The sequence below is a fragment of the Triturus cristatus genome, chromosome 4_1, assembly GCF_964204655.1.
Source record: "Triturus cristatus chromosome 4_1, aTriCri1.1, whole genome shotgun sequence".
Classification (NCBI taxonomy): domain Eukaryota; kingdom Metazoa; phylum Chordata; class Amphibia; order Caudata; family Salamandridae; genus Triturus; species Triturus cristatus.
The window spans coordinates 951,612,397-951,756,575 of NC_140585.1; the positions used below are offsets into that span (position 1 = coordinate 951,612,397).

Sequence of the window (144,179 nt, forward strand, 5' to 3'; positions counted from 1 at the left end):
TGAGTCAAAAAGACAATTTTATTAGTTTTGCTAATTGGAGATATTAAAAGGGAAGAGTGAGGGTCAAAAAATAGAAGACCAGATTCACTCTGTGGCGGTCAACATGTTTCTGCCTTAATGTATGTTTAACAGGCTTTCGTCAGGACCAGAGTGGGAGTGCAGAGTCCTGGCGATGTGAGCGCGCTAAGGATCACCCTACCGTGGACTGACTGTGAGAAAAATATATATACAGTGAAAGGTCCGCCAAAAATAATAGTGGTGGAAAGGAACGAGTTTATTCTGGTTGTTAACAGACACACAAACAAGAGACAAAACATGAAAGAATTGTAAATGTTGATGGTCAAACTCGTGATCAGACGCTGTCGAATCAGCCAAGCAGCAGACAAAGTGCTCAATTCATGAAGTGCTTATAGCGTATACCTCAGGTGCAAAAAATTGTGAGATCGGTGAACCTACAAGTACCAGGGCACAGGTGTCAGGCAAGCGGGTTGAAGCTTGTCCTGAATAACGTGTCTAATAAGGTATATCGGGACACACGTGAATGTTGTACAATGTGTCGAAACCAATATATGGGCGAGGGGACGGAAAAGCGTACCCCTCTGTAAGTCATAGGAAATGACTTAAACTACAAGAAGAATGAAACACCCAATCTTACTCGGAGGCATATCCATATGAAGCCTCAGGGATCCCTGGAGGGGGGTGGGAGCAATATGGCACACCCTGAAATGGAGAGGAAAGGGAAGTAGAGATAAAAACCAAGAGCATGGTGTCTCTTAGAGCGCTTACCGTCAGTATGGAGGGAGAGGGAAGAAAGAGGGACAGAACGCTACTCACGCCCTCGCAGCTCCGCACCCGTTAGGAACCTGAAGAGCCTCTCGCACCCGGGTCCAGAATAACAGGGTCCGCGGTGAGGGGCTCGTATATGTGGAGGCGAGGATGCCTTGCGGCGCGAAAGGCGGAGGGACAAAGAGACAGCCACGGAGATTGGTCCTGCACAGCCCCCGCTGTTGCGTGATTGGATGTCCTGGTTGTTGGAGAGCCAATCATTTCTTAGTTATAAAATCGGCGGTGCCGTATCGTGTAGTGAAAGTGAGCACGGCACAAGCAGTTTTTTAATCAGGATAAAGCTTTATTGAGCGTGGGAAACTGCCCCTCGCTCTTCGTGAGTGATATGTATAGAATCAATCATATCGTGGTTAAGACATAGGCTAAACCGTATGGTGTAAGGAAACTTCTCACAGGCAAGTCAAGATAATTATGCACAGTATAATAGAGCGTGGAAATCATACCCTCGCCAATAGCGAGTGATGTGTCTGGCCGCTTATGTATACAGTGGGGACATCTACTAAAGTTGGAGGTCTCCAAGTCTAGCACTGCGGGCTAGAGCAGTTTATTAATTAGGATAAAGCTTTATTGAGAGTGGCAAAATGCCCCTCGCCCTTCGTGGGTGATATGTGTGAAGTCGATCATATCGTGGATAGGGCATAGGTTAAGCCGTTTTATGTAAGGAGAATTCTCACGGGCAAGTCAGGTTTATTTAGCACAGCTAAATAGAGTGTGGGGAGTCATAACCTCGCCAAATGCGAGTGATGTGTATGGCAGCTTATATATATAGAAAGGATATCTCCTGACGTTAGAGCTCACCAAGTCTCGCATTGTAGAATAGAGCAGTCGGGCAAGGCAAAAGTGCCGAGCCAACATAATATATATTGCCGCTTTGCTCATAAAGAGGATAAAATGGTTGGGCAACAGACATTAAAAGTCAACAGGAAAAGCTTATTTCAGAGTGAGTGGTGAACAACATCCACTCATACAAGGGATAGAAGGCCAAGGGTAGACAGATATACTAGTTACTGCACGTAACTGTCTTAGACAAGGAATAACGGAACAGTCAGGGTGGGAGGGGCTTATAATATGGTGGTCCAAGGTATGTTATCATTAAGGCCACAATGATTTGTCCCCAGACGGTGGACCCATCTCTGTTCCTTTTCAAAAAGGAGTTTCTGAATGTTTCGCCGTACAGTGATCTCCTCAATGACAGTCCATGTTAAGTCATTGGTAGTATGGTTAGCAGACAGGAAGTGTTCACTCAGTTTAGTAGTAATGCGCTTGCACCTGATGTTACTCCGGTGCTCGCATATTCGGAGTTTCACTTTTCTGGTGGTCATACCTACGTAGCGTAAACCACACGGGCATGTGATTAAGTAGATCACATTAGATGTGTTGCAATTGGTGTGTCCTCTTTGAGTCCAGGTCTTGCCTGGTTCCAGATTCAAAGTAGTTGTGTGCGAGGTCAGGTGGCATATGATACTTGTAGTCTTGGTTCACTACAATCCAAGCAAATGAACAGAGACACTTGATATTTACTTACCTAATTAACATCTTGGTGGTATGGTAATCCTAGGCTTGGGTGTGTTGCCGGTTACAGTAACAAAGGTTGCCAAATGCCTTATAAAATATCATTCTAATCTACAAATGTTATTTTATCCTTCAACTTGCTGCAGGACGTTTAAAGTTACATTTGAACTGAAATTCATACCTCTTGAATTTAGAACTATCTTGCTTTCCTATACAGAGATGCACCAAGACACAAATAATGTTTCGGTATAAATTACAATATTGTGAGATTTAATGGTAATTCTGCATTTAAATTGTGCTAGTTTTTAGTGGCTACATGAAATGATAAGTTTACATGTTATATGCCTTAGGAGAGGAGACCTGAAAGAAGAACAAAGCACTGACCATGCTATAGAAGAGCTTCCACCACACCCTACAACAGGTTTTCAAAGCTGCCCCTAGATCTCCTTTCAGTCGTTTTGGGAGGATGGTAAGGCATGGTACCATAAGAGATCCTGTGAGATGCAAGAATCACCAAGCAAATAACAGTATATCTATAGATAACAAGCTTAAATTACAATCAACATCTATGACTTAGTAAATGCAAAAATGTGTGGGTGAAAATGGTGAATATCAAAACAGGCTTGGATATTTGTTTTGGGGCATTATGGTATAGAACATTTTCATCATTTCTTTCAATTCTGGCATCAATTGCACTCCACAGTGACTATGTTTGAATATGTTACCTGTAGAACCTGAGGAATTCTTGGAGTAGCATCCCCACTAGTGGTGACTTTTCATTGACTCTGTCAAAGCCATATGAAAGGCTTCTGACTGGCTGATGAGAAGCATTCAGTGAAAATGTGTTGAAGTGATGTAACAATGAGAAGCCACCAAGGAGGCAGAAGCATGATACTCAACTAGTAGATACACAATGTATGTTTGCCTAATATTTTCTCTATGGACAGTACTACATAAAAAAATATCACTCAGACATAGTGTAAATGGTGTCAAGAAAAGGTCCCACAACATCCAACCAGCTCTTCTGGAGCTCATAGAGAAGGATCTCATAGTTGCAGAACGTTTTTAGAGTGTGACACCCACTGACAAGGCGGCTCCTGCATGCCACACCCTTTAATTGAAGCAGTTCTCCGTCACTTTATCTTAATGGTGTTTTTGAGTCAGTTATTTTTAAGTGGATGCTGGTTGACAATAGTTTAAAGCAATCTTAAAACTTTTAAATATTCTCTTTAATTGTCCTTTGCTGAAGAAAATGGAAAAAGATTAACACTCGTAAATAAAGTAGTTTTTTAAGCTCGACACCTCCAAGGACAGGATAAAGAACAATTGCAACTGATTGTGGTGCTAAATGACAATATTTGTCCTAACCTCAAACCACCTATTGACAGTTCCTAGCTAGGTATGTGTTCTGGGCATTGAGCCTACAGTCATCACCTCTGGACTTGGAGAAGCTCAACTGATGGTCTCTATAAAAGTTCCTTTTATCCTAAAGAGCCTGTCACTAATGTTATCAAACACTGCTCACTAAGCTCACATTAATCTGGGCGTAACAGTGAAGTAGGTCCACAACTCCAATGTAATGCTGAAGGACTCAACAGCCACAGAGACGGCTTCAGGGAATAGGCTAAATTGCCGTGGAAGCAATCAGTAGTCAAGTAGGCAAGCAAGATATCTCTTATGCTGGCAAGAATGTTTGGTACCTCTGTTTGACTGAAAGCTTTCCACCTTAGAGAGTCATTCTATACTTTGACATTGGGAAGTTCAAGTCCCAAAAGAAACGACAAATTACAGTTTCCAACCTGCAGAAACCATCAACCTTTTACAGAAAAACGAGTGTCAGGAAACTGGATGTGAGCTGAGTATGTGGATGGAGTTTAATGCAAATCCCAATCCTCCCCATCAACCATATGCAGGTACTGATCTCTGAAAACAGACTCCAGGAGAAAAGAGGGGAGGGGAAACAAACAGTCCAGACAGCTCTGGAGAGGGCTGGTCTTGACTCACTCCTAATGCGGCCTTCAGTCAGTAGCATTTGGAGGCAAAGCAAGAAGTGAATAGAGCAATCTCCAAGGCAAAATGCAACATAGTCATCCGGATCATGGATGTCAACTGATAACAGCCTGCATAGAAACAGAAAGAAGAAAACATAAGCAACAAGAAGGAACCTCTAGCTGTTAAGAACCATAGTTGTTGTATAACTTTATTTGATATAAAAATATCATAAAAGTAGGTACATTTACAGCATCCTAAAATCCATTTATACAACAATGATTTAAAAACGATAAAAAAGGTATTTTTTTTAAAAGTGATTGTAGGGAGATAGTAAAACATTAAACAGTTCAAGATAAAACAGGGACCAAAGCTCATATTTCTTCAATGACCTGGCTCTTATGGGATTTTAACAGTTTGCAGTGGATCAACCAGGCACATCCCAAAAATTTGGCTACCCCACATACCACCACCACGGACGAGGTATCAGTTGAGAGGAAGCGGAGTGCCACCTTGTAATTCTCAAACCCCAGATTCCTGCAAATGGGTTTGAGCCACTTCCTCCTGGCCGCCCTGTACAATGGGCATGTAAAGAGGAAATGGGGAATGGATTCACTTGGGGCAGGGCACCCCGGGCAGTCAGCAGTTGTCGGAGGCTGGCGATTCCACCCTGCAACCCGAGAATTCAGGGGGAGGGACCCAAACCTAAACTTCATATATAGCGTTCTATCGCGGGGGCATTGGATGAAGTCATGGTAGTGCTCAGATTTTGCCACCAGTTTGTGCTCAAGAAACAAGTTTGTGAGAGAACCTCTCTTGGGGTTTCTTGCTTCCTCTCCCTTTACCCAGTCCCAGTATGCTTTTTTGATAACTTGCTTTGGCGGTGGGGTCTGGTTAAGCCATGCCTCGCCATAGCCAATATCAGTCACCAAACTCATCCAAGGCGTCGGCATAACTAGCCAGTTCAGGGGTACGTCTTAGGCGGACCCAAAAAAGCAATGGCCGTAATCTTGCGATGTCCCTAATGGGATGTTTACCCAGATCCATATGGAGCGGCAGCAAGGGAGTAGAGAGGGGGAGAGAAACCAAGCCTCTCAAAAAGTGATTCTCTGATTTCTCCAGAACGGTTAAGTTCTCAAACCCCCATAGCTCTGCTCCGTAGAGGGCCGAAGGCAATGCTTTCCCATCTTAAATCTCAAGTGCCGGGACAATTGGTCTGCTGAAGGAGAGCCGCTGTTTTCTTAAAATAGCTCCCGCCACCCTCTTGTGATTGAGGAACATTTTTGCTACATGATCGTTCCATTTCATCGACTTATTAATCCTGATTCCCAAATAGTCGAAGGAGGCTACTATTTCCAGTGGAGTACCATTAAGGGAGATGTTGTTCTTAAAACGTTTGGATGGGGCAAGTGTCATTAGTTTAGTTTTGGAAGTGTTGATTACTAAACTTCGTGCATCACAGAACTGGCAGAACCTATCAAGCAGCTTTTGTAAGCCGCTTGGGCTTTTTGACATCAAGAGGGTATCGTCGGCAAAGAGGAGAGTGGGTGTTTTTTCCCCTGCTAAAGTTGGAGCGTCTGAAGGGATCTCTCTCAAATAGTCGACCACCCCATTTATAGAGAGAGAGAACAGGGTTGGGGCCAGCACGCAACCCTGACGAACTCTCCTGTCTACCGCCACCCTGTCAGTCAACTGACCCTGATTGCCCCACCTGATCTTTGCGTAATTCCCCTCATGGAGGCGCGTGATGAAATCCAGAATCGGGGGAGGAAAGCCCAGGTCAGACAACACTGACCAGAGTTTGGAACGAGGGACCAGGTCAAAAGCACTCTTTAGGTCAATGAAGGCCAGATATAAGCTGCCTTTCCCAATGACAACCGCTTTCCAGTAGATTGTAAAAAACCGGAAGACCTGGTCCATCGTGCCCACTCTTTGTCTAAAGCCCGCCTGGAGATGAGAGAGTACACTTGATTCGTCCAGCCAGGTCCTGGCCCTCATAAGGAGGACCCTGCCTACCACCTTCTGAATGACATCTATTAGGCTTATCGGCCTATAGTTGGCAGGGTCCTCCCTATTTCCCTTCTTAAATATCGCAACAACTTCGGCGCCCTTCCATGAGTCTGGGACAGGATGACCTCTAGCAATCAAATTCATTAGAACGAGAATGAAGTCTGCCCAGATTTTTGGGGCGTGGAGAAGGAGGTCACCCACAATGCCATCCGGGCCTGCCGCCTTCCCGGTGGCCAACCCTGAGATGGCGATAGAGACCTCATTAGGCTTGAAGAGATCCGAGTCCATAACGGACACAGAAAACACAGCTGGTGGAAGGACCTCAGGTGGTATAGGAGATGGAGTAGTTGTCAGATGTGGCTGGGGGTTAACTGCGCTATACAGGCTGGTAAAGTGTGTATGCCACTGATGCGATGAGAGGTGGTTGGGAATTGGAGCCTCACCCATACGACTGCCTTTATCAATGAGTTCCCAGAATAGCGTTGCGTCCCGCAAAAGGGCCGCGGATCGAAGATCCTGCCAGTGCGCTTCCTCCCATGTACGCTTGGCTTTCTCAATTGTCTTTGCGTACTCTTTCCTCGCTAGCCTAACCATAATGATGTTGTTGCTTTGAAGGGCAGCTGTTAACTTGCGTCTCATCTCCCTGCATTCCCTAGAATACCAAAGGTTGGTGGACCCGCTAATTGGTTTGTGGGTATGGGAATCAGGGATGGTGAGGAGAAGACCCATTTTATCGATGAAATGTTAAGAACCATAGAGAAAAGAAAGGATGCAATGCACAAGAGAAGGCAACAAACAGGTGTGAAATGATGTGGCACTAGAGCCCTACAAAAAATTATTGTTTCCAGACAAGGAGGGAACTGTAGAGACTGCCTGTTCTGCCCCAAAAGAACTAATGCACTTCCTTCTGATAGTGAACATGCCATGCAGTCCTACCACGATTGGTTAGCCATCTCTTCCAGTGTGTAGATCTGTGCCACCATCTTCCATGCCGAACTGTTCGCATGCTTCTGCTCCCCAAAAAATAATCTGGTCAGTCACCGTGGTCCTTGTGATCCCTGAGACTGTGCAGCAATTCATATGTCACACACTTTCCTTCTGAGAAGAATTCTGGTTTGGCTTGCTGCACTGGACGCTCAAAGCCAAATTCTTAATATATTGCACAAAAGCCAAACAAGCAAAAGAAAACAAGCGTAAAATCATTATTTGGGAAAAAATAAAAACATCCCTTGACCAACTAGCACAAGTATATCAGCATTGCATTGGATACTCTAGAGGTCCGAGAGATTTGATCTAGTGGCCTCCGGATGTATGACGTTACAACGCATACTTTTACAACGCATGCACTTACAACGCAATTTTTACAACGCAACATCCACTACAACGCATTCCATTACATCGCATGACACTACAACGCATTTTTTAAAACTACCTTTACAACGCATTCCATTACATCGCATACTACCTTTACAACGCATACCATTACAACGCATTATATTACATTGCATTTAAGGTAAGTGTTGGATAGTATAGGGGTAAAAATTACTATTCTCACTCCAGGGGGTGCAACAGTAGGGTAAGTGTTGGATAGTATAGGGGTAAAAATTACTATTCCAACTCCAGGGGGTGCAACAGTAGGGTAAGTGTTGGATAGTATAGGGGTAAAAAATACTATTCTAACTCCAGGGGGTGCAACAGTAGGGTAAGTGTTGGATAGTATAGGGGTACAAATTACTATTCTAACACCAGGGGGTGCAACAGTAGGGTAAGTGTTGGATAGTGTAGGGGTAAAAATTACTATTCTAACTCCAGGGGGTGCAACAGTAGGGTAAGTGTTGGATAGTATAGGGGTAAAAATTACTATTCTAACTCCAGGGGGTGCAACAGTAGGGTAAGTGTTGGATAGTATAGGGGTAAAAATTACTATTCTAACTCCAGGGGGTGCAACAGTAGGGTAAGTGTTGGATAGTGTAGGAGAAAAAAATACTATTCTAACTCCAGGGGGTGCAACAGTAGGGTAAGTGTTGGATAGTATAGGGGTAAAAATTACTATACTAACTCCAGGGGGTGCAACAGTAGGGTAAGTGTTGGATAGTGTAGGGGTAAAAATTACTATTCTAACTCCAGGGGGTGCAACAGTAGGGTAAGTGTTGGATAGTATAGGGGTAAAAATTACTATTCTAACTCCAGGGGGTGCAACAGTAGGGTAAGTGTTGGATAGTGTAGGGGTAAAATTTACTATTCTAACTCCAGGGGGTGCAACAGTAGGGTAAGTGTTGGATAGTGTAGGGGTAAAATTTACTATTCTAACTCCAGGGGGTGCATACTTACCTTAAATGCAATGTAATATTATGCGTTGTAGTGGTATGCGTTGTAAAGGTAGTATGCGATGTAATGGAATGCGTTGTAAAGGTAGTTTTTAAAAATGCGTTGTAGTGTCATGCGATGTAATGGAATGCGTTGTAGTGGATGTTGCGTTGTAAAAAATGCATTGTAAGTGTAGTGCGTTGTAAAAGTTGCGTTGTAAAGGTTGTTCCCCGTGGCCTCCCAGTGCCAATAGTCTCTAGATGATTAACCAAGCAACCAAAAGTAATCTCCAGGGAACAGGACATCCTGACCATTAAGAAATTGGTCCATGGCAGCTGGGCATCCAAACTGTACGAACCGATTTATCTTTCACTGCCTTTTAGTTTAGCCCTAACACAGAAGCTAATAAGTCTTAGATTTGGCTTAATTCCCCTAAATATTTACTGGTATGGCCCGAGAACCCTTGATGAGCATGACAGACATGCCAGTTCTGTGCAAAGCAGGAAGAATCATTAACCCATGTCCTTTGCGTTTGATAAAAGCTGCTCCATCTGAGGATATTTTGGCTGTGTCCAATATGGATTGCCCTAAGCTTTAGAACTTGTTGTGCAGCCATCGAAGCATGCCTGTAAAACGAGTACTCACAGTTGGCATCTCGATTCCTGAAGTTCCTGAGAGCAGTTTGGCATCACCAACATGTGTACCTGATACTACGCCCTAATAGACCGCTAAAGACATCAAATTCTTTCAATGTTTAACTTCTTTGGTGAACCCATTGCCCTTTCCCCTTCTTTATCTTCGCACCATTGAAAGACTACTCACTTGTAATAAAACGTTCCCCCTATGTTTCCGTGACGCTACCTAGCAGCTGCATTTTCATCTGGGCATAGCTAAGAGACACCGCTCATGGATAAAGCACCTTTGTGAGCTGTAGGCTCTTTCCCTCTCTATTTGTAGCTTCACAGGAAGACTATTTGGAATAACATTTGCACTTCTTGATTTTATGACATCATTTAGCAATTCTATTTCTACCAGGGCTCTGCTAAAAGGTACTGTGCATGGATAAGCTATCCTCTTGACTAGACCCCCGGCCAGGTTTTGACTTCGCAATTGCACTTTACTCTGGGCTGTCAAGCAGTACTGTGGATTGTTATGAGGCCAGTCCAATACCTCATCCAGGGGAAAAACTGCACATTAGACTTCTCAGTCACAGCAGGTTCTGCACCTTATACTCATGTATTTTAATAGTCAGTCAGTCAGTCAAATAGCTTTATTTCGATAACAAGTATCATAATACCAGCATCATGCTTACAATCCAACAATAAAAGATACAAGTTATCATAAAATCATTATTAATATCTAGGTATGTAAAATTCCATCTGGGAATAGTATATTAAAAAAAAAAATATTTAGTTGATGATTATAGGCAATAACGGGCTAGTCCCAAAATCAAGAGGGGAAATTAAGTCAATAAATAGTAAAATATCATTGATATATATAAAAAATCAATTAAATAAAGTGACAATACATTTCATCTTGTTTGGCTATTTGAAGACAATTATGAAATATAATAAGAAGACCACAGTGTAATATCAGACCTCCCTGCGTAATAATTTGGACCTGACAAGCCAAATGCAGCTAAGGTACTTTGCCACACCACAAGCAAAAAGGGTTCTTGGATCTAATTTCAGAATTCGCAGAGCAGCACAGTGATCAGAAGTGCCCAGCTGTCTACAGATGGGTTTTAAGCATCTGGATCTAGCTCGGGTATATGCTGGACATGCAAACATGAGGTGGGCCACACTCTCTTTCGGTGCCTCGCAACAGGGGCAACCCGCAATTGTCTGATAAGGGAGGCTCCACTTTGCAGTTAGTTCGCGAAACAAGAGGGAGCCAATCCTAAACTGTATATAGAGCGCCCTATCTCTTGGTCCCAGGATAAGATCTAAATATGGTTCCAGAAATATGTGCTGCTTGTGCTGATAAAATTCTTCTGTCAGCCTTCCTGCTTTGGGATTCTGAGTTCCTGTGTATCAACCCAGGCCCAATCTGTTCTTTTAAGGTCAGCCTTACTAGGTAGGTTCTGGCCTTCCCAAGATTCTTTAAGGCCTAGGGCGAATACTAATTTCTTAACATTATTTAGCCAGCTGACCCTCTGATTATCATCTAAGTTAATTACCTCTGTAAATGCAGCAGCATATTTAGTGAGTTCGACAGTCTGCAGTAGACGTCCCCATAAAAGCAAAGGTCGTAATCTGGCAATGTATCTAATAGAGCGTCTACCCATATCGCTCATCAGAGGTTTGAGTGGTGTGTTTCGAGGAAGGGTCACTAGTTCTCCTAGGAACTTATGTTCGGATCTACAGATCTCTTCTACGTTTTCGAAACCCCACAGTTCAGGGCCATAAGTGGGTGAACTAACTGCCTTTGCGGCATAAATCGTGAGCGCCGGGGCAACAGGTCTGCTCTGTGAAGAGCGATGTTCTCTACCTATTGCCCCAGCCACACGTTTATGGTTCAGGAGCATCTTGTTAATGTGGGATTTCCAATGCATTGTTTCAGAGAGTCGAATGCCTAGGTAATCAAACGTGTTAACTCTCTCCAGGCGTGTTCCACCCAGGGTAAAAATATGCCTAAGAGACTTGTAGGGGTTGAATGTCATCAGTTTGGTCTTAGTGGTGTTGATAATCAGCCCCCTGGAGTTGCAGAAGAGCTGAAACCTGTCCAGGAGTCTTTGTAACCCTCCCGGGGTCTTAGAAAACAACAGTGTATCGTCTGCAAACAGGAGGGTAGGTATCCTATCTCCTGCTAGGGCCAAGGCATCAGCTGGAATTTCCTGAAGAAACCTAACCACCCCATTCACATATAAAGAGAACAGGGTGGGTGCCATAACACAGCCCTGGCGTACTCCCCTATTCACAGGAATCCTGTCGGTTTTTTGCTCTTGTGACCCCCATCTCACTTGTGCATAATTACCCTCATGCAATTGTATCAGCAAGTTAAGTATTAACGGAGGGATGCCCATCTCACCCAGGACTTGCCACAACCGATACCGGGGGACCACGTCGAAAGCAGTCTTCAGGTCAATAAAAGCGAGATAAAGACTGCCTTTAGCTATCATGACTACCTTCCAATAGAGGAGAAGCAGCTTGAATGCCTGGTCAACCGTCCCGGTATTGGCCATGAATCCCGCCTGATAATGGGAGAGGACATTCTCGTCCTCGGCCCAAAGTTGGATTCTCTGCAGCAGCACCCTTCCAACGACTTTTTGGATAGCATTAATCAAGCTAATAGGTCGGTAGTTGGCAGGGTCCTCCCAGGCTCTCTTTTTGAAAATTGGCACCACCTCAGCACCCTTCCATGATTCAGGTACAGGGCATCCATTAGAGATGGAATTAATTAAGAGCGTGATATATCTTGCCCAGTTACGGGAATCTGCAAGAAATAGGTCCCCAGGGAGACCATCTGGGCCTGGAGCTTTTGCTGGTACTATTCTTTTAATAGCCACTTCTACTTCATTTAGCGTAAAGTGATCGCAAGTATTTGGGGTGAGGCGGGTGGTACGCTGATCATATGGACCTTCTTAGCAGATTGGGTCTGCCCCGTATAAAGTTTCTTAAAACGATCAAACCAATCCTGCCTCGAAATATGGTTAGAAATTGAGTCAGGGTCGTTTCTATTCACCCCCCTGAGAAGATTCCAAAATAAATTAGCATAATTTGCTAAGCTAGCGTCCTTCAGATCCTGCCAGTGGGATTCTTCCCACTTCAGTTTAGCACAGAGCAAAGCTGCTTTGTACTCCTTCCTGGCAAGTTGGACCCAAGGACAGTTTTTACTTTTAATAGCAAGGACTAGAGCTTTCCTTTTTTGTCTACAATCCTTGGAAAACCATCTCTGCCCGCTTCTTGGTCGCACATTAAGGGGGTTGCGACTGATTGCTATTTGGAAGAAAGACCCCATCTGCTCTACAGTTCTCATATAGATGCCTAAAACCTTCTCTGGAGCGTCAAGTTTGCAAGATGCCTCCTGTAAATCAACAATATTTTCTTCCAAAATTCGTTTGATACCAGTCATTTTTAATTCATTAGCTACAACTTTAGGCCATTTGACATATGTTCTACAGTTAGATGGGGCCACTTCCTTAGTCGACATAATAGTCCTTACACCAGAGATGGGGCGAGAGGGAGACCAGGGGACCTTCATGATCATGCAAAGTGGATTGTGGTCACTGTCGATAGTAGGGACTATTTCCATGTCAATCATGCTTCTCCAAAGTCTTACATCTATTATGATGTAGTCAATGCCAGAAGGGCAACTGACTCTATTATGTGTGCAGGCCCCTACAACATCTCACAGTGTTCTTCCATTGGCAGCACTTAACCCAGATTCCAAGGTAAGTGCGTTTAACTGAATTGCAGCCCGAGACCATCTTTTAATGGGGGGTGTACTTAAGGGTGGAATACCCTATCTTGCATCGTCTTCCTCTAGCCCCAGCATATCCTCCGGGCTAAGAGGCTCAAACGTGCAATTAAAGTCTGCCGCGATCACAAGATTTGAGTCATATGGGCAACGAGTTAGCTCCTGCTCCAAACATGAGACAGTAGATGAGGGCACTCCCCCTCTTGTCCCCCTTACATATACATTAAACAACTCTAGAATTACACCTCCTCTGTTTGCGTTAATTGTGAGCCTCATTATGACTGGTCTAGCACAGCAACGTTCAGTGATTCTGCAGCCTAGAGCAATACTAACCCAAATAATAAGGCCTCCCGAGGGGCGCCCTCTCCCCATGGTAACAGCTGGTGTAAAAAAAACAAATATAACCGGACTTATAGAGAGGAACTAAGCTCCAGGTTTCTTGGAAAAGGCAAATGTCTTCACCTTCTATTAGTTCGTTCCAGTCTGGCAATAACAGTTTACTATAAAGTCCGAATACATTCCAGGAAATGACCTTCAGCTGGGAGTAAGGGGCCAGCATGGGGGCTGGCTCACATAGGAGAGTTTCTTGGGTCTGGGACAATGAAACAGGGGGAGCACCAGGTATAACTGCCCTCTGATCCCTCAGCTTGTTGGCATGGTGGCTAGTATTGTCAGTGAGACTAACTGATAAAGAGCAGTTGGTCACTGTATACTCGGAAGGGCACTTAAATTGCTGTTGGAAAGAATAGGTTGCGATTCAAGGTGTAAAATAGGATCTGTTCTCAGTCAATCAATAGCTTCTTGTGAGGTCCCCCCTTCAGCAGGCAGCTCTAATGAGCTATCCTGTGCACTAACAGCAGCAGTTGTTGGGAAACGTCTAAACTGAATAACCGAAGAGCCCGGAGGGCAAGTCCGGTATTCTAATGCCAAAAGATTTTCAGCCAGATCGATGCAGTCCAAGGATTGGTTATAGGACATGCGTCTCCGTGCCCTGACTATGTTTTCCCGTATTAATGATCGGCAACCCCTGACATGGCGGATCAAATGTATGGACTTATTTTTTAATGAGTCTTCATTTTCGTAGCCACCATGCGAAGCAAGCTTGGGGACGTTGACCATGAAGACTATTCGTGTTTGTGCAAGGGGGAAAGTAGATTGTTTACCTGGTTGGCGAGAATCTTTAGGGCATGGGCGTGAGTTTCCTGATATGTTATTGGATCTAATGTGTTTAGTATTAGCTTGAAAAGGAGGTTGTTTTGACTGACTGTTAGGTGTGATGGCTTGGGAGGGACCCACCTGTCTATGAATAGGGGCCTTGTGGGCCTGGTTGGCGGGTGCTGTGGAAGGGAACGAGTTATATGTTGTAACTACTTCTTTATGTGTGTTTATAGGTGCCTGTTGGAATTGGGAATTAAGTGACAGACTAGCTGTTGATTTGTGCAAAATGTTTACCGGGGCTATTAGTTTAACTGTGGCCACTAACTCTTCAATCATCAGCCTCATTGCCCCTATTTCCATCCTAAGTAAGTTGACAATCTGCATAGGACCTTGGAGTGTCGAAGGACCAGTTTCAGCTATCTTGGTGGAACTCTCAGTAAGGCTTCGGATTAGACATTGAGCTACTGTCTCCCCAACACAATCAGGCGAATCAGCTAATGCTGCAAATCGATTAGAGTAGATGGTAACAGAAAGCTTTAAAAGACCTGCAGAATCGAGGGCTACTAGATTACTATGCTGGGGGAAATACCTTCCCGCTGCCCTGCCTTCGAAAGAGGAGCCTCACTACTATATGAAGCGTGTGTGCGGGGGGTTTCTGAAACACTGAAGATATTATAGCTGGGCGCAATTGGCTACTACCCTTCTCAAATGGGGGATTAATAACACTAGCAGACGCGGGCAACTCAGCTTCTAATATCCCTTCGCATTCTGTGATTAGAGACTCAATTCTATCAATCACACAATTGTTGGCAGCATTCTTAAGGGCTTTCCTTGCCTTTTTCCCCTTGCCCACCCCGCCAGGAGCTCCATTTGCCCCCCCAATCCTTCCATGGCTTTCCTTTTTCCCATTGTTACACCGTCAATGTTTGGTTAGACACAGTATTTCCGCTAAGTCGTCTTAAACAAAAGTCCAAGGCAGTAGTACAACATGAGCTTTCCCCAAAGTAACAAGTATTTGACGTCTTTAGACTGCATAGGTTTTCTCCAAGTAAAAAGAGGATTATCAGAAATCAACCCAGTACCTTGTTCAGCAATAAGTGGCTCCTCTTTTGGTCAAAAAACAAATGAAAGACGGGTAGCCCTGCCCTGCCTCTTCCTGGCAAGGACGGTCCCGCCCTTGGCCTGGGCTTTGCCTGGGCGTGGCACGTGCCGCGGGGAGAGAGGCGGCACTTCATGCGCAGAGATGGTGAAGTGCCTCCCCCTCGTTAGCACCTCCGGACTCATTCCCTAGGTTTCCACTGACGCGGTTGATTGACTCTCCCAACCCTGATTCACCCACGGTTTTCAAATTGGTCTATCTTGCCAGCTACCATCGATAATACTTCTGGCCCCGTGATTAATTCTGGTTGCCTTACACTGTGGCCTCTCTCTACCGGATTCTCCCGCCGACTGCGTCGGACCCATTACCATTCAATTGGTTTTTGGACCACCATGGTTAACCCTTAAGTGGTGTCCAAGTCGCTAGAACCCACTCCACATCTTGATGGTTCTACCACAGATTCTACCCGCTCACACTCTCGTCCTGATGATGATCTTGATTTAACTAGATCGAAACGCCGTCGACCTCACAACTAAAAACTCCTCCATTGCAATTAATTACATTGGAGCTTTTGTATAATGTTGTCAATGCGATGTTAATTTGAAATGTCACTTAAGCATCTTTTCACTTCACGCACCTTCACTTCTTCTGTGTGAGCTTTAGAACTATTTCCGTAAATAACTGAATGATACTCCATTTATGCTGTCAATAAATGTGATGTCATTCCAAAAAACCTTGTTCCCCAGCATACATTGCTTATCGAGTTCCGCTTGGACTCCCTGTGAAATTGTTCCTTCTGATTAAAACTACGCTCATTAACTAGTAGCTTTGGCTACCCGAGGACCTGATAGGCCTCCCTTTGACCACTGTTTCCTTCTACCGTATATACTACCCCTGGTCTTACTACTGGGGTCCCCTTGTTCTTCATACATATCACCCTCGTTAGCAGCACCTGGCTAAACCTGGCTGCTCTCGCGTTGCACCCTGAGACTTGATGTTCCCACCAGGGTGACGTTGACATTGAAGGGAAGATGTGGCATGGCCTGGGCAATGAAGATGAGCCCCCCAGCAGAGCCCAACACTCACCGACACAACACCAGGAGCAGAAGCGTCCCGCGCCGAGGGTCGAGAGGCGGCACTTTGTGCGCAGAGATGGTGAAGTGCCTCCCCCTCATTAGCGGCACCTGGCGAAACCTGGCTGCTCTCGCGTTGCACCCTGGGACTTGATGTTCCCACCAGGGTGATGTTGACGTTAACGGGAAGATGCACCGTGGCCTGGGCAATGAAGATGAGCCCCTCAGCAGAGCCCAACACTCACCGACACAACACCAGGAGCAGAAGCATCTTTAATAAGACATGGTGACCTTTTAAACCATATTCTCTAAATAGTAGTGATTTTTAATTTGCTCAAGTTTTATGCCCCCTCAGGCCTTTGCAAGCACTGTTATATTGTTCATAATGTAAAAAAAAAAAATGCACCTATGGCACTTATTTGTAATAATTTTAAATAATCGCACAAAATAATTTACTTTTTTCTTCACTTTTTGGACAGCCTTAGCAACATTGCCAGTTAGTAATGTTGCGCTTGGATAAGTTTCCTTTAAAAACACAAGCATATAAAAACTGTCTTGTATTAGGACATCAAAATATACACATTTAAGCATGTTCAGAAAATAAGAGCGAGAAATACATGTTTATTAAGAACTTTGATTTTAGCCAAGTGTGTATTGGCAGTCGATTTGGTTGACTCACATCTGCTGGTGGATTTAACCACTTAATGGCCCTACGCTAATTTACTGCAAAAGTCATGGCACGGCACTAGTTCACAGATACTTCCCACAAGTACAAGTAGGAAATGCAAAAAAGAGAAGACAGCAATTTGGTCATCGCATCATGGTAACTGTATAGCAGACAGATAATTCACATTGTAAGACAAAGGTTTGTCCAAATGATTCCCCTTTTTAGGTCACGCCTTGCGACGCAGCGCATGTGCTGCACGGTTGCGAGATCTATTGTCTATTGTCGTCAATTTAGCTTCGAAAGCGGGGTGGAAGCTCCACCCATGCTTCTAATTGGTGCTGGTCAAAAATGCGCGCTTTTCATTGGAAGGGAGGCATGTTTTGTTCCTTGCCTGTCTCCTGCTCACTGTGCCTGCTCGAACAGGTGATGTGCACGCGTACGGCTCGTGGTGTTTCAGCAAAACGGGCACATGGCACGCTTTCACATTTTTTGGCGTCAGGAGATGTGAACGCGTACGGCGTGTATTTTGCTCACGGTGTTTCAGCACAACGCGCGCGATTACTACTCTGCTCGTTTCCACCCCCCATTTCCTCCTTTTGAACTTCCTCTGCTGCGAGTGCGATTACAGACCACCAACCAACCACCATGATTGAAGCTTCCTGTTGCCAAGTATCGTGCTACTCGGCCTTCGACTTGCAGTTTGCCCTGCAGTCAGCTGTTCCTCCCGGTCCCAGCCCTTTTCCAGCCAGTTAAAAGGTGAGTGAAAGATACAGCGATTAATACGATGTTGACTGTCCCCCACTAAAACAACATGTTGTGCACTTTGTCACTCTGTTTTACCCAAGCTGAGGGAGGCGGGAAGCACTGATATTTACGCACCTCACGCGCCCCCCACCCACCCCTCCTTCCTAAATTTGAATAGCAACCCCTTTGCATCACTTTAGTTCCGGGCTTGAGTAACTAACTCCAGCATAGAAACAAAAAGTTTTAGACAGGCTCCAGTCAGCATCCTTCCAGAAGTATTTAAGTGATTGGCTCAAGTACCATCTGCGGATCACGGGGTTTGGTCCCAAAGAAGATTCTATGGGTGAATGCTGCATCTGCCGTGGGGATGTTTGTACAACCTGCCGGCCAAAATTTAAAATCCATTGAGATAACTCTGTGGGTTAATGCCGATCGCTGGTCTTCTGTGGGGGATGAATGTGTCCATGCTGTATTGCAGAATGCACTCTGCCTTCACAAAACACAATTACTGTTAAGCAGGTAGGGTTCACGCAGACACTCCCAATAAGTGTAGGGTCACACTTTCTTACCTCCTTCGCTTCCTTGAAGTTGGTGTATTAGGAGGGGTACACACGTACATTCCTTGCTCCTGGGAACATTCCAGGCTGATCCAACCCCTCTCGGGTTGTTGGTGACCTTTCATTCGCATAGGCATCAAACCCCCTGTACTGTTCGGCACAGACCGGATATATCAAGTAGTGACCAAGAAGTCAATGTTTTCCAAACTCCCAGAAGTCTCTCTGTCAGGTATATAGTTTGTTTAACTTAATCGTTTCTTCAACACTTTTCATTTGGTTCGCAGTTCTGGCTAAAAACAATGGAACCACACTTGAATCCCAACTACAATTAATGTAAATTATTTTGCGAAAGCGTTACTGAAGTTTAACAATTATATAAACAAATGTATGTTGCGCAAAGATAATCCCTATCCTTTATAACAATAGTAAGAGAAGCTGGTCTCCACACAGCAGCCTCTGACCGGAGCCTTTCCTGGATGATTGAGTGGAGCGGGAGCTTTGCCTTGGACGACTAAGTGGAGCGCACCTACCTGGGAGGCAGTACCGGGTTCTTGACGAGTGCAGCAGGCTCGCTGGTGTTGGCGTCTTCCCTGGTGCCGCCGTTGCCGTTGCTGTTGCTGGTGGTAGCGGCGCGCATCGTGTAGGAGCAGGACTACGCTTCCCAGAAGCCCCGCCACTGACACCGCCCCCACACAGCCCCACCTCCGCGCCTGGAGGCGATAAATTCAAGCTGCTTCCTCTGGGGAGTGGGAGCCTTTCCTGGATGATTGAGTGGAGCGGGAGCTTTGCCTTGGACGACTAAGTGGAGCGCACCTACCTGGGAGGCAGTACCGGGTTCTTGACGAGTGCCGCAGGATCGCTGGTGCTGGAGCAGGACTACGCTTCCCAGAAGCCCCACCACTGACACCGCCCCCACACAGCCCCACCTCCGCGCCTGGAGGCGATAAATTCAAACAGCTTCCTCTGCATCGCGGGCAGAGGGCGGGCCGTCTGTGGCCGTCCGAGGTCGGCAGAGGACGGGACGGGCCACCCCCCTTACATCACCTCCAAAGCAATGGTCCTGATAAGGTCTTGCATTTCAAGGTACTGTTGACTCTTAAGTTCTCTTGCATATGATGCAAAGCAGCACAACACTGCATTGTATAGCTAGCATCTTGTAATAGTACAATTATTACTTGCTATTCTCAATTTGGGCGACTTAATATAGAGCATAACGAGGTATTTGTATACTACTTCTGAGGTATGTCTAAACAAAAGGCTACTTCTGCAACTAATACTATGGACAATTACCTGGTGCAGATCGTAAGCAAAATCAACAATGACAGGAGGGCGTCATTAGGCTTGAACTCCTCTCCTACCTCCCTTATGTTGAGGACTTCCTCGGAACCTTCGGAACTTTCGTTGAATACTTCGTTACAGCCTAATATTAGTATTATTGCTGACGTAGAGGCTTTAGTCAGCGATACGTTGGATCAATGTATGTCCCCTGTTACTATTCAGCATTCTAATCATACCTCAGATGCAGTTCTAGACACTGAAGTAAATATAACTCCACCTCCAGTCCCCCCCCCCCCCTTTGACTAGAGCAGTTAGAGCATGTAGAAAAGCTCAGTCCAAAAGCAGTGGGCCTCGTCCAGGTAGAAAAAAGGTAATCTCTGCTCCTAAAAGCCTGAACAAGGATGAGGCAAATGGGTCATATGTTAACAAAGAGACTCAGAATGATCTATCTACAAAAATAGCTAGCATGATCGATGCAAAGATCAAATGTATTATTAACCCCCTGGTAGCTAAAATCGATCTGCTTATGACTGAGGTATTACGACTGAGTGCTCTTATTAACAAGCCTGCGGAGGAGGTGGGTAGTACTTCGTCCCCGGTGCTATGCAGATCTGATCCAAATGAGGTTCCCTTTAGTTGTGGAGCAGGGGTTGAAGCTAAAACAATAGTAAACTCTCACCCTCCCCAACCTATAGTTGATAAGAATTTTCAGACTGTAGTGAATGATGGCTCTCCATCCAGACCATCCAGATCCAGATCCACCACACTTTTTCAAGAGAGAGACCAATTTTAATGTATTATTGAGGCTTCTCCCCTCGTATTAGTTCTTGCCAAAGTACCCTCCTTGTCGTCTGATAAAGTGGAATCTACATCTTCCCTGATCAGTAAATCGTTGCATTGGTTGTCTAATAATATGAGGATGTCCCTTTGGGGCAAACAACAACTAGCTGGGGAAATCATTATGGCAAGACGAGTACCATGGTTAGGGAATCACCCGAAAAAATTTGGGGCAGATTGTATAGTGCTTAATTTTTCCAACGTAGGGGTTCTCCCCAATGTCCTGATCAATATATTTCCCCCACAACAAAGGCGTACTACTATTGTTCCACTAACGTTAAAATACTTCTACAGTAAGAGTGGCAGTAAAGTCAATTTGGAGAGACCAAGGATAAAGTGGACTCCTGTCCCTAAAAATAGGTGTAGGAGCAACCTAAACTGTAATTGGAATATTAGGTTGGAAAACAGGTTTGGGGTCTTGTCCGATTTAAATGAATGCGATTGACATGACCAGGTTGATAGATTAGGGAACATGAATATAGAGAAGTTTGGCTGTATGAGTGCCACAATGTCACAGTGCCCAATTGTATCAACTAGCAACCTAAATGCTGAATTTGATATGAGAGGACCTCCTAACCCCATAGTGAGTCAATCCGAGTCAATTGATCCAGTCAAATTAATATCCTCCAGCCCCTTAGAGTGTAATGGTTCAGGTCCTAATGTTTTACAAATAGAGCTACTGAGTAATATAAGCAACAACGGCGATCATGACATTGGGATGGAAGGTGAGACTCAAGACGTACCGCTAACAAACGCCCCTCCCTGCTTTTTGGCAGTTGAGGTAGGGTTGTCCCTTCTCTTTTGGAATCTTGCAGGAATTGGTAGCAAACTACATTCTCCCGACTGGTGTAGCTTTGTTGACCAGTTTGATATTATTTTATTTCAGGAATCCTGGTCCCTGGTTCCGGTCTATCGATTGGGGTTTCTAAACTTCCATATACCTGCTACCAAGAAAACCAAAGGCCGACCATCAGGGGGTCTTATAATTTGGATCCGCCAATCATTATGCTGTATAATTAACCAACAGAGCTCGCCTCTAGACGACATTTTGTCAGTAAATATTATATGGCCTTCTGGTCAGAAAATGGCAATTTTTAACATTTATGCTAGAGGGATGGTTGGGGATCCCCTATCCGACGTAGTCTCTGTGCTTGATCAACGGCTTGCAACACTGCCAACTCAGTTTTCCATAATTGTGGGTGGTGATGTTAATACGACATTTGAGCCACTTGGCCCGGAGGAACAATTTCTTGCATCGGAGGAAGACAGCAAGTGGGGTGTCCCTCCGTTGGATCTTCCCGGAGTCAAAAGATGGTCAGCAGTTGCCATCCAACTTAAAGCTCTATGTCTAGAAAGAGGGCTCAGAGCAGCTAATGGGCGCACTTTGTCAGATCATTTAGGGGCAAACACATTTGACAACGGTAGGTCCTCTAGTCGTATAGACTACTTTCTGGTAGATGTTAGAGATTGGCATAGACTGATCGACATGATTATAATACCAAGAGTGGAAAGTGACCACAACCCCCTTTGTATGACATTAAAAATCCCGAATGGGGCTAGAGAATCTGAAATGGGTGGGGAGAAAACTACTTTGGATATTGTAGTATTGAACAACATGCGCCATGTCAAATGTGGCCGATTTATTGAGAATCCAGAGAAATTGGAAACCCTTAAAAAAGTGGTGACCGATGAAGTGGCCCACTTAAAAACTCAATGTGAGAATCAAAATTTCCCCCAAGTTATGCTTAAGGCCCACACTCTCTTTTTCACTAAACTTCAAGGATTTTTTTCCAAGTCTATCAAGTCAGTAAAGGCACATAAGACAATAATAGCTGAGGCAGTATGGTATAACAAAGCTTGTAAATTAGCCCGCCAGAACCTCAGCGCCGAACTCAGAGCTAGAAATATCGAGGGTGTGAGAAACGCTAGAAATATATATAGGCATACACAGAAAGCGGCAAAGAAACAGTGGGACGAGGAACGGTGGCATGACTTGAGACTCGCCTGTGCAGCTAAAGACCAAAAGCAATTTTGGGCTATAGTCAAATGGGACAGAGGTGGGATTGCCCCTCCGCCTCAAAATAATGTTGCAAAAAACCAGTGGGTTGACTTCTTCAGTCCCCAATATGCTTCCAATTTATCTGAAGATGAGTGTCCACTCCCTCCTACCATTTACTATCAAAGGCAGTTATTTTCGCTTAAGGATGTCAATTTAGCACTTGATTGTGTGACAGGAGGTAGGATGGGATACCTGCCGACGTGTTTTTAAGTGATCGACCATCTTGGTGTCAGTATTTTCAATGGCTAGCCAATTCCGTGGCCATGGGTGCGCCTATTCCCACCTCATGGAAAGGCGCGGAAATTATTCCAGTTTTCAAGAAGGGAGACAAATCACTACCCAGTAACTACAGACCTATTAGTCTTATTGACTCTGCACAAAAACTCATAGGTCGATTAGTGCAAAATAAATTACAAACCTGGGTAGAAGAAAATGATATTTTAACCCCGTATCAAGCTGGTTTTCGACCCTGTACTAGTTCTGGTGATCAGGTCTTTTACTTTCTAGCACTTTATTGGAGGAACGTGAAATTGACCAATGGGACTCTGTATGCGGTCTTTATAGACCTGAAGTCAGCTTTTGATTTGGTGCCCCGCTCTAAATTATGGAGGGTTCTTGCTGATGCAGGGATGGCGCCGGAACTGTTAACGTTACTTGTCAGTGTGCATGAAAACAATCACGCAAGAATCAGATGGGGGGCTCAGGGTGAGGTGACTGATCAATTTCCTGTCGAGCGTGGTGTTCGTCAGGGGTGTGTTTTGGCACCCACACTGTTTTCCCTGTATATCAACGGCATTGTGGACCATCTTAGTCGCTCCCCTACGGATGCTCCAGTATTAGCAGGGGCTCGCGTGCCTGTTCTCATGTTCGCGGACGACACATTGTTAGTTTCGCGGACACCGAGCGGGCTTCAAAAGGCACTAAATATGTTTGGAGATTTTTGTAAATCACGTGGACTTGAAATAAATACCTCCAAAACCAAGTTTATGTCCCTAAACCAGCGGAAAAGATTTAGGGCCTCATGTAGGTAGCCTAACATTTACCACTTCATAAATACCGAATGTTACCGATTCGGTATTTATGAAGTGGTAAATGCTATGTAGGTAATCCGTCGGTAATAATTACCGAATCGGAATGGGTCGGTATTTTAGAATCGGTAATTACCGATTCGGTAATGGTAACTGGCTTCCCATTGATTCCTATGGGCCAGGAGGCCCATAGGAATCAATGGGGAGCCAGTTACCATTACCGAATCGGTAATTACCGATTCGGTAATGGGGGAGCACAATCAAGGGTGGCAGGGTGTCACATTGACACCCTGTTGCACCCCTGATTCCTGCATGTGTGCACATGTGGCACACATACATGCCCTAAGGGCATGTATGTCTGCCACATTGCACACTTCTAAGCGCTTTAAAATGCTTTTACACATCCATTCTTAATTTACCACCAACTATTAGTTGGTGGTAAATACCGACTCCAGACAACACCCACACACTCCCCCTACATCTCATTTCTGTATTCGGAATTTACCGAATCGGTAAAATTACCGAATCGGTAATTTTACCGATTCGGTAAATTACCGAATACCGAAATGATCCCCCTGCATAGCAAAAGCCTAAATACCGGTCGGTGACGGTATAATTACCGAAAATCGGCCGTTACCGACCGGTATTAGGCTACCTACATGAGGCCCTTAGAGGTGTAATTAACTTTAATAATACCCCGTTGGAACAGGTCGAGGCATTTACGTACTTAGGAATATCCCTCCAGAGTAACATGTGTTGGACAAACCACATTGATATGGTTGCCCTAAAATTCTCCCAGTTGGCGGGGGCAGTAGCCTCCAAGCACAAACTTTCCCTAACTAAGCCCATTACTCCTGCCCTAGAAATTTACAATATGAAAGTCATAAGTGCTTCTTTGTACGGTTCTGAACTGTGGGGCTTTGCTAACTTGAACCAATTAAGTTTGGCAGAAAATAAGTTCTTACGCTGCTTAGTTGGAGTTCCTCAAAGTACCCCAACAACACCGCTCATATATGACCTAGGCAGGAAAAAAATAGAGCATATAGCACGGCTACGTCCTCTCCTTTTTTGGCGACGGATTATGACTACTCCTGAACTTACCCATTACGCCATCGCCATGAAGGGTATTATTGCGGCTGATCGCTTTCACTCTATCCAGTGGCTTAAGGAAATCAGGGGCTTGCTAACTAAACTAGGATTAGGCCACCTATGGGACGAATCAAGTGGCTTAAGTTTCCCATCTAAACAAATCCTCAAAAAAATGTACTGGGATATGACCTGGACGTCTGTCCTCAGTTCTGGCCAAACGGCTAACTTAGCAGGTCGTTTTCTTGACATCAAATCTATACCCTTCTGTGAGGCCTATTGGGACATCATAGAAAGGGCCTTTGACAGGAAATTGTATTTTCAGTTTAGAATTGGGACCCTGCCTGTAAAAGCATTTACCCATAGATGGTCATCCAACCAGGATAACAAATGCCACCATTGTAAAGACCTGATCGAGGACATTGGCCACCTGTTGTTTGTATGTCCTTTGTACACCAAACCTCGTCACAAATGGCTAAAACCAGTGTGCCTAAATTTGGGGACACGCAGGTACAAAGTGGCTCTAAGAATATTAGAATCGGATTGTTCCCCTCCCATGGCTATTGCTGTGGCAAAATTCCTAGGGTGGGCTTGGATTATTCGTCTATGTACCTTAAAATCTTTATAAAGATGAACAAATATATGAATTCCTGACACCTAAGAACGTATGATCTATTTTTAAACCAAGTTTTCCTCTTTTAGAATTGTTTTTAACCATTGTTGCTGAAGCTTTTCTTTTACCTTTTGTAATTCGCCAGCATCATGATTTAATGAGTTTTTAAGGGAAAATATGCATATTGTATTTTATTGTAGTATTTATGGTATATGTTAGGATGTTACATGCTTTTATGACATGCCGTCGAATAAAGCTTTGAAACTTGAACTTGTATCGTTTTTATTAAGGTGAAAGCAGCTGATACTGACCCCATAGACCCTGTACCAAGGCAGTGGGGTCACAGCCTGTCTCTGGTTAGAAGCTAGCCACTGGGCCACAAACAGCAAGGCGAGACACGTGCACCACCCTGGTGGATGGATGTTTAAGGGGAGATACCATGTGTAAATACATGCTTTTACATAATCTTGAATTCAGCGCCATTTTGGGCCAGAGAAAGCGGTGTGGTCTGTCAAATGTATCAAGAGGTCTTCCGCAGCGAGGATGTGGAGTGTGGAAGGCACTTTCAGTCCCAGCCACGTTCCTCCTTACCCACAAGCATCTCTTTTCTATCTCCCCCTCTATCTCTTTCCACCCATCTCTCTCTCTTTCTTGCTCTTTCTTCCTTTCTGTCTGTCTCTCACGCTCTCTCTTTCAGCCTGCATCTCCATTTAGTTCTCTTGCTCTCTCTCTTCCTCTCTCTCTCGCTCTCTGTTCTCTCCTTTTCCCTCTCACTCTCTTCTTCTCTCCTTGCTTCTTTGTCTCGTTGTTCTCCCCAGACACATTGTCTGCCCCTTTCTCTCTCAATCTCTCACATCTGTCTCTTTTCTCGCTCTCTCCCCATCTCTGTCTCTCCCTCCGACTCTCTTTCTCGCCCTTTACCCCTCTGTCTCTCTCTACCACCTTCCTATCTCCGCCCATCTGGCACATACTCCAACTCACTTTCCCCCTCTGTGCCCCACCCCCCTCTCATTGCTGTGTTGTGTTGTTTCAGCTGTCACGTTGGTAAACACATACATTAGTAAACGCATACATTATGAAACAACATCTCTTTTCTTCAAAGGCTCCGTTTAAAGTGCAGACACCTTTCAAACTCGTCCTCCCGCCTTGCCAGGCGTGAGCTAGAACAAGTTATTAAACTCTTCAGAGCAGCAGCTGGTGGAGAGGCGAGGATCTCATCGGCTTCAGATTCCTTCATACGACGCAGGGGATAGAGTTTGCAAACTATGTCAGTGAATCAGTCCCTCCACCGCCTCACTTGCCCCTTCGCCCCCTCTCTGTGTTTTACAGACGTCAACAATGCAATCGGTCTCGCCTTTGGGACCTTATAAGTATTTAGAGAGAGGATAAACACCCTCATCTGGCAAACAGGCTCGCGCCCAAGAGCTGGCACGGCCTGCGGAAATAGGGAGCACGTTTCCTCCGCTGGCAGGAGTGAGTGCAGGAGAGGGACGGGAGCGGCAGTGTCGCTCAATCAGTGCGGATCGGAGGGGGCAGGTGGTTAAACAGGGTGAAGCAGGGAACCAAGACAATCACTACTACTGCCTAAACATTCTCTGTCCATTAAACCGTGCTGAGGACAAACTTCATCCGGACTGTTTTTGTACTAAATATCGCCCGCGCTATCTCACTCACCTCCTGTTCTCCATTTCTTTCTCGCTCGGGAAATGGGGTGAATCATAGTTTTGGACTGCCCATAGACTGACAGGTTTACGGGGCATTTGAGGCAGAGAATGAACTCCTGACAGACAAAAAAGGATTCATTTTCGGTCCGAAACGCACTTTTCTGGCCGAAAATGACATTGCGGATCAAGCCCTGCACCCCCAATGCTCGTGCAGGGCGCTGTCCATGGTTCTGAACTCTGTCCTTAAAGGACCACTGATCGTTTGAATAGTCCCATATGGTTATTAAACGAACATCAACAATTGTGTCTACAATGTCCTCAACCTCTGTGATTGTTACTGATCTTCACAAGCCCGTCTTTGCATCTTCCCTGTGTGGAGGGCCATCCCATAGTGTTCAAGAAAAGGAAGGTACCCACCAAACGGAGTCAATCAGTCGGGCCAAGTTAATCCATAAAGTTGTTTCTTTTATTAAGTAATACATCAAAACTGGCACACAGCCAACGCGTTTCGTTCCAGAGTGCCAGAGGGAACTTCGCCAGGGCTCTGCATGCTCCAACATCGGATTCAATATATAAGAAATATCGTAATAAATAAGTTTCCAGGTCACGATAGAAAATAATGCAGAAGTAGGCGCGTATCAAGTAATCTCTAGTTTAAGGAAGCACACAGTAAAGTGTGAACATCCACACAAATCCATGCGTTGCTCCTTATTCCAAAAAGCTTTATGATGACTGTTTCATGTAAAGTAGTCTACACGAAGTGAAGAATTCCGTCCTTGGCATAGTAACCGGCACATCTGCTTAACCTTGGTCAGCCGCTTGTTCTTTCGCTATTGGCCATCCCATAGTGGACTGCAACACGCCCATCCAGCTTCGCAAGAAACTCCACTTGAAGTCTCCAATCTGTTTCACTATTACCTTTTACTCAGAATACTATTCAGGAGTCTAAATCTCAATGTGTCACTCAATGCAGAATTGTTCCTCGACCACTGATTCTCAGATTACCCCTCATTACGCATAGTTTCAAATGCCTGCAGACCTCTTGCCACAAGTTCAACTCCACCTGGCAATGGTTGTAGAGAAAATATGATCATGTCTCGTCCCCAGCCCATGGAACACTGTTGACCCAAGGGGACTCCTGAGAAGCTTTTAGTAAAAGTAATCTCGATTCCCTGCGTGTCTGAAGCCCGGTTCTTCACACAAAGTAACAACTGAGTGACAGCATGGGAAGCGAACCCCCTTAATAATAATCAGTGACGAGTTGTCCGAGAGGTAATATGGTAATACTGGCTCCTACCCAGATGACGAGCACAAACGTTCCGGGTTCTGTACAGTTATGAGTTTCTACGGTAATATTACAGCTGTCTCTGAACAGACAGGTGTATTATTCGTGATAAAGTATGTCTTCAACAGAGGTTAGGCATTACATGTGCGTTCTCTGCTGCCCACGACAGAACCCCTTAGAGACCGGGTTTTCTTTAAAGAGCGGCGGATAAAGTATGCGCTGTCGTGCATGAAAGGAAGAAGGCTGTTCCCCTCAGTGGATGGACATTGATTCACAAAAATACAAAGGACAGTGGAAGTAATATCAAGCGCCCTTTGACCATTGATGACATCACAAGGCTGACCTCTAGTCCCATCCCTCAACAGCCTCTTGTTTGCTGCTAATGGGTTACAGAATAGGCAGGAAGTGAAATGTACAGAAAGTAAGCTTTGCTCCTGGCACCATTGAGGTTTCGGGTTCCTGCTATTGTCATAAACCATGAGTTCAAGAGTAGAAAAGGCTGTGCAAGAAGTAGCAGAGGACAATCCCGGGGTTGCAGCAGCTAACTCTTGCTGCCTCTAACTGATGTTCAGGCCTTTATACGTGGTGCACATGGAGATGCCCAACAAGAGAGAAGAGGCATAGTTTTGCAGCAAACGCTTTTCAGAAAATGATGGTTGATTGTTTATATAAAACTGAGCCTGCAACATATACCCAAGCAATGGAAACTCAATGCACAAGAATAAAGCAGAGACACTAATCAATAGCACATTTCCTGTCTACACTATAAACAAGGAAAATGGACTTAGTGTGTAGTGTTTTGGAATTTAGAATCAGCTTTCTGCTTAGCTGGACACTTGGGGGCTTATTTACAAACCCCTTGCGCCGCCAGTGCAAAAAGTGACGCACCGGTGGCGCATTTTGCTGCCCCTAATTTACAAGGACAGGAAAAGCCACCCTGCGTAGCTTTTCCTGTCCTTGTAAATATGGCCCCTTTACACGTAGCACTTTGCGTGAAAGAAGTGTTCCATGGGTGCTGCTGTGTTCCCACGCAACACCTATGAAAGTTGACACATTTCCAGCTTTACGAGAAATCATAAACCTGGAAATGGGTAGGAATGCTACACCTCCAAGGGGAGGCGCAGGGAGGCGCAGCGAGGAGAAATGTATTTTTTCTCGCCTTTTGTTTCTCTTTCTATGCGTGCTGCATTCTGCAGCAGACATAGAATGAGGAACTCACCTCTAGTGATTGTTTATATGCAGGAAGATGTTCCCTCCTGCACATTAACAATCATTAAAAATAAATTACGTTTTGCAAGTTCTATGTGTGCTAATGCAGCACACATAGAAGTTGAAAAACGCCATTTCAGATTGTTTATGTACATGAAGGGACACCTACCTGCACATAAACAATCTTCCACGTGACGCAAGCATATTTGCACTATGGTGCAAGGGTGCCTGCGTCGGCGTATGGCAGAAAAGTGTGCACCAGTGCAGGGGAGAGCAAAGGGATCGGTCATATCGTTATATAGATATGATGCAACACTTTGCTTCAGAATTAATGCTGTACGGCGCATCCAAATGGCTTTTGGCACTGCGCTGCGTTAATTCCTTATAAATGAGGCCCTTGCTGTCTGTGATTTGGTCATTGCTCCGGTCTGTGAGCTGCTTACTTTTCCTGTCAATGATTAAGGTAACTTTTTCTGTCTGTTGAGCTGGTCCCCTCTCCTGCAGAGGTCTGCTGTGTTTTGTTTTGTTGGAAATATCTTATTGAATGTCAAAAACAAATACCAACAAGCTATGCTGGGTTTTGCATCCCCCATTGCTTAGCAAAGATACATTTTAAGTCAGAGCTTATCAAATGGATCATTTTATCCAGGATTTCTAGGCTAATGGCAGCAGCCTATTGAGATACAGATACTAGCTTTTTGCTGGTCATAGTACATGAATCAGGTTATCATTTTGGTACAGACGACTGTGTTTGTGTGTATTTTGTTTCTTGCTTAAAATGCTCTAGAGGGAATGTTCTGCAAAAACAATAAGGTGATGTAAGGAATTCTTGAATTAATCTTAGCTACTGGTAATCACTCTGGGTGGGCATTCCAGACCATCATTTTTCACCCCATGTGCCATTTTAGACAGATACACAAATCAGTATTGGTCCTGCTCTAATAAGAGCAGTCCAGTCTTAATTGCCAGGCCAGGGCTCCTCCAAATGGCAACACAACCTACATAAGTCTCATCAGTGAGGTATAGCTTGAGACCTATGACACACATGTGAGTACAGGACCCATGTCTGAGCATACCCATCACAGTTAGGGCATCCACTGCAAAAACAACACGCATTGGCATAGACAATAGGTCTTGGCTTTGGGACTTATAAGTGTTTAGCCATGCAGCACATTATTCTGGGTGGCTCAATTTTAGCTTAGTTACTGAATATGTTTAAGGTTATATCAAGACTGAATTGAAATGTGTGAAGCTTGCGGCATTGGGGACAGTGTCTGGTAGCTTGCAGTGGTGTGGTGGCAGCCTAAGGAGTCTTGCAGAAGTGATGAACGCCTGGAAGCTTGTGGCATTAGAAGCAGTGTCAGGTAGCTTTTAGTTGTATGGGGGCAGCTGAGGGAAGCTTGCAGACACGGAAATGAACTCCTTTAACCAATCTTTAAATATTAATAAGAAGTACTATTCTATTCACTTATGTTTTGATGTGCAACAATATATTGTGTTCCCACATTTTTCTTAAGTAAAGCACTAACACTCCAGGGGTTAATGTCTGTGCTACAAAAGAAAAAAAAACAAACTGACATAGCATTTAAAAAATAGAGAAAATAAACCTTAATGCATAAAGTACGGCAAGAAAGAGGGCCTGCAGCATCAGGACACAAGATGTCTGCAATAGTCCAAAGTGGGAAGGCCTGGTTCAGGGCACTGCTGATATATAGAATAATAATAAAACACCACACACCTCTGTTGTCTGTACACCTCTTACACCTCTTTCCCGTTCTGTCTGAGCTATGCTGCCACTTCCCCAGCAGCCGGCAAGGGAAGTATAAAACTAGGGGAGACAGCCTTTACAACGAAACTGTTACAATGGCTGCCTTTACATCGCATGTCGTTGCAATGCAAAAGGTGTGCAGCAGGGGGTAGAAGGTGTTGGATTTAACTCCAACTCCTTCCCTACTGTTGCACACACTGGAGTCGGAATAGAAAATTAATCTATTCCAACTTCCAGCACCCCCCCACAGAAAGTCGGAGTAAAAGTTTGCGTTGCAACAGCATGCGATGTAATAGCATGCGTTGTAACGGTCACCTATTAAAAACAAGGAGCCCCATTTGGTAGACAATAAATAGTTAAAAACAGAGCTTAACTCTGAAATGTCTGAGGCCAGCAGTTAAAACTATCTTCCACCGGAATGACTAAAACCCAAGAGAAGCTGCCTGACGTAAATTGCTGTCACTTCCTCATACTCTAAAACGCTGCCTCGAAACAGTGCAGTCCGCAATTCTGAAGCTGGGCCTTCAGGAAAATAGATGCAGTAGCCTCAGCGAAATTGACAAACTGAGCAGAGGCCATATTTAAATGGTCGTCTCGAGTTCTGCTGGAAACCTCTTATTCTTTAAGGTGATTACTAAAATGAATGGTTTCATTCCTGACAGGATAGGGGGCCTTCATCTGCAATGAAAATCAACCATTGGCAAAGCCATAATGTCTGGCTTTAATGTGCTAACACAATGTAGCATTAGTTCATGTATGTATTTGCATGTCTAAGCTTTTTAAAGCCAGTCCTATTGGCTTTGCTGAAGCTTTTAATGAAAACATTGATGAGTAAGAAATATGGGTAATAGATGGAGAAACCAATTGGAAAAGTCAGAAAAGGGAAAACAACAAGATATAACCAGCCATGCACAGTCAGTAGGAACGGCACAGATGTTGAATAAATAAGGGATAAAACAGACTAGGGAAAACACGCACTGAATCCAGACTAAAACATGAAACAAAAATGCTGCGATGAAAAAAACAAAACAAAAATGGTCCACAGTGTACACTGCATATATGAGATAGCTTAATGTATGATGATCCATTGTAGGCGTGAGATGTAAAATGTTCCCCCACGCATTGTCCTGCAATCTCAGGAGACAGAAGGCTGGATCAAGCAACCAATAGCATGAGGTGAGAGAGTCCTGCTGTTCCAGGTAGAGCCAAAGCCATTTATATGCGTTTTTAAACAATAAATCTCCCAGACAAGTGCGCTGTCCAGCCAGCCTAATTAGAGTAAGCCGAATTTCAGTAGTTCCTGGTTCCAGAGCCCTAAAATCATTGAAAGTAAATTGACATTGCGGTTTGGTGTTTTCCATCAGTACATGATTGCCAATAACCTGGAATGAATAACACACAATGTCGATTAGTCTATGTAACCACTATGTTCATAAAATAGCCCAAGATTTTAAATATAGAAGTTCATCAAGGTTGAAAAGAGGCTACTAGGTGACGCTCAATGCATATAAATAAACACCGTTGTGACGCCTTGCATTTTTCTTTCCACAAAGACATTTGAATTTTGCACCAATATTTTTTAATTGATAAGCGAATCAGAAAGAAAGTTTTTCATGAGGATGTTTCCCGTACTCGTGAAGAAACTTCACAAACCAGGAGATTTTAGACAGCCGTATGCGGCGCATGGGAAAGTAGTTAGTGGCTTTCAGAACAAGCATCTATGTGCACATGTGGCTGAACAGTTAGGTACATTTGAAAATAACTACACAAAGTGATCATTTTCTTGGATGGAGCTAGCAGAAGAGTAGCCTCTTCCACTTCCGGGTGCAGCACTTTTTAGTGAATATATGCCACGCCCCCAACAAAGAAATGCGATCTCAGGGAATAGTTTAGAAAGACAAGATAAAGATGCACAAGCAGCGTGTGTGTGTCTGCTCGTTTCCATGGCAATACTCCATACTTGTAAGAAAAGGTGGGACATGCACCAACCATTAGCCATTTGCAGGCTATGATTTTTGAAGGACACAGACAAAAGGCAATGCAAAGCAGTTGGAGGAGTCAGACCCCACAAAGTACATCAATAGATCACCTGACAGCACAAGCGCTGTCAGGAAATGGAAGGAATGCTTGAATTAATCTCAGCCACTGCTGATCGCCCTGGGCCTCATTCCAAAACATCGTTTTGGGTCAGTTCCCTTTTCATGTGTCCTCCAGAGGCTGTCCGCTACACTCAGTCTTTGTCTTGAGTAATGCTCTAGGATGGACCATCCACAACAGAGGCACAAAGAGGTGTGAGCAGTCTGCACCTTGACTGGCCAGGCAGTTTGGTCTGGACTGTTCCTAGTAGAGCAAGGTTAAGACTGATTTGCATATGGCTGGGTCAAAACTGAGGTGGCATGGTGGGCAAAAGGGCAGTGGGTTGACATGCAACCCCGAGTGATTGCCAGTGGTTAAACATATTGCATGCGCTCCTCCCATCACCTTTTGTATGTTTGATGTTTCTCCTTTAGCAGCAAGGTTAACACCAGATGTGGGTTCCATGCTCAGTGTGACACTGGAACTGAGCTACACCAACAAAACCAGCACTGCGCTGTGTTCTGGTACAGGGAGGTCCTAGCCTGGCAGTTCAGGCTGGAGTTTTCCTATTAAAGCAGGGAAAGACTGATTTTTGCATATGGCTGGGTTTAAACTGAGATGGGATGTTGAGCAAAAGAAAAATGGGCTGGAATGCTGCACCAAGCGTGTGCCAATGTTCAAACCTATTACAAGCATTCCTCTGATCACCTTTCATGTGCTTGAGGGAATCTTTGCACTTGCCACGCATTTCATTATCTCTCAGCCAGAGCACCTCTCCAGAACAAGCCTCGCTTGCTTTCTCAGGCTTTGACAAGTGCTGGGTCTTTACTTATCTGCAGGACACAGAGGCAAACACAAAGTATTGTAGCCATCCTGCATGTACAAAGAATAATAACCTTCCTACTATGTTCAAGCACGTTCCTCATCAGGAAAACCTGAAACAGGCTAGCCTTGTAGCTACAGGATTTTTTTCTTGATATCTAAACAGCTTAACTTTAATGCTACCTTCTATTCTACACATTGGCTTGTACTTATATAGCGCTTTCTATCGCTCTTAGTAGGCGCTGTAAATGGGTTGCTGTTAATCCGTGGAATGGCACTCAAATAAAGGACATAGGCAGTATGGAAGCTTGAGCTGCCAGGGTGCACACATGAGTCAGCAGCGAGACACATTGACTGCGCATTTCAGGGCTGGAAAATGTAGACCGATATTAACTGCACCAAAAACGTGCTTTTGAGTTTCTTTGTTTTTTAAATCTCAATGTGAAATTCCGAACATTATAAATAGTTAAGAGTGTGCTTCACATTCGGCACAGAACGAAGCGTTCCACCTCTAGTAGCACGTTTAATATGCACCTTTTAAAATAAATTGGAGGCAATGTGTTAAAATTAATGCTCTTTTAACCTCAGGAATTTTATTACAAAAACGTTTCATAAGGACTTGTTGCAGCTTTTGTCCACATTATTAAAAGCTAGCTTTTTTGAATAATTTCCATTTTAACTTACAAAAACGTGGATTCGGCAACGCATGAAGCTCTCAGCAGAGGTTTTAAAGGTGGGGGTTACAAGAAAAATATCTTTGCATGCAGTTGAGGGCGGGCCTATTTCCCATAATGGCTTTTAGAAGTTTCTACCCAGCGGGCTACTCACAATGTAAGGTGATTAGATTTGCACTGAAAAATGCACCTGTTACCTTTCTGAGGTGGGACAGCAGGGTCTTGTCTAGGCAGAAAGGCTTCAATGCCACCTACCTGGATAACACTGCTGTCTACAGTTCCAGCAAATGTCCGCCTAGTCCACCTCAAGAAAGTGCCTTAGGCTCTGCAGCAGACAGGCCTGACTGTCAGGAGCAATAAGTGCCTAAAATGGCAGCGGTCTGTTATTTACCGTGGCCATAAGTGTTATGTACTGTGGCCACAAGTCTGGTTGGCGAGACATTCACCCTTGCTATCCTAAGGTCAATAGAATCATAACCTAGTAGCCTACCATGACCCAGACTCAGGTGAGAGCCTTATGTGGCTCACTGGGTATTAAAGGAGATCTGTTAAGGGATATGGCAGCATTATTGTAACTTTGACAGAGCAGACTTCTAAAGAAAACGTAGGCAAAAAGTGAACTGAACAGCAGAGTGTCAGAAGGCCTTTGACGCCCTTAATGAGGCAAAATACACTGCATTAGTGTTCATGGCACCTGACTTCACCAAGGAGTTCGAGGTGAAGACACATGCTTAAGAACATGGGCTAATAACACTACATTCTCAGCTTCACAATAAAAGACAGGACCAACCATTAGTGTTCATGAGCAGATAGCTCCTACCTGAGAAACAACTGGAGAAAACCACAGAAAGAGATTCCTTTTAGGTCATGTGGTCCCTCAGGAAACTGATGCTATACCTGTTTGAGCTTGTTTGTAAGTCAGACAAACCGCAAACTGCACAGATGTCAGATACAGATGCCAGGGAGAATTCAACACTGTTGAGGTGGTCCATCTCACTTCTGGGAATGGACTATGGTGGAACACTGACGTGAGGCTGATCCCCTCAGTGCTGATGATTTACACTTTATTCCATCTGGATGATGAGAACTCCAAGGGGGATGGCTAGATTCTCCCCAACTTCCGTTGCAGGTTGCTGGTATAAAGAAAGGCCATCATTTTCCAGAGGTCCCCAAATTTTGGGTCTTGCTACAGACACCATTAGCTGTCTGCCAAGACCTCATATTACCATACAACACAAATAGCATACATATAAGATGCACATAACCAATCACAGTAGCTTTGGGTCATCCCCTTGAGCCATTGACTTGTTTGGGTGAGGTTCCTTTAGGCTGTGGTATATGAGCTGTCTGTCAGGTTTTGGGTCAGCTCATGACATTTCCTGGATGTGTGCACTATTGATTCCATTTAGAGATGGGCCTAAAAAGGTGTCCCACTATCAATAATATCGGCAGGCATGTATTATCTTTGCCGAGTTGTTCCCACCCAGTGGCTTCTACTGTTCCTGCTGCGCACTCATTACATTCAGAATACCTGGCTCCCCTAATGCTCTGTGGAGAACATACCTATAGTAATGTTCCTTTCTGAGCATGTTTTAGCTTTTAGCCCCATTCATTGCTCCCACATAAACCCCAAATTAGAAGAGTCTCATCATTGTCTGCCTCTCATTAGTCACACACTGCATGGAAAAAACTGACCTGGGGTGATCATTATATCACTTGGAGTCCATAGTGCATCAAATCCAAGTTTGGAGATTTAACCTCTGGATTTGCAAGAGTATGAGACTAGCTCCTTAGTTTTGGGTGAATGGTGACTCCACCGTGGCCCTCTGGACCTTCTTCCTCACAGGGTGACATGTCCTATGATCAGAAAAATAAGCGAGAATATTAGAGCTACCAATCTTAGGGAGGTCTTCCCCAAACCTTTTGCCTTCACCCCTCCTATTTTTGATGATCTCATTGTTGTTGGTCTTAGGGCTTTGTGCACTTTACCACTGCTAATCAGTGCTTAAGTGCTTGTGCTCTCTCTTTAAACATGGTGGAATTGGCTTACACCCAATTGGCATATTTAAGTTACTTGTAAGTCTCTAGTAAAGTGGTACTACATGTACCCAGGGCCTGTAAATTAAATGCTACTAGTGGGCCTTTAGCACTTATTGTGCCACTGATTTAAGTAGCCCTTTAAATATTTCTAAGGCCTGACATTGCAGCCTTTGAGTGCAGTTTTAACTGCCATGTCAACCTGGTAAATATAACCTTTTACCAGGCTCAAACTTTCTTTTCAATACATACAGTGTATTTAAAATGTTGGACATGTACTTTCATGTTTTACATGTCCAGTTAGTGAAAAACTCCAACATTTGTTTTTCACTATGAGAAGGCCTTCCTTTCCCTTAGGATAACATTGGGTTATCTTATTACATTTAATAAGTGATAACTTTCATTTGGGAGCAGGCAGATAGTTGAGTTTGGTGTCTAAAGAATTGCAATTACCAGCCCTTTTTAATGGTACATTTAAAGTTTTAGTCCCAATTCTGGTGGTCAGAAATAGGGGAAGAAGTACTCCATATATAGCAAAATGGGCAGGATGGGCCACCCTGACTTAACGAGGGGGAGGAGCTGTCACATACCACACTTGCACATCACAAAAGCTCTGCATGAGCCACCTCATAAAGGGTTTGTCACTAGTATTTTGTGTCCCCAGAAAAGCTGGGGCCAGGGAAGGGAGGAAGAGAATGCCAAACATCTCAGGGGGCGTGGAAGCCTCTAGAACCCTCTCCTATTTCAAAGTAGACACCATGTAAAAATACTGGACCTCAGACCCCTAACTCTTCATTACACATCTTGAACTGTGGAAGACTCAGAAGAAGGACTGCTGTGCTGCTTTGCTGCAAGAAGGACAGCCGTGTTGCCACCCAGCTGTGCTGCATTGCTGCCCTCCTGTCTGAGTGAGAAGTTCTGGACTTGCATTGTGAACACAGGACCACCAAAGTGACTCCAAGAGTTGTTGGCTGGCACATGGACAGCCCCCACTTTTACTCCATACTTGGATGCAGGTGCGCCCCGTAGCGAGAAGTACAAAAGGACCAAGGGCAAAGAGTCACAAACAAATTTGGAGCTACACAGTCTTGTTACAATCACAGACAATCAAGATCAACAACACACCTGGTTTACGTAGCCTCAAAGGACCACTTTGATACGCAGGAAACAATAGATACACATGGGCAATAGACTACTATGTCCAGTCCACAATCAGAAAAAAGAACGACACAGTATTACATGACTGGCGCAAATTCATCAACATATGGATTCAAATATGCCACCCTCGAGAAACAAGATCTCAGAAACGCGCTAAAAGGCAAACCTTTCTTATGTTACCACAGACCAATATTCCCCCACTCAAAGTCATAAACATGACATTCTAAAAGCCCTGTGGCTGAGAAAGGATAGAAGATAAGATATGGACAACAAGGGGGGCAACGAGTCTCAAGCCACATGTTTCAAGTTCACCAAGTACCAGTTAGGTCTCTATGGTCTTCATCTGTTAAACTACTCACTATTCCCAGATTCAGATATGCCAGCTGGGGAGGTAGAGGTTTTGTTCTTGGAGTAACCAAGGCTTGGAATGATCTCCCTTTATATATCAAGTCCCTTCCCAATCTTTTGGCATTTAGAAAGGCTATAAAGACTTGGCTCTTCTCTACTGAATAACTGTCATCTTAATTGTGTTTTTTCACTGAACTAGCGCCATGACACCCTATGGGGCAAACAAGTGCTTTACAAAACTTTTTAACATAACACCATGGTGCAAGCAGTGAAGGGTGTTTCGAAAATAAGGCATTGCTTCAGTATCCACTCAATGCATGAGCCAGAACCTAAAGTCATCATCCAGTACCGTTTCATCAGGATAAGTGCAATGTCTCGATCCGCATCACCTCTACACTAGAACTTGAAGGAGGGACATGAACAGGGCCTTAAAAGTCCAATGAAGACAGATTCTGCCAATACCCATAAGTACTGGGAAACCATGTTGGATACATTACAACCCACGGTTGAAGCAATGCACTTTCACTCTTCAAAACTTGAAATACAGTTTGATCTGTTAAACACAATGGTTGTCTTTATCTCAGGCAAAGAGTCTGAATTTGATGCATTAAATAGCTCAATCTCCAAAGTCCTGAGAAACTCAGGGATCAGATTCATCATGTGTCACTGCACCCCAATTTTAGAAAAGTTGAGCACACACACAAAATTTCTTAACAGTCTGATTAATGAACTAAAGGCTGCCTTCAAAAATCCGTACCCCATGTGGGAAGCCACAAAAGTTGCAAACGACTGCCATCCTGCAGTACCTTTACAAAGTGTCCAAATATGCTACTCCACAGATTGCAATTCAACATGAAGAAAAACTGTCTTATGCGGATGTAGCTCAGGAAAGAGCACGCATATCCCCTCCCTCGAAACTAGACAGTGTGATGTAGAGGGAAGGTCATACATCAATAGGAAATATCCACTGTCTTCTTTCCAAAGGCGCCTCTTCCCCATACAAATGGAAAGCAGGACCAGCCCCTGAAGGTCCCTGTCATACATCGACAGTGTCAATGACAACTTCTCCAGTTGTGTACATACAACTCCTTAGAGCATCGCGTATCATCAAACAAACAGACCAACTAGGGGTCGTAATACAAAAATAAATCAACACACCTCCTACTGACAAAGCTCCAGTCAGGGCCTCACACATAAAGCCCAGACAGACAAATCCAAAACAACTGATGCACCAACAGGATCCACAGAACAGATGACAAAAAAACTACCAGGACTGATGACAAGGAGACAAGACAGCACAAGACAAGAAGTCACAATCTGAGTCCAACCACACAAAACCTTTTCTGATTTTCACCAAAGGCCACCAAACGGGAATCACGTTCCGTATGCCGGGACCAACTTCCATTGAACTCTCCGAGGAACAGGGCACGCAGGAAGGGGTGAATGAGGGCAAAAAAAGACCCCGGTGCCAAGCGGCAGCAAACCGTTGTCACATGAAAGCCAGATAATATCGCAGACTTTGCCCAAGGACGATAAGGCAGTTCTGCCTGCCGATCAAGACATAAAACCAGTTGAAGAGTACTCTAATTCATCTATTTCTGACTCACCCCATCTCACCACTTACAACAGTGGCAAGATTATCTCCACCTCAGCCCGAGAAGAAGCAAATACACGTCCAAACTTACATATCAATCAAGTTCTGAAACCTGACTTATCTAAAGCTGTTAAAGGACGCTCCAACATGGCCCTGGCAGAAAACGATAGCATGTCAGGCAACAAACTTCACCACACACCACAGGGCAATGGGAGGACAGTTCCAAGGTGCCCCCAATAGCTGCAGCACAAATGGTTAACTGATAATAAACTACTACTTGCTCTGCAATATGTCTCAAAAGGGAGACATGGCGTGCTGAATCGTAGCAATGTGCTAAGACTATTCAACTATAGTAAGACCCTGGAAAACGTCAAATCGCCAGATATTCTACCTGTTGCATTCCTCTAATCTGGGGGAATGCTAGTGACAAAGCCAACCCTGATAACATATGCGACCCTGGAACTCACATAAAAAGTATTTCCAGACAAAGACAAATTTTGGGATGGGGCATTAAGATCATGCAATATTTTACCAATCTCTATCCAACTATTTTTTAAATATCCTCTCCCGAACCATTAACACAGGACTCACCAGGGTGCTTGTTGCAGCAACCGCAATCATCAAGTGGGGCCACCCCTTCATATAACACAAAGAACAATTCTGCAAACCTTCCAACCATCAAAAAAGGCTCCCCTCGTTTGTACCTTTTCAGTTTTATGAAACGCTTGTGGGCCCGTAGAACAAAACAGTATGGACCAAGCTACCCCAGGCTCCATATTGGGTGAGCCTTGGAAAGTGGGTTATTAGTAGTGGTGCATATGCACTGGCAATAAGGCCACTAACACAATCTAGGGCTCAGTACAGGTCTCAATGAATTATTCCCATGCTCAACTCTTAGTAGCTGGATGCGAGCAGACAGGCCTATCTTCAGAGATAGGTATGTAAAGCATTGAAAAACACCAATCCAGTAAATAATCAAGACACAACACACAATACAAATCCCACATCAATTGATCAAAATAGGAAATATTTTTATCTTTAAAATGAAACCAAACACAACAAAGATACAATGTAGGGAAGAAGAGATATGAATTGTTAAAGATTTAGCACTATATAGCACTTAGAAACATATAGCTACACATTGCGATATCTGGTCGCACTTGACTGGGACAAAGTCAAAGTTTCAGGCCAACCACGATGGAGCCCTGCTAGGACACCCCTCGCCGTAGGCCTTGTCAAGATTTTACCTTCGGACTTAGAAGCTTTTCTGGAGGTTTTTCTGCCGGGGTCCATCGATGCTTTTCACCAGTCCAGGTTTGGTGAGGGTTCACCGGCTGGCTTTCTATGGAGCTCTGAGTTAAACTCTGGAAGTTGGATCTCCGGAGCTTTTCAGCGGGATGAACCAGCAGGGCTGGCCAGGTCTCGGTTGATGGTGGCCGGCTTGGTTCTCGCGGTTCTGTTGGTCCCCATATGGAGCTTTTTTCCAAAGTTGCTCCAATCATCTCCACATGTCCAAAACACAATCCAAGGGTCTGGAATCGCCAAGATGGTCCTTGAAAGTTTGAGACTTCAGTTACCACAATCCACTTGGACAAAACCCTTACAAACCCTTACAAATTCACTGGACACACTTCAAGCTGGGGATTCTTGTTGGTGTTGGTCCAGGTGACCGCTGTTAACCTGACTCTTTAGTCCTCTTGAAGCAAGGTACATTCAAAGGGCTGTAGTTCCAGATAATGCAGCAGGTGCAGTCACACACAATAAAGGTGCAAATCATGTTTCCAGCTTGGTAAACCTTCATCTTCTCTTAGTTTCAAGCAGCAGATTTGAGAGGCTCTGTGCTTCTCACATATTTTTTCAGGGTTCTCTTGGGTCAAGCAGGAGAGCACTCCTCTCCAGTGGGGCGCAGGGCAACACCCCAGAGCATGACCACTTCATCCAAAGTGTGGCATAATTTTCTCCAGAAAGCACTATTCCTCCAAACTTCATTATGGTTAAAATCCCAGCAGAGGACCAAGAACTAGTTAAACCAACATTCAGTATGGCTCATTTTCATAGCTCTCCTCCCCTCTACCATCTGCAAATTCCTGCCTTAATCTTGCCATCTGGCTGGGTCAGAGGGCCTGGAAGATAGGTGAGCCTGGTATTCCCTGTCTGTCCTATCATCCTTCAAAGCTCCATGCTTTATGACCCCTCCCCCGTGCTTCCTGTATAGCTGAGCTCGCCTCTCTGGGTAAACCACTCATCACTTCATCAAAGCCGCCTGGCTACTCCAGTTAACTCTCACCAATCAGAGGATGCCACAGGAAGGCTGAATTTTGGCATACATGCAAGAGAGTCTTGTAACTTCTTTTCTGTATATTTTAGAATAAATTCAACAATAGCACATTGTTGGATTTATCAATACCATCCTCCTAAGTCCTTCAATGATATTTTCTCTTAATTCCTAGCCGTAGTGAACTATTGCCACGTTATCCTATGTGGCTGGAGATCCACAATGGGGGAAATGAAATGTGCAATTTCTCCAACACCAGGGCGTATAAAACATCTTTCATAAGGACCTTACTCATAGCTACATGACCGCCCCTTCCCTGCAACACCTGGGGGAGGCTTTAAGGGTTCTGAATTTGCAAACATAGTGTATATCCTCACTCCACAGTGCTTCTAGCACACAAGTTGATTTTGGAAAGCACTTTACTACACTGGGGGGAGTGAAGTGTGCAATGTTGCTATCCCCAGGGCATATAAAACCTATTTTAAAAGGGTCCTCCTTATAAGTACATGAACCCCCACCGATGGGAAACGTAGGAGACCCTGGGGGTACCTAATATGCCAAATTATTGTGGTTTATCACTCTTTAAGTGTCCCTACCAACAAAGTCAAGTTTGGGAACAATTTATATTTAAAAAGCAGTGCTGCAACACAGGGCTGCTTTTAAAATGACCTCAAGTTCTCAGCAGTGCACACATACAAGTGCAGGAAGTGCTGCTGGCTTCTAAATGTCCATGCCCTATTACGTACTAGGGACTTAAAGGTAGTTTTATTCCCCCTGCCCTATTATGTACTAGGGCCTTATAAGGTAGGTCATGCCAATTATAAGTGTACCCTAATACATGGCATACCCTCATGTATGTGTGTGTTTTTACTGTGTTTTCACCATAGTACTGGTCCTGGGACAGCCAGAGTCAGTTACCACCAATACCAGTCAACAGAAAATAGAGATGTAAGGGCACACAGGATGAATTTGCAACAGTGACATATTGACAACTAGAGGGTTATCCTTTCCCACAACTCCTGCAAAACGTGACAGGGATTTATGAACAGGGGATGACATTCCACTCAACGGGGCATCAGGACCCATGCCCACACTCAGCTCACAGCCAACTCCTATACTTATTTGCTCATGGAATACATCTGGGTTCTCCAAAACAGACTGCAGACTGCGATACCGTGGTCATGCAGTATCTCCGTAGGGTTCTAAATCATCCTTCTGCAGGAAACATGGGCTGAGCTGTCGATGTCCATGATAGAGTATGTGGAATTCTATAAGCACGCACAGAGGATAGTTCCTAAGGGTGACCCAAAGGGGGTCTTACAATATACATCTCAGTGTGTCTCAAAATTAAGATGGAGCAAATCAACGTCGCTCAGAACTGACTACAGGCTGCTGAAATAGAGAATTGGACGCAGGGGGTAAAACAACCACTCTTTTTACTTAATGTAAATTTCAATACGAGCTGCAGGGCTAAAGGGGATGAAATGAAGCGTATAGAGGAAATAATAACAAAACTGGTGACAGAGAATGATGCACACTATCTAATTATATCAGGAGATTTTAATTCAAACCTGCCCCAATCAGAGACACAAGACGAGAACATAATCAGCCAAAAAGTACTCTGGAACATTCCAGAACACATAAAACCTGCATAAAGATGAAAGGATCCCTGGGACCTGCAGTTTGCATGTTTACTTGCCAGCTCCAGTCTCCACATTGTGAATGGAAGGTACATAGAGGATACACACCCGCCACAATACTGTGCTGTAACTCTACCTCTCTTCAAATATTGTGGCAGCTTTTGGATTGAGGTACGCAAGGGCAACAACCATAACCTTCAGACAATAATGCTAAATCTCTGTCCTTGCATACAGCACTCCACCAACATTTTCACTGCCTACTCCATTGCACAAAATTTGAAGCAACTAAGGTGGGGCCATATTATCAAGACAGGCGATAACATTATTGCCGCTTTAGCGGCAGGAAACTGCGGTTAAAGCGGCGATAATGGCCTTGATAATATGCTGCAGAGAATTCCCATAGAAGCCCATGTTCTGGTGTGAACATGGGCTTCTATGGGAATTCTCAAGGGCATATTATCAAGCCCCTTATCGCCGCTTTAGCGGCCGTTTCCTGCCGCTAAAGCGGCGATAATGTTATCGCTGGTCTTGATAATATGGCCCGTGGCAAGGAAACTGACATGAACAACTTGGGTGAGCACGCCTAGGGCTGGTAGAGAAGCTGCAGCTCACAGAACACAATCTGATCACAATGTGAGAACGATACTGCGAAATGTTGGTAAAGCAGTTATGGAAGAACAAGATCTTGGCGTATTCGGTAACCATCAAAAAGAAACCTTACTTTTGAATAACCAAACACCTTATTATAACAAAGAAACCATAATACAGAGAATACCGTAAACTAAAAAGGGACATTATGAACACAACTCGGCGGGCCGTGTGGACAGCCAAAAAGAATCACTTGGAAACATTTTGAGCTAAGGTGCTCCATACATGCAAAGCAAATAACTCTAAAACATGTTTGAGAATTATAAATTAAATTGACGAGGACCCAACATCCTCCAACAACACAAATAGTCCCAAAGAATCATGGGTTCCGCATTTGAGGAAGCATAATTCTATTATGGAATCAAATACCTCGCATTAAAATATAGAGTAGCATAGGCAATCCAGTACAGTCGATACCGCTGCTGCATAAGAGCATATGCAGGAAGTCCACAGTGCAACAAGCATGCTCTCAGGAGAGGCCTATGTCGGTATTTGGCTAGACAGTTGCCTTTCAGAGATTTCTGACCAAAATCTAAGAATCCTAGAAGACATCATTAGGAAGATCACAGGTCCCAATGGTCTGCCTGCTGTCCTCTCAAGTTAGTTTAGTTAGTAGATTTATATAGCATGGCTTATCACCGGCGAGGGTATCCAGGCACTGTACATGGGCACAGGGAGATTATGTGATTTGCCCAGAATCACAGGATGTTGCGCCAATGCCGAGATCCCCAGCTCCCGGGTCAGGCAGCTCTAGCTGCTGCGTTACTCTCCCCTTCAGGTCTCTTCAAGCTTAATATACAATACTGGGCAATCAATCTCAACATTTTATATAATCCAATGCTTGAGAACCAGTTGATTCCTCATTCATGGCGTGGATCAATAATATGCCCAATACACCCAACCTATTAAAGCTGCAACACAAACAATGCCTGCAATTACACACTAATAGCCCTATTAGACCCTAGTTCCAAATACTTACCTAGTCCTGCAAGACCGAGCAGCGTTGGCTAAATTTTGGACCTTATTCCATGGAATCATCAGGTTTTCGCACAGGGCAGGGCACGTCATCAGATCAGACTGCCCTAAACATCTGGATAAGATCCGCCTTCACCTCTAAAACCATGCTTTATATGTTTTGCCTATTTTAGGTGGCTGTTAACAAGGCCCACGTGATTTATTATGGTTGAAATTAACTTACACTGGGATTCCAACCAATATCCGAAGAGCAATTTCACTGGTGTACACTGACACATGGCTCTGCGTAAAGCTGGGAGATGACACCAAACTTTCACTGAAGATACAAAGGACAACAGGACAACAGGCTTAAAACAAGGGTGTGTTCTCACATCGTTGTTGTTCAACATCTACATTTCAGACTTATCACATGTTCTAAACTCCTTAAATGGTGACCACCCAAAACTTGGTGGTCTATCTATGACGCACATCCTGTATGCTGACGATTTGCTACTACTGAGCCTGACACTGGTAGGGTTACAACACCTTTTAAATATTCTCTTTTTCTACACACAACAGAATAAATTAGAAGTGAACAATACCAAAACTAAAGTGGTGAAATTCATGTAGAAAATTAGAGCTCCGTGCGCCTGGACTATTGCTGGTTCCTGTCTTGTGTGTACCTCAGAGTGTTGTTTGAGGCCCTTTCACTCAGCAAGTGGCTGCTATGAAGTTAAATGTTGCCTCCCTAAAATCAGGTTTTCGGCAGCTTGCAAAAACTGTGCATGGTCCTATTTTGGGCAACTACAGGTGATGGCAGATAAACCCCTGCCCACCGTAGCACACAGCTTTGAATTCATGGGAGAGTGGATGGCAACACTTTTAGACGTAATTACTGCCTAGACGTTTCACACAACTTTCAAACTGCCTAAACATATTATGCAGGCCCAGCTGCGCCTCGAATGTGACCTTCTGAAACAAAGCTGGGCTAGTAAAAAAGCCTTCCTGAAGATGTTCCACACCTTCCCCCAGGCTGAAAACAACACCGAGTCAGCCTGGGTCTGGAAGGACATTAATTCCTGTAATGACTCTAAAAGAAGCAATTCACCCCCTGCATGCAGGAAACATATGGAATCTACAAATAGCGTCTTAAGAATTTAAGAGACATGTTAATCGAATCACCAAGCTACTTTCCTTACAGGAGGATAAAGCTACCCTGGCGAAGAAATCGCATGCTTGGCAAGTCATTACTTCTTATAAAGTTTTAAAACCTCAGCCTCATCTTGATCAATGATATCCATTTCTTTTGAAGTTAGCATTTGGATGTCTGCACCTTGGCGCCCAGCCAACCCTGGGCCAGGTCCCTCCCTGGTGTAGAACAGTCAAAAGGGACAAATGCAGAATTTGTGGGAAGGGAAAGGAGATGATGGCTCAATTCTTATCTGTCTGCCTTGCGTTACTTGCCGCACTTACGCAGAGCTTCAACCCCGAACATACATGCCTGAATATAAGGGTTGCTAAACTTGTACAGCAGTTTATGGAGAAAGTGAAGGCCCACACTGGCGAGTGCAAGATTGAAATTTATATATGAAAACTACACATGAAATGAAGTAGTTAGCCCATTCAAATCAGCCACATATGTAACATATGTAGAAACAAGACATTGTTACCCTGCGACTCAACGTGAAAAACTCAACTCTAAAATGTTCATTGTTTTATTATGCTGTTTTTATTGCAATGGTTTTAATATGTACCTAGGTTTAATTATTTATGCACTCTACTGATACATCTGAATCAGTATCCAGATCCTCTGGAACAGAAGGCTCCCTCCTCCTTAAACCCAGCACCTGGACTCTACCAGCTGTGAGTCTTACCCCCCAATTGGTGCCACCCCATCCTGGACCCTTGGAAGTGGGCCTGAATATGCTCTGCCAACTCAACTGGGGTGCCAGCACAACCGGGGCATTGCTTCCCAGAAATTGTACATCGGGCCGCTGTGTAGTGCATCACCTCACCAAACTCTGCATCAAAAACCTTTGTTCAATGTATCCTCGACGCAAGCCTTTGCATTGTAAGGCCCTCGTCTATGGTATCCTCGACGTTGATGCAGGAGTCCTAATTGCGGGTCCAGTGGTTTCTTCTGAACCAGCCGGTGTGCCTCAAAACGTGGATGCAGGACTTTGCAACCAAGGCTTGTAGTTCCCCAGAACTGCACTGCGCGACGCATCTCCTGTGCAGAAGCTCGCATTTGCTTCAACTGCATGATGCATGCTCGGTGAGGGACCTCGCAACACTCCGCAACCAGGATTTACAGTACTCTTGTTCAGCGGGCCTAATTGGTCCCTTTAGCTGGCCCACACTCCATCATGGTCGGCCTGATCTTGTGACTTTGTCCCAGTCAGGCCCGACCAGATCACCACATTGGCACTTTGTGCTTTTTTGTGCTATTTACACTCAAAACTTAAAAATTGCATAACTCCTGTTCTACTAATTGGATTGTTGTCATTTTGGCCTTAAATTATTTATTACATTTGACTTATTTTTCTAAATTGGTGTTGGATTTTCCTTGTGTTGTGTTTCAATTTGTTACTGTTTGAAGTGCTGCATAAATACTTTACATATTGCCCCTAAGCTAAGCCTTACTGCTTTTGTGCCAAGCTACCAGACGATTATGCATAGGTTAATTTGGGGTTTCCTTGTGACTTCACCCTGACAAGAATTTTGGTTGCTGCTTGAGTAGGGTTCCACCCCGCACAACCAGTAACATAGGGGCATATTATCAAGACAGGCGATAAAATTATCGCTGCTTTAGCGGCAGAAAACTGCAGCTAAAACGGCGATAATGGGCTTGATAATATGCTATATGGAATTCCAATTGAAGCCCAGGTTAGACGTGAAGGACATCTAACCTGAGCTTCAATTGGAATTCCATAGAGCATATTATCAAGCCCATTATCGCCGTTTTAGCGGCAGTTTTCTGCCGCTAAAGCGGCGATAATTTGATCGCCTGTCTTGATAATATGCCCCATGATTTCTTACAGGGCACTAAGGGCAAACAATCAAACTAGCATTAAACTTGGAGACGAAATAAGCTGAAGTCGGTATAATATACAAAGGTGAATTAGAATGTTAAAAGATAGATCCAAGGGTAGAGGTACATGTGAGAAGTCCTACGCACAGCAGTCCATCATCCATCTCGATTTAGTAGAGAGGACAACCTGTACACATGGGAGTCCCTTCGAATGGCACGTTTGAAGAGAGACATCTTCTACTATAACCATTCTCTTGCCAGTATCTTGCGAGACTTTGTGCTCAGGTAAAATAAAAGTGAGACGAGATATCGGCAAACCACATTCTGCTACGAAAGGCATCATTGCATACTATTTTCATAGGATTTCATGACATTTTGAGCGAAAACTTATGTGATCTAATGCACCCTTCGTTTATTCCAGCTGAATGTCTATGCTGTCTAACTCTATGAATGATCTAGTCTGTATGCATCTGTACTCTGTGCATCACAGTTTGGTTTTTTCCTTTTTTTGTGTGTATGTGTACGGCTGAGGCTCCTCCTGGGTTTCCCTCCTACTCCTTTTGTCGCTGTTCTCCCTCTGTATATCTCTCTACACGAGGTGGCTCCATGTTGTTGTGCACCTGCTGAGCTTCTGTTCTGGTGCCTCTGTGGCGAATGCAATCCCTGTATTTGCCGGTGTGGGGTGTCTTCATTGCTGTTTTATTCAGCGTGTGCATTTTGCGGCGCTTACAATCCTGTTTTACTCCCTCTGCTCGCTCTGGTGGGTATGCTTTCTGCAGTTCTTTCAGATGGCGTATCCTTGATATGGACCTATAAAAATAGACGGTTTCATCAGCTTTGTAAATGGAAATAGTTTTTCCCTGTCACTGCGTGATAGTTTATTACATTTGTTCAAAGGTTTCTTACCAGAAGGATTCTGGAAATATGCCAAGGAGCCCATTGTGGAGTCCCGGATTGACAATGTGATAACTTTGGCTTGAAAGAAATACAGATCGGCAGCGATTGGCGCCTGTGTTCGCAGATATGAAGGAAACGCTGGATTGCATGGTCTCTGGGTGTTAGGAGCTTCGATCATCCCCTTCAGTGCGCACAAGAAAGACCCTGGGCAGTAAAAGCCCTGTGGATGATCACACGTTCTCACCTGGGGCTGGACATGTTAGGATGCGGTTCATTGTTACTCGTAGGTGGGAGTGTGAAGTGTTGCGCACAGCCTTTTTGTGCCGATTTATGATCTGGGAGAGGGCGCGGGGGAGGGAAAGACCGATGAGTTCCGGTCCGTTCACCCTGCTGGGGCATCGGTGCCAGAAATGAGCGCTGCTCAAGACTGACCAATCACAATGCAACCAGTGTAATCCCGGCCCTTCCCAACCTCATCCAAGAAGACGGTGATGCCTTGCGGTGCTTTGGGGATATATTTACATACTCTACACCATGGGTACTCACAAACTTTCTCTCGGGGGCCAAATTTACAGTGTGGTTTGTGGCTGAGGGCCGCACCGGTGGGGGCGGGGGCAGTGGGGGAAGAGGCGGGGCTAGAGCAAAAAAAAACTATGACCATGAGGTTGAACTCAGGCCCCTGCAGCGGACGCCTTCGTCCACTGAGCCACCTGACCCGGCATTCACACATCTTTATCTATCTATCTATCTATCTATCTATCTATCTATCTATCTATCTATCTATCTATCTATCTATCTATCTATCTATCTATCTATCTATCTATCTATCTATCTATCTATCTCTCGCTCCGTCTCCCTCCCTCTCTCTCTCTCCCTCTGTCTCCCTCACTGTGTCTCCCTCTCTCTGTCTCCCTCCCTCTCTCTCCGTCTCCCTTCCTGTCACCCTCCCTCTCTCTGTCTCCCTCCCTCTCCCTCCCTCTCCCTCTCTCTGTCTCCCTCCCTCTCCCTCCCTCTGTCTGTCTCCCTCCCTCTGTCTCCCTCTTGTCTGTCTCAGTCTGTCTCCCTACCTCTCCCTCACTCCCTCCCTCTCTCCCTCCCTCCCTCTATCTCTCTCTCTCTCTCCATCCCTCTGTCTCCCTCTCTGTGTTTGTCTCCCTTTCTCTGTCTCCCTCCCTCCCTCTCTCTCTCTGTCTGTCTCCCTCCCTCCCTCTCTCTCCCTCCCTCTCTCTCTCTCTTTCTCTCTCTCTCTCCCTCTCTCCCTCTCTCTCCCTCCCTCTCTCTCTGCCTCCCTCCCTCCCTATCCCTCCCTGTCTCCCTCTGTCTCCGTCTCCCTCCCTATGTGTCCCTGTCTCCTTCTCTATCTCTCTCACCGTCTGTCTCCCTCCCTCTCTCCATCTCCCTCCCTCTGTCTCCCTCTGTCTCACTCCCTCCCTCTGTCTCCCTCTCTCCGTCTCCCTCCATCTGTCTCATTCTGTCTCACTCACTCTGTCTCCCTTTCTCTCTGTCTCCCTCTCTCTCTCCGTCTCCCTCCCTCTCCATCTCTGTCTTCCTCCCACTCTCTCTCCGTCTCCCTCCCTCTCTCTATCACTCTCTCTCTCCCCCTCTGTCTCACTCACTCTGTTTTTCTCCCTTTCTCTGTCTCCCTCTCGGTCTCCCTGTCTCCTTCTCTCTCTCTCTCTCTCCGTCTGTCTCCCTCCCTCTCTCCATCTTTCTCCCTCCGTCTGTCTCCCTCCCTCTGTCTCCCTCCCTCTCCCTCTCTGTCTCCCTCCCTCTCTCTGTCTCCCTCCCTCTGTCTCCCTCTCTCTCTCCATCTCCCTCCCTCTCTCTCTCTCTCTGAATCACTGTTTGTCTCCCTTTCGCTCTCCCTCCCTCCCCCTCTGTCTCCCTCCCTCTCCCTCTGTCTCCCTGTCTGTCTCCCTATCTGTCTCCCTCTGTCTTCCCCTCTCCCTCTCCCTCTGTCTTCCTCCCTCTGCGCACTCTGTCTTCCTCCCCCTGTCACCTCACCTGCTGCTCTCACTCCCTGCTGCCCTCCGTCACCTCACCCTGCTGTCCTCCTCACCCTTTGACACCTCACCAACGCTGAGACAGCTTCCGAGAACACACACAGCCCCCGCCGCACCCAAGTACTTAACAGGTGTTTTAAAAACCATTCACTTGTTAATGAGGCTTTATTGTATTTCACCTCTTCTTAGCGCCCCTGCATCAGGGGCGCTAAGAAGAGGTGAAATTCAACAAAGCCTCATTTACAAGTAAATGGTCTTTAAAAGAAATCGCCTGGGCCCCAGAAGCTCCACGCTGCTGCAACCGGCGATGTAAAAAACACACAGGTATGATGTCTGTAAGGTCCGCGGGCCGCCACGGAAGGCTTGCCGTACTATGAGTACCCGTGCTCTACACGAAGGGTGGGTATGAAAGATGAGAGGCTAAAACTGCCTTTAGGGTTGGAGTGCTAAAATGATGACGAGAAAGCAAACAATATACCAGCAATCATGGCACTCGAGTATAGGGGGCTGCATGTGGTACAGCAGCTCTCTGCGCACTGTGGGTAAGGGGTTCTTTACACTATAACACGAGGAGTTCGAGGAAGGGGATCCTGCTATGTGCACTTACCATGTGTCACTGAAGCCACTGAAAGTATAGCTTGGTATGAACCATTGTTTTTTAGCATAAGCAGGATTATCTTAGTTATAATCAATGATTATTGTATTCTAAATTATATTCCCTAGTTTTTAGCACATCGAATCTCAATTTAGTCCTATGTGCAAGTGCCAAAATCAGTGTCCGGCGGGAAATTTTAAAAATGACTTTGAACGTCCTTCTGCAACCAAGGCCGTACGTCATTTACCACTGAAAATGCATTTACATGGTTTGCGTTTGCTTTTTACGTGCTGAGGCTCCATAAAGTGTTTTCTAAATTCAATTTACCCTGTGAACTCCAGCACTCAAACGCTCCTCTTCCTCCTCCTTCACTCACACTCATTTTCCTTCTGCACTCTCGGTCTCCCTTCTCTTATGCTCCCTCAGTATCTACCTCTGCACTGACCCTCTAAGGCATACACTCACTCTCTCCTCATGAACTTCTCTTTTGTCTCCGGAATTTGCAGTAAATCTCTCTACAATTACATACGTTGAAGGTTCTTTAGAGTTTGTCGGGCTGGGTACTTCACTACAAATGTGGTCAAGTACTCTTCTGCCAAACTGACAGCCCAGCCTCTCTCTTTGGAGGTGGGCGCTCCACCATGTTTCTGCTGCTTAGCCTCTGCTGGCGGGACCAGGGGAAACCTTAGACAAGGCGCCCCAGGAGCATCATGCTGTTGGTGTAGATATCATAGACCCTCTGCCCTATGCATGGCCTACTTTTTTCCTGTTTCTGACCACCTGGGAAAGCTTGCTGGTCCTAAGGAGAAAAAAATAACAAATGTCTCTTGCACCCTTAGAGACGATTCCGAAAGCGTTAGAGCGAATCGTTTTTGAAAAATAAACTACCACTATGAGACTTTGTTTTTGAAAACAAAAAAAGTTTGCCGTGCAGTAATTATGAAACATGGCAGTCGGTCAACAAACTTGCAGCACTTTCAGCAGAGCTGCCATGACAACGGCTGCTTTAAAAGCACAGATGTTTTCCCCCAATAGTTGGATGTGTCTAATTATAGATGGGGGTCTTCTGGAAGGGTTACAGAGGCAGTACCCCCGCCACAGTGGCAGCATGGCAGGCAATCCGCCAAATTCCAAAATATTACCTTTCTTTTTGAAAGTGTTCTCCTCCTGCTTTCATGTTCACTTTCTCCTTCTGCACTCAGGCTCCCTCCCTCCTAAACCTGCACTTCCCCATGTTGTACTCCCATTCACAACTAATGTGTCCAGAATGTTCACCTCTTTATTTTCTACCTCTCTAAAGACCCATCATCACTCACTTTCCCCATGTACTCACACACATTCCCTATGTTCACACTCACTGTATCTCTCTATCCTGCACTCACACTTTCTATTTTCTTCTTTCTCCTTTTGCACTTATATTCAGCCTCTCCTCCTGACCCAAACTTTTCCTTTGATAATGCTCCTGTTTCTTCTCTCTCGGCCCGTCATCCTCCGCCTTCACTTACACTATCTACTTTAAAAAAAATACCTTATTCAGTCAGAACTTGACCATAAAAGCACAGAGTAAAATACATAATCAAACGAACATAAAATGAATAATCATAATGCAGGTTCTCAAAACAGATAAATCATATGGTCAAGGAAATCATTCTAAATGAAGCTTATAAAACAGGCCAAGTAGTATTGTAATGGGATGAAAAAAAGTAATTCCTGTAAAAATGAGAAGCAGAATAAACATTTTAAATTCATCAGATTAGTGTACAGGTTACAAGAGGTCTTCAATACAGGCGAATACTCGTACAATGTTAACTGATGCAAAAATTTCAAGTTACATTATAGGTGGGACGAAATTATGACACATTTTTTCCTCAGTTCCAAAGCAGCAAAAATATAATTTAACACAGAGAAACAAATTGCAGGGCCGGACAAGCTTTGTAAAAAATACAAACTTTCTTGATACGACGTGAGATACCTGTCACTTAAGTTGGGGCATAAAAAATGAGATCTTATAGTGCAATATGAGGTACAAAACAGTATAAAGTGCGTTGTGGATTGGGAGGAAGCATCACAAGGGCAACACGAAAGCATAGCAAACCAAGAGCCTGTCCTGGGAAATGCTGCTAAAAAATGGGCCATATTAGGTCAGAACTGTGTCAAATAAAGTCTGTGCTTGGTGTTAATTATCCAAGTCAAATATCCCTCTATTGCTGTAGAGGTAGAAATAGGGACATAGCGAGAAAATAAAACCATATCAAGCGCCTTAACTATTCTAGCCATCTCTGTGTCCTCAAAAAAACCTTTATTTTATCAACATCTTCGGCCGGGTTAATACTTGCTGGAGAGTCAATAATATTGCTCAACCCCAATTTAGAAAGGTTGCTTCTAACATATACTAACCAGGGGCTAGCAATAATGTCACTAGAATTCATATAATCTTCTACTACCTTACGCGTAAAACTAGTCTCGAGGGTAGACCATCATTTAAGTCATAGTGAAATGGTGGTCAATCTTACTCGGTCCTCCAAGTAGCCGAAGCCAAGTTCTTGGCGTGTGATGAAACTTGGCGTGGTTTTACGAATGGCCAAAAGCCTGCACAGAAATTTATTTTCAGATGTCTGTAAATCACCCAAACCTGCATATCCCCATACGTCCACTCCAGGGCTTTAAGTGGGATGAAAAAACTGGGGGGGTCTCTCAAAGGTGCGTGGCTAATGTAATTGAGGGCGTAGCTTAAAAACAGTACGTTAAAAATCTGTGGTTAGCATAGTGTGCCGCTCGACTTTTATTTTGCGGTTTTTGTCATTGCATCCAGGTATATGATACAACAAGTAACATCATACCTACAAGTCAGGACTATTAACTTTGTCGATGGTTGTTAGTTGCATAAAATGAATAAGCAGCAACTATGGCTTGTATAGAATATTGAAAAAGCTTACACTTAAAGCACTAGTGACACCACGACAATGTTGCTGCTCTTGCGTTTCAAAAAGAGAAGGGAAATCCAGAGAGAAAATGACTCTTTAGAGGATTTCCCTTCCCCTTCAACTCTCACCTGGCATGATGCCATGCTGTAACTTTCCACTTGTGAGTAGTGTGAGCAGGGTACGTCGATGTTCCTGCTGTCTTGAAACGGGTCTCTATCGGGCTCTGTTTTGCGCCCTGGCACTTTTTCCGGACTGCAGTGACAGCAGACTGTTGTCACTGCAGTCGGGAAAAAAAACGGACCGTCTGTGCCAGCTCACAAAACAGAGCCCGATAGAGACCCGTTTCGAGGCCCCCTTAAAAAAACTGCCGGCGCTCAGACCCGGTGAGACCCGGCCTACTTAAAGCCCTGGTCCACTCTATATGTACCAGATGAGAAAACATTTACTCTTATAAAGTGTGGACTGCTCCCTAAGGGACTTGTGGCCTAACTGTTTTGCAAATCTACAGATCAATTCACATGAAGCCACCATTTTCTGTGTTCTTAAAATAATTAGCCTGTCCCAGCTCAAATTTGTATCAAATAAAATGCCCAAATAATTAAAACTAGGCACCTTAGCAATAGGAGTTGTCCCAATGAAAAAACTCTTACATCTTGTTTTCTTTGGGCTACAGGTCAGTATAAAGGATCTTTTATGGTTAATCTTCAAATTAACGTTCCCCATAAAATCATTAAAGACATCTAAAAAAAAAACATGTAGTACATTTGCTGTACGTGCCATAAGAGCCATATCATCGGCATATAAAAGTACAGGGATCAGACAGGAACCTATCTTGGGAATATCTTTTACGCAAGATACTAAAACTGACTCAAGGGCATTAATATAAAATAAGATAAGAAAAAAAAGGTGCCCGACTCCATTCCTCCTTTACCCCTCTTGTAACCTTAATAGAATGGGTACAATCACCATTCTGTGTACAACGGATGTTTGTGGATGTGTCCCAATGGAGATGGCTAAGAAGATCCATTAAGAAGGGCTCAATACCAGTTGGGTCCATTAGCACCCTTAGTTCCTCCCTATCAATAAGTCAAAGGCACAGGAGAGGTCCATGAAGCCATATGTATGATCCTCTCCTGGCCCTGATGCATTTTCATAGTATTAAGGATTGATTAAGTGCCTGTTCAACAGTGCCTAAACTGGGGCCAGAACCTATAGTGAACTTCAGAGAAAATGGAATTTTCGTCAGCCCATTCTTCCAAATTACCCAGAATTACATACCCTAAAATATTTGCAGAGGAGTCTAATAACGAAATAGGGTGGTAACTAGCTGGGAGGTTCCTGCCACCCTTCTTGAATATGGGCACTATAATTGATTCCCCCAAGAGTCAAGGGGACCTTTCTGAAACACAGCTCTCAATACATTAGTTAATAAAGGAGCCCAGAAAGGTGGGGTGTGCCTAAATAGGTGGATTGGTAACCCATCGGGGCCTGGGCCTTCCCACCCACAGCACTCAAGATACCTTTTGACACATCTGCTATGTCAGTTGACTTCTGAAGCCATTTGCCGTCAACTAGGGGGAGATCTACACCACCTAGCAGGGAAGATTGGTTTGCTACTGAAGTACTTGGGTTAAATATTTGGGAAAGATTAGCGTTCCAGTCGCCCTTGGAATGTGACACTCTATGTCTGTAATCAGGCGGTCTGAGAAAAAAGGGCGATTTATGGTCTCCCAAAAGGCTCTATTGTCCTTCATCTCCCAAGCTACCTTAATATCCTCAGGATTACGTGGTATCAGTTAGTGGATTTTTAAGGGCTTTATGAGCACTTGTGCAATCTCAATTGAGCCATGAGTGGTGAGGGCCTTCTTTTGGTCCTATGTTCCCAGTCAACATACGAGAGGCAGAGCCACAAATCTCTATAAACCTATTACAGATTTTCGTGGTGTCAGCATAGGGAGAGAGACAACAGGCAATGTCCTCATAGGTATCTTTAACAATATCTTCAAAACATTTGATCAGCTCCACTGATTCCCATTTCATACAAACCCCTTTATTAACACTACTTTCTTCTGCACTCAGACATTAATTTCCACTTGCCTATTCTCTCCCATCTATTTTCTATTCTTACGTGTACACCAGCTCCATCCTGCTGCCCTGCTGCCCTGAGAACCATTGTACTGTATCTGGAGAGCCTATGATTTACTTAGATCTGTAATCATGTGCAAATTCAATTAAATGTAAATAATACATTGAGGGCCTCATTTATGAGGCCCCTTGCTCAACCGTAAAGTAATTTTTTATGACGTTCTGTGGCACAGGAGCTTATTCCATATTTACAAGGCACCACTAAGCCACTTTTTTTGGTTTAATGCTGCCTTGAAAATATCGGTCCCTTTAACGCAGTTTTCTGCGTTAAAGGGGCTTGCAATGGGTGTTGCTGGGGGCATTACCAGCAACATCCATGGCTTTTTGACACTGCCCCAGATTTACGACAAATTGTAAATCTGAGGCAACACCAAAAACTTACGCTACCCAACGGTGGCACAAAGAGGAAAAATTTCTTTATTTCTCTTCATTTTTCCATTTTCTATGCATGGTGCATTCTGCAGCACACAAAGAAAGAGGAAAAAGCCTCTTGCGATTGTTTTTGTGCAGGAAGGTTTCCCTTCCTGCACAAAACTAATCATCCTCGCAACGCAGGCACCCTTGCACCATGGTGCAAGGGTGCCTGCGTTGGCACACGGCAGCCCATTGTGCACTGGTGCAGGATAAAAGGACAGGAATGTGCCATATCTGATAGATATGGCGAACTCCCGCCCCTTTTCCTTTGACGTAGGGCAGCACAGCAGGAAGGCCTGCAGCGCTGCCCTACAGCAAAACCTCATAAATTAGCCTCTTGCGGCATTAGTGCGTCCCATTTTAGGACAGTGCAGTGGCGTAAAAAATGTGCCATATTTACAAAGTGATGCATCTAGGCAGATGGGTCACTTTGTAGACTCCTACGCTACATTATACCTGTGACAGGTATAATGTATGTAGGGTGGGCGTTCCAATGCAGAAAAGCCTCGTAAACGTTTCGTTGCGTCACTTCTATGGCATCACTGCATCAAATCCTTACGCCTGCTTGAAGCAGACGTAAGGGGTGATGCATGCCTTTTCACATGGGGCTTGCCCCTTGTGAAATGACACACTGCTGGAGTTGCGTCTGTTTCCAGACACACTCCATCAATGTGCAATTTTTGCACTGACAGATACCTCAGGATTCCTGACATATCTGTCAATCCTTGCGACATGGAGCGCTGTAAAGTAAATACGGCGCCATCCATGGTGTCGCAAGGAGGGCGCGCTGAAAAGTGTTGCATCGCTGTTTTACTGCAGCGATGCAACACTTTTCATAAATGAGGCACTGAGCGTTTTTTTTTCTGTTCCTATGGAGATTCAATTGCAGTCTGTTAGGGGTTGGCCTCATTAATTTCTCATCTTTGTTTGTTTGTTGCAGTTGCATTAACAACATTTATAAAGTCACTTGGTTATGCTAAGTTTTATCTACTGTAAAGACACAGGTGAGCGTCCTGCTTGACACCTGACACCGATCCTCTGAGGCGTTTTCCTCTTTCTACACATGATACAGTATGCAGCAGATGTAGAAAGAGGAAAAAATGAAGAAAAATAAATATATTTCTCCTCAGCATTTGACCTCTAAGAAAGTGTATCATTTAGCCGCATTCCTTGGTCTACCACTCATGCTAAATCTGGGAATGTTCCAAAATGAATTGGTGAATGCATGAGAACACCCACTCTCCACCCAGGGAATGCCTCCCTGGCACAGACTAATGCAAGGCATCAACTTGCACTAGTTTGTGTTACTCCAGATTTACCAAGCACTGCAAGGCTACTCAAAGTGGCCTTGCGTTGCTTGGTAAATCTGACTTTAGTGTTGCATTGCCCTTATTTTACCTTGCATAAGCAAAATGCAACACAACACCATGATAAATCTGCCCTATGTTCTTTACCCAGTCCTGTAAGATTAAAGACAGCCCAAATATCAGGGGCAACTTGATCTCAATGCAGTTTCAGAAGTGGAGTTATGGAAATTGGTCCAGCTCAAAGGCCGTCATCACTCTCAACGTACTTCATACAATTGCCCACAACAAAATGGGCCCGATTCACAAAGGTAAACTTACACTTTGGAGTTTACAGTCCCGACTGTGGAGTCTCTGCAGTCGTGAATTTACACAAAAGTGTATGTTTATTTTTGGGAATCAGGCCGAGTATACCCTCAGCTTTCTGTGTGTAAGACCTAATTGGTTGGTAGGGAATTGTGTCATCTTCATATGCTTTTCTCCATTCCTCATATTCAAATCGATCATGCAGGAAAAAAATCTCTCCATTTCACCCTCTAAGTTATCTATTAATCCCCTGCACTTCTAAAACAGAAAGCAATAAGCCGTCTCAAGTGTAAAATTCCAATGGGTACATCAGTAGTCTTGTAAGCTATTTGCCCCATTGTCCCAGATTCTGAGATGCACAGCTCTTCTGGGGAAGTGTATTTGCAGGCAAATCTAAGATTACCATACAGCATATACTCATCAGTACTTTGTAATTACTAGTTAAGCCCCATGTAAAGGGGAATGGCCACATGGAAGTAGAATTACCCATGGGACACAAATACAATTCCCAATTCAGTGTGGTTTAACACATACATTTACCACCTGTTATGTGCAGATAAGTTCAGATAAATGATTATCTAACTGCACGCTGTAGTATTGGTCACACTTGTTGCCTAGTTTGGATGTTATAAAAGTGAATAAGAAGCACAAAAGCAATATTCAAGCTGCATCAGACTATATTGTGAATTAATAAGTGACCTAGGGGTGACCTTAGGATGGTGGGCGGTGGCGGTCCATCCACCATCACCGAGCGTATTACTCACCGCCCAATTAGGATGGTGGTGGGTACCGTGGCAGACGCAAAGTCCCTCCACCGCTTCACCACCAAAGGCATTCGTACCGATTGCCTGGCGGATGGTGCAGGGCTCCTAAAATGGTGGCGGTGCCTAGCAGGCACCATCCACAAAATTAGGATGTGGGTATAGGAAAGGCCTTTCGCCGCCATGGAAAGGCTGGCGGGGATTGGGTTTGGGGTCCCATTGCAGGCTCCCCTTGCTTGGGGTGTGTCGCTGCACTAGCATTTCCCTGCGTGGTGCCTGTCACGCAGTGAAGGGAAATGCAGTGCATGCCAATTTGACATTGCAAACGGTGCTGCATCCAGCAACACCGTCCGCAATGTTAAGGGCCCCAGATGTGCCCGCCAGTATGGCGGGCACATCCTAATATGTGTGGCGGGCGGTCCCAGCACTGCAACGATGGCAGGCAGACTGATGTCTGCCCGCCATCGTAATTAGCCCCCTTGCCCTGAATAGCTGTACTACTGTTGAGATACTATCTGCTGTCGGTGATATTGTAGTCTATAAATGTAATAAAAGTAATACTGTTGACTATAAATATCTAGAGACAATATTTGTTAATGAAATACACTTGAAAATGTTATTAAGTACTTTTTTCACTAGTAACTAACCTTGTCTGCTATTACACTGCAGTTGCACACTCCCTACAGATGCCCTTGTTGCTTTGGCCCTCATTACGATAGTAGTAGGTTGGACTGCCGCCTGCTATAGTGGCAGTCATGAAACCACCCGACAAGCAGGCGGTGGTCTGACTGCTGGTAGTCATAAAGTGCATCTTTTCATGGCTGCTTGTGCTGCGGCCCAGAAAAAGAGCTACGGCACTAGCCGCCATGAAAAGGAGCACTTCCTGCACATCCATGCACAATGTGCCATGCACCATGTGGTTATTGGCAGTCGGTCCATGGAGGTGAGTGGCGGGGGCACTATATGTGCACCCTGGGACACTTCATAGTGACCCACGATGGACATGGGCCCTGTTTGGGGCCCCCAAATTGAGTTACCAACAGCCTTTTCATGGTGGTGTTTCCGACATGAAAAGGCTGTTGGAAAGGCATATCTTAATCCCGACACTGGTGCCTGCCTCGGCACGGCCTCCACTTGGGACTACAATTCCGATCAATGCACCGTCAGGATCCCTATCAGACTGCAGACTAAGGGGCCCATTAGGATGGCGGGTGGAGGCACCACTGTAGTGCTGGTGGTGGTATAAAATGCAATTTTTCCACATGTCAGCAGCGGTCCTCATGCCTGCCATATTAGTATGGCCAAACATTGCCCATTTCCCGCCCGCCGCAGTGCAACGTGAACCACCAGCAAAAAGTGCCTGCCACCGCAGCGGTGGGAGCCAATGGAGACCCACCGCCATGCAGAATGACGTCCCGTCCGCTGTACAAATCAGGATGCCCCAAACAGCCAGTCACACCGCAGCGGAGAAACCGCTCAACCAGAGACGGCGGAAGCACGACAGCGGAGCGCGAAACCAGAGTCCCAGTCCTTTCTGCCCGGTCCCGACTGCAATGGATCCAGTTCTACACATCTTCACGGTGCTGTGCCTGATACACTACCAGCAACTCATGCACCGTCACGGACGCCGCCACAGGTACGCAATAACACAACTCTGCACACAACAACACACAATACCTGTGCAGATATAGGGTTCCTGTCCACACCAGACACCCTGGTGGGGACAGGAGCACATCCACAAGTGCACCCACACATGTCCTACCTGTCACCAAATCACCCCTCCGCATCCAGGTCACCCACCAACCGCGATATTGATGCAATGTTTCGGTCACGTCACCGCATCGGTGAAGACGTGGGAAAACATGCTCACAATGCAGAAGGCAGGGCCAGCGCCAGGCATTGGCAGTGCCCAAAGAACAAAGGGCCACACCTCCACCCTCCACACATTAGGCCCCCAAACATAAAGGGACATGCTATGTGCCCCCATGCTCCCCCATGCACAAGAACCAGCCAGGTGAATCCACGCCCTACACCACACACCAAACAACCAGGGAGACAGTCTCAGCTGGTGGGGCTACAGAGGAACACACAGCACAGAAGCTCAGGGCCAGGGCAACCCACACACCACACCCACACTACACTCATGGCAAGAAAACAGAGTCCAAGCACAAAAGTACATTCACACAGAATATGAACAATCATTCAACTGGACACACAGCCAGTCAAGTCACGCAGACATACCCCACACTGACACACAGCCACATACTCAGACCAGATGTCAGCAGCAATGGAGGACAACAAATAGGAAAGCTAAACTGAGGTGCACACAAATGGAAGGCCAAGGAGCCAAACACTAAGCATGTGTACATCACATGCAAGAGAAGGAACATATAACAACACCCTTAGCCCATCAAATCACACATGGCTGGCACAGTGAGTGAAATTAAACCACAGTTACCTCTGTGCAACAACTCAGGGAGACAGCAAGGCAAACCATGTATAGGCACAGGGATGAAAGGAAGTCTCTGAAGTCAATCAGTGAACAGCCACGCATCTGTATCCAACTACTTGACAGGTGTATGTCAGGAGCACAACACACAGGGCCCATGGACACACTCCATGCCTGTCAAACATAAAGACCGTCCGTATTATCTAGCATGATTCCCCCTACTCAGGAACGCTGTAATGGACTATCAGACTTCTTTCATGACAACATTTTAGACATTTACTCAACGTTTGGCCCTACCCTGGATTGCCCGGTTCAAAACTCCAATAGTGACCCATTCACCACTTTCTATCCGATCTCCACTGATTTAGCACTCCAAAAATTGCTCGCCTGTAAATCAGGCTTCCCAAGGTACCCCCACCCAGCATTATTATTTAGCTCTTTAGCCCCCCCCTCATTATTTCTCCTTTGAATCTGATTTGGAACACCTCCCTGCGAACTGGGGCCTTCCCTTCGACCTAGAAACAGGCTATGTTAATACCTATTCTAAAAAAAACGGATGCTGATCCTTCTGTTTTTAAAGACTACCACCCCATTTCCCTTCTACCTAACCCAGCCAAAGTCCTGGAAAAAGTAGTTCAGGAGCAATTATCGAGTCATCTTGAGACGCGACATCTTTTACACGACTCACAGTCCGGATTTAGATCCGGATATAGCACAGAGACTGTGCTGCTGGAGGTTTCTGAAACCATTCGTAAATGTGTGGACGAAGGCGAGGCAGCAATGTTGGTGCTCCTCGACCTGTCCACGGCATTCGATACAGTCTCTCATGTTATTTTGCTTGAGAGACTATACAGTCTCGGGATTCAGGGTACCCCTCTATCTTGGATCAGATCCTTTCTAAATGGCCACACTCAACAGGTCTCCCTTCAGCCGTTTGTTTCTGAGGAGAAACCAATAAACTGTGGAGACCCTCAGGGCTCCGCGCTGAGCCCGCTATTTTTTAATGTATATCTCTCTCGTCTGGCCTCAGTGGTAGAATCTTGTGGTGTCAGAGTGATTTCCTACGCTGATGACACACAATTGGTGTTCTCATTTAAGGATCACTCTGAAGCAGCTTTCTCTAATTTTAGACGCTGCTTGTGCAATATCTCCACGTGGATGGCCTTAAACACGCTTAGGCTCAACTCTGATAAAACCGAGGTGCTGTTCTCTAATCAAAAAACCCTCCTCCACCTCTATTATGGTGGCCATCGGAGTTGAACCCCCCGCCGGAACCTGGGGACTCAGCCAGGAATCTAGGATTCAGGTTTAACAACAAGCTTTCCTGAAAATCTCAAATCATCCAGGTCTCCTCAGCGTGTTTCGGTAAATTGCACATGATTCGCACAATTCTCCCTTTTCTCCCTCGGGAATCTCGCCGGACCATTGTTCACGCCCTGATCACCTCACATCTGGACTATGCAAATAGTCTGTACACTTGGGCTCCTGCCTATCTGATCAAACACTTACAGATTTTTCAGAACGCGGCGGCCAGGTTGATCAACAACATCCCATATTGCCACTCGATCTCTCCCCACTTAAAGAAGCTACACTGGCTTCCAGTGACCAGGTGCATTCAGTTTAAGTCACTGGTGTTGGCTTTTAGAGCAATGCAGGGTCAGGGCCCGGCCTACCTCAGAGCTCGGTTCAAGCACGCTCAGTCTAACCGCTCACTCAGATCAAACCATCTCCGCCTTTTGGTGATTCCCTGTTTTTGTTGCTCCAGAATGGGTGGCAGAGCTTTCGCAATGATCATGGCAAAAGCCTGGAACAGCCTGCCTCTGTCCTTGCAGATGGCTGAATCTGAATCTATTTTCATACGCGACTTGAAGACCTGGCTGTTTTCCAACTCTTAGCCCTCTATGAGTACTCAAATCTGCCGCCTGTCTTAGCGCCGTGACACCCCCGTTGAAGGTACCTGTGCGCTTTACAAGCTTAAAAAATAAATAAATAAAATAAACATAAGTAGGATCCGTCACACATACACAACCTAACACCTGCTGCACACAACACCTGTGTCAAACACATAGAAGGGTGCCAATAATGTCCAGTCAATACACAGACAAACAATCGCACTCCCTGGGGGGCATCCACAAACATCACACACACACTCAGGGATGCCTGAACCAATACTGGCACAAAAACAACAGCCAAACACAAAACTCAATAACAACATACACAGAAGTACAACAAGACCAGACCTGTGCAATAAAACAGTGGAAAGGCAATGGGAGCCCAGATAGAACAGGAGTACACAACATCATCACTCTGGAACAATGTACAGACAACATACCCCAACGCAGACAAGAAGTGCATCATCTTAAAACAATCATGAACACAAACTGAGACCAATGGGCCTACAATGAAACAAAGACAGACATACCACACCACCCATCAAGTCAACATGGTGTTATAGTGTACCACATGCATGCACATGCACAATCCTGACAAATGACAGGTCACATATGAGAGGAGAAAACCCCAAGGATGCACCCAAAACAATCCCAGGAACAAGAATAGCCCTAAGTGCATGTGACAGACACACAAGTAATGCACACTACACTGGCAACACACATCTGAATGACTCACAACACACCAACAAAACACACACACTGACATGCAAATAGACCATTACACACAGACCATCTGTCATCTGCAAGAGGCACCACAGCCCAAACACTGCACGCATCCACATCAAACACACAACAGATGCACATGCCAATACATCACATTGTAAACACAGCAGGACATCAGGGGGTGCACACCAGGCAAGGACAAGGCAACATACACTCACAGCACTGCATGCATAACAAGCAGTGTGTGCAAACCAAACATACCAGTTCCACACAGATATGAGTGACACACCATGAACCCCCACTACACTAATAAGCACAGCACACAGACATCACACTCAGGAAGGGAAGCAGTGCCTCAGCAAACACACACACAGCTAACCCAACACCCACAGATGCAGAAGTCTGGGACCCCCAGGTGACAACAACATGACCAGAGGACTGTGCAGCACAAACAGTTGAACTGCACATGAGACACCGTGGCTGTAAAACAAGACAAGAAAATCACATATAACCAATTGGGAAACTGTCCTGAAGGGCACATTGGTCCTGTGCACAGATCAGCACCACAAAGCATAGTGTAAAAAATGAAGTGATGGGGAGGCTCACACACTGGCAACCCAAGGGGACAGATGGCATGAGAGTGAAGTGGTGTGTATGTCAGTAGTGGACAGGTAAGGAGTGCCCCATACAAAAATAGATGGAGTGCTGACTCACAATGGGTAGGCATCAGAAGCACAGATAGGGGATGGTATGACTCCGCACCCCACATGCAAGAATGGAGCCAAAAAATCCCCAAGTGACATCAATGCATGAGAAAACACACCCACAATGTCAGTGTGGCTGAGCAGGGCTGCACAGTGAGTACAAACAGTATCAAGACACATGGCTGATCAACAAAACACAACACTGACTTGCTAGTCACACACTCTGCATACTTACAATTGCCACCAACAACAAGTAGGTGTCCCCCCTGAAGTGCAAGGACACATCAACACACTGCATAGTGCACAACCTAAAACTCCCACATGTGCACACAATCACAAGCACAGGGCTGACCAATCCAAATAACAGGCACTCAACTCCTGGGCGACACATGTGTGCAGTCGACATTGCCGGGGCACACACATATCAACACCACTGACAAAGTCACCCCTTTACACTGCACACATATTGACCACTCAAGTGCACACATTGAAATTCACCCATGTGACTAGGATGGCTGGCCATCACAAGATGAGCATACACCAACACTGCTGGTCACACATCAAGAAAGATCACACAGACATGATGACCTTGGCCAGACAGCCTGCAATACTGTAGATAGAATCCCACTTTGCGCTGGCAGTGCATACAAACATGACATGTGGATAGCTAACCTGACCAAACAGTGGATATGATAACAGTAGTTTATCACAAACCAACATCATTGCACCCCCACGCCTCAGAGTCAAGAAGAACTGAAGTGCCTGTCACCTCTGTAAAACCGTGAAAAAACTAAACAAGAAATTGGCAATGTTGAAGTGGCATACAGAGCATGTGTCACAGTAAACCATAACCACACAGAAAACCCTTTATTTAGCAAGGACACTGACAAAGCAGACAACAGGGGTAACTGTCTTTATTCACATATCACACAGATAGGCACCAAAAGTAGACTAGAGCAAGACCAGTGGCCAGTACAAAGTGCAGAGTAGTTACATGAGATCCTGCACAGGGAAGGGGCAAACAGTAGTGAACATCAAGGCCAGTGGCCAGTCCAAGGTGCAGAGTAAGTACACGAGAAGCTGCACAGGGAAGTGGCAAACAGCAAGGCCAGAGGCCAGTCCAAGGTGCAGGGTAGTTACATGAGATCCTGCACAGGGAAGGGGCAAACAGCAGTGAACATCAATTCCAGTGGCCTGTCCAAGGTGCAGAGTAGTCACATAAGATCATGCACAGGGAAGGGGCAAACAGCAGTGAACATCAAGGCCAGTGGCCAGTCCAAGGTGTAGAGTAGTTACATGAGATCCTGCACAGGGAAGGGGCAAACAGCAGTGAACATTAAGGCCAGTGGCCAGTCCAAGGTGCAGAGTAGGTACATGAGATCCTGCACAGGGAAGGGGCAAACAGCAGTGAACATCAAGGCGAGTGGCTAGTCCAAGGTGCAGAGTAGGTACATGAGATCCTGCACAGGGAAGGGGCAAACAGCAGTGAACATCAATACCAGTGGCCAGTCCAAGGTGCAGAGTAAGTTCATGAGAAGCTGCACAGGGAAGGGGCAAACAGCAGGGCCAGTGGCCAGTCCACGGTGCAGAGTAGGTACATGAGATCCTGCATAGGAAAGGGGCAAACAGCAGTGAACATCAAGGCCAGTGGCCAGTACAAAGTGCAGATGAGGTACATGAGATCCTGCACAGGGAATGGGTGAGACCGTACCCTGCCATGGTCAGCAACACAGTTTCGGAGATCACAATGGGCAGTCCAGGCACCGCTGTGGGAGAGACAGGTGTGTGAGGGGGACTTCCACTCAGACCTGGCTGTCAGTTGGACTGGGAGGTGGCTGAGTGTCGGGGACAGTTGGAGGACTGGACCAGGGAGAGAGAGGCCCAGCTGAGGTAGAGGCTTCAGTGGCTTTGGAAGCCGGAGGGAGGCTTGGACCAGGTGGTATGGTGGCATGTGGAGGTGGAGTCATGCTGCCGTGAGACACAGAGTGGGTGGGAGATTGTGGAGGGGTGCCTCTCCACTTCTTGGGGATTCTAAATGGCTTCCCTGTCTTGGGATTAGTGGTAAGTGGGGTGGACACAACAGGCACACTCACCGCCAAAGCTGCATCAGGTGCAGCCGGTGGCCCTCCCTCTGGGGACATGCTGGATCCAGCGGTACGCTTGGCCTGGACTTGCCTTTCCCCTTCCATTCCCAGTTTACCAGGTGTACCCCCTACAGTGGCCTTCTTTCCCTGATTCACAGGGCTCTGGATGAGAGTTGAGGTTGTGGGTAAATCACCCTTGGAGCTCTTTTATGTGTACTCTTAGCAGGCACCAGCTTCTCAGCGGGCACGGCAACTGTCTGCTTGTCTTTGCAAGACGCTTTTGGGACAGGAGAGTCCTTGGCTGGGGATGCCTCTGAGGCATGTGAGCCTGAGGCCTGCTTCTTGGCTTTATGGCTGGGGGGGTCGCCTGAAGGGCTTTTGCCTTTGCGCTCTGGGGTGGCTTTAGGTTTCTGTGGGGATGGTGTCAGAGCCCTGGACCGCTTGGGCTGCTGCTGTTGTGTGCTTTGTGTGCTGTATCTTGCCCTTGAGGTCTGTGGTGTGTGGTCACTATTGTCAGATGTAACCACTGGCAGGGGGGTGGCCAAAGGGACTGGAGCTGGACTCTGAGATTGTGCCAGTTGAATGGTTGCCTTCACTGTGGAGGACAAAGACTGGACAGTCTGGTGTAGCCCACCCACGTCTGAATGAATGCCCTCCATGAAAGCAACAACCTGTGCCAACTTTTTGGTCTAGGAAGGCATTAATGAGAGTGTTCTGGCCCACACACAGATGGTGCAAAATTTCCACAGACTCAGCACTGATGGCAGCAGGGGGGACAGTGGCAGGGGCAGTGGTGCCTGGGGTGAAGGACACTCTTCCCGTCTTACTGGTGCGAACACAGGCAGCAACAGTGGAAGTAGCTGGGAGGGTGGGCACTGGACGCTGTGTGGTGGAGGAGGAGGCAGAGTCCCCGTTCCCTGTGCCCTCCAACATAGATGCGTCACCACTGGCGTCAGATGACATTGAGGTTAGTGTCTCTGGCTGTGATTCCTCAAGCAGACTCCTGTCCCCCTCCGAGGCGCTGGACACATCAGTGTCACTGTGCTCGTGTATAGCTGTCGTGCTTGATGTCTCACCACTGGTATCCGTCCCCTGTCCTTCCGTGCCCACGGGAGATGCTGCGAGAGATAGAGACGCAGTTCAGTGGCATCAACACAACCATCATATGCAATCAAAGCACTAAACAAGATGATGATATCCCCATGTTGCACACCACCCTGTGCGGTAACATTGTGCAACCTCAATTCAAACCTCGAATTTTGCGTGTCATCGTTCAAACGTGGCATAAGTGAGCCATGTGATGACCACACAGCCAAGTAGCCTGCCGGTGGCTCCGTTTAACCATGCAAATCCCTCTGAGCACACCTAGGGCCCTGAGGGGGGCAAAGATTTGCCTCCAAACCTGTTGCCACTGTCACATCTGGAGGGAACAGAAGGGGACAACACAGATACAGACTCCAACATAACAGTCCACTATGGCCATGAGCTCATGCCATCCACCATGTCGTTCTTTGGGGCACAACAACAGTTGCACATTGGTGTCAGATGTCTAGTCCTCACAGTTCTGACGTCAAGCAATACACACATTGAGGAAAGCACACTCAGATGATGCACACTGCCGTTCCCATCCATGGGATGTCCCTGACTATCACAATGCAGACGATGCCAGAAGGTAGGCCTTGGCGGTAAATTCCGCTCCGCTCGCGGAATTTGCAGAATTTGGGTAATTTCGTGTTCCACATAGAACGCAGAATTGCCCAAAATTCCGCGATACGCGGCTTCGTGGAATTTTTTGCATGTTTGCGCTTTCAAAATGCGTGTTTGCAAGATATTTCCCCCCGAGCACGCAAACAGCATTTGCGAACAGGAAAAAAGCATCTCGAAGGGGCGGAACAAGCAATTCAGCGTGTTCACGGAATTTCTGCGTGCTCGCGGAGGTTGTTTATCATTTTGCGGAGCTTTGCGGACTTTGCGGAGCTTTGCGGAGCTTTGCGTAGCGCGACTACACAAATTTCGCCCACCTCTAAAGAAGGCCACGACTCAGAATGCAATGTCAAGGGCCATTACTCAAATTACATGATAAAGTACAGGTAGGGCAAATGCATGACAGCTGTCCACAACACAGAGGCCACTTACAAGCCAATGCAGCACACTACCAACATCACAGAGCCGAGTGCTGTGCCAGGCTATGAACACATGCAGCCACTCACAACCAAAGTCACCCTTCCCAGAAAACTCACCCCCAGCTTGCTGTTGATGCTCCTTCAAACGTGCATCCAGCTCATGTTGTGTCACAGCTAAGATGCGGGCCATTAGTGGTGTCATGCTCCTGTGCGCCATCCTGCCGGTCTGAGGCAGCAGCCCCAGCGTCATCTCTGCCATGTTCTTGTTCAGCCAGCAGATGTCATCCCACCTCTTGTGGCAGTGTGTGTGCCATCGGTTGGAGACACCCAGAGCCTGCACCTTGCGTGAAATGGCCCTCCACACTGCCTTACGCTGGTGGACCTTAAGCTGCAGGCATGGGAGACAAGAGGGGGGGGGAAATCAGTGACACTGTGTTATGTACCACTATCTCTCAGTACAGTGGCATGATACTAACTCAGCCCAACTTCACAGATATGTCAAGCAGAGACAATACTGCATCTCACATGGCACATTAGCATGGGAGAATCATACGAAAATGCATGTAGGTATGAGGGTGGACACAGTACCTGCCCATCTCATACGCATGAAGGATGCCAGCACAGAAAGCTATGTGTAGGCTGCCTGATGAATACAGGCCCCAGCTAGGCCCGCAGCATACAAGGGTTCGCTCTCCTGTAACAAAAGCTAGAAGGAAGTTGGCACGGAAACTGCAAAAACAAAGACAAAGTTTATTAACCCTTAAGGGTGGTCCTACAACCTACACAACACTCTTCAGTATTGCTTAGAGTAGCACAAAGAACTTGCGTACACAGTCCCCTTATATACACAACAGAGGGGCTCATAAGTGGGTGGATACAACATGAGGCAAAGAGTATTACCTTTTATGGACATTTTCGATACAGAATCAATATGTGGGCGGAGTTAATAATATCCTGAACCCGCGAAAACATGGTCAAGCAAGGACTAACTGATAACAGATGTGGTCAAGTCTGGGCATGCGCCAGACGGACAAAGGAGCTATTTATAGACTGTTACTAGGCAGATTACAAGAGCAACTAACACGAGGATAGGACTCTTCTCGTGCAGAGCACGTGGAGACACGACAATACAAAATGGAGTCCGGACATTAGGCAACATAGGGAGAGAAACTTGTTCTAAGAAAGGGGAATTCATGTCTTTAGTGAATGCTTAATCAGATCGCTGTTTTAGTTTTCAACAGACGACCCTTTCAGCATTTACTGAAGACATTCGGCTTATTAGGATAATCATCATATATATCAATTTTCATCATCTCTTCCACCTCTTTGGTTAAATGTTTCTGATAGGTGACATTGGCAATAGTTTTCTTATCAGGAATACAGAATGACACACATAGAGAACAGAGTAAAGGACCACACTGGACACAGATGCAACAGGAAAACAGAATTGCCACAATAATGCAGAGACCAGTTAAAACCTTCCATCCCCATGCAGTGATCAGTGCCCAAAACCATCCAGAAAAGGTCCAAGTGCCATTTTCTGTGTGAATCTCAGCTGCGATTTTATGCAATTTATTAATAGCGTTATAAACTGATGGCGTATGGTCAGGAATAAACACACAACAACTACTCCCGATAATTTTACATGCTCCACCTCGGTCAGCTAACATAACATCTAATACCATACGATTCTGTAATGCAACAATTCTAGTAATTTGTAATTCTTCCGTAAGATTCCCAAGAGCAGCAGCGGTTTGATTCGTCACAGCCTCTACAACTCTCGTTAATCTTCGAACCTTCCTACTTTAGGGCAGCTCCAACAAAGAAAAACAATCCTAAGTTAAAATCAACATATTGCTGTAAGCTAGTATCGGTTTGATCAACATCATCAATGGATAGAGTACGTTTATACCTATTTACAGTCACATTATTCAACAACCTTATGATAAGATGCAGGTGCTAAAAATACAGGGGGTAATAAAAACGCTACATAACATACTCCGGACCAGCCGGCTGGTAAGCGATAGTAGCCCTTATTCCTACATACAAAGTATGTATTATGGGATGCTAAGAAAGTACTATTATTTAGTCCATCTATATTCAGGACAATAATACAATCACTAACACCAACAGGAATATAACCCACACTCTGAACACACAGGTCCGCATGAGCTTGTGCCACTTGAATCACAAATTGTTCCTTCCCTGCAGTGTCTCTGGTATTCGTGAAAATGTAGGGGATCGATTCATTGTCCGGTCGATATTCTTCCCATTCCCATATTGTCCCATTCGCTTGCGGATAGCCATCTTTATCTTGATGACATTCCCTATTAAGTCTGAAAAGTAATCGTCCCACTGTAGGTTTCCGTGTGGCAAAAAGCAAAGTATACCATGCTCTACAAGAGCCATTATGAGAGAAAGGAAGAGGTATAAACGGCGTTCCTCCTTTCTTCTGCTGAGCTGGCATCATACCACATATCCAACAGTTCGTAGCATTTGTGGCAACATGGGTATGATGCAACATCTGGATGAAAGTGTTATTCAAATAAGACTGACGATGCTTCAATTCTTGATACGGAAGGGTATAAAAGTAGTGCTCCTCAGGCACTGGAGTGGTCAAAACAAGCAACTCACGGGCAGGAGTCACGTCCTCAACAAACCATGTGGTTATACCCACAATAGCCACAATGATAATAAAGCTTGTCGCACAGAGAATCTTCTTCTTCTCCATCCTGTAATAAGAAGTCAATATCTTCCTGAAACTAAAAGGTTGTCAGAACTCTTCCCCTTAGGCAGCCGTTGATTTCTTCACCAGCGGGCCAAGACGGGTGTCACTACACTAATGCAGGGCTGATCCCCCCCCTTGCCTCATTGGCTCCCCGTTTCACTAACCTAAGGGCCGTTCTGACAACTTTGGATGCAGCAATCACTTCCTTGGTCTGAGGTGATATCTTCTTCCTCCAGGAATCGCTTGGTCCGGGAAGAGCTCCTCAGTGTCGTTCGGTTCCACAGCACGGCCTTTCTCCGCAGTCAGGATTTCTCGATGGTCGGTCAACACAGCAGGCTCCACCAATCCAGGCGGCACTTTACGACAGTGCAAGGAGTGGATCCAGTTCTTCCGATTGGAAACCCGCACAGCTGTCCTCGTTGCGAGCAGGACTTGCTCAGGACCAACCCATCTCGGTTCCAAACTGTTCGTCCTTTCGAACACCTTTATCATAACCTGATCCCCAGGTCGTAGATTATGGCCTTCACCGGTGGACCGATCAGGGAGCGCCTCTCGAACCTGTTGATGAATAGAAACCAAATTATCCGTTAACTGTGCCAGATAATCATTCATCATGACACAAGGTACATCATACAGTGATTTCGGTTTTGGTGGACCCCAAATATTCATTGGGCGTCCGAACACGATCTCGTAGGGTGTGAGACCGGTCCGAGAATGCGGTATTGATCTAATTGACAATAATGCCAGCGGTAAAGCATCTGGCCAAGTCAAAGAAGTCGAAGCTTGGATCTTAGCAATCTTAAGCTTCAAAGTACCGTTATATTTCTCAACCAATCCCGCAGACTGAGGGTGAAACACTGCATGAAATTTCTGGGTAATGCCTAGCCCTTTCAGGACATACTTGATAACGTCTGCTATGAAATGAGGTCCGTTATCACTCCACAACAATCTGCAAACACCATATCGAGGGAAGAACTCCTTCAATAGCATCTTGGCTGTAGTCATTGCAGTATTGTCTTTCGTAGGGTATGCCTCAACCCATTTACTGAAGGCACAAACCACTACTAGAATATACTTCAGATTGTTACAGCGCTCAAGCTGGATGTAATCCATCTGCAAAACCTCAAAGGGTGCAGTGGGTGTTGCAAATCCTCCTGCTGGAGTTCGTGTACCTTTTCCTGGGTTGTACCTCAGGCAAATCATGCAGGTCTGCACTACCCTCTTTGCCGTACTAGCGATCTCCGGATGCTCCCAAACTCGTGTGAGTAATTTGACAATTGCGGAAGCTCCGACATGCGCTAGTCCATGTGCCATCTGAACCATAGGTTGTACGAAGGCTGTGGGTAACTTCCATTTATCCATCTGCTTACTTTTCCAACACCCTTCATCATCTAATTCTCCATCATTGGACCATTGCTCCCGTTCCTTATCGGAAGCGGTCCTCTGTATCTCCAGCACTTCTCTCCTAGCATCGTGCCATCTTTCTGTCTGTGACTTCACAACATACATTGCAGTAGCACCATGCTGCATCGCAGTCTCTTGTGCCACCCGGTCTGCTAAAGCATTCCCTTCTCCAACTTTATCAACCACCTTTTTATGGGCACTACATTTAACTATAGCAATCTTCTTTGGATATGTTAATGCAGTCAAAAGATTGTGAACAAACTCCCCGTACATTATCTGTGCTCCATGTGACGTTAGAAACCCTCTCTCCTTCCAGAGTAGGCCGAAGTCATGCGCTACTCCGAAGGCATAGCGGCTATCTGTATAAAGATTCACACACAATCCTGTACTGAGCTCACATGCTCGCGTTAATGCTATCAGTTCCGCTGCTTGAGCTGATTTCTGCGGTATGCGTGCAGTCTCCACTATTGTTTGTAATGTGGTAATTGCATACGCTGCTGAAGTCGTACCATCTGGTAGCTTCAGGCATGATCCGTCCACCCAGAGTTCTCCATCTACATCTGTAAAGGGCGTATCCTGGAGATCAATACGACCCTTTGTCTGTTCCTCAGTCACAAGAATACAATCATGTGCGTTCCGTGCTTCAGACTGAGTTTCCGGGAACGGCAACAATGTGGCTGGATTTAACTTTGCACACCTCTTTAACGTAATATTAGGAGCCAAAAGCGTCAACTCATATCCCGTTAAACGAGCACTGGTCAAATGCTGCGTCTTTGTCTGATTAAGCAGGGCATCAACAGCATGGGGGACTAATACCAACAGTTTGTGAGATAACACAATTCCCTCACTTTGGCGTATTGACACAGCTGTCGCCGCAACCGAGCGAAAACAACCAGGCAATGCTCGGGCAACAGGATCAAGTACAGCCGAAAAATATGCACAAGGGCGCTGCTTGTCGCCGTGCATCTGCACTAAAACTGATAATGCACATCCATCTTTCTCATGCACATACAGCGAAAAGGGCTTCGTATAATCAGGGGTACCTAACACTGGTGCTGAACAAAGGGCTTGTCGTAATTGCTGGAAAGCAATTTCACACTCATTTGACCAGGGAAGAGGAATCGGTGTGTCTTTTGTCAAAAGGGCTAACAATGGTTTAGCTATGTGTGAAAACCCCAATACTTGAAAAAGCACAATCCCTATACTCTGACACAATGGTACCACACTTAAGACTCTAACACTCATTAATGTAAAAAGACATTAAATGTTCATTGCATTTATTTAAAAAAAGTATACATGCAGTTCATAAAATCAATGATACCATTACATAAGCTTAAAAACACAAAACATAACAAATAAAAATTGTCATATGATCCACAGAGCTGTTGTGAGCCCGCACAACAGAAAAAGGTTAGGAAGACAATACACTTTGTCATTAATTACGCATCCTAACGGGTCATGTAACGGCTGTGGTTGGTGATATATGTACACCGTTATATCTACTCGCAGTCAACCACAGTTCTCCCTTGGATTGCGTTATTTTAGATGCGTCGACGCGTTTCGATGGTTATTCTTGTAATTCCATCTTTATCAAGACAGGTAATAGGCTTTTAGGTCCTCTTCTATTTTGCAGGGACTGACTGAATTTTTTTAATTGTCCTGACACTGGTACTTATGTTCGAAGCCGTGGGTATATGGCATATCACCTTCAATACTTCTCACCTTGTAGTTGAGTCGTCAATTTCAACCCAGGTGACGGAGGTCCAAGTTACTCCTCCTATATTGTTCGTCACCTTGGGGCCTCAAACAGTCGGCTTCGTACGTGGAAGTGCTTCTCAATTCGCTTCCCTGAAAACCCCAATATCCATTGCCTACAGAAAGAAGCAAGACCCAAAAATGCACGCACATCCTTCTGTGTGGAAGGTACTGGCGTGTCCAAAATTGCTTTAATACGATCTGGTGTGAGTGCACGCCCCTCCTTAGACAAAAGGTGACCCAAATAAGTCACCTTTGGTCTACAAAATTGCAATTTCTTCCTTGACACTTTGTGATTATGAGATGCCAAAAAGGAAAGCAAAGATAACGTACACTGCTCACACAACTCAGGAGTGTCGGCCGCCAACAAGATGTCATCGACATATTGTATAAGGGCGACACCCTCAGGCAGAACAAAAGAATCCAATTGCCTTTTCAATGCTTGACTGTAAATACTAGGACTTTCTGTATAACCCTGAGGGACTCTACAAAATCTTTAAGACCTATTATTCAAAGTAAAACCGAAAAGGTATCAGCTATCAGGGTGAATAGGAATCGAAAAGAAGGCATTTTTCAAATCAATAACTGAAAACGTGGTCGCCGTTGGCGGGACCAAAGTGAGTAATGTCGTGATATCAGAAACCACTGGGTACTGAGGTATCACTATCTTATTCACTTCCCTTAGGTCAATGATAAAACGATAAACCCTGTTATCGGTATCTTTCTTCAAAATGGGTAAAATAGGACTATTGCAGACATTATAGGGAACTTCCTCCACTACTCCCACCTGAATCAAATCCTGCACGATCTGTATGAGTGCCTCCTCCCCCTCCTGGGAAATGCGATACTGAGGGAGGCGCGGCAACACCGCACCCTCCTGGACACTGATGTGGACCGGCGGAATCACCATCTGTCCCACATCAGTATCCGAAGTAGCCCACAAAGAATGAGGGAGGGAAGCCAATACAGTATCCTCCGCAACCACACACATCCGTTCTGTCATGGGGTGATTATCGTTTAAGATCACACGCACTCCAGTAGGGGAGCAGCGGATCGTGGCTCTGAAGTGCTTAAGCATATCAAGACCCATAATGTTGTCGGGCGTGTTCGGAGCAAGCAAAAATGGACAGGGTGCAGAAAAGTGGTCAACATGGAATGCAAGGGGTCGGGAAAGAGGGCTTCGAGAGAGTGTACCATCAAACCCTACCGATGTAACCATTAAGCCAGATGAGGGAGCCCTCGGAACCAATTGTTTGGACAGTGCACTGCGAGTAGCTCCTGTATCAACTAGGAACCGATCAGTAGAACTCAAACATTTGCTGAAACATAAGGACCCTTCTGATCAACCGGCACTTCAACTGATTCCAACCCCCATCCATCGCAATCCTACGCATGCTGTGAGTCATGGTACCCAGAACGGTCATTCCCAGACATCTGATACTGATTTTGCCGATCAAATACATTAGGTCTATCTCGTTGCTGCACGTTAGGCTCAAAACGAGCACGATCATTAGAATTCCCCCTGAAAGTCGAAAAAAAGCCCCCTCTACCTCTCGGTGGTCCCTGACCACGTCCCTGACGAGATGCATATAATACCGGACAATCTCTAGCCCAATGACCCGACTGTTTACAATACGCACACTGATTTCTGTTAACATCCGACCGACCCGAAGAGGGACCATAGAATCCTCCTCTACCTCTTTCTACACCCCGACGAGGCGGACCATATACTTGTGCTAACATCACCTTAGTTTTCAAGTCTTTCGATTTCTTCTCCTCATTCCCCTTCGTTTCTTGTTCCTGACGCTCATAATACTGAGCCATAGTCAGGAGGGATGCCGGAGACGAGGTGGACCAAGAACTTTCACTCGCCTTTAAACGAGCTGCTATTCCCGGTAATAAATTCGCCACATATTTATCAACAAAAAGATGCCGACCCGTATCATCCGTAAGTGACTGACCGCTGAAATCATGGAATGTCTCCTCAAAGCGTGTAAAGAAATCTGAAACTGATTCATTAACCTTCTGTTTACATGAGGCTAACATATTCCAGTCAATTTTTTTAGGGGGAATGATTGTTTTCAATTTAGTCAAGATAGCAGCAGGAAGGTCTAAAATAATCTGCGGTGGTTTTTGCGCGGGTTTTCTCTCCCTATCCTCATCCTCAATCTCGGACCACCTAGCCTTAAAAGCGGGAACATCCTCCACCTTCCGCACAGATCTCCCCATATCCGGTGGTAAAATGAGCCCAAAGAACAAATCTATATCCGCTAAAGTCATAGTACAAGAATTCAAGGCCCCTTCGACCTCTTCATAAAAGGCCGCTGGATTCTTGTGGGGGTCAGGCAATGCATTCTTTAATGCCATAACATCAGCCCTATGCCAGGGAGTATAAACCCAATTATACACAAAATATCCCTTAGCATCGGGGGAAGAAATATCTGAACTATTTCCCGCTCCTTTAGGAGGAACATACAAAGGTGCCGCCTCTCGCATCGGTTTAGCATGCACTAGTTCACTCTTATCTGAATGGGAGGTAGATGATTGGTCGCCGCCGATATGTGAATCCAATTGCTCCTTCTCCCCTGCCTGCAGGCGCGCTCTCTCTTTAAGTTCAACCGCCGCGTCCCGCAATGCAAACAGCCGTCGGACCGCATCGGGTACCTTAGAGGGAGAAAAAACACCATTACGTAATGCTTTAGCATCTGATACTACAGCATCAGGCTCGAAAACATCTGAATATTTCCGAAAGGCAGCAATCACGTCATGAGAAAAAGTTTCAAGAAAATACAGCCGCTCTTTATCCCGCCAATGTTCCAAAGATTCCAATAATTCAGAAAGAGGTAGCTTGTCCTTAAGCGCACGAAGAGAAATTTTCCGAAGCTCACCCATACGCTCAGTTGATAACATGGACCGCGTGTCTACCTTATCCGAAACCGATCCAGAATCCTGTGATCTCGGTGCGGACGCGCCAACATAAGGGGGCGGAGAACGATCTAATAAATAAAAATCATCTTCAAGATTAGTAAGGACAGGATAAAGTGGCTGGCGGACAGCATATTGACCCGAGACTTGCAACCTACGCTCTTTCTCTTGTCTCTCCGCCAGTTCTCTTTCTTCCCGACGCTTCGCTTCCTGTGCTCTCACATGATCATTTTTCCGTTGCTCTTTATCAAACAGCGCTTTCTCACGTTTCTCTCGCTCACGCACTTCCTTCACCCATAACCGTACACATTCAAACATGTCTTGCCGAGCACGCCGTTTACACATACACTGTTCCACATACTCAATCTTTCGCATATCAAACGATCCATACAAAGGCCATCGTAACTCAGGATCCTTTTTGGTGTATTTCCTCCACACTGTGCTGTACATTATAGAGGAAAGACCATGCTTCACATACATATCCCTATTAGGAGTCCCCTCTGGGGGGCTGGAGCAGCTTCCTCGAGATCTAACCGGTTTCCAAAGCAGCAGCACCACTTACGGAGTGCGCTAAAAGCAGGCATGCTCAAAAATAATGCAAAATATGCAGTATTATCAAAAATGGCACTTAAACTTTGCGCCGTTCAGATTTACACAACTCCGGAGAAATATCTCCACATTACCTGCCTATATGTGTTGCAACGCATATATTTTCACAATAATCAATACAAAATATGACCGGTCATCACAAATCAAACTCAAATAGCCAACCCAGGCTTCAAAACTCGGAGCAAGTACCGTACAACGGTTCTTACCAATCAAGAGTCCAGATTCCAACTGCCAAGTTCCAAAATTCGCCCAAACGGCTGTCGCGGCAAACCGACAGAAGAGGTCTCAGTCGAGGACCGGCGCCACCCAGAAGGTCAGTTCGGAAGGGAAGGAAGAGAACCTCGGGATGCCAGGGCTAAAACCGCCGCTGCCAGTGATCACATCCCCGGCCAAATTCCTCACCTTCGTCACGACCAATCCTTCGAGCATCCGAGTCGCCGATGAGCCCCACGTGACGGGCGCCAATTGATGAATACAGGCCCCAGCTAGGCCCGCAGCATACAAGGGTTCGCTCTCCTGTAACAAAAGCTAGAAGGAAGTTGGCACGGAAACTGCAAATACAAAGACAAAGTTTATTAACCCTTAAGGGTGGTCCTACAACCTACACAACACTCTTCAGTATTGCATAGAGTAGCACAAAGAACTTGCGTACACAGTCCCCTTATATACACAACAGAGGGGCTCATAAGTGGGTGGATACAACATGAGGCAAAGAGTATTACCTTTTATGGACATTTTCGATACAGAATCAATATGTGGGCGGAGTTAATAATATCCTGAACCCGCGAAAACATGGTCAAGCAAGGACTAACTGATAACAGATGTGGTCAAGTCTGGGCATGCGCCAGACGGACAAAGGAGCTATTTATAGACTGTTACTAGGCAGATTACAAGAGCAACTAACACGAGGATAGGACTCTTCTCGTGCAGAGCACGTGGAGACACGACAATACAAAATGGAGTCCGGACATTAGGCAACATAGGGAGAGAAACTTGTTCTAAGAAAGGGGAATTCATGTCTTTAGTGAATGCTTAATCAGATCGCTGTTTTAGTTTTCAACATGCCCACATCTATTATCCAGTTTGAGGGTGAGCAAGACATACATTACATTTCAGTATATGTTTAGGGCCAGACTCCATGTGTCCAACACTGCGCAGCCAACAATGTCCTTGCCCTGTGAATGGTTCATTGTGTCATGGAGGTCACATCGAGGGACATGATCTTACAATCCGACACCCTTCTCATAAGGCCTGTCTTGTGCAATCTACAGGGCTGAGATGGCTCTTTGATGTAGAGTCCAGCAAACCACACACATGTACATTCAATGATGTGTCCTTGTCAGATTTGGCACTGACTGTCAAGGCCAGGTGGGATCACACTGATGTCCAACGTGGGGCATCAGAAATGTCACATGAAGAGACAATTTGAGAGCGGAAACAGTGCCTACACATGCCAGTCAGTACACATACTGGTGGAAATGGAAGGGGCTGTGCACAAAAGTACGACAATCTGCTGTGTTATAGGTGAATGACCACCAAGAGTGTCACCCTCTGGTATTAAAGTCCTGAGCATACTGCTGAGCCATGGATGATGCAAATTTTGAGTCTGACACAATTCCATCACTACCCTCTGGAAGTTAAACCTTGCTAAGGCCATAGATGAGCCTGTGAAGGACATCAGGGAACCATAGATCCATTCACACAAGCAATTACTGTCCTGACTCCTGCAATACCAACTTGCTGCGTCACTATATGGCTGACAAGACAGTACATGTCCCCCCAATCTTGATTTGCAGGCAGGGAAACATGTGAAATAGGCTACACACCCCTTTCCCCTGGAGACAGCATGCTAGGCAGTGCATGGCACAACCCCACACTCTCAGGCACATACTGCAGCAGATCAAGTTCATGTGTGCCCCCCTGCACTCTCACTTCCACTCTGAAAGACTTACCATGACATTTGGAGCACCATATAGCCTTGCATACTATGTGAGCACCTCGTCCACCAGGACCTCCAGCTCCTCGGTGGTGAAGGGACTGGCCAAGATCTTCTCAGTCCTCGCCATCACTGTGTCCAGGAGACAGGAGCAGCAGCAGTTGGTGCTGAGGGGTGGCAGGCAGCAGGCCCTGGAGACAGCAGCAGCAGTTGGTGTTGAGGGGATGCAGGCAGCAGGCCCCGGAGACAGCAGCAGTTGGTGTTGAGGGGTGGGAGGCAGCAGGCTCTGGAGACCGCAGCAGCAGCAGTTGTTGCTGAGGGGTGGCAGGCAGCAGGCCCTGGAGACAGCAGCAGTCGGTGTTGAGGGGTGGCAGGCAGCAGGCCCTGGAGACAGCAGCAGCAGCAGGTGGTGTTGAGGAGTGGCAGGCAGCAGGCCCTGGAGACAGCAGCAGCAGCAGTTGGTGGTGAGGGGTGTCAGGCAGCAGGCCCTGGAAGCTGTGGAAATGTGAGGCTCTCTCCTACACATATATAGCCCCTGGGCTAGTTTCAGTGGTTCTAAGCTGCAGCAATTGGTGTCCCAGGTCAGCCTTTTTCAAATGCATCCAATGACCAGCTCCGCTGTGGTGGAGCACGCCTACCGCGGGCTAGGCGGTTGCTACCGCAGTCGTGCATCTTTCAACTGCATCCAATGACTGGCTGCGCGGTGGTAGAGCACGCCTACTGCGATTTTCAAAATTGCATTAGTCTACCGCGATTGCGGTTCCCATTGGCTGTAAGGGCATGGGCCATGGCGGTGACACACCGCAGGGGCCAGGCAGTTGGTACTGCGATATGTGTGCCATACATTGCTATGAATGACCGTGATTTGGGTGGCGTAGTGTTGGACTTGGCCCTTCTGGCGGGTTCACCCCCAAAACTTTTTGCAATTATCCTAGCTTTTTCCCTATGTTGTGTGAGTGGTTTTAGGCCTCTAGGCGATTTAACACTGTGTCCCAGTGTAAAGTGCGTGTGCTCTGTTACATTGAATGAGACTGACCTGCCCTACCATAGGAATGCATGGGGAATGTGTGTGTCCATGGTAGTTCCTGATGCGTGGGGAGTGCAGGGTCGAGTTTGGTATGTGCAAACTCATGAGAGTGAATGCTGCGCGAGGATGTGTGCGGCGTTACTGTGTCTAGTATAGAAGTGCCACTTCTAGACGCTGGCCTAATTGTGAAGTGACTGTCTGGCTTGTGATTGGCTGGTGTGCCTGGCTCCAGGAGTCAGGATGGGTCTGCCCCAGTGGTGGATAGGGAGATTTACATCCAGATGGGTGGGAGGAGTACACCTGGGACCTGAATAGGGCTGGGCTTTCCCCAAACAATGCTGGCTCCGCCCCCTGTGGTGCGACTGATGTCCCTAGCCTGTCCTGTGAATAGGGAGAGGGGCTGAGCAAAACAAAGTGCTCAAGAACCAGTTGCATCTGGTTCGCCCCTTCCCTGCACCTTGAAACAAAGGAAACCTGTGTATATAAAGGGGCTGTGACCCCAAGTAAAATGTTCTCTTCTGATCCTAACCGGAGGGGGGGGCCTGCTGCTGCTGCTGGGCGCCAGGAGAGACTGCCACTGGGGACTGCCTCCCTGCCTGGAGGACCCTGTGAGCTGGCCCCTGGGCCCAGCCCTTGCCCCACTGCCTCCTAGAAGACTTTGTTCCTGAGCCTTGCCTGGGAGGAGCGCTGTGTCTTCCCTGGCCGGGAAGCAATTTATTTTGATTTGCTGAAGAGCGCCCACGTTGGGAGCAGCAGCGATAGTTTCCGAGGGAATCCCGACATAGGGATTCCCCCGCTGTTTGCCTTGATTTAAAGCGGGTGCCCACCCCGCATTGTGGTGCTCGTTGGCGGGTGCCCACCCCGCTTATGACGTAATTTCAGCGGGTGCCCACCCCGCAATCAGCTTTGTTTGAGAAGCGGGAGCCCACCCCGCTTTTGGTGTCTTTAATTAAATAGCGAGTGCCCACCCCGCGGTTTACCGGTTTCCAGCGGGAGCCTACCCCGTACTGCCACCGAGAAGACAGGGCCGCCGTGCTGCCCGCGGTGACCCGGAAGAGAAGGAAGTCCCGCCCGCTGGTGGGCGGGGTAACGCAACGCGAGGCAAGCCCAGAGCCTCGCGGGCTCCATTTCCGCCTCCCCCGTCGCTCGGAAGAGGGGGAAGGCAATCCCGTAACCAAGTCCCGGTCCCAAGAAGCGGGACTGGGTGAAGCGTGACTGACGGGGCTCCCGTGCCGTGAGGGGGAGCCCCGCGACGTGTGCCCAACCAGCTGGAAGGATCCCGGAGGCAGGACTCCCGCAGGTGCAGTGTGAGCCCTGCGAGTCCTGCCTGCAGTGACGGGAAGCTCTACACATCCAGCTACAAAGACCCCCAGAGAGAGGAGCCGAGTCTCCATGCCGCCCCTGTGAGTGAGGGACGCGGTTAAGGGACTGGGGGGTGCTGGGAGTGGCCCTCGAAGTGTCTGTGCTGGTCTCTCTCCACAGCGGTACTGTAGATGCGGGCCGCTGCACCTATTTGGCGATTGTTCCAATTCAAGTCCCTGAGTGGGACTCCAACAGGCCCCTGGTGGGTGATGGTTACTTTCCCAGCTGCCCCGACCGACTGTGGGCAGCTGCAACGTTTTGCCCCACTGCTCTAAGAGCCCCACTGGGGGTTCAGTAGGCGCAGGGGCCCCAGCCCATTCTTGTCCTCAGGGCCAGTGTTCTGTTTGAAGTCCAAGGGTAGGGGCTCACATTCTCCCACAGCTGCCCCGCCTGGCAGTGGGCAGCTGCAACGTTGCGCATAACTGTCTGGAGAGCCCCAGTGTGACTTCTTGAGGGAACCGAAGTGCCTGTGCCCATCCTTTGGATCCCTCAGCTGCCCAGCAAGTAGTGGGCAGCTGCCCCGTTTAGGTCTGTTTTTGCGCACTCCACTGTTGCAGCGTGCGCAGCCCAGCCCTGACACTTTGGACAAAGGGCGTTTGAGCCCCTGAGAGGCCAAGTTGGCCTGGGGGACAGTTTTCCTGTGTTGTGCCCTCACCTAGGGTGCATGGTTATTTTTACATGTGTACTTTTGCGCCATGTGTATTGCCTTTATGCTATTGTTACTCCTACCTGTGTCTATGCGTTGGAGACTGTTTTCCTAGTATAGGTTATGCTAGTGTGTTCATGGTTCCCTGCGTGATATATGCCTAAGGTGTTTAGGGTTGCGTAGGGTGTACATACCTTTTACCAGTGGTTACTGGTTGTGCGCTACATTTATTATTTGTTCTACATTTCTACATTTACAATTTGGTGATTTGTGCTAATTCTGACAGTGGTCTATGTGGCCCTGTCTTGTGTAAATAGTCCCCTGTAAAATTCTGCCCAGTGCCCGTTGGCACAGTGTAAATTATGTGATTATCATCTAATGTGTTTATTATAATACAAAGGCTATTTTTTATATATAACCTTGTGTGGAGTTTCCTTTGTGGTGGGCCTAGGGTGTTGTTGCTGTTTACACACTGCCTCCGGGATAAGCCTGACTGCTCGTGCCAAGCTACCAAGGGGGTGAGCAGGGGTTATCTTGGCGTGTAACTCCCCAGCCCTGACTTAGAGTGGTGGTTTCTGCCTGGCTTTGGCGCAAGCCCTAGCCAACCAGAAATCCCATTTCTAACACGTAGCATGCCAACCGCCATTTGACCATGTGTATATGCCTATCACTACCGCAATTGTGTTTTGGGCATTGGCGGTGACACACCGCAGGGGCCAGGCGGTCGTTACCGCAATATGTGTGCCATACATTGCTATGAATGACTGTGATTTGGGTAGCAGAGCATGCCAACCGCCATTTGAACATGTGTATATGCCTATCACTACCGCGTTGTGTTTTGGGCATTGGTGGTGACACACCGCAGGGGCCAGGCGGTCGCTACCGCGATATGTGTGCCATACATTGCTATGAATGACCATGATTTGGGTGGTGGAGCATGCCAACCGCCAATTTGTTCATGTGTATATGGCTATTACTACCGCGATTGTGTTTTGGGCATTGGCGGTGACATACCGCAGGGGCCAGGCGGTCGATACCGTGATATGTGTGCCATACATTGCTATGAATGACTGTGATTTGGGTGGCGGAGCATGCCAAACGCCACTTGGCAATACTCACATAACTATAACTACCGCAAGTGTGGCTTTGGCATTGGCAGTGACACACCGCAGGGGCCTGGCGGTCGGTACCACGGAATGGCTGCCATGCATTTGAGCCAGTGACCGTGATTTGGGTGTCAGATCACATTGACAGCACCTATGGACACGTCATGCAGTGTGAATGGCCAATGGCCAGGTCTCAACAGTGCACAGTGCACACATGATTCATGGCACAAGATTGTGCACTCAATGCCAATGTAACCTTTACCCCACTGCTGACTACACATGCCATGTAGTTGAATATGATTAGAAACATTGGCATGTACTCTCTCACATGTCACCTGTGATTTTTCTGGGCATGTACACATAACAGTGTTGTGATGGACTCTCCAATGGGTACACATGTCAATGTGTGAAAGTGCTGAGCAACTCACAGTGATGAATGTATGACTTCACAATGTGCAGATTTCACTGTCTACTTATCTTGGCTCATGCACATACTTGTCAATCAACGCAGTCTTGGGTCATTGTGTGGGTGATGTGTGCCCTGTGTGACTTAAGCAAGAAGGTGTGGCAGGTACAGCAGATAGGTAGGAGACAGTAGTGTGGCAGTTTCACACATATGCTGTTGGTACTACTTTCAGGGCTTCCCATGCAAGATATGACCATATCCCTTTGCGCATTCACATATTTGGATATAGTTAGTGAAGTGCTAGCTGTGTGAAAAGTAGACAGGTGTACGGATGGTGTAGCTAAGGGTGTCCCTACATGTAAGTTGTGCCGTAAGCTGAACTGTGATGCTAGTCATTGTTTGCGTTGTGTCTGTCAAAACGTAAGATGTTGGACACATCTTCTGGTGGATTGCTTTGACATGTGTCCGCTTTCATCTCACCTAGGAGGAGACCAAATGTGCATCGTCCCTTCACAGTGCTGGCAGACATGGAGGATGAGGAGGTCATACGTAAATTCCGTCTGGATCAAGATACCCTCCAAGACCTATGTGCTAAGTTGGAGCCCCACCTGCAGCCTCGCAGGACATATCCGGGTGCTTTCACACCAACGTCTAAGGTGATGGTGGCCCTGCATTTGTTTGCTTCAGGATCTTTCCAGTACACGGTGTCCAGCGGAGGTGGGATGTTGCAACCTATGCTCAGCTTGGTGCTACGTGATGTCCTGTCCGCTATGATGATCTACAAGGACAGATATATCCATTTCCCCAAGAGGCATGAGTTGGTGGCTGTGAAGGGAGATTTTTATACACTTGGGCACATCCCCAATGTTGTTGGTGCCATTGACTGCACACATGCTGGCCTGGTTCCACCACAGGCATGTGAGCACATCTACAGGAATAGGATGCATTTCCATTCCATCAATGTGCAAGTGGTGTGCCTAACGGATATGATCATCTCACACGTCTGTGCCAAATTCCCAGGCTCGGCCCATGACTCGTACATCATGCGTAACAGCATTGTGCCACAACTGATGGATAATCTGCTTCCGGAGCATGCATGGGCTGTGGGTGAGTACGAAGAGTCCAGTAGCGTGCTGTGTATGTGACATGCTGTCCTCTGCCACAGTTACATTACAAAGTTGCTCTGTGTATCTCACACCTAGGTGATTCAGCATATCCCACTGCGGAATCCCAGGACACCAGCTGAAGTCCGCTACAATGATGCCCATGGGAGGACACGTTGTGTGATGGAGCGTACTTTCGGTCTCCTGAAGTCACGTTTCCATTGCCTGGACAAGGCCGGAGGTGCACTGATGTACTCGCCCAAGAAGGTGTGTCAGATTGTAGTTGCATGCTGCATGCTCCACATCCTGGCCTTGCACAAGGAAATATCCCTGCTCCTGGATGCTAATGAGCAGCCAAGGCCCCCGCCTGCAAACCAACCCATGTCCAGTGACGAGGATAGTGGAGAGGAGGAAGGTGTCGACCTGCATCAATAGTTCATCAACCACTGCTTCACCTGAAGATGAGTGACAATGTACAACTGAGCCATTGTCTGCTGGTGTCGTTGTTGTTAGCAAGGTATATAAGAGCTTTGTGACTGCAGCCTGTTGTTGACTAAGTGCTGGCTGCCAATGTTTCTGGGACATGGCAGTTTGGCAAATCTCCAGGATGTTTATGTCGGTACTGTTGCTCATTGTAATGTGTGCATATTGGAGTACCTTGATGACAAGTGTTGTGTGATGGCTGTGATGCCAACACCTGACTAGTAAATATTGTTCTGTTGTGTTTTCCTAGGTCCCTTCAGCCTCTCCTTGCCTACATACATTCCATACTCCAGGTACATTGTAATCATGGTGAAAATTGCACATCCTGGAATAAACACGGAGCAGACACAACATGTGTGTGTAAGGAGTGTTTCTTTACAATGGGGACATGTGACAGGGGGCTGAATATTTACAATAAGGTGATTGGTGAGGCAATGATTTGTCTGTGATGGTACATGGGACAATCGAGTACTCACCACACTGATGTGGTGACCCAGTCCAACAGAAGGATGCCATTCACAAGGCAGTGTGGGGAAGGACAGTCCAAAAAGTCAATGCAGTAGTGAAGAGGGTTGCCATCATGGCTGGCTCCGTGACTGGCATTTGGCAGGTGCTTTGCCATGGGATCCTCCCTGGAATTTCTTGGGACGGCCCCTTGATCGTTTGGCAGGGGGGCCTCTGCTGCAGGGCCAGTGGGGTCTGAGGAGTCCCCCCTCTCTGTGGCCACAGGGAAGGATGGTGAACTGTCATACTGTGGGCCACCAGAGGGAGGTGGAGGTGTTGTTTGTGGCGCAGGCCTGTCCCTCAGTACCGACACTAGCTGGCCCAAGAGGTCCACAATTTGGCCCATGCGGGTGTCCATGGAACTCATCAGCAGAAGGAGCTCAGGTGAATCTTCCTCAACCTGGCCCGTTCATCCCTGTGCCCGTTCATAGGCCCCAAGGACTTTGTTGATGATGTCCAGGGCTTCGGTCCCAGTGTCCAGTTGTCTGTGACTGAACCTTGACCTCCCACCTGCCCTGCTGCCATGGACCTGTTGCCTCACCACTGTTGGCACCCGCATCCTCTCCCTGCCATCCTCAGTTGTTGGTGTGTGGTGGTCATCCTCTGGGGCAGGTAGAGTGTTTTAGGCAGCACTGGTGGTGGTGGTGTTGGCCGCACAGGACGTTACAGCTGGGGTCTGCGTAGATGTTGGTGTTTCTGCAGATGTGGTGGGGGGGACAATGGGCTCCTGGGACCTGTTGCACCCTGGCACACCAGATGTGCTGGCTGCGAGCTCTGCGTCAGAGAGATCCAGGAAGTCCTCATCCGAGAGTCCATGTTCCGGGGGGGGGGGACTGGCTGGAATGTTGCTGTTGTTGGCCTCTGTAGTCAGTTCTTGGTCACCTGTGGGACAGAGGGGAAATGGTCATTGAAGTGCACCCCTCAAGCTTGGTGTTAGATGTATCTTTTTCACAGGTTATACACCACACAGTTTACTAGTTATCACATTGTTTGTCTGCACACTACTGTGCATCCTGACATGATGTGGAGGTACATGCATTACTTGTCCATGGTGGGACGTGTTAATACATACCATGCGCCACGCGCATATTTTGTGATTACAAGGACATGTTGTCATCTGACGACTAGCGCCACAACAACTTTATGTGAAGCATCTTTGTTGCTTACTCTGCCTGGCAGACATTTCGTCTGAGCATGAACTAGCCATTGTTATCTCATGCATACCTTTGTCATGTCATGTGCAAATCTCAATTTGTGCTACAGACTATGCTTGCTTTGTTTTTCATATGGTCCTTGATGCTCTGCCCACATGGCACTTACACATGGCATTCAGTGCTGTGCACGATTGTGCACAGACTTTCTTCAACATGTGAATCAGTGAGTCACACTTGGGATGCTGTGACAGTTACATTCGCTTAGCTGTCTGCACATTGTAAGTGGCAATTGGATCTGTGTGAATTTTTGTGGGATGAGAGGGCTGGTGTTGTCATATGGCACCATGTTTTATTTTAGAGAAATGGCTGTGTGCATGCATTGTCTACTTACCTGTTCTGTTGTCAAATTTAGGTTTACATTGTGACACATCTGTGTGTGTGTGTGTGTGTGGTGGAGGGCTCTATCCTGCTCAGAGTGGGACAAGAGAGCAGGAGATAGCTACCTACCTGTTAGTTTGAAGCGAACAATGCAATGGCTGCCACATGCATCTGGGTGGGAGGGAGTGCTCCATCTTGATGAGCTGGGGAACAAGGGGTCATGGTGGGAGTAGTAGTGCAGGCCTCCCACCCACAAACAGTACAGACTTGGAACATGGTTGCCTACCTGTAAGTTTGGTTGGTGCACTACGATGGCTGCCACATGCTTCATGGTGGGGGGTGAGTACCACATCCTGTTCAGGAGTGGGACAGGGGGACCTAGTGTGAGTTGATGTGCATGCCTCCCACCCCCAAACAGCTCTCCCTGTGAAGATGGATACCTACCTGTTAGGTCAGGGTGAACCATACAATGGCTGCCAACTGCTTCTGGGTGGGTGTGGTATGCTACATCCTTCTCAGGGGTGGGGCAGGGGGCCTGGTGGGAGTTGTTGTACAGGCCTCCCACCCTCAAACAGCCCTCCCTTGGAATATGGCTACCTACCTGTTATTTGAGGGTGAACCATACAATGGCTGCCACGTGCGTCTGGGTGGGAGGGAGTGCTCCATCCTGCTCAGGAGTGGGACAGGGGGCCTGGGGGGAGTTGTTGTGCAGGCCTCCCACCCCCAAACAACCCTCCCTGGGAAGACGTCTACCTACCTGTTAGGTGAGGGTGAACCATACAATGGCTGCCACATACTTCCGGGTGGGAGGGAGTGCTCCATCCTGCTCAGGGGTGGGATAGGGGGGCTGGTGGGAGTTATTGTGCAGGCCTCCCACCCCCATCAGCCCTCCCTGGGAATGTGGCTACCTACCTGTAAGTTAAGTTTTCTTAGTTGTAATGTACTGGCTGCCACGTGCTTCTGGGTGGGAGGGAGTGCTCCATCCTGCTCAGGGGCGGTATAGGGGGGCCTGGTGGGAGTTGTTGTGCAGGCCTCCCACCCCCATCAGCCGTCCCTGGGAAGATGGCTACCTACCAGTAAGTTTGTTTGTTGTAATGCAATGGCTGCCACATGCTTATGGGTAGAAGGGAGTGCTCCATCCTGCTCAGGGGTGGGACAGGGGGCCTGGTGGGAGTTGTTGTACAGGCCTCCTACCCCCAAACAGCCCCCCCTGGGAAGATGGCTACCTACCTGTTAGGTGAGGGTGAACCATACAATGGCTGCCACATGCTTCTGGGTGGGAGTGCTCCATCCTGCTCAGGGGTGGGATAGGGGGGCCTGGTGGGAGTTGTTGTGCAGGCCTCCCAGCCCCATCAGCCTTCCCTGGGAAGATGGCTACGTACCTGTTAGGTGAGGGTGAATCATGCAATGGCTGCCACATGCTTCTGGGTGGGAGGGAGTGCTCCATCCTGCTCAGGGGTGGGATAGGGGGGCCTGGTGGGAGTTGTTTTGCAGGTCTCCCACCCCCATTAGCCCTCCATGGGAAGATGGCTACCAACCTGTAAGTTTGTTAGTTGTAATGCAATGGCTGCCACGTGCTTCTGGGTGGGAGGGAGTGCTCCATCCTGCTCAGGGGTGGGACAGGGGGCCCGGTGGGATTTGTTGGGCAGGCCTCCCGCCCCCAAACAGCCCTCCCTGGGAAGATGGCTACCTACCTGTTAGGTGAGGGTGAAACATACAATGGCTTCCAACTGCTTCTGGGTGGGTGTGGAGTGCTACATCCTGCTCAGGGGTGGGACAGGGGGTTGTAATGTTGGCTGCCTGTACACATGCAACCCTGGGAATGTTGCAGGCTACCTTAGGGGTGGTTTAGATGGAGTGGATGTTACATCTGTGAGACCTGTGTTGGGTATTGTGGTGCATATGAATGTACTTGGGCCTAGGAGGTGTAGCTTTGTAGTTGTGCAAGACAGTACATGGCAGTGTAATGGTTTACATTTGTTTGTCCTTACCAGCCTGCACTTCCCCAGCTATTCCTGTGAGACTCTCTAGACGCAGTATGGCAAGCACTTTCTCCTCCCATGCAGAGAATTATTTTGGTGGGATGGGAGGGCCACCGCCAGTCCTCTGAGCCAGCTCACGGTTCTTGTTCCTCTTTTCTTTCACAACCCTCTTCAAGTCATGCCACTGCTTCATGATTTCATTTCTGGAGCGTGGGGTGGTCCCTACTGCATTGACCTTGTCGACTATCCTTGCCCTCATTTGTGCTCTTGTGGCTAATGGTGTCGGTTGGACCAGGCTACCAAACAGTTGTGGTTCTACTCTGATTATCTCATCTACCGTGACTGACAACTCACTCTCTGTGAATTTGGGCATTTTCTGTGATGCCATGGTATGTGATGTGCTAATGTTTTGAGGTGCAGTTGTGAGGGTGGTGGGGTGGTGTAGGTGGTGTGTGTGTTGTTGTGCTGGTGTGATGTGTGCAGGTTTGCCTCTCCTTTGTCCTCTGGTGTTGAGCCTTCAGTTGTGGCGTATTGCAAAGGATTCTGGTCAGAGAAGGGGCTGGTTTTATGCTCAGCTATGTGGGTGAGTCAAGATGGAGTATTGCTGTCAGGTGAGTTGTGTGGGTTGTCCTGGAAATGGTACTTTTTGAATATACCATGAGGGGTGTCTTTGTGATGTTTTAGGTGTTTTGGGGGGCAGAGCTAGTTTGCTGTGTGCACTTGGTGGCCTTGTTGTGATTTTTTTTTTGTCGACCGCCATTTCTGCCGGCTCTCCCATTCATCACTGTTTGTGACCGTGGCTGTCGGATACAGCGGAACATACCGCGGTCACATTGGGGATATCCTAATATTCCGTGTGGTCTCTCCGCTGTCCTGGCGGCGGTTTGGTGTGTTTCCACCACGGATCTGACCGCTGCTAACGGATTTTCGCCTTCTCCGCCCGCTACGGGCGGTCTTTGGTGGCCTCATTCTGCCGCGGCCGGATTTTTGGGGCAGTTGATCCTAATAGAACATCCGGTTTTGCCGCGGTACCGGCACACGGTTGATTTCCGCTACCATGGCGGTCGGGGTGGTTTTCCGACCGCCATCCTAATACACCCCTAAGTGGTGTAAAAAATACAAAAAAAAGATGCAGTTTTCCATCTATACACCCAGAATCTGGACTAACATTCCTGTTTCCATCAGAATTCCCAACAGTGCTCCAAAAAAAGCTGAAGACTCCCCTCTTTAAAGAACACTTCATCACAATGCATTAATTGACCATTACCCAGGTACTTCTTCTGCCGCTTGTTGACTTTATGCTTGACTTTGACCCTATAAAGTGCTCCAAGGCCTTTTAGCTAGGTTTGCACTTTACTAGTTTGAATCTTGTAAAAGGGAATACAAAATGAAGATGCACCTTTTAATTTGCATTAGTACACATTGTTAATTAATAAGTGACAGACCTTTGAGCAGGTGTACTACTGGCAACATATTTTCTGCTCTGAGTAATATTGTAGTGTGCCTTGTAGAGACTATAACATTTTATGAACTGTACTGGAAATAAATAAGTAATGCCATGTAGCATACTTGTTTATTTTATCAAAGTTATGATCCATGTTTAGGGAATGAAACATCGGCTGAGTTGTTTACTGCAACGTTTCACATGCATACCATTAGCAGCCCACTCTGATACTACCATATGCTCATCAGATTTTATAGAGCATTGCAGTCATTCCAATCTCACTAATTTGCTAAATTAATCTACAGGGATTAAAATCAGTGAGAAAGAGATGGTGATCATGGAAGTCCCATTTAAACAGGCGTGTGTCTGTGAAATAGCTTTCTGGCTTGAAGGTAGGTCTGTACTACATCAATTAAGTCAAATAAAATTAAAGTTGCAAGCACAAATTGATCTGTATTCTGTGAAAAAGTATATGTCTCTGTGAGTCCTTGTTTTTAGCTGCGTTTCAACGGCTTTGTCAATAGTTGAAGTGCCTCAGGACTACTTTCAAAGCGGTGCAGGGACAGATTATTGATGCAAAAATATTGACATGCACAAATATCGAGATAAAAATATCGTGGGACAGAAATATCGACAGACAAAATATCGTGGTTAAGAATATCGATTTTAGGTAAGTAATATCAATGTTTAAAATATCGAAGTACCTAATATCGGTTGCAAAAATATAGTTGTTAAAATTATCGATTTTTTTATTAATGTTATGTATATTAGCATATATTTTATATGTATGTGATGTATGTTTTTTGTATAAGAATTGTTTGTATCTTTATTTAATGTGTTAAAATGTTAGTAGTTATTAATTTTTTATTTGAATTTTGGGTTTTTTAGTTCTGTAGCAGGTTGTGGGTTTATAGGGGAATAGGGTGGGAAGTAATTTAATTATATTAAATGTATTGAATATGTTTTAATTTATTAATATTTGTTTATTTGAGATGTTATAGTGTTAAATGTGTAAAGAAATGTATTATGAGTTAATTATTAATTTCGTGTTACTTAATTTTAATTAAATAATTAGCAAATAATTATGGTAATTGTGTAATTAATTTTAGGTGTGTGTTGTGGTGTTTATAGGTGTAAATAGTGGGAAGTAATTTATTTTTAATTTATGAATTAATAATTAGTTGTTAATACATTTTAAATAATTGATTAGTAATTAATTATGGTCATTGTGGAATTAGTTTTAGGTGTGTGTTGTGGTGTTTATAGGTGTAAATGGTGGAAAGAGTGGGAAGTAATTTATTTTTAATTGATGAGTTAAGAATTAGTTGTTTATTAATTTTAATTAATTAATTAGTAATTAATTACGGTCTTTGCGTAATTATTTTAGGTGTGTGTCATGGTGTTTATGAGTGTAAATGGTGGGAAGGAAGGGAAGTAATTTATTTTTAATTGATGAATTAATAATTTGTTGTTAATTAAATTAAATTATTCATTAGAAATTAATTACGGTAATTGTGTAATGAATTTTAGGTGTGTGTTGTGGATATTATAGTGTTAAAGCATGTGTATTCAATCCATGTTTATTGTTTTGTTAATTGTGAATTAATTATGTTAATTATGGAAATAAATGTAAATAAAACTTTGACGTTTTTTTTATTTGTGTAGTGGGTAGGAAATAAAATAAATACATTTATGTTTTAAATAGTTTTTTGTTTGTTAATATTTGCTCCTTTTAAATAATTATTGTTTATAAATGTATTTATTAATTTATTTTATATATTTGTAGCTTTTTGTTATATGTAATTTATATAATAGTATGTGTTCTTTTGATATTTTTAATATACTTAATGGTGTATATTTTATTAATATTTTTATTTATTTTATGATTTTAAAAAATCTATTGTTTAAATGTTATTAGTAATTTTTGTTTCTCTGCTATCCAGCACTTTTCCCAATGTTGCACTCACTGTTGTGGGAATAGTAATTTTTACCCCTCTGCTATTTAGCACTTCCCCTACTGTTGCACTCACTGGAGTGGGAATAGTAATTTTTGCCCCTCCGGTATCCAACACTTTTCCTACTGTTGCACTCTTTGGGGTGGAAATAGTAATTTTTGCCCCTTCGCTTTGAAACACTTTCCCTACTGTTGCACTCACTGGAGTGGGAATAGTAAGTTTTAACCCCTTCGCTATCCAACATTTTCCCTACAGTTGCACTCACTGGAGTTGGAATAGTAAATGTAATTCCTCCGCTATCCAACACTTACCCTACTTTTGCACTCACTGAATGGGAATATTAAGTATTACCCCTCCGTTATCCAACACTTTCCCTGCACACTTTGGAGTTGGAATAGTAATTTTTGCCCCTTCGCTGTCCAACACTGTCCCTACTGCTGACCTCACTGAAGTGGAAATAGTAATGTTTACCCCTTCGCTATCCAATACTTTCCCTACTGTTGCACTGTTTAGAGTGGGAATAGTAATTTTTCCTTACCGCTATCCAACACTTTCCCTACTGTTTCTCTTACTAGAGTGGGAATATTAATTGTGACCCCTCCGCTATCCAACACTTTCCTTACTGTTGCACTCACTGGAGTTGGAATAGTAAATTTAATTATTATTTTGCTTTCCAATATTTTCCCTACTGTTGCATTTATTGTATTGTGAAATGTACGTTTTAATTTTTTGTTTTAAATAATGGAATGTTTTACCATAAAATCTCTAGGATCTACCAGTCCCTGGTTACACACTGCTCTTCTTCCTTGCAGCGTCTCCGCGGGGCATGGGAGGAGGATGTGGGCCCGCTCAAGGAGGAGGACTAGACGGAGGCCCTGGCATTCCCGCGCGGGGCGGCAATTGCTATGAGCCTTCGACTCATTCAGTTTAAATATCTCCATCAGGTCTATTTTATCAGAGTCAGACTGCACAGGGCTGGTTTAGTGGCATCCCCAGAATGTCTCTGCTGCCTGCATGAAGAGGGTACGCTGCTGCATACTCTATGGGATTGTTCCGCACTCACTAGGTTTTGGAGGGGTGTACTGGCATGCCTCTCAGAGGTCCTGGGTTGGGATCTCCCCCGTTCCCCCTAAATTAGTACCCCTGCATGTAACGGATGATATAGAGGGTAAAGCGCCACCTGATGCTCCTGGGTTTCACCCTTGCCAATCGCGACATAGCTAAGGCCTGGAAGGCTACTGCCACAGCATCCGTTTCGGTATGGAAGGCGGGACTGGATTTCTGTATGGGCCTCGAGGCCCCCATCTTTGTAGCACGGGGATGCACGTGTAAACATTATAAAATCTGGAAGCGCGGGGCGGACTACAGGGGCTTGGAATTGGAGCCCATTCCAGAGCAGAGACTATGTGGGTTGTAGTCTTTTCCTCCCTTGTCTTGGGGGGGCCTGCATTATACGTGTATTGGGTGGTGGGGTGTCTCTTGGACATGTTTCATAGCAACTGTAGAACTGGTGCTCCGATCATACCTGCTAATTTTGCTGGGTTGACTGTGAATGGCCACCGCCAGTCCTCTGAGCCAGCTCACGGTTCTTGTTCCTCTTTTCTTTCACAACCCTCTTCAAGTCATGCCACTGCTTCATGATTTCATTTCTGGAGCGTGGGGTGGTCCCTACTGCATTGACCTTGTCGACTATCCTTGCCCTCATTTGTGCTCTTGTGGCTAATGGTGTAGTTGGACCAGGCTACCAAACAGTTGTGGTTCTACTCTGATTATCTCATCTACCGTGACTGACAACTCACTCTCTGTGAATTTGGGCATTTTCTGTGATGCCATGGTGTGTGATGTGCTAATGTTTTGGGGTGCAGATGTGAGGGTGTTGGGGTGGTGTAGGTGGTGTGTGTGTTGTTGTGCTGGTGTGATGTGTGCAGGTTTGCCTCTCCTTTGTCCTCTGGTGTTGAGCCTTCAGTTGTGGCGTATTGCAAAGGATTCTGGTCAGAGAAGGGGCTGGTTTTATGCTCAGCTATGTGGGTGAGTCAAGATGGAGTATTGCTGTCAGGTGTGTTGTGTGGGTTGTCCTGGAAATGGTACTTTTTGAATATACCATGAGGGGTGTCTTTGTGATGTTTTAGGTGTTTTGGGGGGCAGAGCTAGTTTGCTGTGTGCACTTGGTGGCCTTGTTGTGATTTTTTTTTTGTCGACCGCCATTTCTGCCGGCTCTCCCATTCATCACTGTTTGTGACCGCGGCTGTCGGATACAGCGGAACGTACCGCGGTCACATTGGGGATATCCTAATATTCCGTGTGGTCTCTCCGCTGTCCTGGCGGCGGTTTGGTGTGTTTCCACCACGGATCTGACCGCCTCTAACGGATTTTCGCCTTTTTCGCCCGCTACGGGCGGTCTTTGGTGGCCTCATTCTGACACGGTCGGATTTTTGGGGCAGTTGATCCTAATAGGACCGCCGGTTTTACCGCGGTACCGGCAAACGGTTGATTTCCGCTACCATGGCGGTCGGGGTGGTTTTCCGACCGCCATCCTAATACACCCCTAAGTGGTGTAAAAAATACAAAAAAAAGATGCAGTTTTCCATCTATACACCCAGAATCTGGACTAACATTCCTGTTTCCATCAGAATTCCCAACAGTGCTCCAAAAAAAGCTGAAGACTCCCCTCTTTAAAGAACACTTCATCACAATGCATTAATTGACCATTACCCAGGTACTTCTTCTGCCGATTGTTGACTTTATGCTTGACTTTGACCCTATAAAGTGCTCCAATGCCTTTTAGCTAGGTTTGCACTTTACTAGTTTGAATCTTGTAAAAGGGAATACAAAATGAAGATGCACCTTTTAATTTGCATTAGTACACATTGTTAATTAATAAGTGACAGACCTTTGAGCAGGTGTACTACTGGCAACATATTTTCTGCTCTGAGTAATATTGTAGTGTGCCTTGTAGAGACTATAACATTTTATGAACTGTACTGGAAATAAATAAGTAATGCCATGTAGCATACTTGTTTATTTTATCAAAGTTATGATCCATGTTTAGGGAATGAAACATCGGCTGAGTTGTTTACTGCAACGTTTCACATGCATACCATTAGCAGCCCACTCTGATACTACCATATGCTCATCAGATTTTATAGAACATTGCAGTCATTCCAATCTCACTAATTTGCTAAATTAATCTACAGGGATTAAAATCAGTGAGAAAGAGATGGTGATCATGGAAGTCCCATTTAAACAGGCGTGTGTCTGTGAAATAGCTTTCTGGCTTGAAGGTAGGTCTGTACTACATCAATTGAGTCAAATAAAATTAAAGTTGCAAGCACAAATTGATCTGTATTCTGTGATAAAGTATATGTCTCTGTGAGTCCTTGTTTTTAGCTGCGTTATCTGTAAAGAAATCTTGTCATCAAGAACATCCCTGATTGCAGCAGTTGATGCATCCTCTCAAGTTGGACATCTATCAGATTTTCAACGGCTTTGTCAATAGTTGAAGTGCCTCAGGACTACTTTCAAAGCGGTGCAGGGACAGATTATTGATGCAAAAATATTGACATGCACAAATATCGAGATAAAAATATCGTGGGACAGAAATATCGACAGACAAAATATCGTGGTTAAGAATATCGATTTTAGGTAAGTAATATCAATGTTTAAAATATCGAAGTACCTAATATCGGTTGCAAAAATATAGTTGTTAAAATTATCGATTTTTTTACTAATGTTATGTATATTAGCATATATTTTATATGTATGTGATGTATGTTTTTTGTATAAGAATTGTTTGTATCTTTATTATATGTGTTAAAATGTTAGTAGTTATTAATTTTTTTATTTGAATTTTGGGTTTTTTAGTTCTGTAGCAGGTTGTGGGTTTATAGGGGAATAGGGTGGGAAGTAATTTAATTATATTAAATGTATTGAATATGTTTTAATTTATTAATATTTGTTTAATTGAGATGTTATAGTGTTAAATGTGTAAAGAAATGTATTAAGAGTTAATTATTAATTTCGTGTTACTTAATTTTAATTAAATATTTAGCAAATAATTATGGTAATTGTGTAATTAATTTTAGGTGTGTGTTGTGGTGTTTATAGGTGTAAATAGTGGGAAGTAATTTATTTTTAATTTATGAATTAATATTTAGTTATTAATACATTTTAAATAATTAATTAGTAACTAATTATGGTCATTGTGGAATTAGTTTTAGGTGTGCGTTGTGTTGTTTATAGGTGTAAATGGTGGAAAGAGTGGGAAGTAATTTATTTTTAATTGATGAGTTAAGAATTAGTTGTTTATTAATTTTAATTAATTAATTAGTAATTAATTACGGTCTTTGCGTAATTATTTTAGGTGTGTGTCATGGTGTGTATGAGTGTAAAAGGTGGGAAGGGTGGGAAGTAATTTATTTTTAATTGATGAATTAATAATTTGTTGTTAATTAAAGTAAAATATTCATTAGAAATTAATTACGGTAATTGTGTAATGAATTTTAGGTGTGTGTTGTGGATATTATAGTGTTAAAGCATGTATATTCAATCCATATTTATTTTTTTGTTAATTGAGTATTAATTATGTTAATTATGTAAATAAATGTAAATAAAACTTTGACGTTTTTTTTATTTGTGTGGTGGGTAGGAAATAAAATAAATACATTTATGTTTTAAATAGTTTTTTGTTTGTTAATATTTGCTCCTTTTAAATAATTATTGTTTATAAATGTATTTATTAATTTATTTTATATATTTGTAGCTTTTTGTTATATGTAATTTATATAATAGTATGTGTTCTTTTGATATTTTTAATATACTTAATGGTGTATATTTTATTAATATTTTTATTTATTTTATGATTTAAAAAAATCTATTGTTTAAATGTTATTAGTAATTTTTGTTTCTCTGCTATCCAGTACTTTTCCCAATGTTGCACTCACTGGAGTGGCAATAGTAATTTTTACCCCTCTGCTATTTAGCACTTCCCCTACTGTTGCACTCACTGGAGTGGGAATAGTAATTTTTGCCCCTCCGGTATCCAACACTTTTCCTACTGTTGCACTCTTTGGGGTGGAAATAGTAATTTTTGGCCCTTCGCTATGAAACACTTTCCCTACTGTTGCACTCACTGGAGTGGGAATAGTAAGTTTTAACCCCTTCGCTATCCAACATTTTCCCTACAGTTGCACTCACTGGAGTTGGAATAGTAAATGTAATTCCTCCGCTATCCAACACTTACCCTACTTTTGCACTCACTGAATGGGAATATTAAGTATTACCCCTCCGTTATCCAACACTTTCCCTAGTGTTGCACACTTTGGAGTTGGAATAGTAATTTTTGCCCCTTCGCTGTCCAACACTGTCCCTACTGCTGACCTCACTGAAGTGGAAATAGTAATTTTTACCCCTTCGCTATCCAATACTTTCCCTACTGTTGCACTGTTTGGAGTGGGAATATTAATTGTGACCCCTCCGCTATCCAACACTTTCCTTACTGTTGCACTCACTGGAGTTGGAATAGTAAATTTAATTATTATTTTGCTATCCAATATTTTCCCTACTGTTGCATTTATTGTATTGTGAAATGTACGTTTTAATTTGTTGTTTTAAATAATGGAATGTTTTACCATAAAATCTCTAGGATCTACCAGTCCCTGGTTACACACTGCTCTTCTTCCTTGCAGCGTCTCCGCGGGGCATGGGAGGAGGATGTCGGCCCGCTCAAGGAGGAGGACTAGACGGAGGCCCTGGCATTCCCGCGCGGGGCGGCAATTGCTATGAGCCTTCGACTCATTCAGTTTAAATATCTCCATCAGGTCTATTTTATCAGAGTCAGACTGCACAGGGCTGCTTTAGTGGCATCCCCAGAATGTCTCTGCTGCCTGCATGAAGAGGGTACGCTGCTGCATACTCTATGGGATTGTTCCGCACTCGCTAGGTTTTGGAGGGGTGTACTGGCATGCCTCTCAGAGGTCCTGGGTTGGGATCTCCCCCGTTCCCCTAAATTAGTACCCCTGCATGTAACGGATGATATAGAGGGTAAAGCGCCACCTGATGCTCCTGGGTTTCACCCTTGCCAAGCGCGACATAGCTAAGGCCTGGAAGGCTACTGCCACACCATCCGTTTCAGTATGGAAGGCGGGACTGGATTTCTGTATGGGCCTCGAGGCCCCCATCTTTGTAGCATGGGGATGCACGTGTAAACATTATAAAATCTGGAAGCGCTGGGCGGACTACAGGGGCTTGGAATTGGAGCCCATTCCAGAGCAGAGACTATGTGGGTTGTAGTCTTTTCCTCCCTTGTCTTGGGGGGGCCTGCATTATACGTGTATTGGGCGGTGGGGTGTCTCTTGGGTGGGGGGTGTTAATTGTTTTGTTGTTTAATATAGCTGTATTTCATATGCACGCCTCTTCATTATTTTGGTATTGTATGAGGAAACTGTCAAAGTCAAGATATTGTCCATTGATGCTTTGGAAGACTCTGGGATACAGAGCTCAGCTGTATGTGCATTTGACCAATAAAATCTGTTTATACAAATAAATCATGGAATGTTTTAGTTTATTTTAGAATTGTTTTTATTTTAAATTATTGATATTATTGATATATATATATATATATTATTTTTATATAATTTTAAAGTTTAAAATTTTAAAAACGATAATAGTTAAATATATGAATAAGTGTCTATATTTTTTTAAATTAAGTTTATTTGTTATGTTTAGTTAAAATGTATATTAAATTTAAATAGATTGTGTAAGTGCAATCCAAGCATTGGTACACACTTACAATCGTTCTCTAAATCCCTAGGGCAACTTGTGAGAGCTCAGCATCAAGAGCAAAGAGCTTCTATTAGCTGTCTCATTGAAATGTGATGTGGTGTTTGTGAGTTCTGCGAAAGGCAGTACCAGATTGATCTGGCTGAGCAAAGACCCAACAGAATATCTATCTGTCAATTGACCCTGGCTGTCTGGCAGTTAACCACAATGTTTGGAAAGGGTCAGTTGTTGCTGCAATTTTCCATCAATGAAAAAGATGTGCATGATCATGATAACAATCAGCGAGTACACAGATTTGTGACCTGGTGTACAGCTATACATATCGGCAAGTGGTTGGAGACACACCGGTGGCAGCAGGTGAGCAGTGTAGCCTGGGTGCGCAGGGGCGACACTCTCTCTCTCTCTCTCTCTCTCCCTCTCTTCTTCTCTCTCTCTCCCCCTCTCTTCTTCTCTCTCCCCCTCTCTTCTTCTCTCTCTCTCTCCCCCTCTCTTCTTCTCTGACTCTCTCTCGCCCTCTCTTCTTCTCTCCCTCTCTCTCCCCCTCTCTTCTTATCTCTCTCTCTCCCTCTCTTCCTCTCTCTCTCCTTCGCTCTCTCTCTGACCTTTGATGTGCGCAGGAAATACCTTCTCATCAGGATTTTTGTCTTGCAGGCTGTGACCTACGGATTGTCCCTAGGGGAGCCGCCATTTGTCTTCATTTGATTTCAGTGTTCATATTAATAAAGTTTCATTTGTTGCTTCGAAAGTGAATGTGTGATGCTCATTTTTGTGGCGACACATGCATGTCACCAGTTGTGATTGTGCAACATCAAGCGGATTATTTTGGACGTGTTTAGGTGTAGCTGATGTGGCATGTCTTTTGTCGGGCGGTGCCTGGGAGGGGGGGTCCTGGGTGTGGTGACAGCGGGTGTTGTTGCCCCTTTGGCCCTCCGGGCTGCATGTACAGTTGCCCGGGTGCATCTGTTGCCCTTCCGATGTGGCTGTGGGCTGTGGTCCCTTTTGTGGTGCAGGCTGTGGTCCGACTTTGCACCAGGTCAGAGCAGGTGTTATTTTCCTGCTACTAACGTGCCTTATCACCTGTTTTGTGTTCTTATCACAGTTCTGTCTGGTCGTTGTGAAAGTTGTGGAGTGGTGTTGTTGCGGCTTTTGGCACGGTAATGCCTACTCTGCATCTCATTAACAATAGTTGCGGGGGTTATCAGTGGTTATGTTTTTTGCGGCTGCTATCGCGGGTAAACTGGTGATGTGGGCTGTTTGCACCGGCTTGTGAATGGGGAGGTAAATTTATCACAACTTTGGCTGCGCTAAAGTGCCGTTAAATCGGAGATAGATCCTTGTGAATATCCCCCTTAGTGTCTCCAACCCCCGCTTTATTTAAAACCATGAGATAAAATCAGTGATGATCAAACAGTATTTAAACCCCGGGATTCGACCATTGATGAGGAGATGTGTTCATGCTAGGATTATTGCCAAATGTCTTACCAGGTTAGCAAGCCAACTACTCTCAGTCAGAGAACTCATTTCAGAAACTGTGCAGAAGGTGTCCTTCACCAAGAGCACATATTTTGTTACTCTGAGAAAGAATAGCTGAAGCCAGCTATTCAAAGGTATGATGTGAAATCCATCCTAAGAAACTCAAAAGGCAGGTTTTCTAATTAACACTTTACCTAAGATTAACCATAGTGCTTAAAAATAGCTTTAGGTTGTCAGAAACTCATTAAAATGTTAGAAATGTTACCAAAATTACTTTATATAGGTGTTGGTGTGCGTAAGTATGTTTGTAAAAATATTTCATATTAGTAATTTTCTACATTATTTTCTAAACATTGTATTGGTTAAAATATTAATATTTCTGACAAGATGAGGCATCTCTTTGGCTTTCTTCACATTCAAAATAATAATGAGCAAAAGTTTTTTTTTTCTTGGGAAGAAATCATTGTTAAAATACGGTGTCTTTCAAGAAGAGCATGGAGAGCCTGTTGATGGTGTTGTCCTGCTACTTGTGCTGGATATTCATCAACATGTTAATCAGGCTGTTCATGATTATCTTTATATTGTTGCCGCATAGGCATACGTCTACAAATGGGAATGTGATGTAACCTTGGTAGTATTTATTGAAAGGGGTGACTTGGGAAAGTAATGCGTTGTGGCACAATTGTTTGAAAAGCACACATCGCCTGTCTCTGAAAATTATAAATGGTGGGATATAACATCCTATGAAGATATTCTAACATACTGTAGACGTCTAATATTTTTATTTTTTATTTTCCGTCTGATGACAAAGGCCTCGAGTAAAAAATCTGTAGATTTCCCTGCCCCCCATTTGTGCCATTCTGTACCTGGAATGCAGCATACACTGAGCAATCCGACTGCCTGCCTAGATCCAAAGCAAGCTTGGACACCATTAAGGTTACAAAATGTAGCCAACAAATTTGGCATAGAATACAACAGAGGTCATACAGTTTGTTGCACACAGCCATCAGACTTTTGGGGGAAGGGGCCAGGGAACTGGGAATGGGCAAACTAACTGGCATTTTTAAATCACTTGAGTGTATTTGCAGGCCACGAATTACACCGAGGTGCCGATTACGATACTGGAAAAACCGGGTACGAACCGTCGGTCGGAGCATTTTCTCCGTCCGACTCGTACCCGGTTGTATAACTGTACAAACATGGAAGTACGATTCGCACGGAAACACCATTTCCGTGCGAATCGTAAAAAACACCGTCCGACGAAAATATACATACGAATGTGATCCGAGAATGCTCCGACGTGACGTCGGGATGCTGTCAGGCAGCGTTTCATGATCCAGGAAGTACGATTCGAACCGACAGCAGTCCGGACGGCAATATTTTCACGGCACCCAAAAAGTGCCCGGTACGCGCCGTACCCCCCCAGCCCCCGTGAGTATGCGCTGAACCCCCCTGTGCATGTACACCCGTGTGCGTTTGAGTACGCGTAGCGCTGGGGGTACGCACCGTACATACACGGGTGGGGGTACGACTCGAATGTACACGGGTGTACATACACAGGGGGGTTCGACACGTACATGGGTGTACATGCACGGGGGGTTCGACACGTACACGGGTGTACATACACGGGTGGGGGTACGACTCGAACGTACACGGGTGTACATGCATGGGGGGGTTCGACACATACACGGGTGTACATACACGGGGGGGTTCGACACGTACACGGGTGTACATACACGGGGGGTTCGACACTTACACGGGTGTACATACAGGGGGGGTTCGACACGTACACGGGTGTACATACACGGGGGGTTTGGCGCGTACTCACGGGGGCTGGGGGGAGGGTTTGGCGCGTATGCGGGCACATGTCTCCATGGTTGCTATAGGAGTTCGGTGCGGACGGTGTTTTTTCCATACGGTTGTAACATCGGACGCACGGGATGGATCGTAATTCCGCGGTCGGACTTCACTTTTCACATTTGTACGGTAAATCGTCCGGGGACGTGTCGGACACATTTTCCGACCCGAGGACGTGTGGGGAATAATTCCCAATGCGATTCGTATGGACTTTTTCCCATGCGAATCGTGATTGGCAATTTGTACGGCACTTGTACGATTCGTACGGTAAAAAGACCGGATACGAGTCGTACGGGAATTTTTTTACCGGATCGTAATCGGCACCTAAATATTTTAATCCAAATTAAATTAGAAATCAGTTTTGTAGTCGATACATTCCATATGTTATCCTTCTTCGTTACATATTAGAGACTTCCTGCCAACAATCTTAGTACAATTGTTTAAATAATACAAATGTAAACATTGTTTAGCTAAAGTTACCTTCTGTCTCAGGTGCCATTTATCATTTTAAAACTAAAAGCCCAATACTCTGATCTATTCATGTGAACAAGTACATTATAATCCGGAAAATACTGTAAAACATCCATGAATGACACTTGATCTGGTTTCTTGGACCAACAAGCTGACACCTATAGGAATAGTGAAGTTACAACAACTTTCAAGATTTCATAATAAATTAAAACCTCCGTGATTTCGAAACTGCCAATTAATCTGCAACACTATTCAAGAATCCAGCTCTATTTCGAAACAATCCAAAAGGAAAAGAGGTTGTTTGTGAAGGCCATAGCTTTGGTGACAATCTAAAGTAAATTCTTTAGATCCTTTTTCTGGACTGGGATGTTGACTCAAAGTAGGTGATTATTTGGTCATGGCCTTGATAGCAACAGTACATTCCTCCTGCATGGTGCACAGGACAGAGACCATGATCTCTTCTCTTGCCTCGTATCTTGACTCAATCTCCTTTCCAAGGTCACCTTCTGGTACCTTCAGATCGTCACGAACATTACTGGTATCAGTAGGAAGAGACAGGCTATTGTCACACATACCAAGAGGTAGGTAGTCTTGTCTTTTGATATTTGGAACATCCATATTGTGAGTGGAAGGGCAGATATCTTCATATGTCTTACCACTGAATATACCAATGCCAACCAGGTGAACCTTGGCATGTCCGTGCTAGCCAGTTTGGGAAGTTGACATTTCAACGATCTTGCAGGGACGTCCCTTCAGCACCACAAACCCATTTTTGCGAAGTGCTGAGCACTGCATAGGGAAAGTGGTGGAAGCCCCAGCATCTCCAGTGGTGAAGTCAATTTCATCAGCCATGGCGCGGAGTTTGTACCTGTACTTCCAACAATAAATGTTGTTTGGCAATGCTTTAAATGAAAGTAAAAGCTTTTTTCAAATATTCAAAAAGTAAACATTTTCAAAGATATATACAAATGTAAAACATTTTAGATTGTATCAAATCATTTTTTCATTGTTTTATCTACTTTTGAAACGTACCTCCTGCTCTGGGGAGGTTTTAAATTTAGGTGATAATTCACCATGAGGAAAAGGTTTCATCCCAACTTGTTAATAAGTTTTACTGCAAATGAAAACCACATGTGATTTTTTCCTTTTTTTCTTTTTTTTTTGTATGCAATTTTACCTCGTAAAATCGCATACAGAAAAAATGTATTCATAGCGAGCAAAATTAATACATAAATACATGAAGTAATGGCATTCTGTCTGACTCGAACAGAATACTATGAAAGTATCATTATTCTGGGATAATGTATTATTAAAATTTTAAACTATAATAATAGGTAAACCACAGGCAAGTTTTTAAATATTTTTTTTATTTTTTAGAGAATGTGCAGAGAATGGTAAAAATGAAAATGAGATGTGCCGAAATGCTGGCGACAAAGACTACTAAATCTACAAATTGTCTGAAAGACAAAAGGTGAAGGATTCATAGAAAGAGAATTGACCTTAAAGCTTACAGGTCTCTGAGCAGCTCAAAATGTTGGACTTCATATATATGTCATATTTTTCAGGGACATTAGGATGTCTATTTGCATTTAGGACTCCTTAGTGGGTGTGCATGTGCTGTAAAGGACATTATTTAACATGAAAGCTACAGGTTTGATTCTAACAGGGCTGATTTAGCCGTTCAACTGCCTGAGGGTGTTAATGTTTGACATTTTAACTGGTATGATATTTACACATATAAGTGACTAAAGAATCTAAGAGGGTACTTGAAGTTTGGTGGACGAGATACATCTATTTAGTGCCAGATGAACTGCCTTGTCCCTGCTGGTAGTGACATTGTTGGCTCAGCTGGTGGAACTCTTTCTCTAATGACCCAACAGACCAACAAAATCCTGCTTTAGGAGTTTCTTTTTGGAAAATAAAAATGTTTCCTGAGTGAACGCATGAAACATAGTTGTCTCTCAGCAAACCTTTAATGACTTCAGAGGAGAGGTCCTTTGAAGGCATAGAGATCTCTGCCAAGACGACGTAGATCTCTAAATAAGGTGGTCTCTGGACTACAAGGGGAACAGAAGTTATTCCCTCCGTTTTCCTTTTGTTGGTGTGCCACTGCTTAACTCTTAATCGGGCCCCAAACTCATGTTGTATTCTATAATGCATCAAAATTAAATCTTAATTTAGAAAGTCTAGCAGTTGAGAAGCTGATTTCTTGAAGCTCCTTTGAAAAATGTGACGAAAACAAGGCCAGCTTAGCTATATTACTGCCTTTGTGAAACAGTTGGTATTGACAGTAAAATATTGGATAGGAACTCAGCCACAGTGAAATAATGGTGCCCAACTCACAAAGGAAAATATAAAAGTAGGGATGGAGCCCTATGAAGCTTTCTGGATGTACTTTTATGATTTCAATTTCAGTGTAATAGTAGGCTCACAATGTCACTTTATGCACACTTTTCCAGGTGTACTATTGGACCTGCTTTTTAGGCTGCCTACTGCCCCTGCACAAGATTGTACATACTATACAAATCCACAGCATGAGAATGGCAACCAAAGAAGCAACATAAAGAAAATCCACTACGCCCCCACTAAGCCTGGTGGTGATCTGTTCTCTTCTCATTTTGGAAGAGAGGTATATCTCTGATCATTTCTGGGGTGAAAAGGGTTGGATTTTAGTTATGAATGCCCACAAACATACAAGTCTGTGGGTGTCCACTGACCTACAAGGCTAACCACACCTTGTTTCGGTCCACATCCAACCCATTGAGAAGATTGACTACTGTGTATTTCGCCAAATTTGTGGCAGACAAATTTGCAGCAGTTATACTACTTAAGCCTCTTGGGTTTACATTAGTGGATTTCCGGCTGGCGTAAAGTTAGCCATTCTCATTTGCAAACATAGGTGTACAACTGCAAATACATAGAGTGCAAGGATTTGAAAATGCTTGAAATATCATTCAATACTAGCCATATGCAACTAAACTGCCAAAGCCTCATCTGTATTTTATATTGTCCGGTTCAGAAACCTAAATCCTGCTTTAAAGAGGTGTGGTAATAGGGCTTCCATCAAAAAAATGACAGACGTCTAATTCGCTCACTGCTGCATTCATCCAATACATTCACATGGTGATAATAAATAATATTGATGTTTTTAACATCATTTTCAATTAGATAGTGGTTAAAAATATAGCTTTTTAACATTTTAATATATTAATGTTTATCCGCTCACTGCTGCATTCATCCAATACATTTACATGGTGATAATAAACAATATTGATGTTTTTAACATCATTTTCAATTAGATAGTGGTGAAAAATATAGCTTTTTAATAATTTGAATTTGTATTAGTTGGAATTTTCATTTTATGTTATACTATTGTTTATACAAACGTTTATTTAAAATATAGCTTGTAATTTAAGTTATCTAAAATGTTTGATTTAATATTTTATAGTAATTTATAGTGCCATAGCGGGTTGTTGGGTTTATAGGGGGATATGGTGGGAAGTTAACTAGTTAATACAAATTATGAATGATTTAATCGATTTTATTTAATTATGTGATTGATATTTATGATGCAAATTATGCAATAGGGTGGGAAGTTAATTATGTAATAATTATTCATCAATTACTTATTAATTTTTAATTTAACATTTAATTGATTTTAATTATGTAATTTTTAGAATACTTCTTTATTTTACTTATATGTTAGCTGCAGGTTACTAGGTTTGCAAGGGTCTGGGGGAAGTAATTAAGTATGTCATAGAAAATGTTGTGACTGATGTAATATGTGGGGCAACTACCAGTGCATGGCGAGGGCGTGAGTTATAGTTTTCTTAGGGCACGAGTTATAGTTAGATGAGACAACTTTACTTATAACTGCTGAATTTCTACCCCTGCAGGCAGCTAACCCATGCTGTGCACATTCAGTTCTTTGGTCAACTCTCCGGATGATGTCAACCCAAAGCTATGCACATGCATGGTGGGTGGTTGGCTGCAGGGCTGCAGCCAACTCCACGTAAAAGTGGAGGGGGACACTCAACCCGCCTCGCGGGTCGATTTCTGGCCCTGGGAACCCCATCTCTGGGGGTTCAGCCATATTAATAAGGGGGAGAGGGGCACGCAGCTGCAAATTTAATTAATAATTGGAGAGGGGGGGACATACGGTACTCATCCCAGGGCTAATTTTCGCCCTGGTGTCCACATATCCCGGGGCCAGCCTTAATATGAAGGTGGAGGGGGGCCCCATCTCCAGCTGGACTGGTCATTGTTCCCACCAGCAGGGAGCATCTATAAATGCTGCTCCCTGTGAGTGGGAGCAATTTTTTCATCTGTTTCCTTGCCTGCTTCACAGCGGGCAAGGAAACAGATAAAAAGACCGCGCTAAGGGGCAGCTGAATTTTTCATGCTCCCGCCACCTTGGAGAGGACTTAGTATTTGCTCTTGCTTAGTGGGAGCTTTGAAATTGCTCCTGCCAAGCGAGAGCAAACACAGGTCTTCCTGCCCACCAGTGCTGAAAGGGAAACGGTTATGTCCTTGGGGTGGGCACCCTGAGACACAGCTGGTGCTGGCCCTGGAGGATTTGGTACCCAGAGCCCTTAATGGCTCCATAAGGGGACCCCTACCTTTTTGTGCATGGATGAGCCATGGAGTCCCTGGGGCCAAAAACGACCCTGGTATGGGGGCTGTGTGGCCCACCTTCCCATTTTTTGGAAACAGCCAGTTCGGGGCGAGTGGATATCCCGGTCCTGAAACTGGCCTGGGAGGGGTACTGCACAGCCCCTCTCCCCATTTTCAATTTTGGCTACCCAGATGAAATTGAATTCCTAGACATTAAGATAAAAGCATGTAATTATAAACTGGAGAGTAAGCTTTTCCGTAAGAAAACTGCGGGGAACAGTTTATTACATGCAGGCAGCTGCCATCCCAGAAATCTGATCAAAAGCATACTCTGTGAAGAACTACTCAGAGCAAGTAGAAATTGCAGTTTGGAAGAAGGATTTAAGAATGAAATGGTAGAGATGAGACAAAGGTTCAGTGAAAGAGGATACTCTTCTAAAGTGATTGACCAGGTGTGTAAAAGAGTGATAGAGATGAAAAGGGAAGATCTATTAATACCAAAAGTTAAGAAAGGAGGAACAACCAGTCAGATTTATAATTGAATTTAGCACCCAGGCCTGAGAGGTTAAGAAAAGTCTCAATAGATTTTTGCAAGTTCTAAAATCAGATGAGATCTTCTCTAAATCCTTGAATGAGAATCCGCAAGTCACCTTTAGGAGGTGCATATCATTAAAAAATGTTTTATGTAGCAATTTGGTGCAGAGAAAGAAGAGATGAGTAACATACAAGGGTTTTATGTTTGAGGAAAATGTACGGCCTAAAAACATAGGGGGTCATTATGATAGCAGACGGACAGCCACCGCCAGCCATGCAGTGGCGATCTGTCTGTCATCAAACGTGGATTGACCGCCAGCCAGACTAGGATGGCGGGCAGATCCACACTGCGACCATGGTGGACGCAAAGACAGTCTGCCATGGGACCGCCACAGGCAATCATACCGATTGCCCGGAGGAGCACTCTTCATCTATAAACCATAAATCCGTAAATCCACCACATTATGATGCAGGCTTTGCTCCAGTCTTTCCATGACGGCGTTTTAAAACAGGCAAACGAACGTTATGTATGCATACTGAGCTTAACTGAACACAAGGATACCCAAGGTAATCTAGTTGCAGGCTACTCTTACAGGATTCAAATTGGCTCTAAACTATCCCAAATGTATAGTTAGTTGCTCCTCCATGTTCAGGCCTAGCGGAGCTTTGGTCTGTAGATCAACTATAAATCTGGATTCCAATCTGCGTACCTTGAGCTCTCTGTTTCCACCACGTTCATGGGAGGGAACATGATCCAAACAGTAGAATCTCAACAGATTCCTATCACTTTGATGGAATCGGGCAAAATGTCTTACCACAGTATATGAGATATCTTTCTTCTCAATGGCCCTTGCATATTTGAGTATTCTACGTTTGGTAGGATGGATAGTACTGCCCATGTATCGCATGTTACATGGACAGACTAAACAGTAAACACAGAAAGGTTTAGTGCAGGTTAAAAATGTATTAATAGCCTTGTGGTGTATGTTTCCAGGAATTTCATAAATTGGTGTTTTAGGGCTATTCCTACAAACCTTGCATTTTGAGCAAGGAAAACGTCCTGTCAGACTACTCATTCTTGGAGTAAAGGGAATACTTTCAAAGTGGCTCTGAACAAGTTTATCCTTGAGGGACCGACAGCGTCTGTAAGTGGTTTTTGGGTGATCTGGTAAGCTTTTTCCGATTACCACATCAGATTTAAGCATGTGCCAGTTACGTAAGAGAATCTGCCTCAGTGCATCTGAGTCTTTTTAAAATGTATTGATGAATCTAAATGTCTCCACTGACTCTTGATTAGGGTGTTTTCTGTCCCTAAGAAGGCATTGTATAGGGATTATCTCTATTCTGGCCAAAGTTTTCTGTAGTAGTTGAGGAGAATAACGTTGCACTTTAAATCTCTCTATGGCACCCTCCGCTTCCTGCTTGAAATCACATTCTCTGGTGCAGTTTCTCTTAAGTCGTAAGAGTTCCCCATAGGGAATACTGTTCTTTAGGGATTTTGGGTGATTACTATGAGCCTCAAGAATCGAATTCCCAGCTGTCATTTTTCTGAACAGGGAGGTGCAAATCTGTCCATCTCTGATAAAAACTTTTAGATCCGGAAATGCTACTTCAGTTTCGCTAATATGCCCACTGAAGTGTAGATTAACTGTGTTCCTACTGAATTCCTGCATACATTTCTCTGCCTCAACTTGTGGGCCCTTCCAAAGGATGAAAAGGTTGTCTATGTACCTGTACCATTCAATGATAGACGATACCCAATGATTGTTGCTCTTGTCCCAGGCCACCTGCTTCTCCCACCAGCCCACGAACAAGTTTGCGTAGCTGGGGGCGAAGCAGGTACCCATTGCCGTGCCTTTGACTTGTCTATAATGTTGTTTATGGAACAAAAAAAATGTATTCGTGAGACAGAATAGGAGAAACTCAATTAGCATTCCATTGTGGTCTGTGAACTTTCGGGATCTCCCTCTCAAGAAGTATCGAACAGCATGAATACCATTGGAATGATTAATCTATGTATATAAGCTTGTTACATCAAGCACCATCCTTAACATGTTGGATTCTCAGGTTGTTTTGGAAATTGTTCTAATTAAGTCCTTTGTGTCATGAATATAAGATGGTAGTATTTTCACAAAATCAGCCAAAAAGTAATCAATATATTGTGACATAGATTCGGTCCGACTTCCCTTTGATGATATGATCGGACGACCAGGTGGTTTGTTTGGATCTTTGTGTATCTTGGGAAGGTGATAAAACGTAGATATCAACGGATGAGGAAAAGATAAAAATTTGAATTCATCCATGTTAATCATTCCCTTGTCTTTCCATTTTTGAATCATTGTATGGCACTCATGAATACTGGCATTGTTTTCTTCTTTGGTGATTTGTACATAGCATGTGCTATCCGATAGTTGTCGTAGTGCCTCTTTACAATAAAAGTTTTTTGTCATCAGCACAATGTTCCCGCCTTTGTCTGACGGTTTGCACACAATGTTTGGATCTTTTTCGAATTTGCTCCAGCACTCTTTTTTGTTCCAGTGTTAGATTTGTATTACTGTGATTCATTTTGCCAGATTTCTGCTGTCTTAATTTAGCAAGATCATTTTTTACAGTTTCTTCGAACACGTCAATAGCATCAAAGGTTATAATGGGTATGAAGGTAGACTTCGGTCTAAACTTAGTTTTTACTGTTTTTTGTGCATTCCCAATACTCTCAATTATGGGAATAGAAGCAACACCTTCTTCTGTGATGTTGGGATCAGATTGACATTCCAATAATTGCAATGTTGTCAGATCATCTCCAGTTAAAATATCTGTTGTCATCACTGAGCCTGTAGTTGTACTGGCCCCTATTTCGTGTCCTTGTAGGCCTTTAATCTTGAAAAACATATGGAGTTTCAACTTCCTAGTAAAGAGATATAGGTCTATACGTGTTTGCGTATACTCAAAACATGGAGTTGGACAAAATGTGAGTCCTTTTTTCAAAATTGTTTCCCAGTTTTGGTCATTTTTTTTCTGTCAGGTTGATGATTGTCAGATCTTCCACTTGATTTATTTCCTTGATCCTCTCTTGCTTAATGTCTGCAAGGCCATGCCTTGATTTGAGCTTGTTGAAGCCCCCCGTCCCGTATTTCTTGTGTTCTTTGACGTGCCTGTTCCGGGGGTTTGTCTCTCCCTCTCCTTTGCCAGGACTGTCTCATGAGTTGGAACTCCTTGTGAAAAAGGGATCTCACCAGGAGTTGTGCTTGGGGGTCGGTGCTGTTCTCGCCAGATTGCTCATTGTCAGTGGTTCGGTCTGATTCTGAGGTTTCTCTTTGCTCCACAGTTCTTCGATTTATGTCACTTCTCAAGGCTCTACATGGTGCTTCACATTTGCGGGCAAATGTCAGAATCCTGCCCTGCTCATGGTCATGAGCATCCCTGTTGAATTTGGTGTGTTTCCGCTGTTTTAGTTTTGCCTCATAAGCTAAAAGGCGTACCTTCATTGCCTCTCTTAGTTCTTCTCTAGTTTTAGCATCTTGATCTTGCATAATTAAATTTCCTGTACAGCTATTTCTTTTAAACATTTATGTTATGTTATGTTAGCCGGATTTGTATAGCGCACAGCTGCCCCAGCAAAGGGGCGTCCCGGCGCTTAAAGCAAGAAATCGGCGTACAGGCAACCCAATAGGCAGGCAAAGACAAAGCTAAGCATTCACAGAAAACAGGAAGGTCTTGATGGCCTTCCTAAAAATCAGAAGGTCATCTAAGGCCCGGACATGTACAGGAAGTGAATTCCAAAGCTTGGCAGCAAGCACACTGAAAGAGCGGCCGCCTGCCCTAACCTTATTAAAACGTGGGACTGAGACCAAGTGGAGCCCAGAAGATCTTACAGTACGCGAAGGTACATACGGTACAATAAGATGTTCCAAAATCTGAGGGGAAGAAAATTTCAAAATTTTGAACGAGAGGCAAAGAGATTTAAACTTGATCCTTTGGGATACAGGAAGCCAATGAAGTCCATAGATAGTTTTTCTGGCCGAGCAAAAGCTCAGCAGGCCGACCAGAGCCCTGGCGGCCGCATTTTGGACACGCTGGAGTCTACAGATTTCAGCCTGATTAACACCAAGTAGAAGAGAATTCGCGTAATCCAACCGAGACAGAATAGTAGCTTGTACAATAAGCTGTCTGGTAGGGGCATCAACAAATTTGAAAGTAGGTCTAAGCCTACGAAGAGTACCAAAGCAGGTAGCAGCGATTTTCTTGGTGTGGGGAACAAAGCTGAGTTTGGAATCCAACCAAATGCCTAGGTTCTTTACCTCAGTGACCGGAAGAGGGGTAGGGCCAAGCTCAGAAGGCCACCAGCGATCGCCCCAAAGATGGCTCTGCTTACCAATAATAAGCACCTCCGTTTTTTTAGCGTTCAGTTGTAAACAATTTTCAGTCAACCAACAGGCCACTGATCTAATTCCCTCACAAAACTTTGTGGCCTCTATATCAGAAGCCCCACTTATGGCAACCGCTAGCTGAGTGTCGTCAGCATAAGACACCATGGTCAGGTTACAACGCTTGACGACCGCAGCCAGCGGCTGGACATAGATATTAAAAAGTGTGGGGCTCAGGGCCGACCCTGCGGAACACCCTGAGTGATGGAATAGGGCTTCGACTGATAAGGTGGGGTAGCAACTCTGAAGGTAGGACCAGATAGAAACGATCGAAACCATTCAAGTGCCGCGTGCTCGACACCAATCTCAGTCAAACGCTGTAGTAGGATTGCGTGGGAGACGGTGTCGAACGCGGCACTGAGGTCTAAGAGCACAAGGGCTACCGTTTCGCCTGAGTCCGCCAATGTTCGTAGGTGCTCATCCATAGAAAGGAGTGCAGTCTCGGTACTATGGCCAGGTCGAAAGCCATTCTGGGTAGGATCTAAAATGTTAGCAGAGTGAATAAAGTTACAGAGAGTAGTGTTCACATGAACCTCGGCTAATTTTGCCACCCAAGGAAGAAGGGAGATGGGGCGATAGTTCTCAAATTTCTGAGGGTCTAGTGCAGGTTTTTTTATTATGGGAATCACCAATGCTTGTTTCCAACTGTCAGGAACAGAGCCAGACCTCAAAGATAGATTAACCAAATCTCGTAATGGGGGGAAGCAGAAAGTCGCAGATTCTCTAAATTGAAAAGGACGTAAAGGATCCATGGTAGAACATGATTTAACTTTCATTGCGATTTTATTAAATTCCTCCATCGAGAGCTCAGGCAAAGAGCCTAGAGATAGATTAGTTTTCCGGCCAGAATCCAAATTCTCCAAAGATATAGATGGAGCAGGGAACGAACGGTAAATGGCCTCCACCTTTTCTACAAAAAAGGTTGCTAGGCCTTCACAATGAGAAGCTGAACAAATGTTCGTAATTGGAGTTTTACTGGCTGTTAAATCCTTAAGCACCTTGAAAATTAGTTTGGTGGGATTGGTACTGATATTAATAGCGCGAGAAAAATAGGCTGCACGAGCTTTACAAACCGCCTTATGGTAAGTTTTTAACCTGGCATGATACATAACTTTTTTATCAAGCAGATAGAACTTACGCCAGGCTCTCTCTGCTTGTTTGCAGGATTTTCTGAGGAGCCGGAGAGAGTCATCAAACCAGGGATTAGGTTTGGCGCGGCAGTGCTTACTCTTAGTCATAGGAATCAGACTATCTAAAGCTCCTGTCAACCAATTACAAAAATGGCCATAGCCGGTATCAACATCCATAAAAGAATCCAATGGATGTGAGTCGAGAAGCCGATGAAAATCCTCTAATTTTAGCTTTTTCCAAGGACGTTTAAAAGATGCAGGCACAGCAGTTCTAAGAGACTTCTCAATCGCAAGGTGCAATTCTATTAAATAATGATCAGTCCAAAGCATGGGCCTGGGGGGAAGCACTTTCACCTTCGATAGATTAGAGAAAAAAGGATCTAACATATGCCCACCAATATGAGTGCTGTGTTTAATTAGCTGGAATAGTTGAAGGGCTTCCAAGTCAGCATGAACACTATTTGCCGCAGAAGAGTGTGTAGCATCAAAGTGGAGATTTAAATCTCCAATTATGCTAAAGTTAGCTGCCTTGAAAGCTAAGGCGCTAACAACTTCAGGCAGGGCAGATCTAAATGCCGTATCAGGCCCAGGAGGCCGATAGATGAGTAGTCCTGAGAGAGTAAAATGTGGACTGACAGAAATGCGGAAATAAGCACATTCACAGCCAGCAATATCCAAGGGCGTCCAAAGGCATGTATAACAAGACTTGACCACAACCGCAATACCCCCACCACGTGAACTGCGGTTAAGTGTATGTATCACATATTCCAAAGGAAGAGCCAGATTGATCGCAACGAGGGCTTCATCATGTAACCATGTCTCAGACATAAATAGAATGTCCGGACTTTCCTCCGTAAGAAGAGTAAAGATTTCCAAATGATGCTTAACCAAGGATCTAACATTAAGATGATGGATCTTCAAGTCATGAGAAGCCTGTGGAATCAATGAAGTAGAATTAGAATACGCTAGACACTCAGGACAGCTGACCCTATGGCCGGTAGTGGAACCTGGGGAAGCGAGATTGAAGACACACCCCGGACACTGATATTGGCCTGAGAGTGAATCTACACATACCTGAGTGCAGCACGACGTTTTTTTCAGCCGGAGTAACTCCTTCCGTGAATACATTCTGAGACGGGTATGGAGCCTGCCTCGAGCCCTGACTCGGCGCGGACGAGCGCAGATGGGCAGGACTCTGGCACGACTTCGGCGCAGGGAAGGCGCTCCCGCTGCGCGTCACCGCTGCGCTCTGAAAGGACTGGCTTAAGTAGGGTGGCAGCGTAGAGTCTGCAGCACTAGTACGCTAAGATGGCGCCCAAGGAGCGTCAGAACAGATGGCCGCTGATTCCCAAACATCAAGTATGAGGGCAAACCCCCAGCAATAAAAGCAGGGGAAACTAAATGAAACAGAACCAAAATACAAAACGCGGTAATGTAAAATTATAGAATGTACAAAGCGCGCCTTCAGCAGACGAGCACGCCAGTCCACTGAATTGCTGATGGCCGATTTTTCTTGATAGGGCTGACCCTCTGAAAGCCCCGCCTTAAGTAGGGTGGCAGCGTAGAGTCTGCAGCACTAGGACGCTAAGATGGCGCCCAAGGGGCGTCAGAACAGCTCCCCAATCCAAGATGGCCACTGATTCCCAAACATCAAACCCCAGGAAACGGGACCCACTCTAACAGCGTTGCATCAACCAATTAAAATGCGAGTATGAGGGCAAACCCCCTAGCAATAAAAGCAGGGGAAACTAAATGAAACAGAACCAAAATACAAAACGCAGTAATTTAAAATTATAGAATGTACAAAGCGCGCCTTCAGCAGACGAGCACGCCAGTCCACTGAAATGCTGATGGCCGATTTTTCTTGATAGGGCTGACCCTCTGAAAGCCCCACGAACACTCCATCCAAACTTTATCAGTATTTTAAGCTTACTCACAGATACTTCAGTTGTATATGCTGACCACTCATACAGTAATTTCAGGTCTGGGTTTTCATAGGCAGGGATGTTATAGATGCACGTACCGCATGGAATGCGTTGCACATCTATATAATTTTGCAGGGAGGTAGCCTCCCACGGATTTGGCGTTCAAAGAGATGTTCAAGTTTGCCAAACTGGGATTTCAATGTTCCTTGTGCATTGATTGCGGGGTCTCTGTTGGCTCCTTGCTGAGTTGGACCGCGTTTAAAAATTCCAACTGTCGCCTCGCGGCGTGCTTAGTCTGAGAACATATTATTTGTATATATGAACCCCACCCGTCTGTGCAGGAGTTAGTTAAGAAACAATCACCCCCTAAAGCGTTCCAGCCGTGACTAACTGGAAATCCAAACAATATTGCATGAGAATCACAGAGAAAAAACCACAAGGACTTGTGCGTCTTCCGACTCACCCGTCCAAGTTGTTTTTTCTTCAATTGCTGCCAATGATTCACATGGCGGTGCTGTTGCGCGGCGGAAAGTTTAAGCTCCAATCCACCAATGGCCGCGATAAGCACTCCAGAACGGGTGCCGGTCTGTAATGTGTGGCAGTGGTACCACAACGATAAATCAGCTCCAAACCTCACGACCGAGGGGAAGTGAAGAGACCGCACTCGTTTAGGGGATGAACCCAGTTATTTTATTTTACCGAGAAAGCGAACAGGACGCGTTTCAGCTTCGCGCCTTTTTCCACTGTATACACTGACAGGTAAGCGTCCTACATATGATAGTTGGATGCAACCATTTACAGAACAATATTTACATGAACATAGTTGATGGACTGTTACTCACACAGCCCGTGGGCGCCATCTTAGAAAGGATATAAACTCAAACAAATGTATTAATGCAAACAATCAAAAGCGTGCATGACAGTAATCACTAAATATAGACTTTTACAACTCTTATTAATTGTACATGATCATTGCAGCTGATATCATAATACCAGTTGAAGACACACTCGAAAAGCAGATGAATTACAATGATTCTTTTAATTAAAGGAAACTTGCATTACCATTCAGATGCATTTCATTGCCTCACACGTTTCAGAGCACAGATCCTTGTTCACAGACTCCATGATACTGCACAGAAATGGTGAAAAGGCACTCCCCTCTGCATGCCCATTTAATTAGCCCTCAGTGGGCCTTACAGGTGACTTCAACCAAGGGGCCGATTCCGATGTCGGACGGACTCAGGTCCGTCCGAATTCGGTCAGGAGCCGTAACCGACCGACCTGCTGTCTGCGGTTACGGCCCTGCAAGTACGATGCGACCGAACCCAGTTCGGTCGCACTCGTATACTTCACTATACAAGCATGCATTCTGAGTGGAATGCATGCTTGCATTATGAAAAGCAGGGGTGCAGTTCATCCCTGCACCCTTTGGCCGGCACCCCAAGGTGCCTGCCACCGGGTGCAGGGATCAACAGAGGGGCATCAAAGGTGCCCCCAGGCCACCATTCGGCGGCCTTGCATCCATGGGGCCTACTGGGGGCCCCCAAAGACAGTTTCCCACTGCCTTTTCATGCCAGAAATACCGGCACGAAAAGGCAGTGGAAAACTGCCATCGTACTACCTCGGTCTAAAGAGGCAGCCGGGGGAGTACTGAAGAATTTCCGGACAGCGGACGGGCTCTCCGAGCTCCTCGGAGGCCATCCGGAAATCCGAGTCGGATTCCTTTCCGACCGAGCCCATCGGAATGGCTCAGTCAGAAAGGAATCCGGTCGGCACATTCCGATTCCGGCGGGAGAGCTCCGACCATCGTTCGAAGCCCTTCTGTCCAAAATCGGAATCGGGCTCCAAGTGTTGAATGCTGGTATCAATAGTGCAGTTTTAGAATTCCTTTACCTTTAGTAGGTTTTTGTGCTGTAGCAAAATGTTTGTTTAATTTGAAAGTCCTCCAGAGGGCCTCCGAGATGAAAATGCTCAGTTTATGTTTTCTCTTCTGCTTTTCCACTAACGAAGACTTGGGACTAGTTCCATGTCCTCGTGGCCCACAGCTGGACTGCCGGTCATAAATCTTTCAACGTTATATTAAAAGTATATATTAAAATATTTAACATTTACTATTTAAACTCTATTTTGCAAAAAATAATTTTTTTGTCTTATAGTCTCAATGATATTTTTTTCTGATATATTTGTACTTACCATTATTAGGACAGGATCACAATATTTGGTAAACAAAAATTTTTATTTTACCACAAGTGTATTGGTGATCCTTGTGGTGGCGGTGCTGCATCGTTCACCGAGCAGATTGAGGCAGGTGCTTGGGCTCCGGGGTCATTCGGTGGCCGCACATTAGCCTTGGATAGTCATATTCATTGATGGTTGCCAAGCCACTCTGTCTGGGAACTGAATTTTCCTTGACCAAGGAACAATGTACAAGGTGCTACAGAGGATGTGCTACAGAGCATGTGCAGTGGTCATCTACAAATTAGAAGCTATTGGCACTTCCCACATGCATGAAGGTCATTTGCAAAGACATCGCCTTTAAAAAAAACAAAAAGGCAAAGTGCTTTGTTCGTAGATGCTGCTAAACCTTCTGGCCACCTAGTCCTGTTGCTAGTCATTTTCTCTCTTTTTGTGACCCATTGCCGACACTATCACTGCCTTGACGTCTATTGTTATCACTCTGACCATGCCCACCCTTTTGTGCAAGATTTTCCTCCTTGATGATTGTCCCTGCTTCTTGGTGCAGGAAATAGTCTGGATCCTTGTCCTGGATGTCCTTCATTGTCTCCATTCTGACTAGTCCTGTGTTACTTATACCTGAAGGTTGCTTCTTACTATCACCCTTCTTCTCTTGGTTGCAGAACCATCTATCTGAGGTAAGAGAAGCTTTATGGGTAGCATTGAGGTATTCGAAGGAAATAAATGTTTACTCATCCATGTCACTGTCCTGTTTCGGGTGTGGCATGTTACTCTCTTTTTATCAACCCTCGTCATTCTGGGTACCATACACCAAAGCCCAGCATTTCCAGTGCCTCATCCTTATGGTCCTCAACTTGCGATTCTGAACCTCCCATCACTTATCTGTTTACACCGCATTGATCACAATTATATATCTACATTCTCCTCATGCACTCAATCAGCTATATGCTGCGAATGTGTTTTAAAACAATATCTTGTGCAGTCACTTAAACTATTTAATTAATTAAACAAATACAAGTTATGGTACATATGCTTTCAAAAAAATTGCAAATATATTTGGTCAACAATGTGCAGTTGTTTCATCGACTATAAGCGAGTACACTTGGCTGTGCACATCATGGTCAGAGACGGAGAGTCCTAAAGGAGACGTGGAAACTTAGTAGCTCGTAGGATGCCCCTAAAAGAAAAGCATGGTTTAGGCAGTCTGAGTCAGGTGCTTTGCTTGGGCATTAGCCAACCTTTTATTGACTCTTCCCGAGCACCGACGCCCTTTCTTAGGCACCTTCCTATATGAATCCTACTCAGTGTCCTAAGAGCTATTGTCATCTCTGGACTTCAGTGTTTTAAACATAGGTAATATGGCAGCTGCACATTAGCAATTATATTTAAAAAATAAAAAAGCATGCTGCAGGAATCAGAAAACATTTCTTGCAGCAGCAGTATCTACAAAAGATGTCTCTTTGGCACCAAGGAGGAAAAACAGGAAAAGTTTAAGCTGCCCGCTTCCAGTTTCAGCTGAATGCAGAGATGTGGGAGGGACATGTTGTCAGTCAGACAAATCACTTTATTCGATACTTATGTAATAAGATCATAAAAGTGCAAATGTACATAACAAAACATCCATCCTGATGCAAAATATTAATGAGAACATTAAGAAAATCCATAAAAAGCAGAATAAAATACATAAAGTACGTTCATAAATATTGTGCAATCAAATGGTCTTCAAAGAAAAGATGGAAATATACAGATTGAAACAGAAACCAGCCGACACGTGTTTCGTCGCATGTGGAAATTAATTCCACGACTTCCTCAGGGCTGTAAAATGGAATAAGAGTCTCTGTAGTCGCTCAGCCGGTGATAATTCCAACCCGGCTGGGCTAAACAATTTCAGGAGTAGCTACAGTTTCAAAAACGCCACGCTGCCGGCGATAATATTCACCCAGCTGGCCCAAAGCGAAGTCCTGGAGTGTTGGACAGTAACATCGAGTAACCGTGGTAATGGTTTTCTCAGGGTTGGAGGTGCCGTGAGAGAGATCCGTATGCTGGTGCGATCGTTTTTCAAGTGTGAGATCTGAAACGTGTGTGCTCAAGCTCCTCACGCCCGATCACTGTGTTCCGGGTATATCCATACTCAGGGTTCTGATCCTTGGTTGGCCCTATATTTTACAGAGGAGGAATGCATGGCAAGTGCTTTTGTTTACATAGTATCTATACACACAGACTCTCTAGTTAAGTGTTGCTTTAATTTCCTCTTAACTGTGAGGCTGATTCACAAAAGCATTTGTGAGTACAGAAAGTAGTACAGGAAGTAGGTATACAGGAGTACTCTGTTATGAACTCTTAAATGTGAGAAAGTTTACCTACATTAAGGTGCCAATTCCGATCCGGTAAAAACCGGGTACGAACCGTCGGACGGAGCCTTTTCTCCGTCCGACTCGTACCCGGTGCGAAATCCATCCGAAAATGCAAGTACGATTCATACGGAAACACCATTTCCGTACGATTCGAACAAAACACCGACCGAACAGAAACTAAACACAATTCCGATCCTGAAAGGAGCCGACGTGACGTCGGTACGCATCCAGCCTACGTTTCACGAACCAGGAAGTACGATTCGAACCGACGTCATCCCGCACGGAAAATATTTACCGGCTGCCAAAAACTGCCGGGAAATCAGGACGACACACGCAAGGAGCAGCTGGACGCGACGAACAGACATGGACCCGAACCTACGTGCCATCCCTGCCCTCCTAGCAGTCCACCTGGCGTACAGGAACCGACGCAGACGCCGCAGAAGGTCAGCACAACAACCAGGGGCAAAGGGGGGGGCAGGGGCAGGACACACAACACCAACACATGGTACCAAATCACACATGGCCTGGACATACCTGACCATCAGGGCCTGGTCACTTCCAGGGGGTGGGGGCAAGGCCAGCAACGCAAGCGTCCGCCACAACGGAAGTGGATGGTCACGCGAACCGGTACGTACCCTACCCAGGCCGCAAGAGCGTGGGTACGGAACGTACCACGCGTCCCCCTACGTCACTCCAACAATAGCGGTACGGCCCGTACCCACGTCAGAAAGGCCTTGGTACAGCTCGTACCAGCATTGCTGGGGTCATGTAGGGGTACGCGTGGTACGACCCGTAGCCACGCCCCCAAGGCCTGTGTACGGTGCGGACCCCACGGCCCGCAACAATGGTGGGACGCACCGTACCCACACACCAAAGGCATGGGTACGGCCCGTACCCAGGCACGCAGAGCGTGGGCAGGGGTATGTACGGACCGTACCCCCACCCGTGGAAGTACGGCCCGTACCCCCACCCGTGCATGTACGCCCCGAACCCCCACTCGTGTATGTACGCCCCGAACCCCCACCCGTGTATGTACGCCCCGAACCGCCACCCGTGTATGTACGCACCCAAGCGCCACCCGTGTATGTACGCCCCGAACCCCCACCCCACCCTGGTATGTACGCCCCGAACCCCCACCCGTGTATGTACGCACCCAAGCGCCACCCGTGCATGTACGCCCCGAACCCCCACCCCACCCTGGTATGTACGCCCCGAACCCCCACCCGTGTATGTACGCACCCAAGCGCCACCCGTGCATGTACGCCCCGAACCCCCACCCCACCCTGGTATGTACGCCCCGAACCCCCAGCCGTGTATGTACGCACCAAACCCCCACCCGTGTATGTACGCACCAAACCACCACACCAGCCGTGTATGTACGCACCAAACCCCCACCCCAGCCGTGTATGTACGCACCGAACCACCACCCGTGTATGTACGCACCGAACCCCCCCCCAGCCGTGTATGTACGCACCGAACCACCAGCCGTGTATGTACGCACCAAACCCCCACCCGTGTATGTACGCACCTAACACCCACCCCAGCCGTGTATGTACGCACCGAACCACCACCCGTGTATGTACGGACCGAACCCCCACCCCAGCAGAGTATGTACGCCCCGAACCCCCACCCGTGTATGTACGGACCGAACCCCCACCCCAGCCGTGTATGTACGCACCAAACCCCCACCCGTGTATGTACGCACCAAACCACCACCCCAGCCGTGTATGTACGCACCAAACCACCACCCGTGTATGTACGCCCCGAACCCCCACCCGTGTATGTACGCCCCGAACCGCCACCCGTGTATGTACGCACCCAAGCGCCACCCGTGTATGTACGCCCCGAACCCCCACCCCACCCTGGTATGTACGCCCCGAACCCCCACCCGTGTATGTACGCACCCAAGCGCCACCCGTGCATGTACGCCCCGAACCCCCACCCCACCCTGGTATGTACGCCCCGAACCCCCACCCGTGTATGTACGCACCCAAGCGCCACCCGTGCATGTACGCCCCGAACCCCCACCCCACCCTGGTATGTACGCCCCGAACCCCCAGCCGTGTATGTACGCACCAAACCCCCACCCGTGTATGTACGCACCAAACCACCACACCAGCCGTGTATGTACGCACCAAACCCCCACCCCAGCCGTGTATGTACGCACCGAACCACCACCCGTGTATGTACGCACCGAACCCCCCCCCAGCCGTGTATGTACGCACCGAACCACCAGCCGTGTATGTACGCACCAAACCCCCACCCGTGTATGTACGCACCTAACACCCACCCCAGCCGTGTATGTACGCACCGAACCACCACCCGTGTATGTACGGACCGAACCCCCACCCCAGCAGAGTATGTACGCCCCGAACCCCCACCCGTGTATGTACGGACCGAACCCCCACCCCAGCCGTGTATGTACGCACCAAACCCCCACCCGTGTATGTACGCACCAAACCACCACCCCAGCCGTGTATGTACGCACCAAACCACCACCCGTGTATGTACGCACCAAACGCCCACCCGTGTATGTACGCACCAAACCACCACACCAGCCGTGTATGTACGCACCAAACCCCCACCCCAGCCGTGTATGTACGCACCGAACCACCACCCGTGTATGTACGCACCGAACCCCCCCCCAGCCGTGTATGTACGCACCGAACCACCAGCCGTGTATGTACGCACCAAACCCCCACCCGTGTATGTACGCACCTAACACCCACCCCAGCCGTGTATGTACGCACCGAACCACCACCCGTGTATGTACGGACCGAACCCCCACCCCAGCAGAGTATGTACGCCCCGAACCCCCACCCGTGTATGTACGGACCGAACCCCCACCCCAGCCGTGTATGTACGCACCAAACCCCCACCCGTGTATGTACGCACCAAACCACCACCCCAGCCGTGTATGTACGCACCAAACCACCACCCGTGTATGTACGCACCAAACGCCCACCCGTGTATGTACGCACCAAACCACCACACCAGCCGTGTATGTACGCACCAAACCCCCACCCCAGCCGTGTATGTACGCACCGAACCACCACCCGTGTATGTACGCACCGAACCCCCCCCCAGCCGTGTATGTACGCACCGAACCACCAGCCGTGTATGTACGCACCAAACCCCCACCCGTGTATGTACGCACCTAACACCCACCCCAGCCGTGTATGTACGCACCGAACCACCACCCGTGTATGTACGGACCGAACCCCCACCCCAGCAGAGTATGTACGCCCCGAACCCCCACCCGTGTATGTACGGACCGAACCCCCACCCCAGCCGTGTATGTACGCACCAAACCCCCACCCGTGTATGTACGCACCAAACCACCACCCCAGCCGTGTATGTACGCACCAAACCACCACCCGTGTATGTACGCACCAAACGCCCACCCGTGTATGTACGCACCAAACCACCACACCAGCCGTGTATGTACGCACCAAACCCCCACCCCAGCCGTGTATGTACGCACCGAACCACCACCCGTGTATGTACGCACCGAACCCCCACCCCAGCAGAGTATGTACGCCCCGAACCCCCACCCGTGTATGTACGGACCGAACCCCCACCCGTGTATGTACGCACCAAACCACCACACCAGCCGTGTATGTACGCACCAAACCCCCACCCCAGCCGTGTATGTACGCACCGAACCACCACCCGTGTATGTACGCACCGAACCCCCACCCCAGCAGAGTATGTACGCCCCGAACCCCCACCCGTGTATGTACGGACCGAACCCCCACCCGTGTATGTACGCACCAAACCCCCACCCGTGCATGTACGCACCGAACCTGCTATAAGAATGGGGTGTGCAAAACACCCCCAGCAGTGCCCAGACACAGGAGGGGTGGGTGCAGGGTCCTCCCAGCAGTGCCCAGACACAGGAGGGGTGTGTGCCTATCACTCCCAGCAGTGCCCAGACACAGGAGGGGTGTGTACCTATCACTCCCAGCAGTGCCCAGACATCGGACAATATACCCCATCAACAAGTTCAGTGACCTACAAGGGTGATACCCCAGATGCAGGCGGAGCCATCGCTGAGCCAGCATGGCTATATTGAAAGGCAACCCTCACACATCCAGGAAATGTAGACACAGCACAGCACAGCATTTGGGAGACACCCTGCAGGAAAAATGGCCTGGGCCACAGAGGACGGAACACACCTTGGGACAATGTCACCATACAGTGAGAGCAAACATGACCAAATACCATTTGCAGAGACCTTTGTGATGGCACGCAGATGGCAGGGTACACCCCATGAGCAGCACACTCCAACATTTCACAGACCCCTAACACATTATCACCACCCCAACGCAGGGAGCACCAGCACCAACAGCAAGTCCAGGAAAGCATCAGTGTGCAAAACAAAAAGAAAAGGCTTTATTCAGCAGGAAAATATATCAGAGAAAATGTCCACTATGTACAAGGGCCATGGGCCAGCCCAGCAGCAATGTCCGGGGGGGGGGTACACATCGGGACGTGTGTCCCCTAGCTTGCCTGCACAGTTCACAAGTCCATTTCATCCACAGTAGAGGGGGCATCAGGGGGGAGGGTGGAAACAGGCACCGCAGGGACAGGAGGGGAAAGGGTAGGTGTTGTGGGTGCAGGGAGGGATGAATCTGCCACAGGGGGGGTGCCAGCGCCAAAGGTGGAGGACAGAATGGCGCTGCACACGTCGGCAAGTTCCCCCAGCGACTCCCCCGTACCCAATCCAACCACAGGCCCCAAGGAGGGGGGGGGGGCAAAGGGATGGGTCGCAGCGCCACTGGGGGAGGGTGTGGACAGGGTGGGGGACTCAACTCCCCTGGCCGGGTCCCGCCTCCACCGCTTGCGGGGTGGTGTCATCCTGGGGCTGGGGGGCACACTCGCAGTGGATGATGCTGTCACTGACTGTTGGCCAGGAGAGCTAAGGGGAGTGGATTTGGAGGGAGTGGGTTGTGTGGAATGCGGACTCCCACTGTGGCTGCGTGTTCTACGTTTCCCCCCCGACCCAGTGGGTGTGCCTTCCTCACCCTGTGTGTGCGTGACAGGAGGTGTGCGCTTCGACTTCCCTGGTGGTGTGGTGCCTGTGTCTGTTGGGGTGCGTGCACGCTGACGTCTGGATGTGCGTGGGACAGGCACGGGAGTGGGAATTGTGGATGGGGCAGGGGTAGGGGGTGTTACGCAGCGCTGCAGGAGATCCAGTGCTGCAGTCAGTGTGGAGTCTATGGACCTCAGCAACTGCCGTTGGTCAGACTGCGCAGCCGACATGCCCTCCATGTATGCCTCCATCTGGGTCAGCACCTGGGTGTGGGCATGGAGGACATTTAGCATCGCAGTCTGACCAACCTGCAACTGCCTCAGGATGTCCACAGACTCCGCACTCACCGCAGCAGTGGTGACAGGGGCAGGGGGTGCGGTGCCTGGCAGGAAGGAGACATGTGGGGACCGAGCACGGAGGGAAGGGCCACGAGCATGTGGGAGGCCGGTGATGGAACCTGAGGTGGCGGGGGGATGTGGAGGGCTGCCATCAGCTGGGGGGGCAGACTCCGCCACCTCTGGGAGCTCAGCCTCGGACCCGTCTGCGTCATAGTCTGTGTTGGCAGTCAACAGGTCCTCCGCCTCACTCCCTTCGGCCTCCGTGCCACTCCATGTGCCAGACAGGACAGCACTGCTGGTACTGGTGCTCAATCTCTCCTCCCGGTCCGTGCTAGTGTCTCCTTCCGTGTCCCCCGGCGATGCTGTGGGCAAGGTGAAGAGACAGGAGAAAATCAGACACCTGTACACTTATGTCACATGAGTCAAATATACATAGGTCACATTGCATAGCCTGAAAAGCAACAGGAGTAACACCTACAAAACAATGTACACATGTAGGCCATGGAACACACAGTTTTTCTACCCACCATGCCACTGAGACACAATGGAGATCATGACACAACAGCAAATCACTGCACCTGAATTTTTAGAGAGGAGTCAGCCTCTGGGGACAAATGTGCACAGCACCTGCACCACACTGCGTCGTCAAAAAGGGATGAGCATGAATCATATCCATTTACTCTTGCCGCATGCTGCAAAGGCAATACATGAAACCAGGCCACACATGACAGGGTCACTGCACCTTGAGCGTATGTCCAGTCAAACATCACACACAGGCTAAACCCAGCAAGGAGGATGAAGCTTCTGACATGTAGGCCTTGTACGCACAAACCACCCACACCTGAGACAATCTCATTGAGACGGAGAAAGTATGTACACCTCTTACTCTGGGATGGAAACACATGGCCTCCACTAATTCATGACTGTAAACACACAGCCCCTGGTGGCCATGTCCACACATCATTGACAGGCAAACATCATCAGATTGTCTCAACAACACACACAGGTAATGCCCACTGTGAGTATGCACAAGCAAAATGGGTCCCCCTGTACAGTGGACACATGTAGCAACCTGTAGGTCCTAACAGTTGAGCCCAGGGTACAATGCCACCCTACGCAACCCATGGCAAAGACACAGTGAATGGCCATATTGTTGGATGACGCACATGATACCTAGGAAGAGGTGCCCCAGGGCACAGTAGTGCCCACACTCCTCCATGGTCCAGGATGGACATGACTGCAAATTAAGCAACCGTCCCTGCACTTAGCAGGCCTCCCACTCAGGCACATCATGTCAGAGGGCACACAATTGGACATGCATGCTGGAAGGCTGTACATTTTGGAGACACACCCCTATGTCGTGATTCACAATCAGTGCCAAGTGACATGGACACCACAATGACTGAAATTGGCCATGGCACACGCAAGGTCCCCATACCTGTGGCACATCACCCCCACACATGATGCTGATAGCATAGGGCACCTGCATGAACTGCCTGCATAAATAACCTTGTGCAAGAGTGGCGACAGACCAGGGAACACATTGCAAGGAGGGGAAGGGAGGGAGTGAGAACAGCACTGTGCTACTTTGTGGAGAAGTTGACGCACTGCACAATCAAACCCTGGCAGTGTATCCATGCAACTGCACACTTACATTGGCTGGGGACACACAACTGACACACATGTACCTACCCCCTTCCTGCTGCTGCCTCTCCTGTAGGCGCCTGTCCATATCGGGGAAGACCACCGCCAGCACACGCTTCTGGATGTGGGTCAGACGACGGCGGCCACGGTTCTTACGGCTCTCAGGTGAGTCCCCCAGCAGGAGCCGTGCAATCCTCCTCGTCCAGCACCGGATGTCCTGCCAGCGTTTCCTCACCTGAGACAGGCTCCGCCTCCGACCCTCTGTACCCCTCACGGCACTGACGGCTTCCCTCCAGATCTCCCCCTTGGCAATGGCGCCTACCTGTGAGGATGCAAAAGAGAGAATACATTAATCCACATGAGCAAAGACACAGAGACACACATATAGAACAATCCTCATTATGAACAGGCCATGGTATGCATGCAACTAATTGCACCTTTGTCATAGGGACATTATCCACTGTGGAAGGCCAAATGCACTACGTGCCAGTGGAAGCACACGGGTGGCATGAGGGGTACCACACACTCACTGACCAGGGATCACACTGTGCCTCACAGGCTACACCAGGATTATGTACAGCACCTCACAGCAGTCACCTGCCCCAGCACACTGATGCTACCTCAGCAGAGTACACAGACACACACAGGTACAGGACAATCACATGGCATTGCCAACTGCGGGTACACACCTCACTCTGCCCATGTGCCAGTAGACGGGGGTGTCACAGGTGTGGGGCTGGCTCAGCACGGCATGCACACAGCACTGCTCCCTGCTCACATCCGATGGCCAGGCCATATCCATCCCTCATGCTGCTTGTGTGCAACACTCCCCATATGCACTCACCCACATGACAGGGGACTAACACACACACCAATGTGCAGGGGACGAACACGGCCTTTGGACACTCACAGCACAGGTACACTGAACAAACACACATCCATGGGTACTGACACCTGTCACACTGGGGGGAACACAGGATCACATCAGGACTGTGGAAACAACATCCCCAGGAGGAGTATGCAGGCAGAATGTGGCATGCACCTTGCATTCATTGTCACAGTAGGCACTATGCAAGTGAGGAGTGCACACAGGAAACACAGCATGCTCTGCATGGGTGACATGAGGCCTTCCACACCCTGGGACCCACTCCAAACAACAGTGCATGTCTGTCACACATGGACACAATGCCAGAAGTCACTGTCACACAAAAGGGGCACAGTCTAAGCTAGTGGAGTCTGCACTCACCTGAACCCCTGGTCGACCATACAGGCTCTGGAACTGTGGGAGGATCACATCTATCAGGGCAAGGTTCTCCTCCTGGGTGAATGGCTGTGACCTCTCCACAGTCCTGGACATGGTGCCAGAGGAATCACTATCAGCAGCAGTGGTCATGGATGAATGGATGTGCAGGCAAGTGCTCTCTCATGGGACCTGGCTGCCTTATATATGCCTGGCTGGCCTGTTCATGTATAGGAGTACAGATTGATTGGTCAGTCACATTAGCATCCTACGTTTCATCCAATCCCTTCAAACCTACCCCAGTGTGTGGCTTTGCATGGTTTCAGTTTTGATAATGATGTCAAGTCAACATCCACATTGCAACAATGTAGATTCTTTCAAACTGACTTCTGCTGTGCACCTGGTGCTCAAATTCAAAAATTTAACTCAGTCTCCATGGCAACCATCAGGCATTTAGGCCCTTATACTTGTCCCTCATGTGTCCCCTATGTGTTTTCATACATTTACACACAGGTACGGTGCGTTCCACGCCCTAGGGCACCCCACAAGCAGTGATACCGACCGTACATGCGCTTGTACGGTCCGGATCACAATATGGGCGCTGGCGTATGCGTACGCCACAGTAGTACGGACTGTACACGCGCTTGTACGGTCCGGATCACAATATGGGCGCTGGCGTATGCGTACGCCACAGTAGTACGGACTGTACACGCGCTTGTACGGTCCGGATCACAATATGGGCGCTGGCGTATGCGTACGCCACAGTAGTACGGACTGTACACGCGCTTGTACGGTCCGGATCACAATATGGGCGCTGGCGTATGCGTACGCCACAGTAGTACGGACTGTACACGCGCTTGTACGGTCCGGATCACAATATGGGCGCTGGCGTATGCGTACGCCACAGTAGTACGGACCGTACAAGCGCGTGTACAGTCCGTACTACTGTGGCGTACGCATACGCCAGCGCCCATATTGTGATCCGGACCGTACAAGCGCGTGTACAGTCCGTACTACTGTGGCGTACGCATACGCCAGCGCCCATATTGTGATCCGGACCGTACAAGCGCGTGTACAGTCCGTACTACTGTGGCGTACGCATACGCCAGCGCCCATATTGTGATCCGGACCGTACAAGCGCGTGTACAGTCCGTACTACTGTGGCGTACGCATACGCCAGCGCCCATATTGTGATCCGGACCGTACAAGCGCGTGTACAGTCCGTACTACTGTGGCGTACGCATACGCCAGCGCCCATATTGTGATCCGGACCGTACAAGCGCGTGTACAGTCCGTACTACTGTGGCGTACGCATACGCCAGCGCCCATATTGTGATCCGGACCGTACAAGCGCGTGTACAGTCCGTACTACTGTGGCGTACGCATACGCCAGCGCCCATATTGTGATCCGGACCGCACAAGCGCGTGTACAGTCCGTACTACTGTGGCGTACGCATACGCCAGCGGCAATATTGGCCCAGGGACCCTATACACGCGCTCCGAGCGTATGTACGGTGCGTATAACAACTGTCAGTGGTGACAGGCGGCACACAGACAGGAATGGAGCGGACAGGTATTGCCAAGGGTGGACACCAATGCATTGTCTGTGCAATACCACCTGTGTGTGACACAGGTGTGTCAGGATGTGATGTGGCACTTTACCCCTGAGGTGTGGGCAAAGCACATGTACGATGAGCTGTGTACACATGTCGTGTGTGATGGTGCGCATTGTACCACACATCCCCTGCACTCCTTTGACATGTGTGCATGTCGTACACACTAGTGGAGCCATGAGTCACTTGCATGTCCCAGTCACGGACACCCGCACCTGTCCCCTGATGCCAGGTACACGGAATATTACATATGACACGTGTATGGCTGCGTTGCATGCTGCAACCATGTCATGTGTGTGGCATGTCTTTCCATGATTTTGCTGTAGGTGTGTGATTCAATGTGTCAGCAGTTGCTGCTGCCAACATGTGTCTGTGTGTCGATGGGCATGGCACACTGTTCCGCACACCAGCCCACATATGTGATTTGCCATGAGGTGTGTATGTATCCAACTACACGGAGTATCAACACAAGTACATATCCACATGCTCCCTATGTATGTTCTGTCTCGACATGTACTCCTCAAAGGCAATGTGTGTGGCCTGTCCTATTCCTATGACATGTGACCAGTGCATATGGCATCCAACTACCTGTCTGTACCATACGCATACTACCTCTGCACATGTGTGGATGTCTGTGAATCCTGTGATGCGTGTGCATGTTCACTTACACTGGCCCACAGCTAGTCTCATGCCATGTCATCGTGATCTTGCCCCCCTCCGTTAGTGGCTGTCCCTTGGTAGGAGTGTAACCTGACTGGCGTTCGTGTCCAGGAACTGTGGCACAGACCTGACTCACAACGTGGCATATGTGTATTGGCTGTGTAACATGTGCTCAGTGCATTGACGATGTTGTTGTACAGTGCTCACTCTTAGGTGTTCCTTCCATTTCACTGCAGGGCTCCGCCTCTCCCTCGACGTATGCCAGACATTGCTGCCCTGCATGAACGGGACTGTATACGCCGCTACAGATTCAGCCAACGGTTGATTGATGAGTTGACTGGCCGGCTGGAAGCACAACTCCTCCCGCGCCACAGGTATCCAAGTGCACTGACACCCAAGTTGAAGGTGATGGCAGCCCTACATTTCCTTGCCACGGGTACGTTCCAACATACCATTGCTGATGTCGGGGGCATGTCCCAGACGATGTTCAGCCGTGTTCTGCATGATTTCTTAGAGGCCATGTTGGTTCACCTGGATGAGTACATTAAATTCCCAAATCGTGAGCAGTTGACAGATGTCAAGCGTGAGTTCTATGCCCTGGGAGGGATGCCCCATGTCATTGGGTCCATAGATGGGACACATGTTGCGTTGGTACCACCACAGGCACAGGAGGTGGTGTATAGGAATCGCAAACATTATCACTCCATTAATGCCCTTGTGGTGTGTCTGTCCAACATGGTGATTTCACATGTCTGTGTTCGCTTTCCAGGATCAGCACACGATGCCTTCATCATGAGGCGTAGCAGGGTGCCAGAAATGATGCTGCAGCTGCGGAACGAGCGAGCATGTATTGTTGGTGGGTAGACTCTGGCAGTTCAGTGTTTGGCGTCATCTTCCAATCTCACTGCCTGTGCTGACACACTTCTGTCCATGATGTTTCCTTGTAGGGGACGCTGGCTATCCCAACATGCCATGGCTGATGACGCCTGTCCGCAACCCCAGCACGGCTGCCGAGCACCTCTACAACAACGCACATGGGCGGACCAGGAGAGTCATTGAGAGGACGTTTGGACTTCTGAAGAGCCGATTCCGGTGCCTCCACAAGACCGGCGGAGCACTCCCATATGCCCCGGTGAAGGTGTGCAAGATCATCATCGTCTGCTGCATGCTGCACAACATGGCAGTGGAGGAAGCTGTTCCACTCATACTGGATCAAGATGACCAGGACCATCCACCCGTGGAGGATGAAGGGCTTGGTGACGGGGCAAGTGATGTGGAGGAGGAGGAGGCTGTGGAGGACATGCGGAGTCGGCTCATACGCAACTTCTTTGCTTAGTGGTGAGTTCCAGTGTCTGAGTGTGCACGCATTGGGCCGTGTGTGGCATGTGTTGCAATGTGTGTGTCCATCTGCATGTCTGCCAAGTGAGTCAGTGGTGTGTATTGAAGTGTCACTCAAGTGATGGCGCAATGGAAGGATGTTGTCTGAGGGTCATCATTGTCACCTGTCATGTTAACAACATGATACGTGTTAAGTACATGCTTGCGGATGTGCTCCTTTGTGCTGAATCCTTGTGTGTCTCTCTTCCACAGGTCCATGTGCATGCTGTCTGCTGGTGGCATTGTTGTGCTCCTGCTACTCCTCATGAACACAGCGACATGTGCTGATTCAGCGTCACATGCACGGGCAAGTGTTGAAATCTCCTCAGGGTAAGGGATGCCTCACGTCGTTTTGGGTGTGTGAATTGTTTGTAGTCTGTGTGCACTTCTCCGGTTCATGTGTGTTCCATTTGCATACATGGTGATCCTACATGGGGAACATGACATGGGGCAGGCTTCACCTGGAGCCATGCTCAGACTTGGTGACTGTCATGTGGCAGGGGATTGGGGATTGTGATGAGGCCATCATTGTGTGTAACACTGGCCTCGGAAACATACAGGTTGCACCGGGTTGACATGGTGTGTGATTGCCCCATCAGGGCCTCAATGGTGTATAGCGGCCTCTCCGTGGCAGCAGGGGGTGTTTAGCTGTTATCCGTCACTTGTGTGCCAGGTCAATGGGATGCCAGCATCTGTGTTGCAATGGGGGGTGCCAGTGTTGCTCCCACATGTACATCCACATGACCTGTGTATGTGTTGACAGAGTATCATTGTCATTCCAACACACATGACTAATAAATTTGTCCCTCTGTCTCCAAGGTGCCTCTTCCCTGTCAATGGTGCCCTGTTGCCACTGTGCGTGCCGCAGGTCTGGCATAGTTTTCATAGGTGGTGCATATGTGTCTATGTGTAGAGTGACAAGATGCTAGGGGTTTGTCAGGGAGTGGGAACTGTATTATGCACAAGATGCACAGTTCCATCCACCTCAAGGCAAGAGAGACCATCCCCCAGGGAAACTACAACATCTGTGTAGAATCCTACCCTGCAGTCTACGGACATGTGCCTCACGACTCCCATGGTACTTGTCCATATCCGGAGTGCATCTGCACAGCTCTGCTACTGCGTCGGGCAACCAGGCCACATCAACGTCCTAACGGGATGGGGGGAATGTTTCACAGCCAGCTGCAGGATGACCTTCTAGATCCACGCCCACACTCATGATGCAGCCCACAACCCCAACACAACCATGTGGCACAGTGATCCTAAACTGCATTCTGGCATCTCCATGCATCCAACCTTGGCCTAGCCACCATTCTCAACATCCGCCTGACGCAAGCATGCTGCACATTGTAGGGACACATGTCTAGACATACCTGGGAGCGGCAAGCCAGGTCACTCCACATGATCCCTGACCTCTGCGCATGACTGTTGCTCCCCTGAATGTGTCTGTAGCCACAGTTGTGCGGGAACCACTCAGCTGGTTGGGCCCAGCACAGGTGAGTTTGGTACTCCATGTCTGTATCAGATGAGACATTGGGACCCATGTGTGTCCTGGGCAAGACTGCGACCCCACGGTTTGGATGGTTGGAGTTAATTCTGAGATCAGGCATGCTTTGACTGTACGACACACACATGTATTGTAATAATGTAGAATCACGGCATCATCTTGTAAGTGTGATTAATTTATTTGTGGTGGGGTACGGGTTTGTGGGGATGACAAGAGGTGCACAGCGGGAGTGTAGAATCCAAAGTTCACTGGGGGAGTTGGTATCCTTGTCGTAGCAAAATGTCAGAGTCCATGCCACAGTCTTCGTCAACATAGGTCAGACAGTGACCAGCAAGTCCATGTGGCAGAGGATGTCATGTGCTGCTATTGGGCCAGAGGGCCAGGTGCCAGGCCAGGTGACCTGGGAGATGGTGATGTTCTGCTGACTCTCACAGTCTTTTTCGTGGACGACCCACCTTCCTGCGGGGACCCTCGGAAGCAGTCCGTGACGATGTCTGTGACGCTCCGTCGGATGAATCCTCCTCCTCCTGATCCCTCCCTGTGTCTGGTAATGGCCTTCGCCTGGTGCCACAGGGAGGGTTGCCCATGTTGTCGGCAATCCGACGGAGTACACCGGTCATTTGGGTTTGCACCGCCACGAGCTCAGCCTGTCTATCCTCCATCCTTCCTTGGTGTTGCAGTTGACAGGCATGTTGCTGGGACTGCAGGGTCTTCATCTCCTGGAGGGTCCCCTTGATGTCATTGAGGGTGGACGCAATCTGGTCCATGCCCCTGGTGTCACGCCGGTATGTATCCAGGATGTTGCTGACCTGGGACACTACCGGGTCCTGAGCTGCCTGGTCAGGTTCGCGCCTCCGCCGTCCTCCACTCCCGCCACCCCTGCCCACGTGCACCTGGCCTGCCGTTGTGGGTGCATCGGGTCTCCGGGACCCCTGAGGGATGGCATCTGCGTTGCCGCCTGCCTCCTCCTGGGTGCCCGGAGGACCGTGTCCCTCCTGGGCAGACTGGCTGGGTGGTCGTGTGCGGGCAGGGCTCCTGGACGTCTCCTGGGATGTGGCAGGAATGGGGGTGGTGGTTGGCACAGTTGTACCTGACGCAGGTGCTGCAGGTGGTTGGACACCAGAGGGGCCAGGTTGGTCTGGGTCATCCACGGAGTGGTGAGAGTCATCGCTGGCGGTGGGGTCATCATCCCGCGGAGCCTGGTCCTGTGTGACTTCCCCCCCAGTGTTGGGGGGTGTTCGTCGACGTTGACCTGTGTGTGAGAGAGACAATGTTAACAGTGTCACATGTGGCATCCATGTTGCATGCATTTCTGATTTGGCACTCTTCCTCTGGGTAGTTGGATCTGTCCTGCATTCCTCTCACAGTGCACTTGTGCATGGCTATGTCCCTTGGCCACAGCTGTCAGGGCTTTACGCATGTGTGAGACACAATCTTAGTTGATGCATCTATTTGGGTACACAGTCAGCAGTGTGGTGTGCGGGCGTAGCGAGCCATGCAGAGGCGCCTTACGTGTTGCACTGTACGTGGCCAAATGGTGTTTTGGCAAGGCAATTTGATGTTGCAGGTAGGGGACTGAAGCATTTGTGACAGGGTTCTTACCGACACGGTGGGTGGGTATACTGGGTGTGTGGTTAGGTCTGTGCCTGCAGCACGGATGGACTCGTGCACAGATTGACACATGGACCGGTCTTCATCTACGGAAGGGGGGGTTGAGGCACTGCCAGACCTGGTCTGCATGCACACAGTCCACCGGCTGACGAGTGGACATGGCCACACCACCCAAGGGTGATTTAGTCTCCCTGTGTCTCCCTTCCTCCCTCCCTCTGTCACCCTCCTCCCTCCCTCTGTCGGTCTCCCTCTGTCACCCTACTCCCTCCCTCTGTCTGTCTCCCTGTGTCCCCCCTCTGTCTCCTTCCCTCTCATTCCCCCTCTCCCTCCCTCTCTTTGTCACTCTCTGTCACCTCAGGCCAGCTTCCTGGGCACACACAGTTAGCCGGTCTTTGAATGGCCATTGGCTTGTTCATGTGAGTTAGTCCCTGTTCTCCGGGCACCCATTGGGCAGTGTGTCTGAGTGTAGGCTGCTGCTGTGGCGGTGTGTGCTGAGACTCTATCAGAGCGATGCATCTTCATTGTCTGCTGTTATGTGCAAATTGTGCCTTCAGACCCATGGCATCCTGCATGGCAGCCATCATTTGCAGGCAAGACAGTACTGTGTGGGTACACACAGTTTGTATGGCTGTGCCCTGGGCCATATGGGCTGAGGGCATTGTTGTGTGCTTGTGAGTTGCTCAATGTTAGTTTTGCTGCCCCCACTCCCAGCATCGACCACATCCTGTGTTGTGTTGGTGTTTTGTGTGGCCTGTGACTTGGCATGGCCCTGATTGATGCATGGGGCATGGAGGTGCCAGTGGCATGTGTGTGTTTGTGGAGTGTTGTTGTGTCCGGTGGTGGCTTGGGGGGGGTGGCATGCATGATTGATTGTGTATGGCATCCCCCCCATGTGAGGTGAGTTGTTTGTGTACTCACCAGGGTCTGGGAGTCCTGGCAGTCCGTGTAGTCCCTCCACCGCCAGCGTGGACATCACCTTCTCCTCCCAGGGATGGTATTGTACCGGTCTGGGGGGCGGCCCTCCTCCAGTGATGTTCCCCTGGTTGTGATTGTCAGTCATCTTCCTCTTGACCGTCCTCCGCAGATCGTACCACCTGGATTGGCACTCGTGCCTGGTCCTTCTGGTTGTCCCAACAGCATTCACAGAATCGACGATCCTCTGCCACATGGCGGTTTTTTCGGATATGCTGGTCTGTCTGACCAATGTCCCAAAGAGCTGTGGCTCGACTCTGAGGATTTCGTCGACAAGGATCTCCAGCTCCTCCTTTGTGAACTTTGGATTCTTGGTGGTGGACATGGCGTGGGGTGTGGTTGTGGGGGTGTGGGTGTGGATGGCTGTGGGTGTGTGGGTGTGGTAGTGGAGGTGTGTGTGTGAATGTGATGAGGGGGTGTTTGTGTAGGTGGTTGTGTGAAGGTATGCAAGTGTGAGGTTCAAGTATGGTGGTGTGGGTCGTCTGTGGGCTCTGGCAGCAGTGGGTCTGTTGCAAAGGCTCATGGTTTGTGTGTGTGGTCCATTTTTATTGGTCCATTTGTGGGTGTGGCTGTGTTTGAAATTTGTGTGGGTGTGTTATGAGGAGTGATTGAGTTTTGGGCCTCTGTTTGGCAGTTTGGCAGTTGCAGGTGAGTGTATGTGATGTTTGTGGGGTTGTTGGGCCTGTTTGGTGGTGTGGGGAAACTCTACTTGACTCTCCTTGTGTAAATATGGTTTGTCCGGGTTCAGTACGTGTTTTTTTGGCGTCAGTACGGTCCGTACATGCACTGGTGGGGGTGCGGTCCGTACATTCCCTGGTGGGGTGGTGGTTAGGTGCGTACATACACGGCTGGGGTGGGGGTTTGGTGCGTACATACACGGCTGGTGGTTCGGTGCGTACATACACGGCTGGGGGGGGTTCGGGGGCGTACATACACGGCTGGTGGTTCGGTGCGTACATACACGGCTGGGGGGGGGTTCGGGGGCGTACATACACGGGTGGGTGTTTGGTGCGTACATACACGGCTGGTGGTTCGGTGCGTACATACACGGCTGGGGGGGGGTTCGGGGGCGTACATACACGGGTGGGTGTTTGGTGCGTACATACACGGCTGGTGGTTCGGTGCGTACATACACGGCTGGGGTGGGGGTTTGGTGCGTACATACACGGCTGGTGGTTCGGTGCGTACATACACGGCTGGGGGGGGTTCGGGGGCGTACATACACGGCTGGTGGTTCGGTGCGTACATACACGGCTGGGGGGGGGGTTCGGGGGCGTACATACATGGGTGGGTGTTTGGTGCGTACATACACGGCTGGTGGTTCGGTGCGTACATACACGGCTGGGGTGGGGGTTTGGTGCGTACATACACGGCTGGTGGTTCGGTGCGTACATACACGGCTGGGGGGGGTTCGGGGGCGTACATACACGGCTGGTGGTTCGGTGCGTACATACACGGCTGGGGGGGGTTCGGGGGCGTACATACACGGCTGGTGGTTCGGTGCGTACATACACGGCTGGGGGGGGGGTTCGGGGGCGTACATACATGGGTGGGTGTTTGGTGCGTACATACACGGCTGGTGGTTCGGTGCGTACATACACGGCTGGGGTGGGGGTTTGGTGCGTACATACACGGCTGGTGGTTCGGTGCGTACATACACGGCTGGGGGGGGTTCGGGGGCGTACATACACGGCTGGTGGTTCGGTGCGTACATACACGGCTGGGGGGGGTTCGGGGGCGTACATACACGGGTGGGTGTTTGGTGCGTACATACACGGCTGGTGGTTCGGTGCGTACATACACGGCTGGGGGGGGGATTCGGGGGCGTACATACACGGGTGGGTGTTTGGTGCGTACATACACGGCTGGTGGTTCGGTGCGTACATACACGCCTGGGGTGGGGGTTTGGTGCGTACATACACGGCTGGTGGTTCGGTGCGTACATACACGGCTGGGGGGGGTTCGGGGGCGTACATACACGGCTGGTGGTTCGGTGCGTACATACACGGCTGGGGGGGGTTCGGGGGCGTACATACACGGGTGGGTGTTTGGTGCGTACATACACGGCTGGTGGTTCGGTCCGTACATACACGGCTGGGGGGGGTTCGGGGGCGTACATACACGGCTGGTGGTTCGGTGCGTACATACAGGGCTGGGGGGGGGGTTTGGTGCGTACATACACGGCTGGTGGTTCGGTGCGTACATACACGGCTGGGGGGGGTTCGGGGGCGTACATACACGGCTGGTGGTTCGGTGCGTACATACACGGCTGGGGGGGGTTCGGGGGCGTACATACACGGGTGGGTGTTTGGTGCGTACATACACGGCTGGTGGTTCGGGGCGTACATACACGGCTGGGGGGGGGTTCGGGGGCGTACATACACGGCTGGTGGTTCGGTGCGTACATACACGGCTGGGGGGGGGGTTCGGGGGCGTACATACATGGGTGGGTGTTTGGTGCGTACATACACGGCTGGTGGTTCGGTGCGTACATACACGGCTGGGGTGGGGGTTTGGTGCGTACATACACGGCTGGTGGTTCGGTGCGTACATACACGGCTGGGGGGGGTTCGGGGGCGTACATACACGGCTGGTGGTTCGGTGCGTACATACACGGCTGGGGGGGGTTCGGGGGCGTACATACACGGGTGGGTGTTTGGTGCGTACATACACGGCTGGTGGTTCGGTGCGTACATACACGGCTGGGGGGGGGATTCGGGGGCGTACATACACGGGTGGGTGTTTGGTGCGTACATACACGGCTGGTGGTTCGGTGCGTACATACACGGCTGGGGTGGGGGTTTGGTGCGTACATACACGGCTGGTGGTTCGGTGCGTACATACACGGCTGGGGGGGGGTTCGGGGGCGTACATACACGGCTGGTGGTTCGGTGCGTACATACACGGCTGGGGGGGGGTTCGGGGGCGTACATACACGGGTGGGTGTTTGGTGCGTACATACACGGCTGGTGGTTCGGTGCGTACATACACGGCTGGGGGGGGTTCGGGGGCGTACATACACGGGTGGGTGTTTGGTGCGTACATACACGGCTGGTGGTTCGGTCCGTACATACACGGCTGGGGGGGGTTCGGGGGCGTACATACACGGCTGGTGGTTCGGTGCGTACATACAGGGCTGGGGGGGGGGTTTGGTGCGTACATACACGGCTGGTGGTTCGGTGCGTACATACACGGCTGGGGGGGGTTCGGGGGCGTACATACACGGCTGGTGGTTCGGTGCGTACATACACGGCTGGGGGGGGTTCGGGGGCGTACATACACGGGTGGGTGTTTGGTGCGTACATACACGGGTGGGGGTTCGGGGCGTACATACGCGGGCGGGGGGTGGTGGGGTGTTCGGCGCGTATGCGGGCACATGTCTCCATGGTTGCTATGGGAGTTCGGTTCGGACGGTGTTTTTTGCGTACGGTTGTGAAATGGGGAGGACGGGAGGGATCGTACTTGCGCAGTCGGACTTTATTTTTCCGCACGGTGGGTTTCTCGCCCGGGGACGTGTCGGTGACTTTTCCCGACCCGAGGACGTGTGGGGAAATCTTCCCAATGCGATTCGTATGGACTTTTTTCCGTTCGAATCGTACTTGGCAGTTTGTACGCTACTTTGACGATTCGGACGGAAAAAAATCCGGATACGAGTCGGACGGGGAATTTTTTTACCGGATCGGAATTGGCACCTAAATGTTTTATGTCAACGGGACATTAATGCATAGTCACGCTAATGCTATATGTAGTGAGAAATTATGTTTATTCACATTTAAATTTTATTATAGCTAGTGTAGGCCTGAATTTCAACATAGTAAATTTTTGCTTTGTGGCACCTGATAATTTTATTTCTAGGCAAGCTGGAGTTCCAATATTGTCGATTACAAAGTAATTTTCCTTCTTTTCCATGTGAAGAAATATTTTATTTTATTTGCAACTATTGTGGTATGTTGTTTTAATTAATAGTGCATTCAAGAGACACCTGCAGAGTGCAGCCTAGTCCATGTATTGTACCTTTTTACAGATAGTGTAAGTTTGGACAGACTTTTTAAGATCAGTGTGTACCTGTGTAAAATGTTAGACTTGTGTGTTTTTAGGGCATAACAGAGTAGATTTTAGAGTGCTCTCTCCAGTAGCGGCTCACGCAGGGAGTGCCGCAGGGTGGTAGCGCAGGTTAGGGGAGGGGTAGGGTGGGGGGTAGTAAACTCCGGCTCACGGCCGACCGGAGTAATGTAAATAAATAAATAAATAAAACAGATGTCATTGCGCGTGCTGAAACGCATTTGGCATTTCAGCGCACGCAATAACATTTGTTTTATTTATTTATTTATTTATTTATTTACATTACTGCGGTCGGTCGTGAGCCGGAGTTTACTACCCCCCGCCCCACTGCCCCGCGGCATTCCCTCCAGGAGCCGCTAATGCCTCTATCAGAGAAAGAGCTGACTTCTCCTTTGTCCTTCCATCTGAGGCAACCCCATGATGGTCAATTATTTGAAGCAGATGCATTCTGATTATAAATGCAGATAACTAGATTTTTGCCTTCTGTATATCAGTAACTTTTAATAAACCTTCATAGTTTGATACTAAAATATTCTCTGTCCTTTTTGAAGAGCCTCGTGTTCTTCACATAATGTTGAATGTATTCATTTGTTGACCACCCTCGGGTATGGAGCACCAAAATCTTCAAGGGACTAACACCAATCCCGATCCACCTAGAGAAGCACTTAATTGTTTTCAAATTTGCTTGCACAAGCCTTTGTACTATGATCACTGTAACTAGCTGGATGACGGAAAACTGTCTGAAGCGCAACGAGGAAAAGACATAAATTCTTCTATTAGGCGCACACAACTGCAAGCGCAGTCGCAGAACTGATGATATTCAGATTTTGCCCCCCCACTTAGAAAAAACCCAGGCTCTGGTTGAATAAGTTAAAAATCATGGATTTATTTAAGATAACTCAATCAATTTTGAGAAACAAATCACTCATGTCTATAAGTCTTCCTGCCTTCTGCTCAGAATGATTAGAAAACTCATCCTGCTGCTCTCCTATGGCACTCGGAAATCGATCATGCATTCCCTCGTTACTTCCCACTATGAATTTGGAAACTGTTTATCTTCGGCCTCCTATCTCACTTACCATCTCAATTACCGTCTCCAAGTCATCCAAAACTCTGTCGCCCATTTAATTCTTAGCCTTTCTGGGACTTTTCATTTTTCCACCACCTAAAAAAGTCCATTGTCTTCCTCTAAAAAAGAATCCATGTTTAAGGACCTGTGCATGGCGCACAGAGCAATCATCCTCACTGGTCCCACTCAAGTAAGCTGGAAGTTCCAACACTACTTGCCTTTACACTCTCTCTGCTCCACACCCGCCAAATGGCTCCCTCGTACCTTGAAGGCCCAGCTTTCTTATACCTGCTTATCAAACTAGAGGTTTCCCACAGCAACACTTTCAGATTTGAGGAAGAAACTCAAAACTGATCTTTTTCAATAATTCACTTTTTCTTGTCGTGATTCTGCTTCTTCTCGTCTTCCTCTCCCTTCCCTCTTTAGTGTATTTACCTCACTTTACAAAGCCTTAAAAGAATAAATAAATCATCCCCGAAACGCCCAGTAGGTAAAAGTGCAAAGAGGACACAGTTCTTTCTATTTGTACTAATCGTCTATGACTATTCGCATTGTAGAAGTTTTGGGAACAACTCACAAAACAACTCACAAAAAGGCATG

At 46.6% G+C, this 144,179-nt stretch overlaps 1 pseudogene; it reads right to left on the reverse strand.

Annotated features, from left to right (window-relative positions):
- Positions 1 to 105,661: 105,661 nt before the first annotated feature.
- LOC146855886 (eukaryotic translation initiation factor 5A-1 pseudogene) lies at positions 105,662 to 106,126 on the reverse strand (annotated as a pseudogene).
- Positions 106,127 to 144,179: the final 38,053 nt, after the last annotated feature.